The sequence below is a fragment of the Scyliorhinus canicula genome, chromosome 13, assembly GCF_902713615.1.
Source record: "Scyliorhinus canicula chromosome 13, sScyCan1.1, whole genome shotgun sequence".
In the NCBI taxonomy this organism is placed as follows: Eukaryota; Metazoa; Chordata; class Chondrichthyes; order Carcharhiniformes; family Scyliorhinidae; genus Scyliorhinus; species Scyliorhinus canicula.
In genome coordinates, this window is record NC_052158.1 from 64,874,749 (window position 1) to 64,996,644 (window position 121,896).

The window sequence follows — 121,896 nt, forward strand, 5'->3', positions numbered from 1 at the left end:
GTTTTGATTTAAACATATAGCTTTATGTTCTTTGTCAACACTACGACTTTGACTATCTTGGAGAACAATACAAGGAACATAACGTGTGAGTTTGTCAGAGTGTGTGTGTGTCGAGGGAAATAATTACGTGGTGATATTCCGAAGGGTGATCAATGGTTTGGATCTGAACTCCAAGAAGGAATAAACAATGTCAACAGATAAACCCGAGGAGTAAAAAGTGGCAGAAAGAGACTGAAAACAATTGAGTCATAGAATTATACAATTTACAGTGCAGAAGCAGGCCATTCAGCCCATCGAGTCTGCGCCAGCCCTTGGAAAGAGCACCCTACCTAAGCCCAGACCTCCACCTTATCTCAGTAACCCCACCTAACCTCTAAGGGCAATTTAGTATGGTCAATCCACCTAAGCTGCACATCTTTGGACTGTGGGAGGAAACCAGAGCACCCGGAGGAAACCCACGCACACACGGGGGAAAATTGCAAACTCTACACAGACGGTGACCCAAGCCGGGAATCAAACCTGGGACCCTAGAGCTGTGATGGAACTGTGCTAACCACTGTGCTACCGTGCCGCCCACAATCGGTTACAATTCTTGGAGCAAAATGTTTGTTTGGGTAATCATCACAGTGAGCTCCGCACATCCCGTCAATGTGATCATTGCAGAGTCCCAGAAATCCCAAAACATCTTGCTGCAATTAAGGTGAGTATTTGTGTTGCATTTTCAGATGTGGCAATGAGTTTGAAAGAATAGTCATTCCCAGAAGGTAATTGGTTCGGCACTGATATGAGGGGTGGACAGTCATTCTGAGGCTTACTTTTACCCCTGGGCTAGTGCAGAAACAGCAGCAGCAGCAGCTTTAATAGGAAGTGCAGCCTGAACAACCTGGGGAGTACACGGTCAAAGAGCTACAGGCTCAGTCCACTGGCACTGGCCAATCAGCACAAACATTTTGTTGTGACAGAGTGATTATCATTACAAACCATCTCTATTCTCATACAGCTCGGGGTTGGGAAATAAACATCATTTTCCATTTTAATCTCACAATTGTACTCCTACTGTCTGCTGTAACATTCACTGACTCCTTCAATGATAATCAGTGTCTTATAAATCTCCTATCAGTACTTCTGAACCCTTTGGAATGAATATTATCAGGCCAAGGAGATTTATTTAATTTAAACCCTTTCAGCTGCTCTAAGAATCCCACCTCACTCGTATCAAAGTTGCACCCTGAGGTGTCCTTTTTTAAGGTAGTCGGTGTTGCTCACGTCTTTTATACTTTTCCTTATACTTACCCTGCCCTCTAGATCCCTCATTGAGCTGATGTGCGTGATCCAGAATTCCTTCCTCAGTTATCATGGACGTAAACTTAACTGAATGGGAATAAAGACAGGGAAAAGCTGACCCCGCATTCTGAAATTGTTTACCCCCCACCGCTTGCTGGCATGATCTGGCAGCTATTTCTGCAGAATCATTGATCACTTGAGGAGAAATGTGTCACTTGTCTCCATTTTGTCCTAACATTCTTAAACACTTCACAATGCTCCTTTCTGGTGACGCTGTGGCTTCTCTTTATTTGGCCATTGTATCCTCCCCCTCCCACCCCACCCCTGCCAACTATCTTCATTCCACCATTGATCTCCACAACCTTCAGAAACTCATAAATAAATGGGCATGCCAATTAAGGCCAAGAGAAAATTAATTTTCAGGTATTATAACATTGCCCACTGTTGTGCAAATCTAGGAGCCCTCCAAGTCAAGTTTTGCATTGAGGATTACAGAACGGTGATACAATAAATTTATGGGCAACATTGTGACACAGTGGTTAGCAATGCTGTCTCAGCACCAGGGACCTGGGTTCAATTCCAGCCTTGAGTGACTGTCTGTGTGGAGTTTGCACTTTCTCCCCGTGTTTCCTCCCACAGCCCAAAGATGTTCAAGTTAGGTGAATTGGCTATGCTAAATTGCCCGAGTGTCCAAAAATGTTAACTGCGTTACGGGAATGGGATGGGTGTGGGCTTGAGTGGGGTGCTCTTTCCAGGGGCTGGTGCAAATTTGAGGGGCCAAATGGCCTCCTTCTGCACTGTTCAAGTCTATGATTCCATGATCTTGTTCCAGCCTCTTTCTCCCACTGTATAAAGTGCATTATATTTCCCTCTCTTAGCTCTGCTGGAGAGTCAGATGGAATTTAAACGTTAACTCTTTTTCTCTCTACTGATGCTGGCCAGAGCTGCTGTGTTTTCCCAGCACTTTGTTTCTATTTAGGAAAATAGATCAGTCAACTTGATAACAGGACACTTGAAAGATCATGACAGGACAGTGTTGACTTGGATTTGTGAAAGGGAAATAGTGAGACACAAATTTTGGAGCTAGCAGGGTGCACAAGATGGGAATCCTTCACGTTTGTCTCAGTCCACCGTCGTGTCAGAAATAGTAACGTATCTTTTGTGTTACTCTCTACTAAGGGCAATTTATCATGGCCAATCCACCTAACCTGCATGTGTTTGGACTGTAGGAGGAAACCCACGCAGACACAGGGAGAACGTGCAGACTCCACAGTGACCCAGCCAGGAATCGAACCTGGGACCCTGGAGTTGTGAAGCACAGTGCTAACCACTGTGCTATTGTGCTGCCTGCATGTCTCTGCTGCATGAAAACAATGGCTTGCTGTGAGCCGAAAGGCAAATATACTTATTTTTTGGAACTGTCGAACAAAGGTCCTCACTGACGTCCCAATAAATCTCCACTGGTGAACAAGAGAAACTAGGATTGCTGAAAACACCAAGAGTTTTGATTTGGAGCTGTTTATTGCACCAGAAAGACTCCATTAATCCCAAGAGCAACTCGATGTCATTGGCAGTGCTCTATGTTTCTCTGATAAACATGACGGGAGCAAAAGGTTAGGGTTAGAAAGGGAAATTCCTGGCGATTAATGTTTTACGATACAGGTTGATTTTTTAAAATTTAGAGTACCCAATTATAGAATTAAATAATTTACAATGTAGAAGGAGGCCATTTGGCCCATCGAGTCTGCACCGGCCCTTAGGAAAGAGCACCCCACCCAAGCCCACACGTTCACCCTATCCCCATAACCCAGCAACTCCATCTAACATTTTTTTGACACCAAGTGCAATTTATCAACGCTAATCCATCTAACCTGCACATCTTTGGACTGTGGGAGGAAACCGGAGCACCCGGAGGAAACCCATGCAGACAGGGGGAGAACGTGGACTCCACAGACAGTGACCCAAGCCGGGAATCGAACCCGGGTCCCTGGAGTGGTGAAGCAACTGTGCTAACCACTGTGCTGCCCAAATAGTTTTGTTTTCTGATTAAGGGGCAATTTAGTGTGGCCAGTTCACCTCCCCTGCAGATCTTTTTGGGTTTTGTGGGGGTGAGACCCACGCAGACACAAAGAGAATGTGCCAACTCCACACTGACAGTGACCTGGGGCTGGAATCAAACCGAGTCCTCAGCACTGTGAAGCAGTGGTGTTAACCACTGCACCACCCCAGAGTACAGGTTGACTATCCTTTATTCAAATGCTCCGCATTTCGAGAGCCGAAATCATGTTTCTAGTCAAAAAAATAACAGTGTTCACTCAAGATCTGCTAGGTATGCTACATTTCGCAACTATACCTATATATTCCAAAAATTACGGAATCCAAGACACGCTAGGCCCCAAGCATTTTGAATAAGGGATGCTGAACCTGTATTTCATATGGAAATCTGTTAAATTAGACACGATTATACTCCGATCTCTCTCTGCAGTTGAATTGTCATTCCGTCTGATGTGTCCTGTTCTGTAGCCACTGTGTGGCATAGATCTTTCCCAAGCTCACTCTGACCATGTTAGTCATAAAAGTTAAGGTGTTATGTTAGGGTCACTCGTAACTTCTATCACATTCATTTTCTCGGTCTCTGTCATTTTCTCTCCCTGTTCTTATTAGCACTCTTTTCCTCTTGTCTTTTCATTGTTCCCAGAGCAGAGGAAAGAAGCCACTGCCAAGGTTCAACTTGCTTCATAGGTGCCAAGACACCCAGATATAGTTGGCAGGCACATTGCAGTGTCTCTTCAACAGGAAAGACGAGAACAACATTGAGAGACCCGGTTGAAAGATAGGCTGGCGTAAGACCAGAGCCACAAGTTCCCCACAGCAAAGGCGTGTGTGTCAGTCAGCAACTGGAAATAACTCAGTTTTTCTCAACAGATGCTGCCTGACCTGCTGAGTATTTCCAGTTCCTTTCAGATTTCCAGCATCCACAGCATTTGTGCTTTTCAATGAGCAAACATTTGGACATTTGCATCAGAGGTTCCAACTATTTTGATATTAAATTAAAGAGACAGTTCCAAATGGTAATGGCCATAAACAAAAGAAAAATCACAAAGGAAACTTAAACAATCAAATTGAAATGTGATTAAAAGCACCCAAGCCCCTGGAGTGCCCAAAATGTATGGAAGGACAGTGACTAAGGCAATTAGACTTTACCCTTTTGATTTTTTTTTTCTTGCGTCCCATATTTTTATGCTCTCTAATCTAAACTGGAACAGATTTTTAAAGATGTAAATAAGCTGCAAAAAGATTACACAACTTTAGCCCATTCCTTCTGTTCTTCAACCGAGGTATTTCACTAAAAGGGCAGCTTAAAAAGTACACTTTAAGAAGCTCCTGTTTAAAAAGCAAACTATAAATTTTATTGATTGAGGTTACAAAATGTGACACTGGTTGATGCAATCCTGCGATGTTCTCTTCAAATTACTCAGCAGTTTACTGATTCACTTGGTCAGATGTGTGGGGACTTGTTTGATCTCAGGATCATAACGCAGCCAGCCTATTGAGGGGCACAACTTCACACTTCAAAAACATTGAACAACAACTGAAGCAGTATAAAACCAATAAGTAATGACATTACAAGACATGATTTTATATTTTGTAGAGTTTGGTTGAAGAACTGAGTCCAGGATCTAGGAAGGTGCAGTGTTTCACAGCACTCATCTTCATCCTTTTAACATAACACTGGTTTCATAGGACAGTTACAAGATGGGGATTATGGACAGGGTCATACTTGTCAATTTGATACAGTTATAGACCAAACATAAGACGGCAATGTGTCTTGTAAATAAGTGGGCAGAATGAAAAATGGAATAGTTTATTAACTTTCAATCAAATGAAGAGCAGATATCTGCTCCCCTGCGTAGTCACAATATCATCAACATGTTTTTTGTATATATTTTAAATATTTCCATATTCAGTCTGTGGACAAGTGGCTATTTTTCTTCAATTTGTACTTACTTATTTTCATGGATTTGGGCCTCCTGTAATGTTGGTCACTGCCAACACAATGCACACCAGTTTTGTCCAGTGTGGAACATCAATACAGTACACACACACTCGCTGGCTGATAAACCGCAGGGGTATCCAAAACCCTCACTGAGCCAATACCAGAAAACAATGCTGCTGTCAAACACTGCTTATCGCACCCAACTCGACATGGCAGCGCAGTCTCTTCCAAAATGGCTCTCTTCCCCCTCCCCCCGCCCCCACTAAAGCCACATACATGCCATTCTCAGTCATATGCATCCTTTCCTCAGGCACACAACCCATTTACCTCAACCTGACTAATACTCTCGTACGTTTGCCCATTGTTATCTGCCTTCCCTCAAACAATACATTCCCAATGTTACCTGTCCTTCCAACAGTTTGCCTAGATGTGTTTAGTCATTTCCTCTCCCCAATAAGTGTACATTAATCTACTAGCTGTTGCAAACAGATTACATTCCTTCCTCCTCCCCCCCCCCCCCCCCCCACCAATTCTATAGAGACACACAAAGTCTTCCTATGCGATTCATACTCTTACTGTGAGCAGGTAAAACTCACACCGTCACCTGGGGTTTCCAACTGTGATTCATGTTTGCCAGCACATCATTGAACTGTGTCTCAAATCCCTTCCCTCCTCTATCAGGCACTCACGCGCTGATCGGGAAGAGTGAATAGAGCCATTAACCACTAATCATTCCCTGCAGGACAACAACCATATCGCCCACTCCCAGTGTGCACCATTCTACTCTGCACCCATCCTATTTTGTGATGGAAAATTCCTTTTATGTTCTTTATTGCTGGTGATGGGGGTGTTTAAACCTAGGAACTGTGCTTCAACCCAATAGCCTCTCATGCACACCCTCCTTCACCCACATCATGTGATGGTCAGAGGCTCGGGTGGATCCCGAACCACTCTCGCTGTGTGGGTTCCTGTGTAGGGTCTCACCGAGCTTACCACGAAGAATCCTGGATCTATACAAATAAAACCTCTACTGGTCTTGCTGTCTGGAGCTCTAGATCCTGGAATATCTGATGCAATCACTCAAGCTTTAACCATCACATACATACACAACAAAACGATGAGCAGGATCTAAAAGAAATTCAGGAACTGCGTAGAATTCCTTGAAAATGATGTGCTTATACCCAGCGTCAATGGCTCTCAACACTGCATGGCAATACAGAGCTGTGTAGAATCCCTCAGAGCTAATCCTGCTGTCAAGGAACTTAAACATATCGCTCCCTTTAGTTTAATGTTAGGGGCTCCATGGATTATGGATCAGGACTCATTCCTTCTGCCGAATAGTCCGATTTGTCTTGGGGGGGGGGGGGGGGGGGGGGTTCCCTAAAGCATTTGTTCAGTAACTATGTTTACCTTCTCGGAATGGTGTGCTTCAACTGTCAAAACAATTATTCCACAGTAAGCCCTGTGCCTCAAAGAGCAGAGTGAAGGACACTCGGGGGTTTCTCACCTCCGATATTTGACCCACCGGGTGAACACCAGACAATGCTGCAAATCTTCCCTGCCCATATTATGTCTCACAAATTTCAAACACAGGCCGGTAATTTGGGTTGTCTGATGGCGTTAGGGCAATTGAAGATGCATCATAGTGAACAACAGCAAATTCCTACCACGTACTTACAGCCTAAATAAGTAACACTACCAAGAGACAAAGTCAAATCTTTTCAGACGACAGTTGGTCTTATCCCATTTCCTGTTTCCCCAGCGTTTGGTCTTGTCGCATGGCCTTGGTGGGGGAATGCTTCCTCCTGGTATTCACAGTGTTACTCCTGTGAATTTTGGTTACGCCAACTCAATAGCACTACCAAGACCAGATGTTGTAGAAAATAAAGAGTAATATTGCTTGACACAGTCAGCTCAAGCATAGAACGATGGGTATTTATTAACAAAAGAAAATCACATTCAGTGTTCTCTGGTCCAGTAAAAAGGGTTCTTCTTTTGGGAATCAAAAAGTATTAAGAAATGAGTGTGGATCTCAAAATCTCTTCACAGGTTTCTTCAGTGGCCTTAGTAGGTCCAGTAAAAGGTGAAGACATGTATTTTCCGTTGTTCAGGTTGAAGCCAGGTTATCACCATTTCCAACAGGCCAGGTCTTCCAATATTTGTATAAAATGGTTTTGCGCTCTTCAAGTTAATTTCTTTCCTGAACAAAGACAGTTTCCTGAGGGCACAGCCCAGCTTCCTGCAGTGTGATTTCATAGTCCAAGTGGGAAAGCTTTCTGCGTGGAAAATTGGTAACCAGCTCAAACCGCTCATTTGGATATCCCTTCGACTGGATGTGTTTGACCAGAGCCTGGGGCAGAAAAATAGAAAAATAGGGTTACAGAGCTTCAGGAGAACCTTGCAGCCACAGTGCAGCTCTACAGCCAGTCTCTACAAACGTCACTCATAGCTGCTTTGTGCAAGTTAATCCTGAATTCTACATCATGATGGTGGCACAGTGGTTAGCACTGCTGCCTCACAGTGCCAGGGACACGGGTTTGGTTCCAACCTTGGGTGACTGTGTGGAGTTTGCACTTTCTCCCCGTGTCTGTGTGGGTTTCCTCCGGGTGCTCTGGTTTCCTCCCACAGTCCAAAGATGTGGTTAGGTGGATTGACCGTGTTAAAGTTGTCCTTTAGTACCCAAAGATGTGCAGGTTAGGTGCGGATAGGGAGGGGGAGTGGGCCGAGGTAGGTGCTCACTCGATGGGCCAAATGGCCTCCTTCAGCTCAGTAGGGGTTCTATGAACTTGATGTCACCCCAAAAGGGCATCTAGTATACCCCTTCCCGATGATGTGTTAGCCGGAAACTCTGTGTAGGGACTTGGTTACTATATTAGTGTCTACTGTCCTGTAACTCAATGGCTACCCAAAGATGTACAAATGAACGTATAAACACTGTAGTCAACTACATGGCCACTATGTAACTCTCATCATTGAGCACACAATCAACAATCAAGAGTGATGCTACCATTATGCTACAGGATTGATCATTTTAGTTTTGGTATGGTGTTCTTCACGAAAGACTAGAGTTTACCTTTCAGATTAGCTTCATTGTCAAATGAAATTGGCATCACTTTTAAGGAAAAAAGTTGATCTACAATCCCTTACAGCTCCCATTTATCCCAAATCACAGACTTTCAATGATTGGAATGATTCAACTGAAAGGTTGGGTCAGAGAAGAATGTTTTCATGAAATATTTCATTCATCCAAATCAAAAGTCAGTTAGTCAGGAGGGTAGGAATTTTGCACTGGGTGCATGAAGAATGAAGTTACAGAGTATTAGATCACCTTCTATAGGTGTGGGCTTGCTCGTTCTTTAAAAGGAATTCAACCATTACAGACAAGCGATTGGATGACTGCCCAAATGGACTGGGGCTGGGCAGATGATGGTGATAAACACATAATTATCTTTTAATATATGGCTGTTTAACAGCTATGCCATTAGGGTCCATCCCTCCTCAACTACTGCTGTTTACAAGATGTTGGTCCAAAGAGTTCCGCATATAAAATATTAAAATTAAGGTGGCACGGTGGTGCAGTGGTTAGCACTGCTGCCTCATGCCGCCGAAGACCCAGGTCAACCCAAAAAGATGTGCAGGGTAGGTGAATTGGCCACACTAAATTGCCCCTTAATTCGAAACTCTAAAATTGAGTATTCTAAATTTAATGTAAAAAATTAAACTTATGACTGCATCAAATCAACAATAATGATAGATAAGAGGGGCCTTTGTTCATGGACACTGTTCAATTCCCAAGTTTCATCAATCCTTCAATCGTCGAATAAAATGAATGACCAAAACAGTCCAGTGTTTGCAATTCTTTCCTACATCTTGTGTTGGGACATTGTTATTAATCTGTTGGCTGCAGGAGATCTGCATGAAATGAATGAGTTTGAGCAATCTCACCTAAATCCAATAGATCCTGTGCCAGGAATATAAAAGAGCCCCTATCTCATGTTATGGGAATGTTAGGATTCTGCCTTCTTACAATAAATTACAGGTACACTTGAAGTGCACAATCAGCATTTCTCCTGTAAGCGAGGGACCCTGGACATATTAAACGTATTGATACCACACTTTGTTCAATATGCGCCAGTGATTTGCCAGCTTTTTTCATTCATTCACAGGATATAGGCATCACTGGCAAGGCCAGCATTTATTATCCATTCCTAATTGCCCTTTTTTGTGAAATGGACCTCCAGTAACAGAACTGCAAGTTAAAGGTAAAATCGCCATAGATGATCCAGATGACCATAGGCTGCTTTTCCTTTTTGAGGGGGAGAGCTGACCAGTGGTGAGTTAACCCGAGAATCACCGCACCTCAGGCGAAGGACAAGGTTGAGAAGACCTTCATGAATAACCTCAGCCAGTACAGGAATTGAACCCACGCTGCTGGCTTTGTCCTGCGTCACAAACTAGCCCACCGAGCTAAACTGGTCCCCACTTAATAGAACTGTAAATTAGTAGAACAAAAACAATATACTTTGGTGCTGGAAATCCGAAATAAAAAATACAAAAACTGCTTAAAATACTCAGCAGGTCAGACAGAGAAACAAAAAATCATATGATCATTTATCAGAACTGGGAAAGTTAGAAGTTAAAACGAGGGGAAGAGTGGGACAAAGATGAAAAAGGTATAGTAAGGGTCTGACACATATAAGGTTAGATGTAGGGCTGAGTATAATACCGCCCACACAGTGATCCCAGAAGACACATGGCCCAGACCCAAGGGTCAGTGTGGTGTAGAGACGTCTGTAGACCCAAGCATGGAGCCTGCTCCTAGCCTGTACTCTTTACAGCACATGTACAAATAGGTGTAGTAGTCAATAAGAGTTACTGTTAACGAACAGAGGGATACAGAGTCTGCTTTAAGACATAGCTATCTGTAACCAACACTCTACAACAAAAGGGATAGGACGGAAGACAGAGATTAAATTACAAAAAGATTGATGGTGCAAGGCCAAAGGGAATGGTAATGGGACAAGTAAAGAAACAAAAGATGTGTCTGGAGGAGGTGTGAATGGCAGAATGGGGAATAGTCCGAAAGGAGAAACGAGAGAAAAATTAATTTTAAAAACCAGAATGGCAAAGAAAAAGGAAACAAAATGGGGGAAGGAGCAAGGATCTGAAATTGTTGAAACAGTACTTTAGTCATGTGCAACATGAAAAAGTTCTCGAGGCAAATTTGTCCAATAAATGTCCAGCTGGGTGTTGTTCTACGTATCAAGTAGACACAGTATGAATATTTCAACACCCCCACTATTCTGGTTTGCAGTGATCATAGCTGCAGTGGTTCCCCCTGGTTTCACTGCAGAATTGATCATTTGTGCTTGCAGGATGAACAAATATGGAAAGCGCTCTTCTGATCTCTATAGCCTCACTAAGTTTTAAAAAAATATAAACTTAGTGTACCCAATTCATTTTTTCTAATTAAGTGGCAATTTAGCGAGGCAAATCCACCTACTCTGCACATCTTTGGGTTGTGGGGGTGAAACCCACACAAACACGGGGAGAATGTGCAAACTCCACACGGACAGTGACCCAGAGCCGGGATTGAACCTGGGACCTCGGCGCCGTGAGGCAGCAGTGCTAACCACTGTGCCACCGTGCTGCCCTATAGCCTCACAAAGTTATGTATTATTTAGTCAGCTTGCAACCTTTGTCCCAATGTAATTTCTAACAAGCAGACAGAGCCAAATAGAAGAGGTTGTAGCTCACCTACACAAGATGTTTTATTATATTCGTGGAATACGAATGATAAGATGGTCTTGTGACCAAACCATCACATTTCCACCAACCGATCTCAGTCTGCACTTCTCCAGTTCATCACTGTAAAGATCTATGGCTGCAGTAGATCAGAGTAGTTGGTCAAGTGCCTAAAATATTTTCTGGTTCAGCTAGTATAAATATTCTACTCCATTTTCCTATTTCCCCTAAACTCCAGGAAGTTGGCATAGTAATTACTGACCAGTAGTTTTGCTTGAGCTGGGAGTGCAATCTGTTCCCTTTGTCCATTTGGATATCGCAGCATCAGGCTAGCCTTTGGTCCTGTTTCAAGACGACAACAACATACAAGGTGACATTATATTCATTATCCACATCAGTTAGTACAGTGCCAGCTTATTTGTGTATTCTTCATTCAGCCAGCAATAAATTACACTATCCGCTTCTTCCCAGGTGTTAAGTATGCTTAGGGAACAGGTGCAATTTGATAGGAAACCTGACAGTCAATACAGAACTGTTGATCTAGCCCTCCTTTCAAATCTGAATGTGTCCTTTAATATACTAGACTTCAAGAAAAGCAACTTTTAGGCACGAGAAACTGCTGAAAAATCAGTGGAAGTTCAACTCTGCTGCCAGAAAGGCAAATTAGTGCAAGATGCACACTTAACGAAGGCGAGGATGAGCCGGCTGTTTAAGGGGGTGGAGGACAGCTCTGAACGGCGTGGGTGGGGCCCAGCTAATAATGTTCATATATTCTGGTCCAGCCCGAAGTTGGAGAAATTTTGAGATCGCTTTTTAGCAACATGTCACGTCCTGCACGTGGATTTGAGGCCTGGTCCCCTGGAGGCCATATTTGGGGTGTCAGACCTGTCGGAGTTGCAGATGGATGCAAGGCAGATGTTTTAACCTTAACCTCATTGATCGCTCGCAGTCAAGTTCTGTTGGGGTGGAGGCCAGCTTCTCCCCGCTGTGGCTGGGGGATCTAATGGAGTTCCTGTGCTTGGACAAGGTGACATTTGCTCTGAGAGGGGCAGATGAGGGGTTCCACAAGAGATGGGATTTGTTTACCTTACACTTTGGGGATTTGGTTATCGTCAAGGGTGGTGGGGTGCGACTTGGGTTGGGGGGTGAAGCTTGTGTTTATTTTTTGTAAAAATGTTGAAAACTGGAATAAAAATATATATTTTTTAATTAATGCAAGGTCGCGGTTGCTACAGATTCATCACAATTAAGGTCAACAGGCTAGCATTTCTTGGGCCTGCACCAGTCTAGTTAATGGAGTTTAATTGGGGCATTACTTTGGTTGTTCCAAGTATCTTTTGTCAACCTTTTTTATCCATCTGGGAATAAAGAACCAATACTGACTATTTACTTCGCAAGTTTGTCATTCTTTAAAATAGGAATCATTCATCACAAGCCACACAGATGTCCTGGTTAGCAGCAATGAATCTGTTATACATCTGTTATACATGATCACAAACATGGCCCACCCTCCCTCAATACCAATGCACTTTTCGCAGAAGGAAAGCAACAGATATCCCGCATAAATCCACATCCAGTAATAATATAACGAATTAGATTTCTCAATAAAATTGTTTGTCTCTTTGCAGACAAAAAAAGTTGGAAAACATAAAAAAAAACCTTGGTTTACCCAGAACTTGAACAAGAAATAAGTCAGAGTTATGATTCATGGTGAGATGTTTATAGCTATTTATAATCAAGAGTTTAAGAGGTCTTGCATTCTGAAGTGAGATGTTCTACTTTTTGGAAATTACCACTAAGATGCTTTGCCTCCATCCATCCATCATGGGAAGGCAGTGGTGTAATGGTATTGTCACTAGACCAGTTAAGCAGGGACCCAGAGTAATGCTCTGGGGACCCAGGTTCAAATCCTGCCACTGCAGATGGTGAAATTATGAATTCAATTAAACAAAAATCTGGAATTAAAAATCTAATGATGGTCATGAAGTCATTGTCGATTGTCATAAAAACCTATCTGTTTCATTGGGTGGCATGGTAGCACAGTGGTTAGCACTGTCGCTTCACAGCTCCAGGGTCCCAGGTTTGATTCCCGGCTTGGGTCACTGTCTGTGCGGAATCTGCACGTTCTATTCATGTCTGCGTGGGCTTCCTCTGGGTGCTCTGGTTTCCTCCCATGGTCCAAAGATGTGCAGGATAGGTAGATTGGCCACGCTAAATTGCCCTTAAGTGTCTAAAAACAAAAGTTAGGTGGGATTACTGGGTGACGGGGGTCGGATGGAGGTGTGGCCTTAAGTAGGGTGTTCTTTCCAAGAGCTTGTGCAGACTCGATGGGCCGAATGGCCACCTTCTGCATTGTAAAATCTATGATTCTATGATTAATGTCCTTTAGGGAAGGAAACACCCACACCTGGTCTGGCCTACATGTGACTCCAGACAGCAATGTGGTTGACTCTTAACTGCCCCCTCAAGGGAAATTAGGGATGGGCAATAAATGCTGACACAGCCTGCGACATTCATGTCCCATGAATGAATTAAAAAAGCACACACTAACATACTATGTTTCAACCATCAAAATAATTTTTATTTCACTTGTCTTCAGAAGCATGGTCTATGATCCTACATTCTGCATTCTGGACAAGGAAAAGCAACTTTTATTTCAGATATAACTATTTAAAAATGCCTGACGATAGAAACACCTTCATTTATAATCCTGTTATCCAGCAACTGGTTGTAAAGGTTGGTATTTTACAGGATTTACCTATGAGCATAAGCACGAACAGGGATTCACAAAAAGCAGAACAAATCCAACCTGGCCAATTACGGCCCCATCAGTTTATTCTCAATCATCAGAAAAGTGCAGGAAGGGGTCTCTGACGGTGCTATAATGCAGCACTCAGCTCACTTATGCTCAGTTTGGCTTTCACCAAGGCCACTCAGCCAAAGATCTCATTACAGCCTTGGTCCAAACACGGACAAAAGAGATAAACTCCAGAGGGAAGGTGAGAGTGCTCTTGATTCAAGGCCAAGGCCATTTGACCAAGTGTGGCATCAAGGAGCCTTAGCAAAACTCAAGTCAATGGAAATCAGGGAGAAAACTCAATGTTGGAGGTTGGAGTCAAATCTAGCATAAAGTTGTGGTTGGTGAAGGTCAATTATCTCAGTCCCAGGCCATCGCTGCAGGAGTTCCTCAGGGTAGTGCCTAGGCTCAACCATCTTCAGCTGCTTCATAAAGGCGGAAGTGGGGATGTTCACTGGTGATTGCACAATGTTCAGCACCATTCGTGACTCCTCAGATACTGAGGTAGTCCACGTCGAAATGCAGCAAGACCTGGATGCCATTCAGGTATACCACACAAGTGTCAGACAACGACCATCTCCAACAAAAGAATATCTAACCATCTCCTTATGATATTCAATGGTCTTACCATCGCTCGATCCTCCATTATCAATATCCTGGGGTTACCACTGACCTGAAACTGAACTAGCCATATAAATACTGGGGCTACAAGGGGAGGTCAGAGACTAGGAATTCTGCAGCAAGTAAATTCACCTCCTGACTCCCCAAAGTCTGTCCACAAGGCAAAAGTCAGGAGTGTGACGGAATACTCTCCACTGGATGAGTGCAGCACCAACAGCAAAAGTAGCTCGACACCATCAAGGCCAAAGCAGCCCGCTTGATCTGCGTCCCATCCATCAACCTAAACATTCACTACTCACTCCACCATGAGAACAGTGGCAGCCGTGAGTACCATCTACAAGATGCAGTGATGCAAATCACCAAAGTTTCCTCCACCACCTAGAAGGACAAGAGCAGGCACACGGTACACCACCATCTGAAAGTTGCCCTTCAAGCCACACACCATCCTGATTTAGAAATATATCAAATTTCCTTCACTGTCACTGGGTCAAATCCCTGGGACTCCCTTCCGAACAGTGCTGTAGGTATACCTATGCCACATGAACTTCAGCGGTTCATGGCAGCAGCTCACCACCACCTTCTCAAGGCCAATTAGGAACGGTCAAAAAATGCTGGCCTAGCCAGAGATGTCCACATCCGGTGAAAGAATTACAAAAATGCCACGCCTTGCCATTTTTGAGTCATTGAGGATTCGTTCAAATATTGTTTTCATTTTCATATCAAAATCAATTCACTGAGTTTCTAGTGATGTTTGCTGTCTTTAGACAGGACTTGATTTCTTCATGCTATTGAAAGGGACAATATCACAGCGCTGAGGACACAGGTTCGATCCCAGCCCCGGGTCACTATCTGTGTGGAGTTTGCACATTCTCCCTGTGTCTGGTGGGTCTCGCCCCCACAACCCAAAGATGTACAAGGTAGGTGAATTGGCCATGCTAAATTGACCCTCAATTGGAAAATAAAGAATTGGGTACTTTAAATTTATTTTAAAAAAGGGACAATATCTCAAGCTGCCCTGATCCCACACACTTTAGTAATATTTGATGTAAGGGAGGGAGTTAAAGTGCTTGCAATGTTGATGATGGCTAACAGAGGTAGACATTCCCCTTGCTATTTTCTGCATAATCCTCAAGAATGTCAACATTCCCTATTGGGCTTTGTTTTGGCCAATTCCGGATCGTGCATCAGAAAGATCTGGCAGGCACGGTGGTCGATCTGGCAGGCAGGGTGGTCAATCTGCAGTCAGTTGTCACAAAGGTCACTATGAGAGGCCATTCACCCCACCCCATATGCAAATTATGATCAACTCCTCTTGTGTAACTACACAATTCTTGCCCAGTAGGCCATTTCATCGTTGAATCATTGGTAAAAAAAAGTGCTTCTTAACAGCAATTCTGAACTTGGACTTTTATATCCAAGCCCTACAATTGTCAAAGTAGGAACTGGATTAATCTTTTCTATCTCAATTGGCAATGCACACTTTTATATCGACTCTTACTTGCTTAATCTCAAGAAGCATTTGAAATTTTCCAGACATATTCAGATGTCCATGCACATTTCCAGGATAAAACCTTATTTCTTGTTGAATTAAAGGTGTGACTAAAGGTGGACTCCTCACAAATCACTCAAAATGCTTTATGAAAAGTTTTCTTTCACTTCTTTTCCTCAGCAATTGTCCAAAATAAAGGTGCAAATAAAATAAGAATTTTAAAGCAATACAAATTTCACAAACCATAATTACATTTAGTCGTTTGGTAGTACAGAACTTGAGTATTGAGTATTGCTGAAAAAGAGAGTTTTTGTCAAATCTTTTCATCTTGCACTCCATCAGGACAGTTTGCAAGAATACCAAATGTAAAGGGAACAACAATTTATAATGTATGAAAAGACAGTGCTGATTGGTTGGCATCTGGACTATGATAGAAGCATTGTCATGGAGAATTTGCAGGTTAATGGTCACTTACAGTTAACTGCCAAGCATTGTTCGTAATTTAAACCAAGCAGCTTGACTTTGATTGGTCAAGGCATTGCCCTGAGGAATGAACCAGCGAATGGCTGTTATAGCTGGAACAGGCGCAATCTGTACAAGTTCTTTCTGACTGTAAAGATGTGTGTATCCTGACAAGTGCAAGATAAAAAGCTTTGACAAAAAATTTCTCTATTTTCAGCAATGATCCATTATATTGTCCTTATCATAGAACAGTACAGCACAGAACAGGCCCTTCGGCCCTCAATGTTGTGCTGAGCGTTGTCCGAAACCAAGATCAAGCTATCTTGTTCCTCTTGACAAGACATTCAACCTCTTTTGTGAACCATGGTTCCCTCACACAGCCATTTCCTCCCTGTCTGACAGGGACATACCTATCAAGGACACACAGTATTTGTTCCTTGAACAAGCTCCACTTTTCATTTGTGCCTTTCCCTGACAGTTTCTGTTCCCATCTTATGCTCCCTAATTCTTGCCTAATGGCATCATAATTACCCCGCCCCCAATTATAAACCTTGCCCTGCCGTACGGCCCTATCCCTCTCCATAGCAATAGTGAAAGACATCAAATTGTGGTCACTAAGGTCATCCAGGAATAAAACTTCACCTTAAACAACTTTCAAATCGCGTCCCTCTCCCACCAAATTCACAAGTGGAGGATGGATTTAAAAACAGTGGCTCTCTCCCTCCACCCTCTCTTTGTCTCTCTCTCCCTCCACCCTCTCTTTCTCTCTCTCTCCCTCCACCCTCTCTTTGTCTCTCTCTCTCTCCCTCCACCCTCTCTTTGTCTCTCTCTCCCTCCACCCTCTCTTTGTCTCTCTCTCTCCCTCCCTCCCTCCACCCTCTCTTTGCCTTTGTCTCTCTCTCTCTCTCTCTCTCGAGTCCAGATTTAGGAACTTTTAATTCAAAAATTCAACAGTATATTACTGACCTTGAACCATTCCTTTGGTCACTGTTACAATTATCTGTGGGCAGAGGTCCTGGGCAGGGTTAATTCCTCTTCATCATGTGCCAGGCTCAGTCTAATTCAATTTAAGGTGGTTCGCCGGGCACACATGACGGCAGCGAGATTGAGCAGGTTTTTTGGGGTAGAAGACAGTTGTATGAGACGCAAGGGCAGCCCTGCAAACCATGTCCACATGTTTTGGGCATGCCCGGAGCTTGGAGAGTTCTGGCAAGGGTTCGTGAGGGCAATGTCCAAGGTGCTTAACACAAGGGTGGTGCCGAGTCCAGAGATAGCGATCTTTGGAGTGTCAGAAGACCCAGGAGTTCAGGGGGCGAAAGAGGCCGACGTCTTGGCCTTTGCCTCCCTAGTAGACCGGAGATGGATTTTATTAATGTGGAGGGACTCGAAGCCCCTGAGTGTAGAGACTTGGGTTAACGACATGGCTGGGTTTCTCAGCCTCGAGAAAATAAAGTTTGCCTTAAGAGGGTCTACGCTACGGTTCTCTCGGAGGTGGCAGCCGTTTGTCGGCTTTCTCGGGGAAAATTAAAATAGCTGCAGTAGCGATCCGTACGGGGGGGGGGGGGGGGGGGGGGGTGAGTGCTTCATTGGGATGGTGTGGGAAGACTGGGTCGCGTGGGGTAATGTCTGTTTAAGTGTTATTGTATATTCTCTTTTTACATTAAAAATACATTATATTGTCCTTTATATTTGATGTATTAATGAATTTACTTCAGTACCAGCCCAACTTAAACGCCTGAGCTCCAATTGAAGATTTTTCCATCAACAATGATAGGGATTTCAATCTAGTGTATTCTGACTGAGCATATTAGTTTGCAGAATTTTCTGACATGCAATCTGTATGAACAGGAGTTGGAGAAGTAGTGTGTCCTAACATTGTGAGAATGAGATTTTCTTTGTTCTAAAACTTACAAAAATATAGATTTTATTCCAAACACAGTCAACAAATCACAATCATCCAATAAAAAGTCAAATTACGTACAGTTTGTAATTTTTCCCAATTTCCCCCCTTAACAAACAACACCACCCCCACCCCTTAACCCTGGCGACAAACAGATCCTTACATGGAGACGGAAACAGCCCCCATCTGACATAAAACCCCTCCTCTGACCCTCGAAGGGTGAACTTAATCTTTTCCAGCTGTAGGAACTCCCCCATATCTTCCAAACACGTCAACACCCTCGGTGGCGTCGCCAACCTCCACCCCAATAGGATTTGCTGCAATTAGTTGAGAAGGCACAACAACCGCTGCCTCGCCTCCAGCAGCTTAAAGACCCCAAAAATCACCAATCACCATTTTCACCTCCAAATTCTCCAACAATGTTGTAAAGAGCAAGATCAAGAACCCCCCAAAGCTTCAGGCAAGACCAAAACATGTGGTTATGATCCTCAGGCCCCCCTACGCACCTCTCACATTTATCCTCTACCTCAGGGAAGAACCTGCTCATACAAGCCCGTGTTATATGTACCCTATGAATCACCTTAAACTGTATTAAGCTCATCCTGACACAGGATGATGTTGCGTTTACCCTGAGCATAAACTCACTCAAGCACCCCATCCCCCAAGGCCCCCCTTCACAACTTCTCACCCCACTTTCATCTTATCTCCTCCACCGGTGCCTTCTCCATTTCCACCAACCGTCCATAGATATCCCAATCCTCCCTTCCCCCAGCTTGTCCTTTGTTGACATGTGCATGTACCTAAATGCACTCGTCCTCGACAACTGGGACCTTTCCTTTTTTTTTAAAGATAAATTTAAAGTACCCAATTCATTTTTTGCCCAATTAAGGGGCAATTTAGCGTGGCCAATCCACCTATCCTACACACCTTTGGGTTGTGGGGTTGAGACACACGCAGACACGGGGAAAATGTACAAACTCCACATGAACAGTGACACAGGGCCGGGATCGAACCCGGGTCCTCAGTGCCATGAGGCAGCATTGCTAACCACTGCTCCACCTTGCTGCCCCTAACTGGGACCTTTCCTGCAATCTTCCAGTCTTGCGAACCTCCCCTTCAAGAACAAATTCCTTACCCGCCCTACCTCATCCCTTTGCCATCTCCTGTATCTCTCATCTTGCTGTTACAAACCTGTGATTCCCGCATAGCGGGGCCGGCGCCGACATCCCAACTCCAAAGCGCCGCCTCAGCTGGTTCCAGACCCTGAGAGACGATGCTACCGACAGGCTAACTGGGGAGAATGGGAAGCGGGCCGTCACCAGGGCTCTTAAGCGCACCCTTATACAAGAGGCCTTCTGCAGAGGGGACGATGGGTGGGGGGACTGCCCCTCTCAAAACTGTTACTATTACAAGGCAGCAAATGTGGAAAAGCTGCGGTGATGGGGGGACCCCCTCCCCCCCATCACCGCAGCTTTTCCACATTTGCCGCCCTGTAATAGTAACAGTTTTGAGAGGACCAGTCCCCCCACCCGTCGTCCCCTCTGCAGAAACAGCCTCCGAATCCTAGGCGACTTGTGCTTTCCCTCACACTTGCTATGGGGGGGAAAGAGTGACATATAGCAACCATACACAAGAAACGAACGCCAGCCTAAACCCAAATCGCCGCAGGATCTCAAAAAGTATCTCCATTCCACGCGCTCAAAAGCATTTTCCGCGGCCATTGAAATAATAACTTCCAGCGCTTTTCACTTGGATGGAATCATTACCACATTCAGCAGTCGCCTAATATTGGTCAATAACTGCCACCCCTTAACAAAAGCTGTCTGGTCGTTAGGACCACCTCTGGTACACACCAATTGCCTTGCCAGTACCGTAGCAAACAAATTCACGTCGGTATTTAAAAGGAGGTGGCCGTGTGGAGTTTGCACATTCACCTCGTGTTTGCGTGTGTTTCGCCCCCTAATGGTAATGGCCCAAGAGAAAATGAGCACGGCATTCTTAGCCTTCTATGCATGACGAAGCTGGTCCACCACCTTCCCTATCGTCATCAGATCAAAGATATGCAGGTCAGGTGGATCGGCCACGCTAAATTGCCCCTTAATTAGAAAAAATTTATTGGGTACTCTAAATTTATTTTTTTTAAATGGGAGACGGGCCTGTAAGACCCATGCTCCACTGAATCCTTATCCTTTTTCGGGATCAAAGAAATCGATGCCTTGCCAGCATGGCCAGCAACTCCCCCTACGAGTCATTATGTATAACACCAGGAGATGAGACGCCAACACTGACGAAAATTGTTCATAGAATTCCACTTGGAAACCATCCGGCCCTGTTGTCTGCCCCGGTTGCATCCTCCCAATGGACTCTACTGTCTCTTGCAGTCCCATTGGCACCTCTAATTCCTGTCCTTTCCTCCTCCCTACCTCTGGGAATTCCAGCCCATCTAAAAAATGCCCCATCTCAGTTTTGCCCCCCTGGGGCTCAGACCTGTACAGCCCCTGGTAGAAGGCTAAGGATGCCTCGCTCATTTTCTCTTGGGCCATTACCTGTGTCCCCACCCCCCACACCATTCTTCATCCCCCCCTCCCTATCCCTCACTTGTGCAATCTCCCCAATTGCCGCCTCAACTGATGGGCTAAATGATGGGAGGCACAATGGCACTGCTGCCTCACAGCGCCAGGGATCTGGGTTCAATTCCGGCCTTGGGTGACTGTGTGGAATTTGCACTTTCTTCTCATGTCTGCATACCAAAGATGTGCAGGATAGGTGGATTGGCCATGTTAATTTTTTTTTTGGTATTTTGAATTTCTTTTTATTTTTCCAATAAAGGGGTAATTTACCCTGATCATCTTTGGGTTGTGGGGCTGAGGCCCACGCAGACACTGCAAGAATGTGCAAACTCCCATGGACAGTGACCTAGGGCCGAGATCGAACCCGGGTCCTTGGCAGCGTGAGGCAGCAGGGCTAACCATGGCCATGTTAAAATTGACTTAGAGGTTAGGTGGGATTACTGAGATACATCAAGGGAGTGGGCCTAAGTAGGGTGCTCTTTCTGAAGATTGCTGCAGACTCAATGGGCCAAATGGCTTCCTTTTGCACTGTAAGGATTACATGATTCTATGAACATGCGGCTGGCCTTCTCCCCATACTCATGGAATATTCCCCATGCATGACAAAGCAGGCCCACCACCTACCCGGTCGTCATCAGATCAAATTCCCCTTGCAACTTCTTCTCTCTACTAACAACTCTCTGGTCAGGGACACTGAGTACCGTCAATCCACATCCACAATGGCATCAACCAACCGCTGTGTCTCCACCTTCCCAACCTTGTCCCTGTGAACCTTATAAGATACCACCTCTCCCCAAATGATGCCTTCAATGCCTCCCAAAAGTGGAGGGAGACACCTTTTTGGTTAAGCTCCACATAACCTCGGTGATAAAGGACTATCTTCGTGCAGAACCTCCCGTCCGCCAGCAGCGCTGAATCGAACCTCCACGAGGGTCTGAGCTCTGCCCGAGATCACAATCGTTGCCTATTCTGCTCCCTTCATCTCCGAATATTGATTTCCCCACCACAAAAAAATCTATCCAGAGTATACCCGACAACATGGGAGGAGGAGAAAAACTCCTCCCCCAGATGCCGAAACCGCCACGGATCTTCTTTCCCCCTCTGCCCCCACTATCAGCCGGTGCAAATCCTGTTCCCGGATGGATGACAGCATTCGCTTAACAAATTCCATGTCATCTCAGCTGGACATGTAGACATTCACTAGAACACCCTGCTCACCACCACATACCTCCCTCCTGGGCCCCGCACCTCATTTTCCACCACAAATTATGGAAAACTGTGACCCCCCTCTTACAACTTGGAATCAAACCCCAAATGGAACGTCAGCCCCACACACCTAGTCTGGTCTGTCATGTGAGAGTACCTTTAAGAAATGGATGTTTAAGCAATGTACATTTAAGAACTGGAGCAGCTCATATTACTGAAGTGATGTCAGAGGGTGGGGGGAGCTGAGCTGAGCTCACTTTTGCTTTTGGTTTCAGGTTTGAGGAGAAAGCTGGGAGTGTTTGCGTGTTTTGCAAAAAGCTGCAAGAAGAAAACACAGAACTGGTCTGTTGATGTCTGAAAATCCAAAGACTATAAGTATACTGAATGTAACCTCATGTCTGTTGTTAAAGGTGAAGTCTTTTGGAGGTTTGAAGGAACATTTTGAGGGATTATTTGAGGGATAGTGTTGTACTATTTTCGGGGTATCTTTGAAGTAAGGGGTGTTAAGTGATCCAATGTTTATTTAAAAGGTTAAGTTGAATTCATGGAATAAACATTGTTTTGTGTTTAAAAACCCACGTGTCCATAATTGTAATACCACACCTGGAGAACAAGCCGTGTGCTTCAAAAGCAACAATCCATTAAAGGGAGAGGTTGGTTGAACTCCATGATACATTTTGGGGTTCTGAAAACACCGCGCCCATAACAGGTCGTTGCCTGCAGGAAAACCATAGGCACCTTTAATCTTTTCAAATGTGTGAACATATAGGGCAGCACGGTATCACAGTGGTTAGCACTATTGCTTCACAGCACCAGGGTCCCAGGTTCGATTCCCGCTTGGGAGTCTGCACGTTCTCCCTGTATCTGCATGGGTTTCCTCCGGGCGCTCCGGTTTCCTCCCACAAGTCCTGAAAGACATGCTTGATAGGTGAATTGGACATTCTGAATTCTCCCTTAGTGTACCCGAACAGGCGCTGAGACAAATTTCTGATCTACCAGAGAGTCAAGGACTGTGGGGGAGGCTGCAGGCAGGAAAGCGGAGTACGGCCAAGATCAGCTCAGGCATAATCTTATTAAATGGCCAAGCTGGTTCTTGGGGCTAAAGGGCATACACCTGCTCGTATTTCTCATTATGCTTTCCTATTATGGAAACCACAGACAATGGAGAAAGAATTAACAGGGGTGCCTCAGTAGAAAATGGGCTGTTGGTGGGGGGTGACGATGACAGACAGGAATGTGTGTTCGGGAGAGGGACTAAGAGTTGAAACGGAGTCCACTAGTTTGAAAAATTCCTATGGCTCTCCAAGTCCCAATTTCCTGGATTTCCAAAGAATGGTACATTAAACTGGGTTGTGCACTTTGTTAGATATGCAGTCATTTATTAGTGAGTTTATAAATATTTGAACAAACAAAAAGTACCTCAAAAGTTTTTTTTTAAATTTGTTTATGGGATGCGGGTATCACTAGTATTTCTATTGCGTATCTCAAGGGCAGCAGACACATGGGCACACCACCATCTGGAAGTTTTCCTCAAAGTCACTCACCATCCTGATTTGGAAATATATCACTGTTCCTTCACCGTTGCTTGGTCAAAACCCTGGAACACCCTCGCTAATAGCAGTGTGTATGTACCTATACTACATGGAGTGCAGCAATACAAGAAGGCAGCTCACCACAACCGTTCTCAAGTGCAAATAGGAACGATCAATAAATTCTGGGCTAACCAGCGATGCCCACATCGCAAAAAGTAATTCATTTCTTTTTAAATTGTCCCTGAGAAGGTGGCGGTGAGCTGCCTTCTTGAACCGCTGCAGTCCATGTGATGAAGGTATAGTGTGACAAATGCAGGATTTTGGATATATTGGATTATAAACATTTGACAATTTAAGGGTTAAAAACCTGGATTAGGGTGTGTTTGACTGCAGTGGTCATGCTTTTAAAAAGAATTGTGTTTTCCAAGGCCATGCTTTTAGGAGCCAGAGGTGAAATCGACCACTGTAAACAACTTTTGTTTGACTGGGGGGGGGGGGGGGGGGAGGAGTCTGTGGGAGTTAATATGTTTTCAGCCTGGGGAGTTAATTTGTTTTCAATTTGGGGAGATTATGCCATTGCTGGGCGGAGCCAAGGTATTCAGACATTTTGAGAACGCTTTTGAGTCGAGATCTGATCTGGCTGCCCTTTAGACTACAAGCATTTTGCATTCACAGTAGGATAGTTAAAAAAAGATTCATAGTATTTAAAGCAGTACAGACTTGTCCGAGGACAAGGAAGAAGCTTAAACAAGCCAGATGAAAAAGCTTTTTGAAGACATTCAGCCAGAGTCTGCAAGAGTTCTAACAGAGCCAAGTCTGTCTGGAAAGCAAATATTACTCTGTGCCATTGGGATGCAGAATAGATTGAGAGCTGTATGTTTTTCCTTTCTTGTTGTTTAATTGCGAATAGAGATAGTAATTAAGGGTATTGTATTAACTGTATTTAGTATTATTGTATAAGGGGTAATTATTTTTATTTTTTTTAGAATATCCAATTCATTTTTTCCAATTAAGGGGCAATTTAGCATGGCCAATCCACCTACCCTGCACATCTTTGGGTTGTGGGGGTGAAACCCACGCAGACACAGGGAGAATGTGCAAACTTCACACGGACAGTGACCCAGAGCTGGGATCGAACCTGGGACCTCGGCGCCGTGAGGCAGCAGGGCTAACCCACTGCGCCACCGTGCTGCCCTGTATAAGGGGTAATTATAAGCTACTTTCAGGTGCAATGTTAAAGAATATTGTGTTAATAATAAAGATTTGTTTTAAAATACCAAATCCCTATTTCTTCGTCCACTCACTCCTGGAGCAAAGCATTCTTTCCGTACAGTCTTCAAAATAAACTAAAATATTGGAGTCTCGGCCCAGTATCCGAGCCGCTGTTGGAGTCTGGAAAGGCATCGTAATAGCAGTCCTTGTGTTGTAGGAACACCCACAGTGCTGTTTGGAAGGGTGTCCAGGATTTTGACCCAGCAACAGTGAAGAAACATTTATGTTCTTTTTCTAGTACAGCAGAAACCCCAAGTGCATGAAACTACCTACTCCCCAGTCATGCAAGATCTCCATTTTTAGATTTCTTCGATCAGAATTGCTGATCCCAAGACCTCCTTTCAGAGTTCTCAAACCTGTAGACCACACCTTTGGTGGTCATTGATGCTAGAAGTATAAACAGTATTCCAAGCCACAGGAACCATCTCCCCAATATTCTTAGTTCCCAAGAAACACAGATCCAGAATATGGTTGCACGGTCCAGCTTTGCAAACACCACTCTGAGAGGAGAGCCCATCACAAAACGGCACTGCCTCCAGAGATCATAGCCCAGTAACGGCCATGTCCAGGGGTGCACCAATACAGTATCCCCGGGCAGTAGGACTTGGAATACACTGGCAATCTTATCTCCAATTCATTTCACTGAGCGATGTCACAAGAGTTCTATCAAAATATCAGTTTTCAATGTTTTTAAGCTTTCTCTGTCTAGCAATTTAATCAAAACAGCAGTGTGAATGTCTCTGCTTGTTAATGCAAGTGCACTAATATCCTTGTTTGTCTCAGAGAGTGAGCAACTTCTTTCCTTCAAAAATAAAACCTGGGCGATACGGACAATCCTCTTTTTAGAGTAGTTTTTTTAAGAACATTACTACGTGATTGATCAGAGATTTTGACTTACACCGGATCATGCAGACAGCAGATAAAACAGAGTATATCGTTCTACGCGCTACCGACCATTCAACTTCAAAGTAAAGAATGAAATTGTTGAAAGGAACCTATTCAAGAACTCACCTGTTGCTCAGTCTGTGTGTATTTTCATTTTTCTAATTTATAGACATACACACATTTGTGAATTTAAGGAAAACCAGATAGAAGTCCTTACCGCTGGTATCAAAATAATCAGCTGTGTCTATCTCCTGCTGCTTTGTTGAGGTTGCTGCGTCTCCCCCTGATTGAATTTTCTCAGACATGTCCTTGTAGGAAAATTCCAAACCAGTGTCTTTCCCTGTCTCAGTCCTTTCAGTTAATTCCACACGTGTTTGTTTACAGCTCACATCCTTGCGGGGTGACGGTTTCTTTTTTGTGCTACTTTCCTCTTCCCTTTCTTCATCTGATCCATTGATTGAGATGAACCCTTCACTATCTGAGAATGCTTCTGCCTCCGATTCCTCGTCTGACTGATCCTCATTCTCTGGGCTAGAAGACTCGTAGTGCGTCTCTTGTAGAGATGCCTTGATGGCTGCTTCTAGTTGGCTATCTTCGCTGGCGTCAATTAAACTCTCCTAACAGATCAGGTAAAACAGATCAGCAATAAATTAATATAGGAAGACCATACAATGGACCAAACTATCTAAACAGTTGGGAAAAAAAGTATCCCCCCAAAAATCTTTTCGCTACACCCCTCAAGGTGACATTAAATCGGTCACCATACTTTATCTGGTAACTTACTCACACTTGCACTTAATCTGGCACCCCATATACATCAGGCTCCGTGGAATGCTGTTTTCCCACCCTCAAAGCCTACTATTAAGATGCATTGCCTTCAGCATACACATAACCCAGGTAGTATCTTCGCCACTGCATACTTACTGAACGCAGACGTTTCTTTGGTGGGCTACAGGAAAGTCCATCTAACAGACCGTGCTCTGTTAAAAACCCCGTCACCTGCTCCAGGAAGGAATTCACATCCAAGTTGCGCCACTCAACTAGCTTTTGGCCTGAAAAAAGGAATTGGTAAGGCAGGAAGTGAGAGGAAATATTTACATTTAAATTCACTGACGATATTAAACAATAGTTTCTGATTCAGATTCAATGTGGAGAAATAGGAATGTTTTCAGATTTCCAATTATTATTTCCAATTCGCATTAATATTTGAAAAGTTTCCTTTAAGTTCTGCACTATGTAAGGATCTTTCTGTTAATCCCTGTCTGTCCCTTGTTTTTTCCTTTTAATTTCTGTTATTTCAATTTTTGTACCGGGACAATTAATGGGACCTATGCTTTTACGATCGACTTCACCTTTAATTTTTTTAAAAAGGAAACTCCAGCAGGATGCACTATTTGGTCTGACATCAGTGATGAGTCAACTTGATGGATTTGACTGGTGGCCAATGAGCTGTTTCAGACTGCCGGAATTTAGCTGATATCTATACTGATTGGTGTTGACCATTCTGGAACGTTCCTTCCTCTGTGAGACTCTGTTTCCAGTGTTTAGTTTCATTATGAACTCAGAGCTGAAGGAGGCTTTGAGTTTCTCTCTCCGTGGAAGGGTAAACTTCTCTCAAATACACGGTTGGATACTTTGTTTTCTCCTCAGTAAAGCTGGAGGACATTTCTGACATAGGACATAGAATATCTGACATAGAATCCCTACAGTGCAGAAGGAGGCAATTCGGCCCATTGCATCTGCACCGACCCTTCAAATGATGACTCTACACAGGTCCAGGCCCACTCCCCCCTACCTGCGCAACCGCATAATCTAACCTGCACATCCCTGGACACTAACGGGCAATTTATCATGGCCAATCCACCTAACACGCACATCTTTGGACTTTGGGAGGAAACCGGAGCACCTGGAGGAAACCAACGCAGACACGGGGAGAATGTACAAACTCCACGCAGACAGTGACCCAAGTCTGGAATTGAACCCGGGTCTTTGGAGCTGTGAGGCAGCAGTGCTAACCACTGTGCCATGAGACTGGAAACCAAGTAAGCGTAAAACCCAGGCTGAGAACTGGGTTTGAGGGGATTCAAGGAAAATCTTAAGGAAATCCAGACAAGCCATCAGCTGAAAGTAGGGTTTGTTGTTTAAAAGCCCTACAGCCGGGGAAACCACAAAAGAGGAAGGGTGCTGAAGCCAATGGGGGAGGGGGGGGGATCATAGACTGATCCAGAGGGCAATGAAATGTACATAGAGTTAGTTAAAGGAAGGACGAAATAAACTTCTCTGTAAAATAAAGTAAATTAGCGCAGGCAAGAAAAATGTAATGTATATACACAACTGTTTAGAAATATGAGAAAAGCCAATAAAAAGATTTTTTTTAAAAACCCTACAGCCTGGGGGTTCTGACTGAATGCTCTTGCCAGAAGATCCATGTTTGCAATTCAACCCGTGGTTACAAGCACTCCATGTCCTTGGAGGACAGCCATACTCTCCCAACACCAGAAATTTCCTTGTTCCTTCCATCGGTAGCTACTCGTCTAGTCAATATGCTCCTGGCCACTGGAATTCTCCATCCACCTTGTCAGCTGGTTCCCTTTCAAAACGTTCCACTTTGTACATTCAGTGTCGCATCTGAGCATTTTTGCTCTTTTCTCCACTTTGGTATCCATTGGAATAAAATAATTCATTATTGTAAAGTACTTAGATGCCCTCCTGTGCAAGAGGAGGACTAAATAAATTAAGTGCCGTGGAAGGTACTAAGCAATGATTTGCTCAAACCTTATCCAGCGCTCTAGAAGAGGCATGGCAGAAAGTCACCAAGACCTCTTCAACATCACCTTCCAAACCAGTGACCTCCAATGCCTAGAAGAACAAGGGTTCCAGGCACAAGGGAACACCACTATCTGCAAGTTCCCCTTCAAGTCTCAATTCATTCTGATGTGGAAATATATCACTGTTCCTTCTCTGTCATTGGGACAAATCTTGGAACTCCCTCCGTAACAGCACTGCAGGCGTACCTACACCACACAGAAAGCAACGGTTCAAGGCGGCAGCTCACCACCACCTTCTCATGGGCAATTAGGGATGGGGAAAAAAATGATGGCCGAGCCAGCAACACTCACATTATGAAAAAGAATAAAATAGTAGTATTCACATGTTTCAAAATATTGAAATAGACATTTGAATTTATTTTAGCTGGCTTTGATTTGTCATACATGTGATTGTGAGGGATACGAGGCCATTCAGCCAATGTGTCTGTACCTGCTCCTCGAAAAAGTTAACCAATTAGACCCCTATTCCCTTCCCTATATCTCTGTATTTTTCCCCTCAAATTAGTTACCCAACTCCCTTTGAAAATGATTGAACCTGATCCACCACCCTTTCAGACAGATTAAACTTGCCTTAGCTTGTGGTGTTTCATTTTTAGTCAGTCAGTTTTCCAACACCCATGAAAAGCTATCTATTACAATCCCGCACTAGACCACCTTCAGATAAAGTTAACTGCAGCTTTTCTGCCAAACCCAAAAGTTTTATTTTAGTCACCCTTTGTAAACCAGCCCAAGTGACCTGTTCCACACCCAGGAAAATGTTTGCAACCGAAAGAGCCATTTCCAGTCACTCCATAATTAAACTGTACCTAAAAGAAAGTGCCCGTTCCCACACAGTCTCTATATTCAATAATCGCAAGCCAGTAGGGAATTATACTTTAAAAATCCCAGTAAAGAGCCCCAATTTTATGATGATCCCAGACGAGCCCCCAATTTTATTATGATCCAAGACCAGATGCCAACAGTGGCTAGAATACTGGACAGAAATCCCAATATTTTATTTTAGTTTAGCAAGACTGTGAGAAAAGGATACCTCACTCCAGAATACCATAGGGGTTACCATAGGTATGTTAAAAAAAACTTTATTACTCACATGGTATTAAAATATATTTAACATCACACAAGAAAATAGCTGACAAATACCCCTTAAACAATGCTGATCAATACAGTGACACAATAACCCTTAACTGTTATCTTTATTTCCACTCAAACAACAAAACCATCTCAGATCCCAATTCACTTTTAAACACGGTTAGCGCTCAGGAATACTTGCTGTGTAGAGATGTCTTGAATACTCCACTTTGAGAAAGAAAAATCTTTTGAGGCTGCTTTAAAGAAAGAGACCTGACACCCTGTCAGAATAATGCCGAATCTCTGGCTACATTTCTTCAGAACCGTTCTCAGCGCACCACCAATCAAAAACAAAATCTTGGAAAACCTAAACACCTGATTGCTTCAACCCCTGTCTCCTCCCATTAACTACATAATCTTGCTAAACTGAACACAATGTCACTCATTAACTACTCTGCATCCATTAGCCCAAACCTTTAGAACCATTAAATTCCTACAGTGCAGAAGGAGGACATCCAACCCTCTGAAAGAACATCCTACCTAGGCCCACTCACCTGCCCGATCCCCGCAATCACATATCCCCACCTAACCTGCACATTTTGGACTGTGGGAGGAAAACGGAGCATCTCAAGGAAACCCACGCAGACACAGGCTGAAAGTGCCAACTCCACGCAGAGTCACCCAAGGCCGGAATCGAACCTAAGTCCCTGGCGCTGAGAGGCAGCAGTGTTAACCGCTGTGCCACCGTACCATTTTAATTGAACCTCCAGCTCCAAAAGGCCCAACTAATCCACCAGCCAGGATATTTAAAAACAATACTGCAGCCATTATGCATATACGTGCCCAGGCTTTTAACCCTTACTATACCAAATATACAATACATCTCAAACTCCTACATTCATCACAATCTCCATGTTCAACAGACTCCAAACCAAGCTACTTAGACAACCACACAGACGGGGTCTTTCTTTTTCCCAATTACGGACTGCACTCTCTCTTCTAATGGATAAACTGTTTGACAGAGCCAAGATTCTGGATTTGCCAAAATTCACCATCACCCCAAATATGTGCAAAGAACTATTCTGCAGCCTTGAAGCTAGAAACGTTTCTCTCTGCACTGCCCAGTCAGGACTAACCTGTTCATGACAAGTGTCCCAGCTTTCATAATCGGTCCAACTTCCTCAGGAATAAACCAGGATGCCTAGCTAATTAGCAAAGCTGCCATGGACTACTACAGACCTGCCTATCCTGGGCATCAGAAGGGAGAGTCACCAGGATGTCAATAGTGAGGGATTCACCGATGATAATGCCATTAAATGTCATGGGGCGATGGTTACATCCTCCCTCATTGGAGATGGTCACTGCCTGGCAGTTATATGGCATGAATATTACGTGCCACTTATCAGCCCAAACCTGACCAAACCTGAAAGTTGTCCAAGTGTTACTGCACATGTACAAAGACTACTTCGGTATCTGAGTCGTGAATGGCGAACATTTTGCAATCATCACTAGTGAACACTCCCACCTCTGAACTAATGATGAACTAATGATGTCGTTGACAAAGCAGTTGAAGGCGAGGGGCCGAGGACAATCCTGCAGCGATATCCTGACCTCCAGCAACTACAACTATTTTTCTTTATGCTCGGGTATGACTCCAACCGTGTGGCTTTTTCGCCGATTCTCATCGATCTCAATTTTTGTAAGGCTTCACGTCACACTCGATCAAACACTGCCTTGATGTCAGGGGCAGTCACTTTCAACTCACCTTTGGAATTTAGTTCTTTTGCCCATGTTTGGCGAAGATTGTAATGAGGCCAGGAGCCGAGTGGCCCTGGTGAAACCCAAACTGAACAACAATGAGTAGGTTATTGCTGTGCAAAGGTTGCTTGATAGCTCTGACAATGACACCTTTCATCTCTTTGTTCATGACTGAGAGTAGACTGATGGAGTGGTACTTGGCCAGGTTAAATTTGTCCAGGGTTTGTAGACACGGCGTACCTGCACAGCTTTCCATTCTGTCGGACAGATGCCAAAGTAGCTGTACTGGAACAGCTTGGCTAGGGGCGCAGAAAGTTCTGGAGCTCAAGATTTCAGTTGGGATGTTATCAGGGCCCATAGCCTTCAAATGTTTCTTGATATCATGTGGAGCGGCATGGTAGCACAGTGGCTAGCACTGTTGCTTCACAGCTCCAGGATCCCAGGTTCGATTCCCGGCTTGGGTCACTGTCTGTGCGGAGTCTGCACGTTCTCCATCTGTTTGCGTGGGTTTCCTCCCACAGTCCAAAGGTGTGCAGGTTAGGTGGATTGTCCTTAGTGTCCAAAAAGGTTGGATGGAGTTACTGACTTATGGGGATAGGTTGGAGGTGTGGCTTATTAGGGTGTGCTTTCCAAGGGCAGGTGCAGACTCGATGGGCCAAATTGCCTCCTTCTGCACTGTAAATTCTATGAGTGAATTGAATTCGCTTTTAATTTCAGATTTTATTTTTAAAATTGAAATTAAATCCACCAAATGATGTAATGGGATTTGAACCAGTGTCAGAGGATTGGATTACTAGCACAGCGACATTACCATTTTGCCACAATATATCACATCGCTATTAACTCTGCTGAATTGTCTATTAGTCACCATTGAAATACTTCAAGTACAAAACACCAAAGTGGCTCTATTCAAAGACAGGTAAATTGTAGGCTGTGTAGGCTATAAAAAGCACCATTATTTTAGTCTAGGAATTTTTGAAATTCTAAATGATAGGATACCTACCAGTGCGGGGATCTAGTATAGATACATAAGGGAAGTCTGAGAGCTGATAGAACTGGACATAGCGTTGCCCTTCTTCACTGTCATGGTATACCTGGAAAAGAGATTGACTGTTAAACATGGGCAACACAGTTTTTGCACTTGAAATAAATGCTACGGTACTAAAAGGAAAAGGGTAAATGAGCACATCAGGCGGTAGAGAATAGCAAACACATTGGGCATGATTCAGTGGCACTTTGCCATTTTTATGGGCCTCGGGGACTTCCACCCCAGAGGCCGCACAGAGGGTTTTCCTGCTGCATCTTCATGGAGTGCTTGAAATATATTTTTAAAAATAATTATATGGTGTGTGTCATGGATCTGCTTGAAATAGCTTTCTCAATTTGAACACTAGCCTTGTTTTGTATTCCCCTTATATCCATATCACATGCTGTATGCTTCGGTTCAGAATCAGAGGAGCTAGAAAGGATTAAAGTTTCACATGTAGTTTTAAGAAAGGCATCTTAGAAATGGAAGTATTTCAGGTATCAAGCAGAACATAATTTAAATTGATTTGACCCTATAGGTTGAAGGAAGAACATTGGATTTTAATGTAGGGAATGTTATGCCGATTAGGAAGACTAAGAGTAAGAGAAGGCAGGGAGAAGTTGCTGAAGACAATGGGACTGGTGGTCTGAAGTGAATTTGTTTCAACGCGAGAAGTGTAACAGGTAAGGCAGATGAACTTAGAGCTTGGATTAGTACTTGGAACTATGATGTTGTTGTTATTAGAGACTTGGTTGAGGGAGGGCCATGTTTGGCAGCGAAACATTCCAGGATTTAGATGCTTCAGGCGGGATGTAAAAGGGGTAGAGTTGCTGCATTATTGGTTAAGGCGAATATCACAGGAGGCCTCGGAAGGTCATGCTGCGAGGCAATACGGTTGTACCTCAGAAATAGAAAGGGTGCAATTACAATGTTGGGGCTTTACGACAGGCCTCCCAATAGCCAGCGGGAGATAGAGGAGCAGATAGGTAGACAGATTTTAGATAGTTGTAAAAGCAACACGGTTTTTGTGGTGGGTGATTTTAACTTCCCCAATATTGCGATTCACTTCGTGCTAGAGGCTTGGATGGAGCAGAATTTGTAAGGAGCATCCAGGAGAGTTTCTTGAACAATATGTAAATATTCCAACTGGGGATGGGGACATACTGGTATTGGGGAGCGAGCCCGGACAGGTGGTCGAAGTTTCAGATGGGGAACATTTCGGGAACAGTGCCCATAATTCCTACATTTTAAGGTACTCGTGAATAAGGATAAGTGCATTCCTTGGGTGAAGGTGCTAAATTAGGGAAAGGCTAATTGTAACAATATTAAGCAGGAATTGAAGAATTTAGTATGGGGGCGGCTGTTTGACGGTAAATCAACTTCTGACATGTGGGAGTCTTTCAAACATCAGTTGATTAGAATTCAGGTCCAGCATGTTCCTGTGAGGATGAAGGATAAGTATGCCAAGTTTTGGGAACCTTGGATAACGAAGAATATTGTGAACAGAGTGAAAAAGAAAAAGGAAGCATTTGTAAGGCCTAGAAGGCTGAGATGTGGAGATGCCGGAGTTGGACTGGGGTGAGCACAGAAAGAAGTCTTACAACACCAGGTTAAAGTCCAACAGGTTTGTTTCAAACACTAGCTTTCGGAGCACTGCTCCTTCCTCAGGTGAATGACCATTTCCCTTAATTGGAAAAGTGTTTGAAACAAACCTGTTGGACTTTAACCTGGTGTTGTACGACTTCTTACTGTGCTTAGAAGGCGGACAACAGGCAAAGCCTTTGAAGAATATAAAGAAATAGGAAGGAACTTAAACAAGGAGTCAGGAGGGTTAAAAGGGGGAATGAAAAGTCCTTGGCAAACGGGATTAAGGAGAATCTCAAAGCATTTTATTCATATATAAAGAACAAGAGGGTAGCCAGGGAAAGGATTGTCCCACTCAACGACAGAGGACAGAATCTATGCTTGGAGCCAGAAGAAATGGGCAAAGTACTAAATGAGTACTTTGCATCAGTATTCACCAAAGAGAAGGACTTGGTGGATGATGAGTCTATGGAAGGGTGTGAAGATAATCTGGGTCATGTCAATATCAAAAAGGTGGTGGTGGGCACCTTAACAGGTATCAAGGTCGGGCAGCACTTGGCGCAGTGGTTAGCGCTGCTGCCTCACGGCGCCAAGGTCCCAGGTTTGATCCCGGCTCTTGTTCACTGTCCGTGTGGAGTTTGCGCATTCTCCCCGTGTTTGCGTGGATTTCATCGCGACAACCCAAAGACGTGCAGTGTAGGTGGATTGGCCACACTAAATCGTCCCTTAATTGGAAAAATGAATTGGGTACTCTAAATTTATAAACAAGCATTAAGGTAGATAAGTGCCCAGAGCCTGATGGGATCTATCCCAGAATGTTGAAGAAGGCAATGGAGGAAATTGCTGGGGCCTTTGCAAAAATCTTTCTATCTTCTTTGGTTAGGTGAGGTCCTGGAGGACTGCAGAATAACCAATGTTGTTCCTTTGTTTAAGTGTAGCAGAGATAAACTAGGAACCTATAGGCCTGTGAGCCTATATTGAAGATTCTTAGGGACATGATTTACTCACATTTAGAAAACAAATGGACTTACTAGCGACAGGCAGCATGGTTTTGTGAAGGGTAGGTGTTTCACTAACTTCCTCGAGTTTGTTTGAGGAAGTGACTCAGATGATTGATGAAGGAAGGGCAGTGAATGTTGTCCACATGGACTTTAGTAAAGCCTTTGACAAGGTCATTCATGACAGACTGGTACAAAAGGTGAAGGCACTCGGGATCAGAGGTGAGCGGGCAAGATGGGTACGGAACTGACTCGGTCATAGAAGACAGAGGGTAGTAGTGAAAGGGTGCTTTTCTGAATGGAAGGCTTTGACTCACAGTGTAGTGCAGGGATCAGTGCTGGGACCTTGTTGTTCAAAGTACATATAAATGATTTGGAGGAAATTATAACTGGTCTGATTAGTATGTTTGTGGACGACACAAAGATTGGTGGAGTTGCGGACAGTGAAGAGGATTGTCAGAGAATACAGCAGGATATAGATCGGTTGGAGAAATGGGAAACGCAGTTTAATCCGAACAAATGTAAGGTAATGCATTTTGGAATGTCTGGTACAGGTGGGAATTATACAGTAAATGGCAGAACCCTTAGGAAATTTACAGGCAGAGAAATCTAGATGTACAGGTCCACAGATCACAACGTGGCATGCAGGTGGATAAGGTAATCAAGAAAGCATACGGTATGTTTGCCATCATCGGTCAGGACATTGAGTATAAAAATTATCAAGTCATGCTGCAGCTGTACAGAACCTTAGTTAAGCCACATTTGGAATACTGCGTACAATTCTGGTTGGCACACTATCAGAAGGATCTGGATACTTTCAAGAGGGCACAGAAGTGGTTAACCAATATGTCGCTGGTCTGGAGGGTAATAGCTATGAGGAGAGGTTGGATAAACGTTTTCTGAAACAAAGGTTGAGGGGTGACCTGATAAAGGTTTTCAAAATTATACGTGGCACGGACAGAGAGAGTAGCCAAATCCTTTTTCCCAGGATGGAAAAGTCAATTACATGGGGACGTAGGTTTAAGGTGCGAGGGGAAAGTTTAGAGCAGATGTGCGAGGCAAGCTTTTTTACACAAGAGGGTGGAGTGCCTGGAACGTGCTGCTGGGGGAGGCTGCGAGGGAGAAAGTTTAGAGGAGATGTGTGAGACAGATTGTATTTAACACAGAGGGTAGTGAGTGTGCCTGGAACATGCTGTCGGTGTAGGTGGTGGAAGTAGATACGATAGAGGTGTTTCAAGAGGCATCTAGATGAATACATCAATAGGATGGGAATAGAGGGATGTGGACCCCAGAAGTGCAGAAGATTTTAGTTTAGACAGGCATCATGATCGGTTCAGGTTTGGGGAGCCAAAAGGCTTGTTCCTGTGCTGTCCTGTTCTTTGTTAGAACAGAAGCGATAAAATATGAACCTGTTAGAACAGACAACTAGTGGTCAAAGATGCAAAAGTAAACAATTTGGGTGTAACTCAAATTTTTAAACTAAATTTAAAACTCAACACGGTAAGTCACACACTGGGATACTTTGCACGGGCATTTCATCATCAGTATAAATAAGCTGTTGTATCACATGCAGTACAAATTCAAGAGCACTCCATGAAAATTCACTTACACTTGAAATCCTCAGACATTACCCGTTTGCATTCTGCAGCAAAAGGTGGCTGGCATTTCAGCAGGTTAATTGTAGAAGCAGAGTTAATCTGCTTTGAAAATTCTGCAGTCTTTTTTGGCAAATGGATGACAACAAGTTGAAAAATTGATCACCCATCCTAGTGTTTGAGGACTTTGTCATTCTTCAGATGCTGTTGCTTTTCAGACAGTGAATGTATGGGAATCCTCAGGTAAAATAATTACCCCAAGAGACATTTGTTGAGCTCACATCATTCAGAAATGAAAACAACCATCTGACAGAACTTTCCTTATTTGGAATACCAACTCTCAGAAACGTTATATGCAGAGGTGGCCATTTGGACCATCAAATCTGCAGGTTCTCTGAAAGAGCATTTTTGCTAATCGCTGGAAGATTGCACATTCTTTGAATGGTGCTTTCAGCATTCTACCTTTAGAACGATATCCTGGGACTGGATTCGGAGAGGAATGATGAGGATGACTCCCAAACTTAAAATTCAAAGAGAGATCTAAAGAGCTGAACTTGTTTTCAAGAAAGTATCAGGAGGAGGCAGATTGATGCTTTAAAAAAAATAAATAAATGTAGATGATTACAAACTACTTGGCATCAGCTGTAAAATTAACAACCTTAAGAATGATGAGATTTAGGTGAATTCCCAACCCCAAATCAAATGTGAATATTAAACTCCCAAGCAAAAAGGGCAGCAAGGTGGCGCAGTTGTTAACACAGCTGCCTCACGGCACCGAGTCCCAGGTACGATCCCGGCTCTGGGCCACTGTCCGTGTGGAGTTTACATATTCTCCCCGTGTTTGCGTGGGTTTCGCCCTCACAACCCAAAAGATGTGCAGGTTAGGTGGATACGCCATGTTAAATTACCCCTTAATTGGAAAAAATGAAGTGGGTACTCTAATTTTTTTTTTTTAACTCCCAAGTAAATAAGCTTGATTAAGATTTTAAAAGAAGCATAACTGGATGAGTATCTGTTTAGGGATAGTTCGAGGACTCCAAATACAGTCACTCACATATGGGAATTTCAGGGCAAGGAAAACTATTATCTGCAACATTTAATGGGGAGAGATTAGGCAGGCAAATATTTAGAGTTATGGTTAATTTTAAATTAGGGATCCAGAAGAGACTTTGTCAAACATTCCCCCAAGAAAATAGCTGGCTGGGTAGCGATGGAGCGAACTATTCAGGGTGCAAGAGGAACACAGCAGAAGGCTTTTCCTGATAACTGCTCTATTCTCTTATCATTTGGGCTTTATGAGATTAGGCATTCAGTAAAGTTAGGAGCCAGCAGATTAACCAGCTCAAACATGGCTGCAGAGCATTTCATGTTGCAAGCTTAACTCACCATAAATGTATGATGTTAAAGAGAAAATTAGCTTCTGCAATATTTAGTTCAGACCCAAGCTCCGAGAGAAGAGACTGGAAATCAATTGTCCTTCAAACAGAATACTTTTAAGAAAGGGACGTAGACCACAACGTGACAGAAAAAAGGAGAAAGCAACTAAGGTGATGTGATTTATTTCAGCAGGAAGGGGCCAATTAGCAATTTGGGTCCACCTACATTGATCTTTTAAATTTAAAAGATAACATTCTTGAAGCCAAATTAGCTGAATTTTAAAAGTTTTGACCAATGGAACTATCTAAATATTGTACAAAGAACTCAATCCATCATGGTAGATGCAGCACTTGCTCCCAGCACAGGGGGTGAGCCAGCTGGACACATTACTTCCAAGATAGAAAAAAATAAACGCCAAAATAATGATACGGTAAATAACGATGGAGGAGCTAATATCAGCCAGAGCAGGACCAAAAACACATAGGAACAAAACAATGGAGAGACAGAATGAATGATTACCACAGTTGGAGTGGGCAGATAGTTCTCTTGTTGCACTTGCATGCAAAGAATCACCAGGGTGTGGTACATGGAGGAAAACTAGGCAAGTCGGATCGTACGCACAAAACAGATCCTGCCAGATTACCCATATGTAACAGATGGAAGATTGGGTGGGCTCTCACAAGCTCATGATCATCCTCTGACCCTGTACCCAACCGAGTGTAATACGAACAACATCTGTCACAGCAAATACAAATGAAATAGATAGGGAAAAACATCAATTTAAATATGCATTCATTTAATTGGCACAACATTTACTAGTATGTGAATTACTATAATTAACATGCAGTTCAGCAATTTCTTGTATTTCACCAGCAATAACGTGCTGAACCTTTTTCCACTAAAGTCTTTAGCACCAACACTTGCCAGCCTCTTGGTACCTGCCAAAAGATGAAGTGCTCTCGAATGATGGTTTTCACAGCCTCATTGCTCCAAACATCACGATTTAAACACTGGCAGGCAAAGTCTTGCACGTTTTGAATGTTTACCATTAACCACTTGTTCTGCAGCTGTCCCGCCTCCTTTGCCTTTTCAAAAAAGAAAGGAATGATTAGAAGATTGTACTTCATGGTTTGTATTGTGTAATGGAAACAAAATGCTTCAAAAATACCTTCCAGGGAATTACCACACAAAACGTGAAGAGGGAGGCATCCACAGTGCCTCAGTTACTCCTCTCTACAGTTATTTTTGTACCACCAGCTTGAGATAGTCAAGCAAAAGACCTGCCTCAGAAATAAATCAACAATTCCGAACTGGCTGATTAAGCTTAAATGCTTTTTGAGTTGTACACAACAGTATTATTATACTGCTGTGCAGTGGTTAGCACTGTTTTAAAAAAAATAAATTTAAATACCCAATTTATTTTTTCCCAATTAAGGGGCAATTTAGCGTGGCCAATCCAATTAACCTGCACATCTTGGGGTTGTGGGGGTGAAACCCACGCAAACACGGGGAGAATGTGCAAACTCCACACGGACAATGACCCAGGGCTGTAGGCAGCAATGCTAACCACTGTGCCACCATACTGTGCCAGTGGTTAGCACTGTTGCTTCACAGCACCAGGGACCTGGGTTAAATTCCAGCCTCGGGTCACTGTCTGTGTGGAGTTTGAACCTTCTCCCAGTGTCTCCGGGTGCTCGGTTTTCCTCCCACAAGTCCTGAAAGACATGCTTGTTAGGTGAATTGGACATTATGAATTCTTCCTCAGTGTACCCGAATGGCGCTGGGTTGGCCATTAGACATCTATTCGTTGTGAATTTCAGCCACTTTTAAATGTGCAAAAGATACTAAGAGGCCCTCACAAGACACATGGCAAGTAGCTCATTTACCACGAGAATGCTTGTTCTACAACCACCCTCCTGACCATTGTATTGAAACATACATATCCCATTGAATAAGCAGGTTTTGGCATAATGGTCCCCACGCTCCCCCGCCCCACTCAGCGCACTGACATCCCAATTCCACCAGATAGGTTGTGGTAGCCAACAGATCCATCCCATCATTTAGGACTAACCATCCAATCAGCTGGTATAGATGATCATGGATCACGAACAGTCAACAACCATGTTGTGAATCAGCCTGCCAACATTCTGCTACTTCATATTCCAAGGCAGCAGAAAAGATACAACTGCCCTACTGAATAATGGTTCCAAAAGTGGGAAATGTAGTTTCAGCAGCGTTTGCTGCCTCTCTGTACCCAAATTAACACCTAGTTCCATATAGAGTGTACATTCTCATATCCAATCTGTATCATCTTTCAGCAACTGTTGTGTGAAATTTCAGTTTCCTAGCCACCAACATGACAGACATCTGCTTCAATGTGCTGAAATGGTCTAAACAAAGCAACTTGCAGCCACCACAATTCTAGGCATCCAAATTCAGTACTGTATATCAGGCTTAGAATCATAGAATCACTGCAGTGCAGGAGGCGGCAATTCAGTCCATCGAGTCGGCACTGATCCTCGGCATAATCCAATCCCCCACCCTATCTCCGTAATCTCACCTGGGGGAGATTTAGCATAGCCAATCCACCTAACCTGCACGTCTTTGGACTGTGGGAGGAAACCCACGCAGACACGGAATGAATGTGCAAATTCCACAGTCACCTGATGTCGGATCGTACCCGGGTCCCCTGTGCTGTGATGCTACACCACTGTGCCACCGTGCCTTCCCATCTCATCTGTACCACCGTGCCACCGTATCATGCTTAATCATCATCAAACCCTAAAGCAAGGTCTTTGTGAGACTAGTAGAAAGGCACGGTGCTGAACTACACCTTTGTTCAAAAAAGGATAAAGATAAGCTCAGCCACTACATGTCCGTCTATTTAACCTTAATGGTAGGGAAGCTTTCAGAAATGATCATTCAGGACAAAATTGATAATCACTTAATTAAGGAAGGCCAGCATGGATTTAAGGGCAAATCATTTTAACTTGCTTCAGTTTTTTAATGAGGTAACAAAGAGTGTTGATGAGGGTAACACAGTTGATGTGGTGTACATGGATTTCCAAAAGGAATTTGATAAGGTGACGAACGGCAGTCTTGTGAGCAAAGTTAGAGTTCATGGGATAAAAGAAATAGTAGCAACATGGATACAAAATTGGCCGATCGACAGGAAGCAAAGAGTAGAGGTGAATGGCTGTCTTTCAGACTGGATGACGAGTTGTAGCAAGTTCCTCAGAGTTCGCTGTTAGGACACCTGCTCCGCCCAATATCTATTATTGCCCAAGGCCTTGGTGTGTCGGGCACAGTTTCAAAACGTACAGATGGTACAAAACATGGAAGCATTGTGAACTATGAAGTGGATAGTGTAAACTTCAAAAGTAGACAGACAGTTTAGAGTCAAACAGGTGAAGTTCAATGTAGGGGAATCAGAGCGGTTCATTTTAGTACAAACGTGAAGAATCAATGTAAAATAAAGGGCACAACTCTAAAGGCAGTTATTGAAGTTGGCAGTACAGTTTGAGAGATAATTTAATAAAGCATAAAGTCAAAATATCACTGATGATTGCTTCAGTTCACAGGAAATGCAGATCAGTCATCTGGTCCCCGACTCCAAAATTGCATTCGGCCGGAGAATCGCCGTCGGCGGCGAAATTGGGAGCTGTGCTGCTTTTGTGATGCTCCACCCCCTCCAAAACATGCCGCATGGACGACCTCAGGATGTTACCTGAGGCCCTCCCCCCAATGCTCCGCCCCCGATAGGCCGGGTGCCCAACAGTGTCGGTCACTCATGGTGTTTATTTTTGGGAACTCAGCCTGGCTGCTGCGGACTAAGTCCAGCGCTGCCAGTCAAGGGGGGGGGGGAGCTGATCTGCGGGCAGATGGGGCTTTGGCGGGGGCTAGGGGGTGGCCCCAGGGTGGCGAGCGTGGCCAAAGAGGGTCACTATTTGGCAGGCCGGGTCCGCGCGTGGCCGGCACCATGTTGCACAGCACAGCCGCTGCAGGCTGCCGCCATGCGAATGCGCGGCCATGGACACGGCAATTCTCCGGCTGGGTGCTCTACACTGCTTGCCTGCTAGCGCCCCACCAGACGGAGCTTGGTGGCCATTTTGCTCCATTTTGTCGGTCATAAAACGCCACCGTTTCCATGCTGGTGTCAGCACTTTCTCAGATACGGAGAATCAAGCACGTGTTGGCAGAAGAACAATATCTGCAAATCCTGAACTAAAACAAGCATCAACCAACAAAGAAGAAAGGAATTGGGAAAGCAGGTGCCAGTTTTGGTTATAACTATAATTGTGCTGCTGTACAAATTTTATTGACACAGCCACTATTCTCTTTTGTCAAGATGGACGCCCCACCTTGGGGCCAACCCTCTCCTGGTGAAATCAAGCTGAAATTGCCATGGGCTTTCCGAAATGTCATTCACAACTTGTTTATTACCTGAAGTTGTAGAGTAAATAGAATGGGAAGTTCCAGTGCTAAACAAAATAAAGTTTTCATTTATGAAGTGTCACGTCATGTTTGAAGTGGCATTTCAAACAACTCAGTACAATGATTTCTTTTTTAAAATTTAAAGTACTCAATTCTTTTTTTTTGCATTTAGGGGGCAATGGGAGGCATGGTTAGCACTGTTGCTTCACTGCGCCAGGGACCCAGATTTGATTCCCGGCTTGGGTCACTGTGCAGAGTCTGCATGTTCTCCCCGTGTCTGCGTGGGTTTCCTCCGGGTGCTCCGGTTTCCTCCCACAAGTCCCAAAAGACATGCTCGTTAGGTGAATTGGACATTCTGAATACTCCCTCAAGTGTACCCAAACAGGCGCCGTAGTGTGGCAACTAGGGGATTTTCACAGTAACTTCATTGCAGTGTTAGTGCAAGCTTGTGACACTAATAAAGATTATTATTATTATTTTGCATGGCCAATCCACCTACCTGCCCAACTTTTGGGTTGTGGGGGTGAGACAGATGGTCTAAGCGTGGACAGATGAGATGAGAGTGACTGCCCTTGACGAGTGGGAATGAATTCCGGTATATTCAAGTGCCGGACTTTTTGCGCAGGCAGGTGCCATCTTTTCCACTCTTGCCACTAAGGGGGATCCAAGATAGGGTAGTGTCTAGAGGATGGGTGGGGGAGGGAAGTGTCTCAGATATTTACAAGGAGCTCATGGGGGCGGAGGAGACGCAGACTGAGGAGCTGAGGCATAAATGGGAGGAGGAGTTGGGAGGGGAGATTGGGGAGGGCCTGTGGGCGGACGCGCTGACCAGGGTTAATGGGACTGCAACATGTGCCAGGCTCAGCCTGATTCAGTTTAAGGTCGTCCACCGGGCCCACATGATAGTGTCCCAGATGAGCAGATTCTTCGGTGTAGAGGACAGGTGTGTAAAGTGTCTGAGAGGACCTCATAGCAGTACTTGACCAAGTTTGGCATCAAGGAGCTTTAGCAAGACCATCCTTACGTTAAGCACTTTTAAAATTTAATTCTATCTGAGCAAATCGGAAGAAAATGCTGAAGCTCCTAAATGTATCACAGGATAATTTTATTATTCTTTTTGATAAACAATTTTAATGAGGTATTTTTTGGCATTGTAAACAGTAGAATTACAGAACGTGAAAACAAAAGGACTGTACAATAAACAAAGTACACAGTGCAATTGCCCTAACCCGTCCTACCCAGATCTGCCTAATTGACCCCCTATACTACATTCCCCTATCCCCCCCCCCACCCACCGACGATTAATTATCTGCAAAGAAAGGTTGCCACCTCCGGGTGAACCCTAACAACGACCCTCTCAAGGTAAACTTGATTTTCTCCAAGCCCAGGAAACTCGCCATGTCTGACAGCCAGGCTTTTGACTTCAGGGGCTTTGACTCCCTCCAAGCTAGAAGTATCTGTTCCCAGGCTACCAGGGAAGCAAAGGCCAAAACGTCGGCCTCTTTCTCCCCCGGACTTCCGGGGCCTCTGAAAACCCAAAAATCGCCACCTCCGGCCCCATTGCCACCCTTATGTTCAATACTCTAGACATAACGTTCTCGAACCCCTGCCAGTATCTCCTAAGTTTTGGACACGCCCAAAACATGTGGACATGGTCTGCCGGTCATCTCAGACACTTTACACACCTGTCCTCTACACCGAAGAATCTGCTCATCTGAGACACTGTCATGTGGGCCCGGTGGACAACCTTGAACTGAATCAGGCTGAGCCTGGCACATGTTGCAGTCCCATTAACCCTGCTCAGCGTGTCCGCCCACAGGCCCTCCCCAATCCCCCCTCCCAACTCCTCCTCCCATTTATGCCTCAGCTCAGTCTGCATCTCCTCCGCCCCCATGAGCTCCTTGTAAATATCCGAGACACTTCCCTCTCCCACCCATCCTCTGGACACTACCCTATCTTGGATCCCCCTTAGTGGCCAGAGTGGAAAAGATGGCACCTGCCTGCGCAAAAAGTCCGGCACCTGAATACACCGGAATTCATTCCCCCTCATCAACCCAAACTTGTCCTCCAGCGCCCTCAAGCCAGGGAAGCTCCCTTCGAAGAACAAATCTCCCATCTGCTCAATCCCCGCCCTCCGCCATACCCGATCCCCCCGCGACCCCCCCCTCCCCCGCGCCCGCCCCCCCCCCCCCCCAACCTCCCCGGAGCAAACGATGGTTGTCACATATTGGGGACCAGACCGATGCTCCCACATGCCTCCACCACTGTCCCCAGATTCGAAGGGCCGCCACCGCTACAGGACTGGTGGAGAAGCGCGCCGGTGGGAACGGCAGAGAAGCCGTCACCAACGCCCCCAGCCTGGTGCCCTACATGAGGCTGCCTCCATCCGCTGCCAAGTCGATCCCCCCCCCCCCACCATCACCCACTTCCTATCATAGCTATATTAGCCGCCCAATAATAGCTGCTGAAATTCGGTAGTGCAAGCCCCCCTTCCCCCCGGTTCCGCTTGAGCATCACCCTCTTTACTCGCGGGGACTTGCCGCCCAAACAAAGTACAAAATGATCTTGCTTACCCTCTTAAAAAAGGAATGTGGAATTAAAATGGGGAGACACTGGAACACGAATAAGAACCTCAGGAGGACTGTCATTTTAACTGTCTGAACTCTCCCAGCTAAAGACATCATCATCCCACCTCCGGAACTCACCTCGCATTTGATCCACCAGCCGGGACAGGTTCAGCTTGTGTAATTGACCCCATTCCCACTTATGGGAGTTTCAGTACCTGAAACTGTCCCCAACTAGCTGGAACGGCAGCTCCCTCAGCCGGTCCTCTTGGCCTCTCTCCTGAACTACAAACATTTCACTCTTTGTCATATTCAATTTGTACCCTGAAAACCGGCCGAATTCCCCCAGGGTCTCCATTATTCCGTCCATCCCGCCACCGGGTCCGAAACGTACAAAAACAGGTCATCTGCATACAATGAAACTCTAAGCTCCCCCCCCCCCCCCCCCACGAACCAGCCCATTCCAACCCCCTGAACCCCTCAGAGCAATTGCCAGCGCCTCTATAGCTAGCGCAAACAGCAGTGGGGAGAGGCGGCACCCCTGTCTCGTCCCACGATACAGTCTGAAATAGTCGGAAGTCGTCCTGTTTGTCCTCACACTCGCCTCCGGGGGCTGATATAACAGCCTGACCCATTTGACGAAACCCACCCCAAAACCAAACCGTCCCAGCACCTCCCATAAGTAGCCCCACTCTACCCGGTCAAATGCCTTCTCCGTGTCCACAGCCACTAGTACCTCCACCTCCTTTCCCTCCGGGGGCATCATGATCACACTGACCAATCTTCTTATATTCACACCCAGTTGCCTACCTTTAACGAACCCTGTTTGGTAGTCCCTAATAACACTCGGCACACAATCCTCAATCCTAGTGGTCAAAAGCTTTGCCAGCAGTTTTGCATCCACGTTATAAAGGAAGATCGGCCTATTGGACCCAGACGACTCCGGGTTCTTGTCCCGTTTTAAAATAAGGGAGATGGTAGCCTGCGACATCATCTGTGGAAGCACCCCTCTGTCCCTTGCCTCATCAAGCAGCGGCCCCAATATCCCGAAGAACTTTTTATAAAATTCTGCCGGGTAGCCATCTGGCCCCGGGGCCTTACCTGACTACACGGCCTTTAAGCCCTCAAATATCTCCTCAACTCTGATTGGGGCGCCCAGCCCTTCTACTTGCTCCCTACCGACTTTTGGGAATATCAGGCCATCTAAGAAGCATCTCATCCCCTCCAGCCCCGCGGGGGGCTCTGAGCTATAATTTTGCAATAAAAGTCCTTGAAAGCTCAGTTCACACCCGCCGCATCTCCTACCAAGTTACCGCCTCTATCTACCACTTTACCTATTGCCCTAGCCACCTCCCTCTTACTGATCTGCTGAGCCAGCATCCTGCTGGCTTTCTCTCCATATTCATATATCGCACTCCTCGCCTTTCTGAGCTGTTCTACTGCCTTGCGCGTGGACACCACCTCAAACTCCGCCTGCAGCCTCCTCAGTTCCCGCAAGAGCTCCACACTCGGAGTCCCCGCATACCTCCTGTCAATCTGCAATCTCCACTAACAGTCGGTCCGTTTCAGCCCTGTCCATCTTGTCCCTGTGGGCCCGGATTGAATTCAGCTCCCCTCTCACCACTGCCTTGAGCGCCTCCCACACCACCTCTGCTGAGACTTCCTCTGTATCATTGACCTGCAGGTAATTTTGTATACACTTCCTCACCCTCTCGCACACCCCTTCATCTGCCAGCAGTCCCACATCCAGCCTCCACTGCGGGCGCTGGAAGCTCTCTTCACTCACCTGTAGCTCAACCCAATGTGGTGCATGGTCGGAAATGGTGATTGCCGAATACTGTGCATCCACTACCCCTGTCGGTAGATCCCTACTCAGTATTTAAAAAATCGATCCGGAGTAGACAGTATGAACATGCGAGAAGGAGAACTCCTTCCCTGTCGGCCTGCCAAACCTCCACGGATCGTCTCCCCCCACCATCTGCTCCATGAACTCCCTCAGCTCTTTTCCCATTGCTGACACTCTGCCCGTTCTTGAGCACGACTGGTCCAGGCCTGGATCCATAACTATTGAAATCCCCTCCCATAACCAGCTTGTGGGAATCCAGGTCGGGTATCTTGCCCAGCACCCTCTTTATGAAATCCGCATCATCCCAGTTTGGCACATATATGTTGACCAGGACCACCTTCCTCCCTTCCAGCCTACCGCTAACCATAACATAGCGACCTCCCCCATCTGAAACAATATCCCCACCTCAAACTGCACCCACTTGTTCACCAGAATCACAACCCCCTTGGTCTCAGCGCCTAGCCCCAAGTGGAAAACTGACTAACCCAGCTCTTCCTCAACCTGATCTGGTCCGCTACCTTCAGGTGCGTCTCCTGCAACATTATCACGTCCGCCTTTAAAGCCCCAAGATGCGCGAAACACTTTAGCTCTCTTCACCGGCCCATTAAGCCCTCTAACGCTCTACGTAACAAGCACCTCGCCACCCCCCCCCCCCCCCCCCCCCCCCCCCGGGGTCAGTCATCCCCATTCCTGGGCCTGCTGCCAGCCCCTGCCCCGCACCTCTGTAGCCCCGCCTCCTGGCAGCACCCATCCCCGACCTCTTCTGCGCTTCTAAAATCAAATCCCTCCCTCGTCAGCCAAGCAACCCCCCCCCCCACCCCCTAGCAACAACACTGTAACCTAATCCCATCCCTAATCTGATTGTACACATACCCCCCACCATGATCCCGCAGACTAGCTCACCCAGCTAGCCTGGTGGCCCGCGGCTCCGGCGCCAGCATGTCTCCCACCTATTGTTGCCTACCTGCCCTCCCCCCGCCCCCTTTAAGAAACAGACGCCAACCAAAGTCAGTATAAAGAAAAACAAAGTCAAACTCTCGCCATAATACAGATCAAAGTAATACCACTAAAAATAATAGTCAAAAATCCCCACCACCATCCCCCTCACAACACAGAAAACCAACCAAAATTGAATAATTTTTGAACTACTTTCCCCTTCTTAAACAAAACACAATTATCGAAGAGAAAAGCAAAGAACGAAAACAAACAAACGAATAAATCAGTGCAAACAGCATTTGAAATGAACAGGAAAAACAGTTTCTCAAACTTAGAGCAGAATGTTCGCAAGTTGGCACCAGTCCTTTCTTCCTGGCAAACTCCATAGCGTCCTCGGGCGACTCAAGGTAATGATGTTGGTCCTCATACGTAACTCAAAGTCGCGCCGGATACAACAGACTGAACTTAACCTGCTTCTTGAACAGGATCAACCTGACTTGATTAAAGTCTGCCCTCCTCTTGGCCACCTCCAAGCTTAGATCTGGGTACACCCGCAAAATGCTGTTGTCTCATTTACAGCTCCGCGTGTGCTTGGCCAATTGGAGAATACGCTCCTTATCCAGGTACCTATGGAACCTGACCACCATCGCCTGAGGGGGGTCTCCCTGGCGCGGCTTCCTCGCCAGCGCTCTGTACGCCTGATCCACCTCCAATGGTCGGGGGAAAGCCCCAACTCCCAGCAGCTTCTGGAACACGTTCGCCACTAACTCCCCAGGATCAGCCCCCTCCGACCTCTCTGGGAGGCCAACAATCCTTAGGTTCTGCCTACCTGTTCTATCCTCTACCTGTTCCAGCAGCCTTTTTTGCCAGGCCCTCAGCACCCCCACCTCCATCTCCACCGCCATCTGGTGTTCCTCCTGTCCAGCTAGCACCTTCTCCAGTTTCTGGATCGCCCGGTCCTGGGCATTTAGCCTCCACTCCATCCTCTCCACCATTTCCTTAATCGGGTCCAGACATTCCCGTTTCTGTCTTGCGAAGCCTTCCTGGATGACCTGCGTCAGCTCCTCCGTTGATGGTTGGGTCGAAGCCCCAGGGGTCTGGACACTGGCCATCTTGTCCCCTGCTGCAGCCAACACCCAGCTCGACCCTGACTTTTTTTTTCTTCCCTTTCGATCTCTTCGGGCTTTCTGTTCCATAAGCACCGAACACTTGTTCACTGTTTCTTCAAATCCAGCACTTAAAAGTGCAAACAAAGTCGGGGGGAAAGGTCCGAATGTCTACCCAGAACGGGAGCCACCAAATGTGCGACCTACTCCCTCATGGTCGCCACCGGAAGTCCTAATTTTATTATTCTTAGCATTTCAAGTTACCTCTAATATTCGTATGGATCCACCTGCAGATATAATAGCACAGAAATGTTTTTCTGGGAGTGGGCCATCATTCTGTCCAGTCTCTAACTCTCACTAAATGCCACCTCTTTTCAGAGACTATATGTCATTTAGAAAAATCATCAGCCAAAAACTCTTTTCTAATGCCAAGAACTTTGTCTATTGCCTTTTTAAAACCTTGGCTTCCAACTAAATTCTTTGCGGTTTGTTTCATATAATCACCTTCCAAAGAAATCTCAGTGGTCAGTTTTTGTTTTCACCTAGAAAACTAGTTCTGAAGTTCCATGCATGGCAGGAAAATCTCTGCACAAACAAGGCCCTTCATAATCGTATGGATTCTTGTAGGTCTCCAGGCTGTTTGCAACAAGTCCCAGTACACACGGCCACTTTTCTCTTTAAATTCTGTAATCAAGTGGCAGCAGAGATTCTCCTGCTCACAAATCCAGCTGCTTCAAATCCTTCTGAGCCTATGAACATTGCTCCGATTTTGGCACAGGTTACATGTTGCGCCATCTGTAGACTTTTATTTCTCTGGACTGATTTCCAACTTGAATCCGAGCAAAGATTTTAAACTGCCAAACACAGTTGCTCTCATGAGCAAGCAAATACCAGGAAACTATCTTTTGACTTACTGCTTTATTTTTTTCAATTAAGAATAGTCATTTTTTCAATTAAGAATAATCCATCTATCCTGTAGGCTGGAACCTTTTGTCTCTTCCGTGGTGCAGTGCCACAGGCCTTATTAAAATGCACTGCTGTCCACAAAATCAGTGGCAACAAATTTCCAAGAGAATCTTTAGAAACCAGCTGGCGACACTCAGAGACAAATAGGTTCTGTTGGTTTCCTGCAGAACGACCTGGGGAGGAGGGAAATAGAACATAGAACAGTTGGGTCCTAATCTGTGCATGGGACCAATGGACCTTTAGAAATGGATTCCAGACTGTGCAGCATTTCCCACATTCCAGCTGGAATTCATACATCAATCATCTTTCTGATTAGATGTCCCAGATGTTGCACCCATATTTGCTGTGGGCAGGATTGCATTCCACTGGATTGGAACAGGATGTTGAGCTACCATGTATGTTAAAGGAGAAATGTGTCTCTTATCGGTAGACCCATTGCTGATGGTTGTTGGTCTACTCAAGTATGTTGCAAAAAAGATAGCATTGCTACACTGTGTATCTTGCTAGTTGTCCTCTGGCTTTTACCCATGCTCAGATCTTCTCTGTCTTCTTGTCCCAAACCTTGGTCTGCTTGTGATGCGATTCATGGTAAATAAGCGGTTTGTTTTTCAACAAGTTATGAGTCAATCAGCTATTGAAGCTTCTTTTCTCATCAATGGACTTCCAACTCATGTCCATCAAACCACACATAGTGCAACTGCTCAATTAAGCCAATGGTCTTAATTTTTTAAATATCTTTCATGGGGGAACGTGGGCATCACTGGCTGTGCCAGCTTTTGTTGCTAATCCTTAATTGCATTTTAAGAGTCAACCACATTGTTGTGGATCGGGAGTCACACATAAGGACGGAAGATTTCCTTTCCAAAAGAACATTAGCGCACCAGATGGGTTTTTACGACTATAAGCAATGGTTTAACGGTCTTCATTAGATTTTTAATTACAGATTTTTATTTCATTTAAATTTCACCCATCTGCCATGAGGAATACAAACCTGGGTTCCCAGAGATTGCCCTGGGTCTCTGAATTCTCATCCAGTTACAATACCATACACCAGTGCCTCCCTCCTACAGGTAGATCACTTTAAAGGAATGCCAGAGTAGGAGCCATTTTGAGCAATAAATCTAACCCAGTTCTAGCACAGCTGCAAAGTCAGAATCTTCAGCTGCTCGGCATGGAGACTTGGTGGCTCTCATCAGGACACAACAGAATGCTGAGCAACAACATTTTGGTCAACTGATGCAATGGCCTCCAGCTGTCACGGGAGACAATGGACTGCACGCACGAATCTGCATTTCGGGACTGAATGCCATCTATTGTGGCTGTAGAGTTTGCTTCATGAGTGGCAATCCCGACCACAGTTGGCGCATATGAATGGCACTGGCAAGAGTTGGCCCAACTGATGTTATTTCCCTCCAGCGGGCTTTCTTTTTTTGCCACCTGGTCATTTCTTTTGTCTTCTACTTTTTCCACACCCCTCCTGGTTCCTTGTCTCCAGGCAATCTGGTCAGGTGAGAGAACTTTCCATGCATCAAGTCTGATCCCAGACAATTTGAAGTCTTGCTTGCAAACATCCTTTATTACAGACATGGGCGAACTGTTGATCTCGTGCTGACAGTAAGTTCATCATCGAGCATGGGCTGGATTCTCCCAAAAAGAGACTACGTCCCCGTGCTGACGTAAAAGTGTGGGGTTGGGGGAGTACACTGGTGCAGTGGGTTAGCACTACTGCCTCACGGCACCGAGGTCCCAGGTTTGATCCCGGCTCTGGGTCACTGTCCATGTGGAGTTTACACATTCTCCCCGTGTTTGCGTGGGTTTCACTCCCACAACCCAAAGATGTGCATGGTAGGTGGATTGGCCACGCTAAATTGCCCTTAATTGGAAAAAAATTAATTGGGTACTCTAAATTTATAAAAACGAAAAGAAAAATAAACAGTGGAGTTTTACTCCCGAGATTTCTATAAAAAAGTTGAACTAAATCAATGCCCTGCAGGGGGCTAGCAGGGACCTGGAGTAAATCTCGCAACTTTAGCTGCGGATATGGGGCCCGCACATCCGTTTCGGAGTCTGCGCATATCCACGGCGGCAGCCTCCAGCGGCCAATCCGAGCACCATGGCGGACTTGGACCGCGGAGCCAGACAGAGAAAGGAGACCCCCCATCCCCTCCCAATTAGTCGTGCGCACAAACCTGACACTGCGCAGACCTAATCCCCGGCTGCCTACAAGGCCCCCCCCGGCCTCCGATCTGAGTCTGCAGCCACCATGCCAGCATCCCGACCGATAATAGGTGGTTAGTCCCACGCCGTTGGGAACTCGACGGAGCGGAGAATTGCTGGGCTGACCTCTGGCAATGGGAACCCGGCCGCACAGCATACTCCGCAGACACGCCTATTTTCGGCGCCCAGAGAATCGCCAGACCGGCGCCGGGACTGATGATGCTGTGAAAATGGATTTTTCCCCCCCACCCCTCGTGCCGGCCATGATTTTGGCGTGGGGCTGCGGAGAATCCAGCCCCATGTCTTTGATGAGGCGACCATCATATATTCAGTCAGCTGCTGTTGATTCAAGAGGAAAAACACACTGGGAATCCTTGCACACTGGAGTATTTCAGTTTTTGGCACTCTGTCTTGCCAGGAGATGCCTAATATTCAGAGGCAACGGAGGTGGAAGCTGTTCAATCATTTTTCTCGGCATAGAGAACATAGAACATACAGCGCAGAAGGCGGCCATTTGGCCCATCAAGTCTGCACCGACCCACTTAAGCCCTCACTTCCACCCTATCCCTGAAACCCAATAACCTCTCCCAACCTTTTTTTCTGGTCACCAAGGGCAATTTAGCATGGCCAATCCACCTAACCTACACGTCTTTGGACTGTGGGAGGAAACCGGAGTACCCGGAGGAACCCACGCAGACACAGGGAGAATGTGCAGACTCCGCACAGACAGTAACCCAGCGGGGAATCGAACCTGGGACCCTGGCGCTGTGAAGTCACAGTGCTAATATCAGTCCTATTTGTGCTACCGTGCTGCCCCAAAGCCGGCTTCCGAAAGTTGTCCATGCCTCGCTACTGTAAAGGAAGGTGCTAAGAACACAAACCTGGTACACATGGAGCTTTGTATTTTCGGCTCGTTTGCTGTTGGCCCACACTCGACTTCTCAACTTTGACATGACAGCTATGACCTTGGCAATCCTGGTCCTGATTTTGGAATCAAGGGACAGGTTCCTGTTAATTGTTGGTCCATGGTATGAAGTCTTCGACCTCCAGGTTGAGAGTTTTGATGTTGATGGAAGGTTAATTAGGTAATGATATATCCAGTAGTGTGCACAGAACATAGCTCTGGTAATTCAGACATCCGGCAAATCCCACTCACAGATGATGTTAAATATCAGGCACCAGAAGAGAGAGCAAAGGTGGGTACAGGACGTACTTACCTGGCTAACAAAGGGTGATATTGAGTACTAGTTTTCGCTCTATGTCCCTGTAAAATATAAAACCATTGCCTTTCACAATTTTTAGGTTTGGCAACATCCCAAATTGGTGTTTACTCCCCACACGAGCAGTAGTTCTTATCCCTTGCGACCATTCTGCTTCTATATCTATTTAACATTCTTTTAACCATCTAACAAACCGATTCTTCAAGGCTAACATAGTTTCTGCTTCAAACTGTGATTGTAGTCAACAACCTCTCAACCCCATATTAAAAAAGTTGCCTGCTCTCACAGTTCTAAATCTCTTACATTTAACCACACGTATTTGTCTTTTCAATCTCACCCTCAAATTACTAGAAACAGCTAGTTTCTATGTACTCGGTTCCATACCGGCATAATTTAAAAATCCTCCATTGAATTCCCTGGTTACCTCATCTTTTAATGAAAACTACCTCGTAACATTGCAGCAAGTGTAAAAGCAGATTTATTCTGCATTTGAACAGAATCTGAACTGAGAGTACTTAATGAGGTGAGGCTAAGAGGGTGTTTACTTACAGGCAAAAGAAATGTAGGCCTACACTAGAAAAACTTTCAAAATATAAGATCTTAAAATCCTGAGAGAAGAGGTCATCCACCCCAGAAAGAGCTTGCACTAAGTTGTGGCCTAGCTCCACCTAGAATACTGTGTACAATTCGGGTCACTGCACTGCTATGAGAACATCTTGACTTCGGAAATGGGCGACCAAATTGCTTTTTTCAGAATCAGCTACTTTGAGAAGCAGCTTTGGAAATTGCGAACATTTACACTAGAGAATAAGTGGCAAGATTATATTGGGGTATTCAAGCTTCTAAGGAGTGTGACCAAATCCAAGAAATACAGAGGTGCCAAATGCAATTGAGAAATGAGACACAGTAACACATGGTAGTTATTAAATTTTCACGGTCAACCTGATTCTGTGTATTCCTCACATTGACAATCCCTGTTATCAAAACCATGTTTTATGATGTCCCTGTGAGGTGCTGTGAAACATTTTTCCACTTTAAAAGGCTCTACTTACAGGGCAGCACAGTGGTGCAGTGGTTAGCACTACTGCCTCACAGCACTGAGGACCCTGATTCGATCGCGGCTCTAGGTCACTGTCTGGGTGGAGTTTGCACATTCTCCCCTTATTTGCGTGGGTTTCACCCCTACAACCCAAAGATGTGCAGGGCAGGTTGTAGCCATCTAAGATGGCCACCTACAAAGGACCATGGGAATTATGGCCAACCCAGGACTCAGACAGATACAGAGGCTATGCATATCTGAAACACAGGTAACCAGACCTGATCGAAACCCCCGCTGGTTTGCATTTTAATGGCCCATTTTCCCAGGACAATAGAACTCCAATCAAGCAACCGGTTCAGCTACAGACTGATTGGCACCACTCCCCTTACTCAGAAAGCCCAACTGCCAAGGTCAATGACCTCTAAGGACCCGCCCAGCCACCAAGGCACCCGCCCCTTTATTGGCCGAAATCGAAGACAGTGGTCAGAGTCCTGTTGAACTATTGGGTCCCAGAGAGCACAGCCATGTGTTCCGTCTCTTTTGGAACCGGCCTGTGCCAACCCAATCGTAACAGGAACAGCCAGCCAAGTTCAAGACTAACGATCGCTACCTGACGGATGAGCCCAACAGACACACAGCCACTTTCTTCGAACCAGCCAAGTGAAATCCAGATCAAGGCCTTATCCATTTGCACAGTGCTGGTCGCCCTGAAGTTAAGTATAGGTTATTGTAGCTGATAGGTGTAGTTTAACTCGTAGTAGATATTGTGTTTGCATGTTGAGATAACATTTGTGTATGTAAATAAACCATCTTTTGAACTAACTAACTGGTTGTGTGGTCATTTGATCGATATAAGGGAAGGCTTGTGGTTCACCAACATTATTAACAGAGCAGCAAGGTGGATTGGCCACACTAAATTGCCCCTTAATTGAATTGGGTACTCTAAATTTATTTTTAAAAAGGTTCTATTTACATGCAAGTCGGTGTTGTCTAAAATGTTACTATTTTCCACTCCAAAAGAAACTTTGATATAATGAATGGACTTAGTCCGTGTAAGAACAGGCAAAATCCAAACATTACGTTCAGAAACACGAAATGGTGCACTATATGGTATTTAATAACAAATAACAGAATGAATGCACAGAATGCCACTCAGGAAGGAGCTGTAAGGTTCATATATTTAAATTGACGCTGCCTCACACCTCCCCAAGCCACTATCTGGCATCGCCTTGAAAGCTATAAGAGCAAGTCATAGATCCTTTGCACAGAAAACAATTCATGACAGAGGGCACTCAAAAGACTTACAAGATAAGCAAGACAATACTGAATTTAAGCAACTAAGTGTGTAGTGATCACATGATTAGTTTCATAAAGAAAACATTATCAACAGAAACAAAATTGTCCCTGTATTTCTGTAACAATTTCACTTCATTCCTGTAATTGTTGCTCTCATTAGCTCCATCCCAACCCTCACCGTTTCAAAGCTGCCTTTGTGCATCAGGTCTATGGGTGGTCTGAAGAGATCTGCCAGAGTGGTCAGCTTCTTGTCCACCGGACCACCATTCCGTAGCTCCTGCTCCTGTCTGACTGTAAACACATCACAGAATGTTAGTACATGCATTTATGGTCTGTTCTTTGTACACACAGAACAATTAACAGTGTCTGGGGCTGTAATAAAGAGATGTTTCAATAACACCATAAAGAAAATGAGGCAGCAGCTCACAATATTCGAATTCAACACCTTGTACCACATTTCTACCCTTTCCTTTAATGCTCTGTTTCTCCGTGGCAGTTTTAAAATTTTTAATTAGCAACCTTGTTGTTTCGAATTTTAAATGTACTCCCATTTCCCCTTTGCTACTTAATCATGATTTTTTTTAACATTAGCAGCACGGTAGCATAGTGGTTAGCACAGCTGCTTCACAGCTCTAGGGTCCCAGGTTCGATTCGCCGCTGGGTCACTGTCTGTGCGGAGTCTGCATGTTCTCCCTGTGTCTGCGTGGGTTTCATCCGGGTGCTCCGGTTTCCTCCCACAGTCCAAAGACGTGCAGGTTAGGTGGATTGGCCATGATAAATTGCTGTTAGTGTTCAAAAAAAGTTTGGGTGGGGTTACTGGGTTACGGGGCTAGGGTGGAGGTGTGGGCTTGGGTAGGGTGCTCTTCAAAGGGCCGGTGCAGACTCGATGGGCTGAATGGCCTCCTTCTCCACTGTAAATTCTATGAATTCAGGATAAGTACACCAAGACCAAAGAACTTCAAAATCAGATTGGTAGTCGATTGCTCCAAGTGGTGTATTTTGATGAGAACATTCATGTATTTGTATAATATGTTAGCTATCTCTCTTAAGCCTGTTAAACAAAGTTATCACTTTCTGTATGCTCGGCAGAAATCACCTCCCTCTCTGAATAACCCTGTAACCATTATTTCAATTTTCCATGTGGTTAGTCCACACAGATGACTTTTGCTTGCCATATTACTAATGAGCCAATTTCATAAAAGTAACAATTTAATATGAAAAGTTCTCACCATACAGTTAAGTAGACTTTCTTACAGACAACAGTGTACAGTGCAGTGCTGGGTGGGGGAGGAGAAAAAAAGGCTCAAATAACACGGAACAAAATCAGGAAATAAAAGGGAAAGAGGTCTATACTGTTTTTCTTACAGATTTCTCGATTCAAGGCCCCTTATTTACTTGGATAGGCTAGGCAGGAAAAGCCATGGTCTAGGTTTTGTGGTCAGCAGCGAGGATGTGAGGTTGCCAATCATCACACTTCAACTTTCCCAGGAGGATTTACTGGTCCCACCGTTATCAACAGGATTTCCCGGTGACTGCACCCCCTTGTCGCCAGGAAACTCGCGCATCGTCGGTGGGGCCGGAATATCTCGTCGCCGTGAACAGCCGGTAAACTCAGCCTACTGTGTCAGGTGTAAGTTAGGATGTTTAATTCAATGTAAAATCATTCACTGAAAGCAAAGAAAGGAAAGAAAAATGGGATAGAGACTTAAGTCGGCTTTCACAATGCGATTTGCAGTAATTAAGAATCAAATCAGCCCAGCAGTTTCTACAGAGGATCTGGGGCAGTCCACCTAGCCTGCACATCTTTGGGTTGTGGGGGTGAAACCCACGCAACACGGGGAGAATGTGCAAACTCCACACGGACAGTGACCCGGGACTGGGATCGACCCTGGCTCCTCAGCGGCGTGAGGTAGCAGTGCTAACCACTGCACCACTCTGCCACCCTGCAATGGCATGATTCAACCAGGTTGAAGAATCATCACCGAGCTCCTGGGCTGATGTACCGAGGAACCGACCTCGTATGTTTCAGTGGCGGAGGGGGTCCGCCAGGGGGATTTTTTGGTCCCACCGTTATCAACAGGATTTCCCGGTGACTGCACCCCTTGTCGCCGGGAAACTCATGCACCATCAGTGGGACGGGAATATCTCACCGATGTGAACAGCCAGTAAATTCCGCCCACTGTGTCAGGTGTAAGTTAGAATGTTTAATTCAATGTCAAATCATGCACTGAAGGAAGAAAGGGAAAGAAAACGGGATAGAGCAAAGCCCTTCCTTTAAGTCTAAATTAATGCAAGTTCACACTTGTAAAAGTACATTTTCAATGTCAGAGGATAGTTAGCAGTTACTAAAATTTGCCATGCTATTAAAAACTAATTTATACCTGAATAGACAAGTCCTAACCTTTTCTGGCATGTTCAATGGGTTCCTAGTGCGTAAGCACCCCAGTGTTGCACCATTGCATGCATTTGAATGCCGCGTCAGTGTGCTACCGGTGGAGCAAACCTTGTGTAAAAGCAGAGAAACCTCCTGATTTCCCTATTCAACTGCACACACATTGATGCTGAAAGTTGCAGTCCAATTTATTCCTGAACAAATGAGCATTGAAGGCCTCTCCATGACTCTTATCGCAAAATCATTAAACTATCAAGATCAAATCTAAATCTTGTGCATCATAATTCACAGCTAGGTCAGAGTTAGAATTTGAATTCTGTCATATGAATTTACTCTGAAGTAACATTTATCTGTAAAAGTTTTATTTCTAGAAGTCTAATCATTAAATTCCAAAGATCGTTAATAGCTATATGCCCCATCTGAATAATAGTTTTTGAGACACTCCCAAATTAGGGCAGGGACACAGATTGGGATTTTCCAAAAATTTGGAGAGGCAACAAAAAGTCCATTGACTTTCGACGGGACCGGAAAATCCCAGCTGCGGGAAGAACCGGAAAATCCCGCCCATGGCATTTCAGCACTAGCTTGGATACTGCATCCTGATGCGTTATCACCATCACCCTCATTCTGAACCAGTCAGCACTGTGAACCTGATATCTACTTCAACAATCCAACTAATATCCCTTAGTTCAATTACTTGCCTGATTTTCTTACTCCCAAAGAACAATGGAGAAGAACACAATGTGTACCAGGAAAATGTATCTCAAGTCTGGCAATAATTTCACAATTACAGATGTACAGCACAGAAACAGGTCTTTAACCCAAGTAGTCCATGCTCCAGACATGCTTCCTCCCCCATTACTTCATCTCACCCAATCAGCATATCCTTCTATTCCTTTTATGTGCTTATCTAGCTTTCCCCTGAAATGCAGTCCAGCATCTCAAATACATATCTTACCCAGGAATTGTCAAAAGAGTTGGAGACATCCAACAAGGAATGGCCCACTTTTCAAAGGGCCAGGGACTATTCCCGTGTTTGGAAAAATGTTCAATCACCAGTCTAGGTTTTCACTATATGTCCCATCCCGTTCCTTTCGATTCCTGATATTGCTAACTAATATCAGTAGCAATTCAGCATTTATACTGAATATTAGACCAGCTTGCTGATAAACAGAATGCAATGGCACAATGCCCACTCAGATAGGTGAGCCATCAGTGGTGGTCGGGACTATGAAATCTTATGTTCTTACAGAATTACAGTTGACAACTTTACTAGAGCTAGGATTCTGAAATTAGCTCCCATCCAGACTCCCAGACCCAATATTTACATGTTTGATATCGGGATCAAAGTGTCAGGGAAGACTAATCAGTAATTATGTTTTCTCCTCAAGTGTGTTGAATATATATTTTAAACAGATAAAATTAAATTTGCACATGGGGCTATGACAGGTGAAAACCTTATTGCTCTTTCTGGTTACATTAATGGTGCATACAAATTGGGCTCACTTGCTCCTTGGTATTACTGAGACTTGGTTGAGGGAAGGACAGGACTGGCAACTGAATATCGCAGGGTATAGATGCTTCAGGAGGGATAGAGAGGAAGGTAGAAGAGGTGGAGGAGTTGCATTACTCGTCAGAAATGATAGCACAGCTGTGATTAAGGAAGGCACGATGGAGGATTCGAGCACTGAGGCAATATGGGTGGAGCTGAGAAATAGGAAGGGTGCAGTAACATTGTTGGGTCTTTACTACAGACCTCCCAAAAGCGAGCATGAAGTAGAGGTACAAATATGCAGACAGATTATAGAAAAATGTAGGAGCAATAGGGTGGTTGTGATGGGAGATTTTAACTTCCCCAACATTGAATGGGATTCGTGTAGTGTTGGAGGCAGAGTTTGTAAGGAGCATCCAGGAGAGTTTTTTAGAGCAGTATGTAAATAGTCCAACTCGGGAAGGGGCCATACTGGACCTGGTATTGGGGAATGATCCCGGCCAGGTGGTTGATGTTTCAGTCGGTGATTACTTTGGGAATAGCGATCACAATTCCGTAAGTTTTAGAATACTCATGGACAAGGACAAGGACAAGAGTGGTCCGAAAGGAAGAGTACTAAATTGGGGAAAGGCAGAGTGTAACAAAATTCGGCAGGAGCACAGTGCCCTTTTGAAACAGAGCTTCTGTCCAAATTAGAACGAGTACTGCTGCCCAGCAGAAGGAAAGATATAAAGAAACATATGTGGCAGTAAACCTAATCAACGATACTGGATTGGGAACAGGTATGGGTAAGACCAAAGGTCAAAGTTTGTAATTAAGGCTCCCATGACCTTACTGCTCGGATGAAAAACATCCAATGCTTCACAGCTTGGAACCAACCAGGAATCCAACAGTACTACTTGGGTCTGGATTCTATTTCCTATGACTTGTTAAGCTCCCATTTCTGTATGCTCACAAGAATAAAAACAATGTTCGACATCCTCTAGCCCCATTGTTTCACATGACGATGTCCACATGGGCCAATTCTGGCAAATCTGTTAAAGTATAAATATTATGTTCAAGTGCATGCAGGTGGTGACATTAACTGGGGATTTACTCGAGACCCCACTAAATAGACAGAGACCCACTAAACTAAAGTTGTTAGATTGGAAGTGCATGCTTATAAATGTGTAACTCAATAAGTAAATATCCTAGTGTGAAAGATTGGCTCCAGTTCTATCCTTCGCCAACTGGTTTTCTGGAATAGAACATGGGAGCAAAGAAGAGTTACCAAAAGGTGAAGGTTGGAAGATTTTATGATCTTCCTACATTGTACGGAAAAATAAAATTTCCTTCTTATTGTCACAGTTCCCTGTTAAAATAATATGCACAAGAAGAGTACTCACTCGTTTCAGTCTGGAAGTCTCTGAATCCATCAAATATGGAACGTGCAGGTCTCCGTCGTTTAGGAGCTGTGAAACACACAACTATGTTTACTGTGCATCAAAAAACTACAGACTCGCAAACAGCATTTAAAGCTGATTATCAAATTAATAGTTAGTTCCAATGGCCACTGAGGGGCAACCATAGAAAAATAGGTCAGTTTTCTTCCTCACACCAGTGTACAGCCCTTGCAATGGCTGACCCAGAGAGATCAGCACTTGCTCGAATGAACAAAAAAGCTATTTCTGGGTTTCAATTACCTTGTTACTCTTATTAAACCAATGGGCAATCTCTTGTGCCATTGAATACAGAAAGTCCTGACAAAAGCCACAAGGTCAAATAGGGTTTAGGGGCAGGGTGATAAATGGAAAAAGGTTCGTGGGGAGAGGGAGGGGAGTGATAGAGAGGTGGGTGAAGTGGGGCTAGCTGCTCATAGATGGCAGAGGGAATTGTTGGTCAATCACTTAACTTGGTTGTAAGGATGGTTTAGGAGGCACTCAGGAGATGGTACAAATACAATTTATTTTACAGCTTATGGAAATCATCCAAATAATCTACACAAATATGTGCACTTGGGAGGATTTATCTGTGAGTAATCCATACCAAACACAGTCAGCAGCTGTGATCTTGTTACATTGGGGTAAAGCAATTAGAATTACTGATAGTTTAGGGAAATATTTTTGTTTGAAACATCTTACCACCAAACAAAGGTTCAGGTTCCACCAGAATTTCTTGCTTTTGTGGAATCGGAGCTCGCACTTCATCCCTAAAATGATGCAAAATGAACAAGCATCAGACTGTGCAAGAAACTATTGTGTCCATCAGCCTACGGTTCAAGATTAACAGAGCTCAGCGAGGCCAAGAGCAGGAATACTTTAACAAGACTTGTTATTGTAGGAATGCATGGAGTAGGGAATATTTCCCAAACATCAAAATATATTTGCTGTTGTCCTGCATCTTCTTCCAGATGAGAACTGAAATGTAAATCCATGTACAATACCTGTGGTTGAATGCAAGGTGAAGTGACTGAACTTCCATTATGCTGATAGTTTGCCATTTCATGTAACCCCTCTGGAAGAGCACAGGAAGACTATTTTGATACTTGCCATGGTTTTAGTGCAAAATCTAAAATCCTTCAAATCAATTCCTTTCCCACAATACTATCTTGATCTGTGTATTTCCAGTCTAACAAGGAATAATGGAGATGTAGTGGTAATGTCACTGGACTTGTAAGTCAGAGACCAAGACTAAATTCAATTAATAAATCATAATTCTGGAATTGAAAGCTAGTCTCAGTAATGGCGACCATGAAACTATAATCAATTATCATTAAGATCAATCGTCGTTCAAGGAAGGAAATCGGCCACCTTTACTAGGTCTGACCCACGAGAGATTCCAGATCCACAGCAAATATGGTCAACTCTTAACTGCCCTCTGAAACAGCCCAGCAAGCCACTCAGTTCAAGGGCAATTAAGGATGGGCAACATCCCATGGGGGAATGAAGAAACAAAATAAAGCATTAATATAAAAGCAAACTACTGTAGATACTGTAAGTCTGAAATAAAAACAGAAAATGCTGGAATTAATACTCGGCAAGTCTGGCAGCATCTGTAGAGAGGGAAAGAGTAAATGTTTCAGATGTGACACTTAGGGTTAGGGTTAGGGTTTAAACAGGCCAACAAGGGGCGAGGCCACATTGGATTTGGTACTGGGTAATGAACCCGGCCAGGTGTTAGATTTAGATGTAGGTGAGCACTTTGGTGATAGTGATCACAATTCGGTTATGCTTACTTTAGCAATGGGCAGGGATAGGTATATACCGCAAGGCAAGAATTATAGCTGGGGGAAAGACAACTATGATGCTATTCGGCAAGATTTAGGATGTATAGGATGGGGAAGGAAACTGCACGGGGTGGGTACAATCGAAATGTGGAGCTTTTTCAAGGAACAGCTACTGCGTGTCCTTGATAAGTATGTACCTGTCAGGCAGGGAGGAAGTTGTCGAGCAAGGGAACCGTGGTTTACTAAGGAAGTTGAAGCACTTGTCAAGAGGAAGAAGAAGGCTTATGTTAGGATGAGACATGAAGGCTCAGTTAAGGCACTTGAGAGTTACAAGTTAGCCAGGAAGGGAGAGTTAAGAAGAGCGAGGAGAGGACACAAAAAGTAATTGGCGGATAGGATCAAGGAAAAACCTAAGGCTTTCTATAGGTATATTAGGAACAAAAGAATGACTAGAGTAAGATTAGGGCCAATCAAGGATAGTAGTGGAAAGTTGTGTGTGGAATCAGAGGAGATAGGGGAAGCGTTAAGTGGATATTTTTCGTCAGTGTTTACACTGGAGAAAGACAATGTTGTCGAGGAGAATACTCAGGTTCAGTCGACCAGGCTAGATGGAATTGAGGTTCACAAGGAGGAGGTGTTAGCAATTTTGGAAAGTGTTAAAATAGATAAGTCCCCTGGGCCAGATGGGATTTATCCTAGGATTCTCTGGGAAGCCAGGGAGGAGATTGCAGAGCCTTTGTCCTTGATCTTTATGTCGTCTTTGTCGACAGGAATAGTGCCGGAAGACTGGAGGATAGCAAATGTTGTCCCCTTGTTCAAGAAGGGGAGTAGAGACAACCCTGGTAATTATAGACCTGTGAGCCGTACTTCGGTTTTGGGTAAAATGTTGGAAAAGGTTATAAGAGATAGGGTTTATAATCATCTTGAAAAGAACAAGTTGATTAGCGATACTGAACATGGTTTTGTGAAGGGTAGGTCATGCCTCACAAACCTTATTGAGTTTTTTGAGAAGGTGACCAAACAGGTGGATGAGGGTAAAGCGGTTGATGTGGTGTATATGGATTTCAGTAAGGCGTTTGATAAGGTTCCCCATTGTAGGCGATTGCAGAAAATAAGGAAGTATGGGATTGAAAGTGATTTAGCGGGTTGGATCAGTAATTGGCTAGCTGAAAGAAGTGGTGGTTGATGGCAAATGTTCATCCTGGAGTTCAGTTACTAGTGGTGTACCGCAAGGATCTGTTTTGGGGCCACTGCTGTTTGTCATTTTTATAAATGACCTGGAAGAGGGTGTAGAAGGATGGGTTAGTAAATTTGCAGATGACACGAAGGTCGGTGGAGTTGTGGATAGTGCTGAAGGATGTTATAGGATACAGAGGGACATAGATAAGCTGTAGAGCTCGGCTGAGAGGTGGCAGATGGAGTTTAATGTGGAAAAGTGTGAGGTGGTTCACTTTGGAAGGAGTAACAGGAATGCAGAGTACTGGGCTAATGGCAAGATTCTTGGTAGTGTAGATGAACAGAGAGATCTCGGCATCCAGGTACATAAATCCCTGAAAGTTGCCACCCAGGTTAATAGGGCTTTTAAGAAGGCATTTGGTGTGCTAGCCTTTATCAGTAGGGGGATTGAGTTTCGGAGCCACGAGGTCATGCTGCAGCTGTACAAAACTCTGGTGCGGCCGCACCTGGAGTACTGCGTGCAGTTCTGGTCACCACATTATAGGAAGGGTGTGGAAACTTTGGAAAGGGTTCAGAGGAGATTTACTAGGATGTTGCCTGGTATGTAGGGAAGGTCTTACGAGGAAAGGCTCAGGGACTTGAGGTTGTTTTCGTTAGAGAGAAGGATGAGAGGTGACTTAATAGAGACATATAAGATAGTCAGAGGGTTAGATAGGGTGGACAGTGAGAGTCTTTTTCCTCGGATGGTGATGACCAACACGAGGGGACATAGCTTTAAATTGAGGGGTAGTAGATATAGGACAGATGTCAGAGGCAGTTTCTTTACTCAGAGTGTAGTAGGGGTGTGGAACGACCTGCCTGCAACAGTAGTAGACTTGCCAACTTTAAAGGCATTTAAGTGGTCACTGGATAGACATATGGATGAAAATGGAATAGTGTAGGTCAGATAGGCTTCAGATGGTTTCACAGGTCGGCGCAACATCGAGGGCCGCAGGGCCCGTACTGCGCTGTAATGTTCTATGTTCTGTTGAAGGATCTGCTCTGCTTCCAACATGTCTTGTTTATTAAGGAAGAAATCAGCGCTGAAATTAGTTCTGGAAAACACAGTGGGGTAAGTCCAGCATTCTGCAATGAGATTATTTTACAGATTCTTCTTGAATCAGAGTCCACTGTGTCGTGCTCAGAGCTGTATGATGCCGGAACGCTGTTTGTCCAGTAACTTGGGCCCTGAAATTACTCGTATGCACAATACCTCCTCTTTCCCCATGCTTGCCTGCTGCCAGTACTGTAGCAGCCTCCCACTGCCCTCATTAGTAAAGACCTCCAACAAGCTGTCTCCTAATTTTCTTTGTGAAATTTGGCCATTGTGTGTCGGACAGCATATGGGTCTATCATTGAAATGGAAAAGATATAATCAAGTGTAAAAGTATTTAGCAGACTTCAGAATGACAGATTGGTAAAATGCGACCATCACATAACAAATGAAATTTAACACTGAGAAATGTGATGTGATATTGGCAGCACAATAGCATTGTGGATAGCACAATTGCTTCACAGCTCCAGGGTCCCAGGTTCGATTCCGGCTTGGGTCACTGTCTGTACGGAGTCTGCACATCCTCCCCGTGTGCGCGTGGGTTTCCTCTGGGTGCTCCGGTTTCCTCCAACGGTCCAAAGATGTGCAGGTTAGGTGGATTGGCCATGATAAATTGTCCTTAGTGGCCAAAATTGCCCTTAGTGTTGGGTAGGGTTACTGGGATATGGGGATAGGGTGGAGGTGTTGACCTTGGGTAGGATGCTCTTTCCAAGAGCCGGGGCAGACTCGATGGGCTGAATGGCCTCCTTCTGCACTGTAAATTCTATGATATATTCTGGTAAGAAGGAAGGAAATATGAACAAATGGTACAATTTTAAAGAGGATGCCTGGGGAAGAGAGGGTTTTATGTATACAAATCGTTGAAGATGGTAGGACTAATTGAGAAGGCCATTGAAAAGCATGTGGGATTATCAAGCAATGCATAGGGTGCAAAAGCAAGGAAGTCATTCAAGAAACACTGTTAAGGCCTTTGCTGGAGTATTATGTTCAATTCTGAGCAGCAAACTTTAGGAAGATGTCAAGGCTCTGAGAGGGTACAGAACACATTTACTAGAAAAGTACCAGTGATGAGGGTATTCAATCATGCAAAGAGATAGGAGAAGCTGGGGTTGTTCTCATTAGAGCAGAGGAGATTGGTAGAGCTATTCACAATCATGAACATTTTTGAAAGAGTAAAGAGAAAGTGACTCCAACGGCAGATGGTTAATTTAAAGGTGATTTGCAGAAGAACCATGAGATGAGATTTGCTTTTAAACCGAGCGAGTTATGATGTTTTAGAATGCATTGCAAGGTAGAGAAGCAGAAGCTGATTCAACAGTTACGTTCAAACACGGGCTGGATAAATACTTGAAGGGAAAAATATACAGAGCTATGGCTCAAGGTGAGGAAGTGGGATTAATTAGACTGTTCTACCAAAGAGGGAGCATACCCAAGATGGGCCATCAAGCCTCTTCCTGTGCGCTTTCATTCCATGATTCCTTGGCTGTCGCCAACTATTCATATTAGTTGGCTCTGTGGCCTTGTATTACAATAAGACATTTCCATTTGTTCAATTTTTAAAAATCACTAGTTCTCACTACACCCGAGGAATCTTGTGTTCATACATCCTCAAAGCTTTCGGAGGTCGTCCAGCTGCAGACAAGTTATTTCCCACTCGGCAGAAGTTCTCGGCTTGGTCAATCAACCCAAAATCCAAACCTTCAATGTTCTCTTTCTAATGTTATGGGCCTGGGTTGAGAACCCCAAAGTGTATCATGGAGTTCACCTGACCCACAACTTTGAATAAATTGTGGTGTGGGGAGCACACGGCCCACTCTACAGGTGTGGTACAGCAGAAATGGGAAAGTATTTTTTAAAGCAAAACAACGTTTATTCTATGAACTCAAGTTAACCTTTTAAAACAAACAGTGAACATCTTCGCAACCATTAATTCAAATACAACCCTCAAAGAATACAACATTAAGTAATCAATTATAACTTCCCAAACAACATCCAGAAGACAAAAGAAACATCTTTTAACAGAAACACATTAGGTTTACATTCACTACTGAGAACATTTATAATTCTGAATTCACCAAATGATCAAGAGAGTCTTTTCATGGCAGAGAGTTCAACAGTACACCTGCTTTGTGTGGCTTCAGCTCCAACACTGAAAACAAAACTAAAACACACCCTACAACAAATAGCCTAAATGAAAGTAAAAAGCTGACAGACAGCCCAGCTCCACCCACACTCTGACATCACTGATAAACACCAATTACTTAAAGGTACTCTCACATGACACTAAGCCCCTCTCTCAAAAGAGGGGCAAGCTTCCTCGACTGGATCCTGTCATTCACATCTCCTCTAGGTATCTTTTGTTTCTTCATTTATCCCATTAACTCATCCTTTGGCCTTGCACCATGAAACCTTTTGCTATTTAATATCTTCTGCCTTCCACCCTATCATAGAATTTCCCTTTAGTTCTTCTTCCCACCCTCCCCGCATTCACTTGCCCAAACATATGACATCTCTAACTTTTTGCCGTTCTGATGAAAGGTAACTGATTTGAAAAGTTAACTCTCTTTCCCTCTCCCAGATGCTGTCAGAGCTGCTGAGTATTTCCAGTATTTTGTTTTTTATGAGTCAAGTTCCCTTGTTGGCCCTCCACCCACCGACAAATACCTGTTAGCATATGTTAACCTAGCACGTGCTGTAAACTGACAACTTACATTTACTCCACTCACTGAAAATATTCTTAAACGAGTCCAGATGTCTGAATTCTGTAACTCGAGAACTGAAAGCAATTATATGCCATGAAAAGAGAACTCAGACGAGGCACCATTTCTGGAACGAAAGGCAACTAGTTCAGTCAATCCTTGCCATGAGGCCGAAATCACACAACCAAAAAGCATAAAGTCTCGAGCCAAGCCATGATCAGAGGAATCGCGACCTTTGTCAGTTTATGTTTGCGAAATGACCAACTGTAAGGTAGGGGGCCGGGGTTAATGATATTAAAATACAGGACCATATGTAAAATAAGAGATCATGTTGACTCCGGATACTAAATTGTGACATGCACTAATAAAGGTTTTCGAATACAAAGCTTTTTTTAAAGCACAAATATTAATTAAATCACTAACTCATGCAATAGACATCAACTTTTCTGATAAAGACATGCAAGGTGTGGCTCACAAGCCCAAATAAAAGCAGCAGCTTTGCATCGTTGTGCTGTGATTTTTAACCTTCCTTACACGGTGTCAAAGGAGAACAAATTAGCTCTGTAGAAACCAGACAAAGTGATATATTAAGTCTTGGCTATGCATGAAACTTGCACCCTCGTGTGTGGAAGCTATCCATATTTCCCAAGCAAATGTGAGTCAATACTTTCTATAGCAGGAGTTTGCTTACTGTCTCTTTACAGTATGGTAACTGAATTTTAAGAATAAAAGTCAAATAGGGGAAATAAATCTAAACTAAGACTATGAAGGTCCTTGCGGCCCAAGTCAGAATATGAGGAATCAGAGCTTGTGTTAATTGATGTCACGCCTTGGATAATTAGAAGTAGCACAGAATACTGTTGGGCAGAAGTAGGCACACTACAAGAGGTACTGCATGAATACAGACTCCATGAGCAGCACTGGCTAATTCTGACCATCCATGGGCCGGCCCAGCACTCATCTGCCCATTTTCAAATTACTGGCCTTTAGGGCCATTCCTTAACCACCAGTGAAGACCCATGTTAGAAATTAAAGTCACAGTTTCTAAGTTTTGCATCGTGCATATGCAGCTACTTCTTGCTGCCAAGACATCCACCACCTTATGCAAATGGAGCAGATCCAAAGTAATGGGAGCTTTCTACTCGATTAAATAATGCTGTGGCTATCCTATTTGTCATGTGAGAGTACCTTTAAGAAATGGGTGTTTATGAATGGGTGTGTATAGACATATTTGTAGTGAGAGTACGCTGGCTTTACTCTGTTGGCTGCAGTCTCACCCCAATCAGCTTTACTCCACAACTTGAACACACAATATAGGGCAATAGATTGACACTTCAGTGCAGTACCAAAGGGGTGCTGCACTGTTGGAGGTCAACCAAGTCAAACCAAGATTGTGTGTGCCTGTCCAAGTGAACATAAAAGACCCCACAACGCTATCTGAAGAACAGGGGTCTCTTCTGATGTTCTAGTTATCATTTATCCCTCTCTCAAAAGCAGATTAACTGGTTATTTAGATCACTACTGGAATCTTACTACGTGCAATTTGATGTAACGAGTGGTTCCATATCAAAAAAGCAATTCACTCTTTTTGGAGTACTGGGGGCATGGATAAAAATCAAATAATTACAAAGGAAAATGTTAGGTTTGCGCCTAGAATGAAAACAGAAAATGCCACAAATATTTAGCAGATCAGGCAGCATCTATGAAGAGAAAACAGAGTTAATGTCTACTTTTGTGTAAGAGTACAGAAAGCTTGCCGCTCTTAAACACCAGGAGTTCTGTAAACAGTTTTGGTCTCCTTACCAAAGGAATTAGTTGCAATGAAGGTTCACTAGATTAATTCCTTGGATTAAAGGGCTTGCCAATGAGGAGAGATTGCATATAAAAGCCTACATTCTCTAGAGTTTCAGAGAATGAGAGGCAGTCACATTTAAGCGTACAGAATTTTTGAATTTGATTGGGTAGACATTGGGAGGCTGTTTTCCTTTCCTTCCAAAGGAATGCAATAACTTACCAACAAACTCAATACATTTCTGACATATCAAAGGAGCTTAATTCAAAAAAAATAAAATCCAGATCTCTTAAAGGAGAGAGAGCAACCAAGAAACGATTAGACCTGCACGTGTAACATCTGTGTGGGGATGTTAGCGGAATTTGTATGGTCAGAACGGTGAAATGGCCAGAGCCAACATGAATTTGTAACAGCTCGGCCATGTCAGATTTAACTTAACTGATTGTGTAAGTAACTGAAGTAGCAGACAGTTGAATGTCTGTGGGTAAAGTTTATATGGACTTTCAATCATTTGTTAAGTTTCCGCGAACTAAAGCCAACCAAAATGAAAGTGCTCAGATTTAAAGCAAATAAATGCAATGAGTGTGTTTAAGCAGCAAAAGACTCAAATTGGAAGGTGTCGCTCCGAGAAGGCTTTGTGTTTCACTACTTACTAGATCCGTCAACGACATTGATGATATTGCAGAACCATGGGTGAGATTCTCTGATCGTAAATGCCGTCGCATTTCTCGACGGTGTCAACATGGCCTCAGGATCAGCAATTCTGGCCCCTACAGGGGGCCAGCACGGCACTGGAGCGAACCACACCGCTCCAGCTGCCGATCCCAGCGTCAGATGAGTGCCGCCAGTCCACGCATGCGCAGTGCGGTGTCTCCCTTCTCCACGCCAGCCCCGGCACAACATGGCTTGGGGCCACAGGGGCCAGCGCGGAACAAAGGAGGCCCGCAGGCAGAGAGGCCGGTGGGCCCCGGTCGCGGGCCAGGCCACACCGGAGGCCCCCCCCTCCCAGGGTCAGGACCCCCCCCCCCAGGCCACCGGCCACCCCCGGACCCTTCCACACCGAGGTCCCGCCAGGTAAGACCAGGTTAGAACTGCGCTGGCAGGACTTGGGTTTTCTGGTACGGCCGCTCAGCCCACCCCGGGCGGGGAATTGCCGGGGGGGGGGGAGGGGGGAGGGTGTCCCGTAGTGCGGTCCCCGGCCGGCGCCAATTCTCTTTTCTTCAGAGAATCGCGTGCCAGCGCGTCGGGGCAGCATGGCGTGATTCGCGCCTGTCGTGGCGATTCTACGACCCGGCCCCAGGGTCAGATATTCCCTCCCCATATATCCATATTGCTGATGACACAAATATTTGTGGAACAGTAAACAGTATAAGGGAAAGCATAAATTTACAGACAGACATCAGCAAATTAAGCAAGTGGGTAAAACCGGCAGACAGATTTCAATGTAATCTAGAGTTAAGTCATCTATTTTGGAGAAAGATAGGGCAGAGCAAATATATTTTTAAATAGTGAAAAGCAAGAAAAAGTTACTGTACTGAGCTGTAATGTTCTCAGTGGGCATTGTTTCCCACTCCAATTAATTATTTGACAAATCGCATTCTGTCCTTCACTCTACCGGTCACAAATTTTTCTCCACAGTTATTCAGTATCATTCTACCCTATTCACTCATTCTGCAAGTCTCTTCCACTTTTTATTTGTCCCCACTACCTCTGTATGTTTCCCAGATATCCTTTATTGATGTACTCGGTATCTGGACCGTACCATTGGAATTAACAATGAGGGAAGGGTGGTGAAGACAACCTGCTGGGGGGGAATCGTGGAACATTAATGTATAATTGTAGACAATAGCACCCTCAGGGAGGACAGTCACTTTGTGAGGCTGGGAGGATGTTTGTGTGTGGCTGGGCTCGGGCAGCATTTGAATGAGTATGGCATCAAGGAGCCCTTGCAAAACTGGAGTCAATGGGAATCAGAGAGGAAATCCCCCGCTGGTTGGAGTCATACCTGGCACAAAGGAAGATGGTTGTGGTGGTTGGAGGTCAATCATCTCAGTCTCAGGACATCACTGCACGAGTTCCTCTGGGTAGTGTCCCAGGCCCAACCATCTTCAGCTGCTTCATCAACAACCTTCCCTCCATCATAAGGTTGGAAGTGGGCATGCTCAGCACCATTTGCAACTCTTCAGGTATTGAAGCAGTCATTGTACAAATTAAACAAAAACAGGTCTGAGGCTAGGAATCCTGTGGCAAGTATCTCACCTACTCCTCCCCAAAGCCTGTCCAAAAAGGCACAAGTCAGGAGTGTGGTGGAATACTCTCCATTTGCCTGGATGAGTACAATTCCAGCAACACTCAAGAAACTCAACAAAGCAGCCCACTTGATTGGCACCCCTTCCGTAAACATTCACTCCCTCTGCCACCGATGAACAGTGGCAGCCTTGTGTACCACCTACAAGATGCACTGCAGTAACTCACCAAAGTTCCTTAGGCAGCACCTTCCAAACCCATGGCTACTACCATCTAGAAGGACAAGAGCAGCAGAAACACGAGAACACCACCGCCTGGAAGTTCCCTTCCAAGTAACACATCATCCTGACTTGCAAATATATCAATGTTCCTTAACTGTCGCTGATCAAAATCCTGGAATTCCCTCCACAACAGCATTGTGGGTGCACCTACATCACTCGGACTGCAAAAGGCAGCTCACCACCAGCTTCTCAAGGGCAATTAGGGATGGGCAATAAATGCTGGCTATGCAAGTGAAGCCCACGTCCTTTTAATGAATAGAAGAAATTCATGGTGGGGCAGGCCTTGTTCGGTGCGTGGCTGTGAATTATCAAGGAGGGAATGGAATCAAAGTGCAGATCTGTTGAAAACAGTATGGAGAAATAGCTGGGGTTTTGGGCGAGGTGAGGTTTTTGATCAGCGGATTGGAGTGGAGATTGAATAGATGAGTGGCAGAATTAAAGGTTATGGTGATACGAATCACTTGAAAATTGAGACCAGCATCGATCCAGGAAAACAGGCCCAAGACCTGGGAGCATTGCATCTAGCCTGTACTGAGGTGCTGTGATTGTGATGATAAGCAGAAGTGGGGACAGCAGTTAGAAAGTACCAGAGAAGGCATAGCTGAAGGAGTTTAAGATACATTTTAATGGAAACAGGTTGGGGATGATGATGGGGAATGGACTTGAGGTGACAATTACAAAAAGAGACTATTACATCACTTCAGAGTGACAGATGTTCACTCCTAATTTTATTGCTGTAAAATAGTGGAAAACTGGATCCAAACGTTTTACAACATCCCAGTCCCTCATTCTTTTCCACTGCAAGGTTTGTTTTTTCTCCAGATGGCTTTGTACATTTATAACGTATGGCCTGATCAGACTTTTAATGTTTCTGTCTCACTTTACTACATCCCTCCCTCCCCACACCACCCCACCTCATATGGTTTCAGTGTCTTGCATGTGTTGTTTCTTAAATATGCCGCTTACCTCGCATCAAACAGATTCTCATTTTATAGCCGTGCTGATAAATTATTACTTTGGCATCAGTCCACACCCCTGTAGATGATGCTTATGTTCCATATGAGGGTTGGCCATGATTGAATAACATTACCAAAGTGAAAATGTCATCTTGGATAGATTAGGAAAACCCAAAATTGTTAAGGTTCCAGATCTAGATAATCTACATCCAAGAATGATTAAAGGGATGATGACAGGCATTCTGTGAGCCCCTTGCCCTTATTTTCAATTGTTCAATAGAGTCAGACATGATTTCCTTAGAGCGCAAGATGGCTCACCTAGTTCCATTTCAAAAAAAAGTCTGCAGAACCCTGATCACCAACCTAACTGTAGCAGTGGAGTATTAACTAAGCAAAAAGATATGTCTTTCCATGAAGATCAAATTGTTTGAGCCCAGGTTTCTGCCAAGGTCTGTCTGGGAAGCGGGATGGTACTCATGGAACCGGGGGGGGATCGCTTCCCGTATCGACTGAGGAATGATCGGGCAGTGATCAAAAATCCTGCGTTGTTTGTGGTATTTGTGAAGGAGCTGGTGAAGATTATATTTAGACCAACCTTTCCGGCACAGTTCTCGTACTTGGGCACATTCCATGACCTCTTTCTGTCCTCTTTGGATGTATCACTGCTTTCTGGCTGGAGATCAGCAAGAGGCTCATTATGGTCTGTGAGAATGCTTTCCCCTCAGAAACAAGTATAAAGTCCTGGCTAACAAGCTCTGGACAGGGTATCAGCTGTGGTTTGTGACTTTCCTGGAATGTACACAACTGTGTACTGGTAACATATCACCAGAAGCCTGAACCTTTGAATGTGTAGGGACATCTGGATGATCTGTGGAATTCAAGAGGGTAATTAGCAGTTTCCTCAGTCTCAATGCAGAAAGGTAAGCCCATCAGGTAATTAAAGATCCTCTCCAATGCCCATGTGATGCATTGGTGGCCACAAGTGTGGGCAATGTTGAATTGTAATGAGCCAGCACATCTGAAAAGGCAAGATTTTTCTTGATGCATTGGTTTGCTCAATTGACCAGAGTCACCGTTGACCCTCTTGTAGAAGATCTCTTTGAAGGTTCCCCAATAGTGATTAGATTTGCTTACCTGACTGACCATTCAGAGGAACCTCTGGACTTCAGTAACACACTTTGGCTTTGGGAAGTTGCTGATGACTTTGGTTGTTTGTTTTTTTGAAATTGGGGGTCTACCATAATATCCCGTCTTTTAATGATGTATCCCAGAAATTCAATGGTGGCTTTGGAAAACTCACTTTTCATTTAAAGTGAGGCCTGCCTCTTGTAGGGCTTTGAGAACCTCCCAAAGCCGGTGCTCATACTCCTGTCTTGTGAACCCACATATTAGTAGCGGAGGAGATGCTGCAAAGGCGGTTAAAATAAAATCATCCAAATAGCACAATAAATGCTAACAGGCTGGATTCTTGGTTGAGGGCTATTTGCCACACCCACTGTTGGTATCAAGTTTGATGAAGAGGACACTGTTGGCAAGCTTTGCCAAGCTGTTATCCACTGATGGCATTGGGTGGATTTCCCTCTGGACTGCTTTGTTTCATTGCATGCGTTCAACTCAAAGCCTGAGCCGACCATTGGGTTTGGAGACTGTTAGTAGCCCTGAACTCCATTGGGTTAGTTCCATGACATGAGACATGCCGCCTCTGTGCAGCATGCAGTCAGGTTTCTCTTGGCCATTTGGCAGACGTGGATGTGGTACCCGCCTAGGATAAATAGGTACACCAGCATGACATCGGGTAGCAGTGTAATCTGGCATGTTTTTTTTAGCTTACCAAGCTCCTGGAAAAACTGTGGGCACCTTGGCAGATTTCCGTCCCGATGAGGGACTCTGCCCATTTTTTTGTAGAATGTCCAGCTGCATGCACACACGTCCGAGTAAAAAGATACTTTGATTACATAGAATACAGAGGGTCTTAAGAGCTGCCGTCCCTTGTCACTAAGCGTGGCTGTTATCTCATCTTTCACATGCAGATCAGTTTCCTCAGAACCTTACCGTTTGACAGGTGATGGTTGGACAGGAACAGTTTTGAGCCATGCTAAATGATCAGCCAGTATGGAAACATTACCATTAGTATCAAGCTAAAGTGGGTTTTGAAATATTTAACTCCCAAAGTGATGGACCAGAAGTTTTGTTGTTGGTCCTGTACTTCTACAAGGAAATCTGAGATGGCATCTGTTTTTTTGTGGTCTATGTTCTGGGTGACCTAGAAGCCATATTTGTTTTGTTGTTTCCTGCCCTTCGTGGGGGTTTTAAATTCACAGACCCAGAGTGTCCTGTCATCCCACACCACCACTCTGCACCTCCCGATGGGCAATATTTAGGCAGGCTATTACGTGGGCAGGGCTACCAACTTTAGGCCGAAGCAGCTAGTGGATATCTCCGGCACCTCTGTCAGCAGTTGAGAGGCTAATTCCACCTTGTGAGTTTGGCCTCGCTAACAGCATTAAGAGGTCGATTGAGTGTATAGTCATCTTAAAATACCCCATGTTTACAACAACTAGCTAATGGATTGGTAAGGAACAATTCAACGTATCTCTGATTGAAACGTGCTTGCATAACAACACAGTTCCGCAACAAAGTTACAAATCTGATCAAAGTCATTTAAAACAAAACTGAAATCTGTGGAAGTCTCTTCTACCCCCGTGTGGGAAAGATCTTGTCAATGATAGGCCCTGCAGCATAGAGGAATGAACTAAGCTGGCATTTCTGCTGTTTGGGAGGCAGACCAGAAACAGCCCTGTTCCTTAAGGAGTTATCTCACCACATTGTCCACTTTAGGTCTATGTGTGGATTCCTGAGACTTTCAAATGAGTTGGATAGGGGCAGTGACTGCTTGTTGAGTGCCACCATCGCTACTGTTTTCCTGTTCAACCCTGCTTAGGCAAGCCTATGGGCTGTCGTTCTGATCAGGTTTGTTCCAGTTGCAGGCTGTGCGTGTTCAGTCAATAGCAATTACATTTGGTTAGATTGGTGTCACCACTGCTGCTATGTTTCATATACTGGTGGTGTGGTCTATCTTATTTAGGCAGACTGTAGTCTGAATCAGATAGTCACTTCAAACTGGTTTATTTACACTATGTACATTGTATACATGATGAGCTACTAAGTGGGCACATCTCCCCTGAGTGCCGCCTGCTCCATCCACTGCACAAGAGTCTCCAGCATAAGACTCCCGATGTCACTGTTATGTCCTGGTCTATCTCACCCATTACCATAACTCATTACACTATACATGTCCCCAAGCTCAATACTCGAGAGCTGCAGAGAAACCAGTTTAACATAAGGTGTGAACAGCAATCATGTACCTCCATTTTGTAAGAGATTGCTACTTTGAATTATTTGAGTGGATAATACAAGTACAAGATCAAAACTACAACATATGACAAATCTTATTAATTTAAGGGCGAAACAAGCTATTCTGGAAATCGGAGCACAGCTTGTCCCAGAGTCGACTCAGTCTTTCTCCATAAAATGTAGGAGCAGAAGTACGCCATCATTGGCCCCTTATCCATAGAATTATATACTGGCATTGGAGGCAGTCCACAGAAAGTTGACTAGGTTGGTCCAGTGTTTGGAGGGATTTTTTTTATGAGGAGAGGTTGAGTAGGTTGGGTCTGTACTCATTAAAGTTTAGAAGAATGAGAGACAACCTTATTGAAACATATAGGATTCTCAAGGGGCATGACAAGGTAGATGCTTACCATGTTTATTCTATGAACTCACGTTAACCTTTTTAAAACATAGTGAACATCTTAGCAACCATCAATTCAAATATAACCCCTAAAGAATACAACACAAGTAATCCTTAAGCTGCCCTTTTAACACCCATAAGACTTTTAAAAAAACTTTAAAAACAGAAGCACATCAGGTTAAAGTCTCTACTGAGAGCAGTTATTAGTTTCAAATCACCAAAGGATCTATTAACAGGCTTTAGATTACAGAGCGAGAGAGACTCATACACCTTCTGCCTGTGACTGCAGCTATCCAGCTCTGAAAACGAAACTAAAACACACTATGCGGCAAACAGCCTAAAACTAAAGTAAAAAGCCGACAGACAGCCCAGCTCCACCCACACTCTGACATCACTGATAAACACCTATTTCTTAAAGGTACATTTCTTAAAGGTACTCTCATATGACACCTCCCGCCAAGAAAAAAAAACCCATCAACTTCAAAATGGTTTCATTTTTCACCTTTTCACTATCCTTTAAGAAATGCATACAGTAAATATACCTTTTGTTTTAAAAAAAAACACATGCAAGAAGGTATAATAATATAGTCCATTTTGTTTCTTCTTCCTCCAACCGGAATCCCTCTTGATTGACATTCTCTTTGAACACGAAGGTCTCTGCACGATCCATCCATTTCTCTACGCCTCGGCATTTCTCTTCAAAGTCAGATACTTTAGTTCAATCTGATCACCGAGTCCCTTGTAATTCTCCAACACAGGAGCATTGGTTATCACAGCTTTCAGGTAGTCAAATTCCCGTTGAAAGTCCACTGTCCACTGACATTTTGTTTTAAAAATAATTTTTATTCAAATTTTCACATTTTCACAAAAAAGAAAACAATAACAGAAAATTCTAAGAACAAAAAAAAACAGAACCCCCCCCCCCCAAATACAAAAGAGAAACAATAAATTAACGCCTTTCATTGGCTAAAAACAGATATTCAACCCAAAACAAAAACAAAGAGACAACCCCCCCCCCCCCACCCTGGGTTGCTGCTGCTGCCATTTTGTTTTTACCGTTCTGCCAGGCGATCTAGGAATGGTTGCCATCCCCTGTAAAATCCCTGCACTGACCCCCTTAGGGCAAATTTCACCCTCTCCAATTGAATAAACCCCGCCATATCGTTGACCCAGGCCTCCACGCTTGGGGGCCTCGCATCCTTCCACTGAAGAAGAATCCTCCGCCGGGCTACTAGGGACGCAAAGGCCAGAACTCTTTCGCCTCCTGCACTCCCGGCTCCACTGCAACCCCAAATATTGCGAGTCCCCAGCCTGGATTGACCCTGGATCCTACCACCCTTGATACCGTCCTTGCTACACCCTCCCAAAATTCCCCCAGCGCTGGGCATGCCCGAACATGTGGATATGGTTTGCTGGGCTCCCTGAGCACCTAATACACCTGTCCTCGGTCTCAGAAAACCGGCTCATCCTTGTCCCGGTCATATGAGCCCTATGCAGTACCTTAAACTGTACGAGGCTAAGCCTCGCACACGAAGAGGAGTTCACTCTTTCTAGTGCATCCGCCCACGTCCCCTCCTCAATCTCCTCACCCAGCTCCTCCTTCCATTTATCTTTTAGCTCCTCCACTGAGGCCTTGTCTACCTCCTGCATCACCTGGTACACTTCCGAGATCCTCCCCTCTCCAACCCATACCGCCGAGAGCACCCTGTCCTGGACCCCACGCGGCGGCAGCCCTTACTTGCATGTACCGAAAGGTGTTCCCCAGGGGGAGCCTGAACTTCCCTTCCAGCTCACCCAGGCTCGCAAACTCCCCGTCTATGAACAGGTCCCCCAGCCTCCTGACATCTGCCCTGTGCCAACTCAAGAACCCACCATCAATTCTCCCCGGAACAAACCGGTGGTTCCCCCATATCGGGGACCCAATCGAGGCCCCCACCTCCCACCTGTGCCGCCTCCATTGCCCCCTAATCTTGAGGGTAGCTGCCACCACCGGGCTCGTGGTATACCTCGTCGGAGGGAGCGGCGCCGTTGCAAGTGCTTCCAGGCTCGTACCCACACAGGATGCCATCTCCAGCCTTTTCCATGCCGCCCCCTCCCCGTCCATTACCCACTTACACACCATCGCTGCGTTGGTAGCCCAATAATACCCACAGAGGTCGGGCAATGCCAGCCCCTCCCCCCCCATCCCTGCCCTGCTCCAAGAACACACGTCTCACCCTTGGCATCCCGTGTGCCCACACAAACCCCGTAATGCTCCTGTTAACCCGTCTGAAAAAGGCCTTCGAGATAAGGATGGGGAGGCACTGGAACAGGAACAGAAACCTCGGGAGCACCGTCATCTTGACTGACTGCACCCTATCCGCCAAAAACAGCGGCAGCATGTCCCACCTCTTAAACCCCTCCTCCATTTGCTCCACCAGCCTTGTGAGGTTTAGCTTATGCAAGGCTCCCCAGCTCCTGGCCACCTGAACCCCCAAGTACCTGAAGCTCCTCTCCGCCGTTTTCAGTGGGAGCCTCCCAATCCTCCCCTCCTGGTCCCCCGGGTGTACCACAAACAGCTCGCTTTTCCTAAAGTTAAGCTTATACCCGGAGAAATCCCCAAATTCCCGGAGAATCCCCATCACCACCGGCATTCCCCCCATCGGGTCCGCCACATACAACAATAGGTCATCCGCATAGAGCAACACTCGGTGCTCCTCCCCACCCCGGACCAGCCCCCTCCAATCCCCCGACTCCCTCAGCGCCATAGCCAGCGGTTCAATTGCCAACGCAAAAAGTAGGGGGGACAGGGGACACTCCTGCCTCGTCCCTCAGTACAGTCGAAAATACTCCGACCTCCTCTTATTCGTGGCCACACTCGCCATCGGGTCCTCATACAACAACCTCACCCAACTGACAAACCCCTCCCCAAACCCAAACCTTTCCAGCACCTCCCACAAGTACCCCCACTCTCCCCATCTAGCACCACCACTATCTCAGCCTCCCCTTCAACCGCCGGCATCATAATAACGTTCAAGAGCCTCCGTATATTCGTGTTCAGCTGCCTCCCCTTCACAAACCCCGTTTGATCCTCGTGGACAAACTGCGGCACACAATCTTCTATCCTCGTGGCTAAGATCTTTGCCAACAACTTGGGGTCCACATTCAGGAGTGAGATCGGCCTGTATGACCCACACTGCAGGGGATCCTTGTCTCGCTTAAGGATCAAGGAGATCAGCGCCCGAGACATCGTCAGGAGCAAAGTCCCCCCCCCCCCCTCCATCGCCTTGTTGAAGGTCCTAACCAACAGGGGACCCAGCAGGTCTGCATACGCCTTGTAAAATTCAACCGGGAGCCCATCCGGCCCCGGCGCCTTCCCCGACTGCATGTTCCCTATCCCTTTAACCAGCTCCTCAAGCTCAACTGGCGCCCCCAGACCCTCCACCCGTTCCTCCTCCACCCTCGGGAATCTCAGCCGGTCCAAAAAGTGCCCCATCCCCCCCTTCTCCGCCAGAGGTTCGGGCCGATATAGTCTCTCATAAAAGTCCCTGAAGACCCCATTAATGTCTACCCCCGTCCGCACCACATTTCCTCCCCGGTCCTTAACTCCACCAATCTCCCTAGCCGCATCCCGCTTACGGAGCTGGTGTGCCAGCATCCTACTCGTCTTCTCTCCATACTCGTACACCGCACCCTGAGTCTTTCTCCATTGAGCCTCTGCCTTTCTGGTGGTCAACAAGTCGAACTCAGCCCGAAGGCTGCGCCGCTCCCTCAGCAATCCCTCCTCCGGGGCCTCCGCGTACCTCCTGTCCACCCTCACCATCTCCCCCACCAATCTCTCCCTTTCTCTCTGCTCCCCTCTCTCCGTGTGGGCCCGAATGGAGATCAACTCCCCCCGAACCACCGCCTTCAGCGCCTCCCAGACCGTCCCCACTCGGACCTCCCCATTATCGTTGGCCTCCAGGTACCTCTCGATGCATCCTCGAACCCGCCCCCTCACATCCTCGACCGCCAGCAGCCCCACCTCCATGCGCCACAACGGCCGCTGGTCCCTCTCCTCCCCCAGCTCAAGGTCCACCCAATGCGGGGCATGGTCAGAAATGGCTATCGCCGAGTACTTAGCGTCTACTACCCCCGCAATCATCGCCCTACTCAAAACAAAGTCCCCGATCCGGGAGTAGGCCTTCTGCACATGGGAGAAGTATGAAAATTCCCTGGCCCTCGGCCTCGCGAACCTCCAAAGATCCACCCCTCCCATCTGGTCCATAAACCCCCTCAGCACCTTAGCCGCCGCAGGCCTCCTACCCGTCCTGGAACTGGATCGATCCAGTGGCGGATCCAGCACCATGTTGAAATCCCCCCCCCATTATCAGGCCCCCCACCTCCAAATCTGGAATCCGGCCCAACATGCGCCGCATGAAACCCGCATCCTCCCAATTCGGGGCATATACATTGACCAGCACCACCCGCTCTCCTTACAGCTTGCTGCTCACCATCACGTACCTCCCGCCACTGTCTGCCACCACACTCGATGCCTCAAACGACACCCTCTTCCCCACCAGGATAGCCACCCCCCAGTTTTTTGCATCCAGCCACGAATGAAACACTTGGCCCACCCACCCCTTCCTCAACCTGACCTGATCCGCCACCTTCAGGTGCGTCTCCTGAAGCATAGCCACGTCCGCCTTCAGCCCCCTCAGGTGCGCGAACACGCGGGACCGTTTGACCGGCCCATTCAGTCCCCTCACATTCCAGGTGATCAGCCGGACCGGAGGGCCACCTGCCCCCTTCGACTAGTCATCACCCTTCCGTAGTCCGCCACGTGCCCGTGTCCCCCGCTCAGCCCGTTAACCACAGGGACAGACCGCCATCCTGATCCCCTCTGCACGCTCCAGCTCCTTCTTGGCCATTCCAGTAGTAACACGGTATCCCCCCATTCTTCCCCCCCCCCCCCCCCCCAGCTGCGTAACTCCGGTCATTGTACTTCCGTAAGTCAGCCGACTCCTGCTGACCCCGGCTGCTCCCGCCTCCCCAATTACCCTCCCCAGTGTCCCCCAACCATTCCCACAATGCCGGCTCCGTCCCCTGCTTCTCCAGCGCGGGAGAGAGGCCCGCGCCCCGACCCAAAATGCGGGAAGACAGGCACATGACCCAACAGGGCCGCGAACCCCACCCAAACCCGGAACCAGTGAAATAATAAAAATCCCAACATGATATGATAAAATACCCAAGTAAACAGATAACAATCCCGCAAAGCAGAAAAGAAAAGGCAAGACAGCAAAAAAAAACATCGTCCAATAGAACCAAAAAGAGCGAAAGGATATCAAGGAGGACAAAGCCTCCGGGCTGCGTACAACGTTCCCCAGCACCCAGTCCTCAGTTCAAGTCCAGCTTCTCTGCGTGGACAAAAGTCCAGGCCTCCTCCAGGGAGTCAAAATAAAGTTGCTGGTCTTTATAAGTGACCCACAGGCATGCCGTCTGTAACAGGCCAAACTTGACCCCCTTCTGGTGGAGCACTGCCTTCGCCCGGTTAAACCCAGCCCTTCTCTTCGCCACCTCCGCACTCCAGTCCTTGTATTCTCCGTATTCTCCCACTTACTACTCCTCTCCCTCTTCGCCCAACGAAGCACACACTCACGGTCGACCAAGCGTTGAAATTGGACCAGCACCGCCCTGGGTGGCTCGTTCGGCCCGGGCTTCCGCAGTCGCACCCGATGGGCACCCTCCAGCTCCAGGGGTCCCCATAACGTCGCCCCGAGCCTTTCCAGTGATGCCCTCAGCGGCTCCAGGATCTCAGCCTTTAGTTCCTGGAAGGAGCGCAGCAGCAACTTGTGCTGCTCCCTCGCCCACTGCTGCCACACTGCCGGTTACCCGCCCGCCGCCATCTTGTCCTTTTTGCCTCGCACCTTCTTCTGCTGCAAAGTTGATTTTCTGGTCGCTCTACTTCTAGTCCAGCCCATCCACCAGTCGCCAAGTGCCGAGGCTGCGTTCCCACCTGGGGAAAAATCAAATCAGCGCCGTTGCGGGCCCTTAAAAGAGCCCTTGGTGAGATCTTTTCCAGTTGTTCCCTTTGTGCTAGAATCCAGCTTTCACAAGGGCCCTCAGGTCAGCTTGAGGCCTCCAACACAGCCCTTCCCCCGCCTGCAAGCTGAATAGACTTTTGTCTCTCTGCTGCAGCCCCAGCCAAATCCTACACTGTTTCTGCGGGACTGGAAACCAAGAAACATATCATTCCTGGGTGAAAAAACATCTCCTACATTTACCTATACTTTTTCATAAAACTTCCACTCCATATTGCTTAAAAAAGAGCTATTTTCTGTGATCTTAGCAGGAGCTGTCGTGTGTATGCCCACACTCCATGGTGCAAACCGGAAGTCGTCCACGATGGGCAAGTGCTGCAAATTTTACAATTGTTGCAACTGGAACAATAAGGACTTAAGCTGTCCTTTTAACATCCATATCACTTATTAAAAAAACTTTAAACAGAAGCACATCAGTTAACGTCACTACTGAGAGCAGTTATTAGTTTTAAATCACCAAAGGATCAATTAACAGGCTTTAGATTACAGAGAGAGAGAGACTCATACACCTTCTGCCTGTGACTGCAGCTATCCAGCTCTGAAAACGAAACTAAAACACACCCTGCAGCAAACAGCCTGAAACGAAAGTAAAAAGCTGACAGCCCAGCTCCACCCACACTCTGACATCACTGATAAACACTCATTTCTTAAAGGTACATTTCTTAAATATTTATTTCTTAAAGGTACTCTCACATGACAACTTAAACAGTTAAAGATTCACCAAATTGGCAAATATATCCTTTTTAATAAACCTATTGCAATCAAGAGTAGTGGGAAAAGAAAGCCATTCTACTTCTCCTCACCTAATTGTTTTGCATGTTGGTGAGGACTACACGGAATACGCATCATTTGCATGGAACAAGACTGAAAGACGTCAAGAGAAAAATAAATCTTGATGCTATTGCTCGCAGGTCATTAAAGGTTCGTGTCCTATGCTGAGAAGCCATAGCTAAAGCTAACATGGCAGTGATTTATATTAAATGGAGGAATTCAATATAATCAAAGAGTACCATTTTAACCCTGTACAAGTTGCTAGTCGACAACATTTAGGGAGGGGCGGTATTGTGGCGCAGTGGTTCGCACTATGGTGCTGAGGTTTGATCTCGGCCCCGGGTTACTGTGTGTGGAGTTTGCACATTCTCTCCGTGTCTGCGTGGGTTTCAACCTGACAACCCAACAATGTGCCTAACGTGGATTGGCCACGTTAAATTGCCCCTGACTTGGAAAAAAAATAATTGGGTGCTCTAAATTTATTCAACAATGACAACATTTAGAACACCAGCTTTGAAAAAGAGTCAACCAAACTTCAAATGTTTGCTCCTTTCTCTCTCCACAGATGCTGTCAGACCTGCTGAAATTGCTTAGTTTTTTCATAGTATCATAGAATTTACAGTGCAGAAGGAGGCCATTCTGCCCATTGAGTCTGCACCAGCCCTTGGAAAGAGCACCCCGCCTAAGCCCACACTTCCACCCTATTCCCTCAACCCAGTAACCCAGCTAAACTTTTTGGACCCTCAGGGCAATTTAACATGGCCAATCCACCTAACCTTTTTCTTTTTTTGTTTTAGGATACCAGGCCTGGGTTTGATATTTCCTTCCTTCTTACCAGAATATATCATCGAACTAAGGATTGGGGACTGTGGGGTTTTTTTGTATCACTGTTTATGCTGTTGCTGGCTATTCTGGGTTTTTTTTCTGCTTTCGGAGGGTGTTGGTTATGTTTTTTGTGTTTTAAGAGGGGTGTTGGGGTTTTTTTTTGTACGGGGTTGGTGGATGGGTTGGGACTGCTATTTGGGAGCTACGTTGGGGGGGGGGCACAAAAGTGTGAAAGCGTGGGCTTTCCTCTGGTTTCCCACGCCGTGGGACGAGGGGGGTGGAGCTGGAGGCAAGGGGCGTGGATATCAGTTCAGTTTTCCCACGCTGGAGCGGTGCCAAGGAGCTGCTGCAGGGTGGGGGCGACCACCCAACCGGGAGGGGTCGGAGGTAGGGCGGGAGCTGCCGGGGCCAGCAGAAGTCAGGTGGCTCACGGGAGTACTATGGAGGGACGAAGAACCGGGGGGTGGCGATCCTGGTGGGGAAGAGGGTGGCATTTGAGGCGTCTGAGGTGGTGGCTGATAGTGGCGGCAGATATGTGATGGTGAGCGGTAAGCTGCAGGGGGAGAGGGTGGTGTTGGTAAATGTATATGCCCCAAATTGGGATGATGCTGGTTTCATGAGGGGTATGGCTGGTCCCGAGGGTGGAGGATGCCGAATATTCGGCAATCGCGATTTCGGACCATGTTCCGCATTGGGTGGATCTGGAGATGGGGGAGGTGCGGGACCAGCGCCCGCTTTGGCGTTTGGACGTGGGGTTGTTGGCTGATGAGGTGTGTAGGAGGGTCCGGGGATGTATTGAGAGGTACCTCGAGGCCAACGATACTGGGGAGGTCCGGGTGGGGATGGTGTGGGAGGCTTTGAAGGCAGTGATTAGGGGGGAGCTGATTTCCATCCGAGCCCATAGGGAAAGGGAGAGACTGGTGGGGGAGCTGCTGAGTGTAGATAGGAGGTATGCGGAGGCCCCGGAGGAGGGATTGTTGGGGGAGCGGCGTAGCCTGCAGGCTAAGTTTGATTTACTGACCACCAGAAAGGCGGAGACACAGTGGAGGAAGGCGCAGGGAGCGGTCTACGAATATGGGGAGACGGCGAGCAGGAAGCTGGCGCATCAGCTCCGCAAGCGGGACGCGGCTAGGGAGATTGGTGGAGTGAAGGATAGGGGTGGGAATATGGTGCAGAAGGGGGTAGAGGTCTTCAGGGACTTCTACAGGGCACTGTACCGGTCGGAGCCGCTGGTGGTTGGGGGGGGGGGGGGGGGGGGGGGGGGGGGGGGGGGGGGGGGGGGAGAGATGGAGAGCTTTTTGAACAGGCTGCGATTTCCAAGGGTGCAGGAGGAGCAGGAGCAGGTGGAGGAACTGGGGGCGCCGATCGAGTTGGAGGAGCTGGTTACAGGGATTGGCCACATGCAGTCGGGGAAGGTGCCGGGACCGGATGGGTTCCCGGTTGAATTTTATAAAAAATATGCAGACCTGTTGGGCCCCCTGTTGGTTCGGACCTTGAACGAGGCATGGGAGGGGGGAGTTTTGCCCCCGACGATGTCACGGGCGCTGATTTCCCTGATCCTGAAGCGAGATAAGGACCCCCTGCAGTGTGGACCATATAGGCCAATTTCACTGTTGAACGTGGACGCCAAATTGCGGGCAAAGATCTTGGCCACTAGAGTAGAGGACTGTGTGCCAGGGGTGATACATGAAGATCAGACGGGATTTGTGAAGGGGAGGCAGCTGAACACTAACGTGAGAAGGCTGCTAAATGTGATAATGATGCCAGCAGCAGAAGGAGAGGCGGAGATTGCGGTGGCATTAGATGCGGAGAAGGCCTTTGATAGTGTTGAGTGGGGATACTTGTGGGAGGTGTTAGAGAGGTTCGGGTTTGGGGAGGGGTTTATTAAATGGATGAGGTTGCTGTACAAGGCCCCAATGGCAAGTGTAGCGACAAATGGGAGGAGGTCCGAGTACTTCAGGCTCTACCGTGGGACAAGGCAGGGGTGCCCCCGGCTCCCTTGCTTTTTGCGTTGGCAATTGAGCCTCTGGCCATGGCGCTAAGGGAGTTGGGGAGGTGGAGGGGTCTGGTGCGGGGTGAGGAGGAGCACCGAGTGTCACTTTATGCAGATGACTTGTTGCTGTATGTAGCAGACCCGGTGGGGGGAATGCCGGAGGTGATGGAGATTCTTGCTGAGTTTGGGAGTTTCTCGGGCTACAAGTTGAACCTGGGCAAGAGCGAGCTGTTTGTTGTATACTCGGGTGATCAGGAGGGGGGATTGGTAGGCTCCCGCTAAAAAGGGCAGTGAGGAGTTTTAGGTACCTGGGGGTTCAGGTGGCTAGGAGTTGGGGGACTCTGCACAAGCTCAATTTTACTAGGTTGGTGGAGCAGATGGAGGAGGAGTTCAAAAGGTGGGACATGCTGCCGCTGTCGTTGGCGGGTAGAGTACAGTCCGTTAAAATGACGGTGCTCCCGAGGTTTTTGTTTTTGTTCCAGTGCCTCCCCATCCTTATTCTGAGGGCCTTTTTTAGGAGGGTGAACAGCAGCATCACAGGATTTGTTTGGGCGCATGGGACTCCGAGGGTGAGGAGGGTCTTTTTGGAGCGGGGCAGGGATGGAGGGGGGCTGGCGCTGCCCAACCTCTCTGGGTACTATTGGGAGGCTAATGTCTCGATGGTACGCAAGTGGGTAATGGACGGGGAGGGGGCAGCATGGAAATGGATGGAGATGGCGTCCTGCGGAGGCACAAGCCTGAAGGCACTGGTAACGGCGCCGTTGCCGTTCCCTCCAACGAGGTACACGAGCCCGGTGGTGGCGGCTACCCCCAAGATTTGGGGCAGTGGAGGCGACACAGGTGGGAAGTGGGGGGCTCGGTGGAGGCCCCGCTGCGGGGGAACCACCGGTTTGTCCTAGGGAACATTGATGGTGGGTTCCTGGGGTGGCACAGGGCGGGTATAAGGAAGTTGGGAGACCTGTTGACGGGAGGTTTGCGAGCCTGGGTGAGCTGGAGGAGAAGTTTGAGCTCCCCGCGGGGAATATGTTCAGGTACCTTCAGGTCAAGGCGTTTGCTAGGCGGCAGGTGGAGGGGTTCCCTTTGCTGCCCCCGCGGGGGTTAAGGAATAGGGTGCTTTCGGGGATGTGGGTCGGGGATGGGAAGGTGTCTGACATCTACCGGGTGATGCAGGAGGTGGAGGCGGCGTCAGTAGAGGAGCTGAAGGCTAAGTGGGAAGTGGAGCTAAGGGAGCAGATTGAGGAGGGGACATGGGCGGACGCCCTGGAGAGGGTGAACTCCTCCTCTTCATGTGCGAGGCTTAGCCTCATCCAGTTCAAGGTACTGCACAGGGCTCATACATCCGGGACGAGGATGAGCAGGTTTTTTGGGGGGTGAGGACAGGTGCATTAGGTGTTCGGGGAGCCCAGCGAACCATGCCCATATGGCAGGGGGTGGCGAGGATGGTAGGGTCCAGGGTCAAGCCAGGCTGGGGACCTGCGATATTGTTTATGTTAATTTAATTTATTTTTAATTTATTTTGTTGTTCATTGGGTTTGGGGGGGTGGGAGGGCTCGTTATATGCGTTGTTACGGGTCCGGGGGGGTGTTTATTATTGTTATTATTATTGTTTTGTTGTTATACATTTTTCAAAAATTTCAATTAAAATGCTTTTTTTTTAAATATAGAATTCTGCAAGACAGAAACAGGACTTTCAGCACATTCAGTCTTTCTGCCGCTTATGCTCTGCACAAGCCTCCGGACACATCGCTTAACCTGACTTACATTTACATCTATTTTTCTCTCTTATGTACTTACCCAACATCCCCTGAAATGAATCTATGTTAGTCACCTCAAACACCCCAGTTGCTCTTGGAGAAAGTCAACATGGACATATCAGGCTGAATGACCATCTTCTGTGCTGGACCATTCTATGATTCTAGGTTGCACACTCTGAGCATAAAGGGTTTGCCTGAATCCCCAATGGATTTATTCATACATGACCTGATGTTTATGCCCTCGTTCTGGAATCTATATAAACCCCTGCATGGTTTAAAGGACACCTTTTAAGGTCACCTCCCACCTTCCCTACTTTGAGAACAATCCAAGCTTTTCTACACTTCATGCAACTGAAGCCCCTTTCTCCCTGGTATAATTCCAAAAAAAATCTCCTCTGTAAAGCCTTTCTAAAGGGCCTAGAATTGGATGTCTGGCCAGTGATTTATAAAGATAGAACTAACTTCTTTGCTTTGGCACTTTATATCTCTACTTATAAAGCCGTGGATCCTGCATGTTTGTTTACAAAAGAACACAGCTTTACCAACTTGCCCTGGCACCTTTGAAGATGTGTATGTGAACCCACGACTCTGTTCCTGCACCACTTTTAAATTGCACCATTTTGTTTATATGCCTGATCATTTACCACACGACAGCGACTACACTGCAAAAGTACTTCTTTGGCTGTAAAGCACTTTGAAACAGCCTAAAAGAACCTCAAGTTCTTTCAAAATACATAATTTCACGCCTCTCTGCATTAACATTTATCTGCCATTTTTCTGCCCATTTGACCAGTGTGCATGTATTCTTTAATGCTGCTACTATCCCCCTCACTGTTTACTACAGTGACAAGTTTTGAATCATTTGGAATTGTAGCACTGGACTGTAATCCCTGTAACCAAGTCCAGGGCATCAGTGCATATCAAAAATATACAAAATTAAACACAAGAGCTTCAAGAGTGAGAAAAAATGATTTTTTTCTTTAAAAAATGGGTGTGACGTTATGAAATGAAATTAGAGACTGAAGCCAATGTCATGCCAAGCTTTGAAGAATAGTTAATTAAGTGATTGAAGATAAAGGACGTAAAGGACGAAAAGGGCATCAGTGAACAGGGCAGGTACACGGATTAGGACTTGCTCGTGTGGAGGATAAATACGGACATGGACTTGTTGGGACAAAAGACCTTTCCCGAGTTGTAATTCCCAATGTATTTACAGGTTACCTTGTCGAGATGAGCAACAAACTAAAGTTGGAGCTTTGTAGGGTATAACATTGTTATCTTCAAAGACTGTAAAACGTGCTCCTCTACTGACGTGCTGCAAGAAATGTTTCAGCACTTAGAAAGGACAGAGTTTGAAGGGACCAGGCTGAAAACAGATAGGCACAGTGTAGCCATCTGGGATGGCCACTTCCAGCATATAAAATGGACACTCGCAGACCATACAGGGAAAAATGGACAATGCAAAATAACAAGCAGGCACAGAGCTCGAATGTGTATTTAAAAGACAGACTGCAGACAGAACCGAAACTCTTGGCCGATTTACACATTGATGGCCCATCTCCGATGAACAAAGACTGGTGCTCAGGTAGCCGATACCGTCCTAGACATTCTGGCGCCACTACCCCAGCAAGAAGAAACAAACAAAGCAAGGCCAACGGCCACTTAGGACACGCGCCGCTATCAGGACACCCGCCCCTTTATTGGCTCAGATCGATGGCAGTGATCGAGAAGCGGCCCAATTAATTGGGGCCAAGGTTAAAACCTGCCTAAAAACACGCAAAGCCCCTCCCCCCTCCCACCCAGTATAAGAAGGAACCCCCACGATATGTTCAGCCTCTTGGATTCGGCTCTCAACTGGAGAGACCCCTCCATCTACTCCACCAGAAGCAAGCAAGTTCAATTTCAACGCTCGCTACCAGAGGGACGACCTTAGCTATACTCCTGCTATTTCTTCAAACCCAACAGCCTCAGATCCGAACAACGGCCACTGTTCCTCTGACCCAAGTGGGCACCCAAGCAGAAAGATCTCGGACCCTCATCAAACCTGCCAACTGCTGGAAGCTTGGAACTCGTGCCTTCCGACTAACTCACTACCTGCCTTCTCCTATCGTGAAGCCTTCCTCTGGAAAGACGGAGCATCCTCTGGAAAGACAGAGCATTCTCCAAACAGCCAACCTCCCCTCAGAAGGAACATTCCAGTTGCCTGCTGATTCTGGACACACGTAAAACCTATATTTGTACAGTATTAGTGGTGTGATGGTATTGTCATTGGGCTAATAATCCAGAGACCCTGGATAATGCCAGGTGGTGAAATTTGAATTCAGTAAAAAAATCTGGGATTAAAAATTGGTGACCATGAAGCCATTGTCAATGGTCATAAAACCCCATCTGGTTCATTTATATTCTTTGAGAGGGGAAAACTAATTCTTACATAGTCTGGCCTACATGTGACGCAATATGGTTGACTCTTAACTGCCCTCTAATATAGCCTAGCGAGACACTCAGTTCAAGGTCAATTAGGAACGGGCAACAAATGTTGACCCAGCAAGCTGCAAGGAAGTACGGGGCACAGCTCCCGAGGGAGGGAGAGTGCCTAGCAGAACATAGAACATAGAACATAGAACAGTACAGCACAGAACAGGCCCTTCAGCCCTCAATGTTGTGCCGAGCCATGATCACCCCACTTAAACCACTTAAAAGGGGATAAAAAAAACTCTAGATGGGGACGGGGGGGGGGGGGAGAGAGAGAGAGAGAGAGAGAGAGAGAGAGAGAGAGAGAGAGAGAGAGAGAGAGAGAGAGAGAGAGAGAAGAGAACCAAAAGATTGGAGGGGATGGGTAGAACGCAGGCTACGACAGGGCGCACATGGCAACATCAGAAACAAGTACACCAAAAACGGCCATTTTGGATGGCCCCCAAACAAAAGGAAGCCGTGGAGTACAGGGGCACATCCACAAGGTAAGGGGGAGACAGAAACCACTCCATCAGGATAGTCACCTGGAGCATCAGTGAAAAGATCCAGAGACTTTGCGCACCTGAAAAGTCTGATGGCCAATGTTATCGTCCTCCAAGAGACGCACCCGAGGGAGAAGGGCCAACTGCGGGTAAGAGCGAGCTACCAATCGTGTTATGGGACGAGGGCTAGAAGAGTGGCCATACTGTTAAACAAGGATAATCTTCACAGCGACGAAGACGGTCATGGACCCAGGGGGCCGGTATGTCATAGTTAGTGGTGGCCTGGAAGGGATACCAGTTGTCCTCGTAGGTAGATTCCCAACTGGGACGATATGGAATTCATAATGAAAGCCATGGCAAAAATCCCCAACATAGACTCAGTTTAAGTTTTTAAGTGTGAAATGAAAACCTCTTCACCAGTTGTATATTAAAAACAATATTTTTTATTGAAAAAGTACACAATTTAAAAATGTTGCCCACTAAAGATTTCAATTGCTTTAAGTTTTAAGTCTCCATTCAATGTGAAAGTTGATAAATGAAGGAAAGACTGTAAGCAGCATCTTACGGACAATGTGTGACAACTGGAGCTATCTTTGAGCAAAGTCTCTTGATCCAGAGAGGATCGATTTACAGAACTTGGTACACCAGCAGAGTTGAAAACAAAACCTCCCACAAGCAGGTTATGGGAGAAAGTAAGAGTACTACTCGGTAACAATCTGGAATAGATGGATATTCTTGTCCCACAAGTAGCCAAATGTGTCCAGAGGCATCTCTGCTAACTTCAGTTTCAGTAAACGATCCATGCTGAGTTTGACGAATGCCTCTTGTTCTTTTAATGACGTATCTTTGATGATTCATAAAGAAAGTGAACTAAATGGATTACATACCCAGTAAAAATCTTTCATACTCGTGGAGGTGAAGTAGTATTCAAACTTCTCTTTTGTGTGGGGATGAGGTTGAATATAGTTTTGCTGATGCCAGCTTAAACATCTCAAATCAACCCACTTACCCATTTCTCCTTTCAAAGGGCCAGTTTGGATTTGAAGCCATAATGTTTGTCTGTGGTGGTCAGAATGTTTGTGTTTTTCCTCCTGCATTTTAACATTCAGCTCATTCAAATGGATAACTATATCTGAAAGACATGCAAGCTTAGCACACCAAGAATCATCACATATTAAATCTTTGTGCAGCAATTCATGCAGAGTATGCACGGGCCAGAGCAAGGTAAAAAAATCCGACCCGCGCATGTGCAGCCCTTTCCCAACCGGCACATACTCAGGAAGCCAGAAGTTCCTGGGATGTGGAGATGCCAATCACAAAATTGAAAATGAAGGTTAGTTTTAGTTTATTTACATGAATTTTTAATCATCGTGGCACACTTCGGGTGCCTTCACGGCACATCAGTTGGGAACCACTGTTGTAGAGGATACAAATAACATCCTAGAAATAATTGTGAATCAGGAAGTAACAGGAAGGAACATAAAACAATTACAATCATATGGGAAAGGGTACTGAGAAAGTTATTAGAACTAAAAGCCGGCAAGTCCCTGGTCCTGATGGACTTCAACTTAGGGTGTTAAGGGGAGAGTCATTATCCTTGACATCAAAGCAGCATTTGATCGAGTTTGGAATCAAGGGTCCTGGCAAAACTGGAATCAATGGAAATGCAGAAGGAAAGTCTTTCCTGGATGGAGTCATACTGAGCACAAAGAAAAATGATTGTGGTGGTTGGAGGTCAAACATCTCAGTTCTGGACATCACAGCAGGAGTTTCGCAGGGTAATGTCCCAGGCCCACTATCGTCAGCTACTCATCAATGACCTTCCTTCCATCATAAGCATACTAGCTAGTAATATAAAGGAAGATAGGAAGAGATTTTTTAAATATATAAAAGGGAAGAGAGAGGCAAAAATAGACATTGGGCCACTGGAAAATGTGGATTGAGAAGTAATAATAGGAAACAAGGAAATGGCAGACAAACTGAACAGATATTTTTCATCAGTCTTCATGGTGGAAGACACCAGTGGGATGCCAGAGCTCCAGGAGAACCAGGGGGCAGAGGTGAGTGCAGTGACCATTACTAAGGAGAAGGTTCTTGTTATAACCTGCCTGCTTACTACTGGCTGGGGACTAATGGCAATCCCACAATCCTTAGGGAGTATGAGCTTCCCCAATGAGGGGGGTGGAGAAGTCATTAGCAGGTCCCTGCATAAATAAAGCTGGCCAGTTTGGAACCAGCCAGAGGGAGGAGTGAGCAGCAAGAGAGTTACTGCTGCTGTTGTAAATATATTATATATAAATAAAGTTTTCTTTCGGTTCTACAAACTCATGCTGGATTCTTCGTGACCCTCACAAAACTGGCGATGAGGGTTAAAGTGGATAGCTGTCTACGCTGCTGAAGCCACCTCCCTAATTTTTGTTGAAAACAGGAAGGAAGTTTTTTTTCTGTTACACCATGCCTCTGTATGGACATTTGGATGTTTTTGATGCTGCGCTGGAGAGTTGGAACCAGTATGCACAACGGATGCGTTACTATTTCCGGGTAAACATCACCGAAAACGAGCGCCAGGTGGTCATTTTGCTCACAGCCTGCGGCCCGCATACGTTTGGAGTGATAAGGAGCCTTACGTACCCAGGTGCGCCGGACACCAAGACATTTGATGAACTTGTGACCTTAGTAGGGCAAAATTTTAACCCAACCCCGCCCACAATAGACCAGTGTTACCGGTTTAATACCACAGAGAGGACCCCAGGAGAATCCTTTGCAGAGTTTTTATCCAGGCTACGTAGTATTGCAGAGTACGGTGACACATTGTCAGAAATGTTACGCGACCGTTTGGTTTGCGGTACTGACAATGCGGCCACCCAGAGAAAGTTGTTAACTGAGCCAACATTGACTTTTCAACATGCCATTCAGATAGCATTGTCCCGAGAGAGTGCAGAACAGGAGTGCAGGAGCTACAGGGAATGGAGGTGCACGAGTTGGGGCGCAACCCCTTCCGTCGAAAAGCATCTTCCCGCCCCCCCTGCCGTACCTTGGGAGGGGCGGCATCCGGATCGACGCCAGTGGCCACCGGATGTTCCTCCCCGAAGGGAGCTTTCTCCAGAACCGATAGATGAGGCGCCATGTCAGTGTCGGACTTGTGGACACCAGTCCTAGGGGGTGCCAGAGGCATCATCATTCCAACAGAAACTGGGGCCAGCCCAGGCCGTACCTTCCATTTGGATGAACCTGCGGGGACTACTCCCGAGGACGTGGAGATGGAGGACGACTGCCTGCAGCTGCATTGTGTGGCATCTCCCCGTGTAGCCCTCATTAAAGTGACAGTACGAGTCACCTTACGGGTCACCCGCTTGAGATGGAGTTGGACACTGGCGCAGCGGTCTCTCTGATCGCCCAGAGGACATTCGAACATCAAGCAGGGTATACAGACCCTTACATTAACCAATACACATCCCAGGTTGGCCACCTACACGGGGAACCATTGGACATCGCTGGAAGTACGATGACTCCTGTTGTTTATGGATGCCAGGAGGAGCGTTTCCCACTTATCGTGGTGCGCGACCACGGGGGGGGGGGGGGGGGGTTTGGGGGGGGGGGGGGGTTGTTATAACCTGCCTGCTTACCACAGGTTGAGGACTAATGTCAATCCCACAATCCTTGGGGAGTATGAGCATCCCAATGAGGGGGGTGGAGAAATCATTAGCAGGTCCCTGCATAAATTAAGATGGCCAGTATGGAACCAACTAGAGAGTGAGCGAGCAGCAAGGGAGTTACTGCTGCTGTTGTATACATATATGTTATTGTAAATAAAGTTTTCTTTCTGTTCTACAAACTCGTGCTGGATTCTTCGTGGCCCTCACAAACGTTCTGGGGAGACTGAAACATCTGAAGGTGGATAAGTCACCTGGACCAGATGGACTACTCCCCAGGGTCCTAAAAGAGATAGCGGAGGAAACTGTGGAAGCAGTAGTGATGATCTTTCAGGAATCACTGGAGGCAGGAAGGTCCCAGAGGACTGGAAGGTGGATAATGTAACACCCCTGTTTAAGAAGGGAGGGAGGCAGAAGTCGGGAAATTATAGGCCGGTTAGCCTGACTGCGGTCATTGATAAGACTTTAGAGTCTGTTATTAAAGATGAGATCGTAAAGTACTTGGAAGTTCATAGTAAAGTAGGACTGAGTCAAAGGGAGGTCGTGTCTGACAAATCCAGTTCTTTGAGGAGGTAACAAGGAAGTTAGACAAAGGAGAACCAGTGGACGTGATTTATTTAGATTTCCAGAAGGCCTTTGACAAGGTGCCGCATAGGAGACTATTAAATAAATTAAAAGCCCGTGGTGTTAAGGGTAAGATCCTGGCATGGATAGAGCATTGGCTGACTGGCAGAAAGCAGAGTGGGGATAAAAGGGTCTTTTTCAGGATGGCAGCTGTGACTAGTGGTGTGCCTCAGGGGTCTGTGTTGGGACCACAACTTTTCACAATGTACATTAATGATCTGGAAGAAGGTACTGAAGGAACTGTTGCTAAGTTTGTAGGTGATACAAAGATCTGTAGAGGGACAGGTAGTATTGAGAAAGCAAGGGGGCTGCAGAAGAACTTGGACAAGCTAGGAGAGTGGGCAATTAAATGGCAAATGAAATACAATGTGGAAAAGTGTGAGGTTATGCACTTTGGAAGGAGGAATTTAGGCAAAGACTATTTTCTAAATGGGGAAATGCTTCGGAAATCAGAAGCACAATGGGACTTGGGAGCCCTTATTCACGATTCCCTTAAGGTTAATGTGTGGGTTCAATCGGCAGTTAAGAAGGCAAATGCAATGTTAGCATTCATGTCAAGAGGGCTAGAATACAAGACCAGGGATGTACTTCTGAGGCTGCATAAGGCTCTGGTCAGACCCCATTTGGAGTATTGAGAGCAGTTTTGGGCTCCTTATCTAAGGAAGGATGTGCTGGCCTTGGAAAGGGTTTAGAGGAGGTTCACAAGGATGATCCCTGGAACGAAGAACTTGTCGTATGAGGAATGTTTGAGGACTCTGGGTCTGTACTCGTTAGAAGGGTGAGAGGGGATCTTATTGAAATGCAAGATACTGCGAGGCCTGGATAGAGTGGACGTGGAGAGGATGTTTCCACTTGTAGGAAAAGCTAGAACCAGAGGATACCATCTCAGATCTTTTAAAACAGATATGAGGAGGAATTTCTTCAGTCAGAGGGTGGTGAATCTGTGGAACTCTTTGCCGCAGAAGGTAGTGGAGGCCAATTCACTGAGTGTCTTTAAGACAGAGATAGATAGGTTTTTGATTATTAAGGGGGTCAGGGGTTATGGGGAGAAGGCAGGAGAATGGGGATGAGAAAATATCAGCCATGATTGTTTGGCGGAGCAGACTCGATGGGCCGAGTGTCCTAATTCTGCTTCTATGTCTTATGGTCTTATAAGGGCAGAAGTGGGGGATGTTCACTGATGATTGCACAAAGTTTAGCACCATTTGAGTCTCTGCAGATACTGAAGCAGTCCATACCCAAATGCAGCAAGGTCTGGATAATATGCAGGCTTAGGCTGACAAATGGAAAGTAACATTCATGGCACACAAATGCCATCTCCAACAAAAGAGAATTGATGCATAATCCCTTGACATTGAATGTCATTACCATCGACAAATTCCCCACTATCAACATCCTGAGGTTTACCATTGACCAGAAACTGAACTGGACGAGCCATATTAACATTGTGGTTACAAGAGGTCAATCCTACAATGAGTAGGTCACCTCCTGACTCCCCAAAACCAGTCCACCATCTACGAGGCACAAGTCAAGAGTGTGATGGAATACTCTCCACTTACCTGGATGAGTGCAGCTTCAACCAAAGTCAAAAAGAGCAACCCCCCTCCCTGGATTGGCATCATATCCACAAACATTCACTCCCTTGCAGGAACTCACCAATGTTCCTTTGGCAGCATCTTCCAAACACACAATTGCTAACATCTAAAAGGACAAAGAACAAAGGACACATGGGAACATCAACACCTAGAATCTCCCTTCCAGGTCACACAACATCTGGAATTGGAAATACAGCTGTTCCTGCACTGTTGTTTGGTCAAAATTCTGGAACTCCTTCCCCAACAGCATTATGGGTGTACCTAAACATGGACTGTGGCGGTTCACGAAGGCAGCTCACCACCGCCATCCCATGGGCAATTAGAGATGGGCTATAAATGCTAGCTGAGCCAGTGATGCCCAGATTCCATTATTTATTCATTTTTTTTAAAGTGGTAACTGAGAAAACAGATGCATTTGGCTTTAATTTTCCAATTTTCCCTAGATTCTGGAAAGGTCCCATCAGATTAGAAAATAGAGAATATGACTCTGCTATTCATGAAAGGAGCCAAAAGCAGGAGTCCAAGGGGCCAATTCCCTTAACATCCCATAAGATATTATCTCATATGATAGCTTAACATCTGTCACAGGGAAAATGCTGGAACCTATTATTGAGGTCCTAACAGAGTACCTAAGAAAATCTCAATGCAATCAAGCAGAATCAACTTATGAGGAAAGGTTGGAGGTATCTATTGGAGTTCAAAAGGTTGGAGGTGATTTTAGTGAAACATAGAAGACCCGAGGGGACTTAACAGAGAAATAATGCTTTCCCCTTGTGGGAGAGACCAGAACCAGGGGACACACAGTAGTCAAAGGTTACCAGGGTTAGGCGGGAATGTGGAGTTGAGGCCACTATCAGGAGCAGGTCTAAGAGACTGAATGATCTACTCCAGCTCTATTCACATGTTTCAATGGATCATACAACAACTTAATGTCTCATTCACAAATACAAAGGAGGCCTCAGAGTGATAACACTTTGTTATCCCTGACATGGATATCTGGCTTCACCACCTCAATGTAGAATTATAGGGCTGAAAGTTACACTATTCACCACTGGGGAGCAGTCTGATCCAGCAGTGGATGGATCGCTTACTTCCTCACCCGAAAACGTGTCTGTGTCTAATTAACAATAGCACAGAGGAAGGGTGGGCAGCCTGTATAATCATTGATGGAAAGGTTTGATGCCCTGGGTTCACTAACACCCTTTAGGGAAGGAAATCCATTGTCCTTACCTGATCTGGCCTGCATGTGACTCCAGACCCACAGCAATGTGGTCGACTCATAAATGCCCTCCGAAATGGCTCAGCAAGCCACTCAGTTGTATCAAAACTGCTATATAATGAAATTGGACGGATCACCAGGCATTGACAACGGCAAACCCACGCACTCTCAACCCTGCACATAGTCCTCCTTAAAAACGTCTTGGGGCTTGTATCAAAATTGGGAGAGTTGTCTCTCCACAGATGGAAAAGTGAATGGACCCACCAACTGGTCAGGAGTCGAGACCCAGGATGGCCCTACAGTTGAAAGTTTGATATAGTAAACCAAAGATTATAGATGAGGCAAAATAGAGAGGTATTAATATGAGAAATGATAAGCAGGTGGCAGGAAGGGATGGAGAATACAAATCTAAGAGTAAAACAGCAGTCAAAGCTAGAGGTTACAAAAATAATAAAAGGACAAAACTAACAGCTCTGTATCTGAATGCATGCAAAATTCAAAACAAAACAAATGAACTGAATGCAAATAGAAATAAATAAGTACAATATGACAGCAATTACAGAGATATGGTTGCAGGATGACATCAATTTGAGATCAGAATATTGAAGGATACGTGGCTTTCAGTAAGGACGAGTGCAGGGACAGAGGAACCTGGATGTACGTGACAAAGATCATTGAGTAGATCATTGGTTACGGCAGGCAGGTGGAGAGAGCAATTAAAAGTGAGCAGTTAAAGCATACAGTATTCTGGGCTTTATTAATAGGGGCAGAGTACAAGGGTAAGGAGGCTCTGCTGAATGTATACAAAACAGTAGTTAGACCAGTTGGCATACTGTATACAGTTCTGGGCACCACAATTTAGCAAGGATGTGAACACAAAGGAGAGTGGAAAAGAGGAGAGTGCAGAAGAGGTTTATAAGGGACAAAACTTCAGTCACGAAGATAGAGTGGAGGGGTTGGGACTGCTCTCCTTGGAGAGATTTGATTGAGGTGTTCAAAATCATGAGGGGATTGAACAGCGTAGATCAGGAAATACTGTTACCCCTTCATGAAAGGATTGCAAGCGAGAAGGCACAGAAAGTGGTTCGGGTCTGGAATGCATTGCCTGGAAATGTGGTGGAGGCAGGGTCAATCAAGACATTCTGGAGGACATTAGATGACTATTTGAATAGTGACAATGTGGAACAGCAAAGGGAAAAGGCAGGAGGAAAATGAAACTAAGTCATAATGCTCACTTGGAGAGCTTGTGCAGACACAGTGGGCCGAATGGTCTCCCTTCTGCGCCAGAACTCTGTGATTCTGATTCTGTGACAGGAAGCTAGGACAAGGTGGAGGGATGGCTCTGTTAATTAATGATGGTATTGGCACATTAGAGAGGGATGACCTAAGTTCAGGAAACCAAGATGTAGAAGTGGTGTGGGTTGAGATGAGAAATGATTACGGCAAGAAGTCAAGAATCCCTGTGGGTGTGGTGTACAGACCACCTGTTTATAACTACATGGTAGGACAGAGTGTATAGGCAGAGTTAAAGGAAGATGGTCATAAAGGTACAGCAATAACATGGGAGATATTGTTCCACGTATAGACTGGAAACAAAATCAGTTGGGCAAAGGCAGCCTAGATGAAGAGTTCATAGAATCTTTTCAGGATAAATTTGTTTTAAGAACAGTATGTCCTGGCGCCAACCATAGAGCAGGATAAGATTAATTGATAACCTCGTAGTAAAGGCGCCCCTGGGTAGCATGGTTTCATTTTATATTCAGTTTGAGGGAGAGAACTGTGGATCCAAGGTTAGTATTTTAAACTTAAATAAGAGCACTTGTGGGAATTAAAGCAGAGCTAGCTAAAGTGAACTGGCAAATGTGATCATGGGATAGGTCAATAGAGATGTACTAGCAGACATTTAAAGGGATGTTTCAAAATACAAATATCCACATTTCAATGGGAGGGCCAACAAGTTAAAAACAGCATCAAACATAAAGAAAAAATACGTAAATGTGCAAAGACAGGTGGCAGGTCAAAAGATTGGACAGAACATAAAGAACAGCAAAGAATGCAGAAAAATTTCTACGGTGAGAAAAATCAGAGCACGAGAGAAAGCTAGCTAGAAAGATAAGACGAATAGTGAGAGTTTCTATCGATACTTAAATAAGAAAAGTGTTAACAAAGTTGGTCCTACAGAAAGTGAGTCTGGGGAATTAATAGTGGAAAATGAGATAGCAGATGAATTGAACAGGTTTGGACTATAGAGAATACGAGTAATATCCCAGGAATTACCGAACATGAGAAATTGGAAGGTACAGAGCAACTCAGGAAAATTACAATGACCAGGGAAGCGGGACGAGCAAATCGCTGGAGCTGCAGGCTGACAGATCCCTGGAACCTGATTGATTTTATCCTCGAGTCATAAAAGAAGTGGCTGGTGAGACAGCTGATGCATTGATTGTGATTTTCCCAAATTCGCTGGATTCTATGAAGGTGCCAATTGATTGGAAAATAGCAGGTCGGTACTGTGGAGCAGTGACAGGCACTGTTGCATCACGGCGCTGAGGACCTGGGTTCGCTCTCGGCCCCGGGTCACTGTCCGTGTCGAATTTGTACATTCTCCCCATGTCTGCGTGGGTCTCACCCCCACAACCCAAAGATGTGCAGGGTAGGTGGATTGGCCACGCTAAATTGCCCCTTAATTGGAAAAAAAAGAATTGGGTAGTCTAAATTTATAAAACAAAGATTGGAAAATAGCAAATGTATTCAAAAAGGGAGACAGAAAGCAGGAAACAACCGGCCAGTTAGTTTAACATCCGTCATAAGAATAATGCTGGTAGATGTTATATATGGGATGTAAAATTCAAAGCAATCAGGCAGTCAACATGTTTTTTTAATTCATTCATGTGATGTGGGCATCACTGGCTGGGCCAGCATTTGTTGCCCATCCCAAAATTGCACCTTGAACTGAGTGGCTTGTGAGACCATTTCAGAGGGCAGTTAAGTGTTAACCTTATTGCTGTAGATCTGAAGTCACATGTAGGCCATACCAGCTAAGGCTTGCAGATTTCCTCACGTAAAGGATATTAGTGAACCAGATGGGTTTTTACGAAAAGCGCAAACAGTTTCATGGTCAAAGACTTTTAAAGCCTGATGGTTTTTATTGTATTCAAATTTCACCATCTGCCATAGTGGGATTCGATCCCAGATCCAAATATATTAGCCTGGATAACTAGTCTAGAGTCAATACTCCCGTACTCCATCAGCTACCCCTAGGAGGACAGAAATCACATCATGAAAGATATTCATTTGTCCAGATGGCCACATGACTGCCATGCAACTTTGGAAAATGGGCAATGCTATCAAAAACTCTTCTGGCTCTTTCAGCCTGACTGGCATTGTCATCAGCAAGTTAAAAAAAATTTACGGGCACGCCTGAACAGGACATCTGTCACCATCCTGGATCCCTGGAATGAAGAGCTCGTATTATGACGAGCGGTTCAGGACTCTAGATTTGTACTCGTTGGGAGTTTAGAAGGATGAGGGAGGATCTTATTGAAGCTTACAGGGTACTGCGAGGTCTGGTTAGTGGACATGGAGAGGATGTTTCCACTAGTAGGAAAAACTAGAGCCAGAGGGCACAACCTCTGACTAAAGGGACGATCCTTTAAAACAGGGATGAGGAGGAATTTCTTCAGCCAGAGGGTGGTGAATCTGTGGAACTCGTTGCCGCAGAAGATTGTGGAGGCCAAATCACGGAGTGTCTTAAAGACAGAGATGGATAGGTTCTTGGTTAATAAGGGGATCAGGGGATATGGGGAGAAGGCAGGAGAATGGGGATAAGAAAAATATCAGCCATAATTGAATGGCGGAGCAGACTCGATGGGTCAGACTCTAATTCTGCTCCTATGTCTTATGGTCTAACCACCTTGATGCAATGATGCGCAGCCGACTGAGAGATCCCACACAGGTTTCCAGATGATGCCTGGAAGAAGCCTGTGGTGAAAACATTCAGGGCCACTAAGGCCTTCAAGGCAACGGACATCAGGTGTTCACCTACACATTTAGATGCAGTGTTGGCAGCTAGCACGTCACAGATCGGTGTGACGTGGACAGTGGAGTCTTGGGATTCAGTGGCACTCGTCATTTACAATATGTGGGCCTTGGCCAGTAGACCTATTGGCTGGATAGCGCCTTCTCCTCCGCCTGCCTAGCAGCTGCTATCACCTCCTCCCCACAGGCCCTTGCTCAGAATCAGGTAAGCCAGCTGGTTGGACTATAGGGTGCACTTGGCCAGCTGCCCTCCTCCTTCAACCGTCTTCACTGAAGGAGGAGCCTGCCTCAGAATGGACCTTTCCCATTAGGTACAGTCATGTCCACAAATGCTGCAGTGCACAATTTTGCCTGCAGCACTTCCTGGCTGTTCCCCTTTCCTCAGGAAATTGCCTGATAAGAGTTTTAAATTGAAACAAAAATAAACATACCCGCAACACCAAAGTCTCCCAGACCTGTTCTGGTAAAATCAGCCACAGTCAAGCTTGTAACCTTTATACCTGCCTTTGCAGCACTTCCTAATGAAAAAAGTAACTGCCACCAAACAGGTTTCCCATGCACTCACCGTGTTATGGCATGGGGCATTTATGGCACGAGCATACTATTCGGTCAATTGGCCTTGTTACTAAGCTCAATTGCCATTTAATGAGTTTTTATTTTAATGGCAAATGAGCTGCCAATTTGGGTGCCCGCCTGACTTTCATGTTATGGGAAACTGGTGTGTTGAAGTCTGGGTTGCGGCCACACATCACCAGACCTGATTTTAGGCATGCGTGGGATGACTGCAGTCCTAATTTCCACATGTAAAATTCAACCCATGGTATAGCTCCACATCTACATCTGTCCTTTGAGAGACTAATTATTTGTTAGAGAGTTCCAGTAGCTCAAGGATTCTGTCTAGCAGTGCCTTTTTTTGTTATCCTTGTGAATAGTCACACATTTCTCTCTTTTTACATTAACCGTGTGTCCCAAACTATATATTATTGCCTCTTGGGGAATCACAATCTGAAGAGTATTATCCAGAAACTCCTCATCCTTTCAGCAGCTGCAGAGTGTGACCATCTATTTCTCAAGTCCACAGAAGCTCTGCTTCGATATTCTGACCAAGTTCATTAAACTGCTCTAGAACACATTGAAAATCAATGATTGTCTACATTACGTAGGTGCATTGCATTGCTATAGTCATTCTGCCAAACAAAGAAATTGTGGTAGTGTGGGGTTTTTTTTAAACTATAAATTACCCAATTCATTTTTTCCAATTAAGGGGCAATTTAACATATCCAATCCACCTATCCTGCACATCTTTGGGTTGTGGGGGTGAGACCCATGCAAACACGGGGAGAGGGTGCAAACTCCACACGGACAGTGATCCAGAGCCGGGATCGACTCTGGGTCCTCAGTGCCGTGAGGCAGCAGTGCTAACCACTGCACCACCGTGCCGCCCTGAAATTGTGATAGCGTTGGCCTTAACACACACAAGAGCCAGAGGACAGATAATCAAAGTTTTGGCAACCAATTTATTACCTCTTCTGGCCCCCAAGTAAGTCATGTTGAGCAGCTAAAATTAAGGAAATTAAAATACATTTAAATGGAGCATATTAACATGAATGAACACCTGGCTGAGGCTAAATGTCGCACTCAATATTGGAGGTGCAGTCTTTCAAATGAATCCCAAAACTGAGGCCCACATCTGTTCACGTGGACTTATAAAGTTCGAATGACAGTATTAAGAACTCTGGAATTCTGATATCCCAGACAACAATCCTCCCATCTAATACCACTAAAACAGTTCAACTAACAGTTGTCTTCTTTTGTGGAACTTTTCCATGCACAACATTTGCCTACATTGCAGTGACAATACCACAAAATACAATGCTTCATTGCATGTGAAGTATTTTGGGATGATCCAATGATGTGACAAAGCAATATATAAATGCAAGTTCATTTTTTCTTATAGCCTTAAGAGTTGTATATGGACTAAATGTGGAGGGGGTGCCATGGAGGTAAATTAAAGTAGCATGAAAGCCAGGCCCAAAATGCAAAACAATAATTCAACTAAACAGATTATACCATAGTAAATTAACCTACTGTGGAGGCGGTCTACTTGCTGATGTCCCTGCTGTACTGGTACTGGGCTCTTCTGCTATTCCACCACCATCCAAGTACATTGTAACAGCCATCTCCAGATTGTTGCCACATGCTTCTAATATGTGCTTCCCAACACTTTCACTGGCACCTAAATCACAGAAAATCACATTAGAGAGCTCAAGGTATCCATCACAATACCGAATGTTTATTGGCATTCGTGCTATTTAACTGAATACGGGTGTACAGGTTATCCATTACCCAATATAAATGTAAGCCACCTCATTTTGGTGTTGCCACTGTGTCAGGGGTGTAGTTGTTAACAATATGCTATGGTTAAAAATAATAAAAACCAAGGACATTTTCGATGAAAAGTCTCACATCTTGACTTGGTTCCAGGGGACCTGTAAGCACTGGTACCTACCTCAGCATTACATAGTTACACTGAATGTACAATTTCCATGAATTGCCACCTCGTTATGGTGGAGAGGCTTGAATGTTCCGTTGATCCCGAGAGCGATGCCGACGGGAGTCTTAAACTCCTAGCAGGTCACCCATGACTCGAAAGAAACTGACAAAGCGCAATCCAAAACAAGTCCTCAAATGGGCATCAGGCGGAAGATATGCATATGGTATCAACAGCTGCAATGGAGGGTGAAGCCTGCAGAAGGAAGGAGATCCCCAGTTGTCAGGGTTTCCTTGCCACTCCTTGGAATCTACCAGTTCCTTGGAACTGGATCTACCCTCTGTCGGGGACCGTGTGTCTGATGTGCAATGGCATACCCACTTTAAAAGAGGTCCCACACCAGGCGTCTACCTAGAGGAAACCAGCACCCACCCCACATCCCGCACAGGCAATCCCTGTGGTGATTGGCACGAGATTATGGAGATGACACCGCAAGATCTGGAAGTCCCTATCTTTGAACTGGCACGTAGGTGGAGGAATTTGGTTCGGCCATCTCGTTCTTGGAATAGAAACAGGAGAGCATTTCAGCAGCTTCCTGCACAACTAAACAGTCCTCTCCAGGATCTACTCTGCTCACTCCACATGGGGTAAGAGTTAGAAAAGTTGCCTTAAAAATAATCTGTTCCGTCCCCAATCTGGCGGGAAAACCGCATCCAGCAGTTTATCTACCTATTCTCAGAAAATCAAAGTTAAACTCAATTTCTGAACCTGGAACGTACAAACAACAATCGACCTGAACAAAGAACTGCCCTTCTTGCCCATGAGCTCAAGCACTTCAACATTAATGTTGCTGCCCTGCAAGTGACCCGAAGAGCAGGCGAAAGGGAAGCTCAGGGAAGATGGCGGTGGTTACATTGTCTTGAGAGGAAAACCCGAGGATCAGCCAAGGGTGCATGGAATTGGATTTGGCATCAAGAACGAACCTGTCAACCAACTTTCTTCCTGTCTTGGGGGGGTGGGGGGATGTGATACATGCGCCGATACGGTCTGGGGGTGTCACAGTTATTATGGGTTATTTTGTTGCATTTCATTGTTTGTCGTTATGTTTTATATTTTCTGTAAAAAATTCCAATAAAAATTATATTAAAAAAAAAAACTTTCTTCCTGTCGGCAACAACAAGCACCTCATGACCCTCCAACTACAACTTGCCAAGAACCAGCAGGTAATGGTCATGAGTGCCTATGCCACAACCCTTGATGCCAATGAGGAGTCTAAAGAAAGCTTCTACTCCACCCTGGACACCATACTCTCCAATGTTCCGAAGGAAGCTAAGATCATCCTCCTTGGGGACTTCAACGCCAGGGTTGGAAAGGACTCCCAACTCTGGAAAGGAACCATTGGAAAGGAAAGAGTTGGGAATTGCAACTCCAATGGGGGTCACTTACTCACCAATGTGTGGAACACAAGATTGTAATCACTGACATACCGTTCCTCCAAAAACACCAGTTCAAGACTTCCTGGAGACATACACGATCAAAGCACTGGCATGTGATCGACTTTGTCATTGTCCGATCGGAGACCAAAAGGGTGCCCTCATCACCAAAGTGATGGCCAGTGCAGATGACTGCTGGACAGACCACCGGATCATCCATTCCTTTATGCTGCAACCAGAGGAAGCAGCGGAAGATGGTAAAACAGTTCATAAAACCACAATCAAGTTTGAGCGGGTTCAAGAGCGAAGCGTGTTAGTTAATGTCTTCAACAAAATCTCCAACGTGTCCATTCTAATGGAGTGGAGGAAATCTGTAAAGAGCTAAAGACAGTCATCATCTCAAGCTGTGAAGAAACCATCAGCTACAACAGGGTTTTTCAAAGTGGGTGGCTCAACCCGCGAGTGGGTCGTGAGCTGGTGTCAGATGGGTCGCGGAGTGCAGCGTCACAAAAAATGTGAACGGCAAGCACCAGAATAAAATAGTGCAGAAAAAGAACAGAGAATGTTATTTGAAGTTTAGGCAAGAAATGAGAGAATAGACCAGGAGTGAGGCGCATGCCGCTATGTATTGTACAGGAGAGCTGAAGGCGGAGAATGCAGGTTACAGAGGGAAGCAGATGTTGCTTATGATAATCCTCAGCAAAGTCGCGTTGCCAATCATCTCGATTACAGAAATGGCACGAGAGTGCGGCAATAATGTATTTGAATGTGCGATTGCCGCTGGTTGGAAAGGAGCAGCTGGGAGAGTTGCGACCATTGCTAAAATTGTTAGTGTTTGGGTTAAAGTAATGTCGGCCAATGCCCCATTGAGATAATGCATCCGGCTTGGACCAGGCTTATGGTGGGTTGGAATAAAACCAGGTGGTTGGAAGGTGAATGAACCTCCCTTCCAGTCTCATTTCCAGGTGGCAGATATTCTTCGGTGGTCATCTGCAATACCCCAAAGCCAAGACATAGAGAGATCCAACAGAGATTCACGCAACCATGCACCAGCTCCATTCTTTAAAAAACGCAAAGCAAGTATAATGATACCAGGACTGATGCATTTTATTTAAATGGCTGTTTTGTATAATTTCTGTGCGGTGTGGGATTGGATGTTTTTCTGATTCACCAACTCGTTACACAAGATGTTGCAACAACAACTGGATGCGACACTTGAAATCACCTCAGTGGTAAGGGACCAGAATCTGAATCTCCTGCATCCTGAGAGCAGTCATAGTGTTTATTATTTTCTCATTTTTTAAAATTGTAATGTTTTATTTGGTGAAGTCTCATTTTTCAATGGAAGCTGCTTTGTCCTTTCCTGTTGGTCAGTTTGTGTCTAGCTGGGCATGTACGCAAGACATGCATTGCCTTGTGAATTTAGTGTTTCTATAAAACTAGCATATGCCCCTAATACTTTTGACTATGAAATTGAGAGTTGGAGAGTCAGGATTTTCAACATTTTACTCCTGATTGGGTAGGGGTGGTCTTTTCACAGGAAGAAAAAATGTTTATGCAGAATCCAATTTAAGATTTTTATAATTGTAAAAATAAAAAGTGGGGGAAATACAATCTTGTGTAGTTTTTTTTTTTAAAGTTAGCACCCAGTGAATAATTCGGACTTAATGCATTAAAGGTTCACGGATGTGATGCGTAGGTCGGCGGGCATGGGTCTCGAAGGTCGGCCGGTTGACAAAAATGGGTCCTGGGAGAAAACGTTTCAAAAAGCACTGCTCTAGACTATTGAATATAAGCCCAGACTCACATCTCGCATTAAAAGAGAAAATGGTGGGTCACGAAGGTCAGCCGGCGTGGGTCCTGAAGGATGGCTGGCTGGTAAAAATGGGTCCCGGGCAAAAAAGTTTGAAAAACACAAGACCAGGAAACACCAAGACTGCCTTAACGAGAACGACCACATCATTTAAGACCCAATCAACAATGAAGAGGAAAACTCTCCTCGCCTGGTAAAACGACAAACTGCAAAGAGGAGACCTCATCAATCAGCCATGGTGGAGGTACAAAGAACAACTAGGGAAATCAAGAACCAATGATGGACTAAGAAAACTCAGGAGCTGGAACTCCTCACTGACAAGCACGACTGTGGTGGCTTTTTGAGTGCCACCAAGGCAATATATGAACACTGAAGGCTTCAGAGCAATGCAGAGTAAGGATGGAACCCTCGGTCTTCAATGGAGAGGAGACTTCAAAAACTTCTAAACCGTGTTACAATCGTAAATGAGGATGAGTTTGAGGAAATCCCCCAGCTCCCCAAAGATGATCTTGGACTCCCACCAAGCCTGGCGTAAGTCAAAACCAGCGTAAGCGCATGAAGAATGGAAAAGCCACAGGAGTGGGCGGGATCCCAATGGGGAGTTTCAAACTTTTGTGCAGAAGAGATCACCCCGTCATTAACATCAGCTGTTCCTGAAAATCTGGGACAGAAGAAATCGCAGCCGACCTCAGGGATACCATCATTGCCACCATCTTCCAGAAAGGAGACAATGCAAAAAAAAAAATTCATAGAATTTACAGTGCAGGAGGCCATTTGGCCCATCGAGTCTGCACCGGCTCTGGAAAGCACACCCTAGCCAAGCCCACACCCCCACCCTATCCCCATAACCCAGTAACCCCACCCAGGAGGCGATAGGGAAAGGGGTAGTACCACAAACTTTGGGGCAGGCATCGATTTCCCTGTTGCTTAAAAAAGATAAGGATCTGACGGAGTGTGGGTAATATAGCCCCATATCACTTTTAAACGTGGACGCAAAAGTATTGGCGAAGGTACTGACAGGTAGGCTGGAGGAGTGCCTTCTGAAGGTGATAGGTGAAGATCAGAGGGGGTTCGTGAGAGGGAGGCAGCTTTTTTCAAACATTAGAAGGGTAATGAACGTGATTATGGCACCGGTGGAGGGGAAGGAAACAGAGGTGGTTGTGGCATTGGACGCCGAGAAAGCATTTGACCAGGTAGAATGGGGTACTTGATGGTAGTTCTGGAGCAGTTTGGGATTGGACCAAGGTTTGTGGACTGGGTAAAGCTACTAAATAAGGAGTAGAGGGCGTGTATCCGCACAAATAACCTCAGTTTGAGATACTTTTCACTCCACCGTGGGACTAGGCAAGGATGTCCTATGTCCCCCCTGCTATTTGTACTCGCAATTGAGCTGTTGGCCAACGCATTAAGAGGTTTGGGGGTATGGAAAGGGATAATGCGGGGGGGGGGGGGATAGAACACAAGGTGTCCTTATATGACGATGACGTGTTGTTATACTTGTCGGAAACGAGTGTGTCAATAGGGGGAATATTGGAGCTGCTTCGGATGTTTGTGTCTTTCTCGGGGTACAAATTAAATCTAGACAAGAGTGAGTATTTTGTGGTGTCTCGGCTGGCCGTGGGGGTGCTGCCATTCCGTAGGGCAGAGACTCACTTTAGAGTTGCTCGGGAGTGGGGGGTCTCCGTAGGTTCAACATTTCTAGTTTGGTGGGGAGGGTGAAAGCTGATCTGGCAAGGTGGGATGGTCTCCGCTCTGTCACTGGCAGGTCGGGTACAGGCGGTTAAAAGGAACGTGTTGCCGCGATTTCTGTTTATTTTCCAATGCCTGCCGATTTTCCTGCTAAAGGCATTTTTTAGAGAGATTGAAGGGATGATTACGTTGTTCATATGGGGAGGGAAGGTGGCCAGAGTTAGAAGAGTGCTACTAAAGAGGGGAAGGCAGGCAGGAGGTTTGGGTCTTCTGAACCTGGTGTATTATTACTGGGTGGCGAATGTGGATAAGGTGCAGAGCTGGGTCAGAGGGGATGATTCCTAGTGGGTCAGAATGGAGGAGAGTTTGGGTCGGGGGTCAGAATGGAGGAGAGTTTGGGTCGGGGGTCAGGATTGAAGGCGCTATCAACAGCGCCACTTCCGATGGCCCCGGGTAAATACTCAGGGAGTCCAGTAATAATAGCTTCATTGAGAATTTGGAGGCAGTTTCGTCAACACTTTGGGTTGAGGACAGGGTCAAGTAAATGCCGATTCGGGGGAACCACAGATTTGAGCCAGGCAAGTGGGACGGAAATTTTCAGAAATGGGAGGAGAAGCGGATTAAGATACAAAGCGATTTATTTCTTGAGGACCGGTTTGCAGGATTGAAGAAGCTGGAAGCGAAGTATGGGCTGGAGCAGGGGGAAATGTTTAGATACATGCAGTTCGAGATTTTGCCAAAAAGAAGATACAGAGCTTCCCGGTGGAACCGGCCTCCACATTGCTGGAGGAGGTGCTGAAGCCAGGGAAACTGGAGAAGGGGATAGCGTCGGCGGTTTACGGGGCTATTTTGGAAGAGGAGACTGTACCACTGGAAGGAGTCAAAGCAAAGTGGGAGGAAGAGTTGGGAGAGGGTATGGAGGAGGGGTTCTGGTGTGAGGTGCTCCGGAGAGTGAACACCTCCACCTCGTGCATGAGGTTGGGGCTGATACAGATGAAGAGCACACCTTACAAGGGTGAGGGTGAGATGAGCCGGCTCTTTGAGGGAGTAGAAGATGTGTGTGAACATTGCGGGGGGAGGGAGGATTACTGGAAGGAGGTTCTTAGAGTAATCTCTAAAGTGGTGCACGTGAAACTGAACCCGGGTCCTCGGGAAGCCATATTCCGGGTATCAGGCCAGTCGGGGTTGGAAACAGGTGTGGAGGCAGATGTTGTAGCCTTCGCCTCGTTGATCGCCCAAAGGCGGATCCTGCTGGGATGGAGAGCAACCTCTCCACCCTGTGCCCTGGCGTGGTGGGGGAACCTGTTAGAATTCTTGACTCTTGAGAAGGTTAAGTTTGAACTGAGGGGAAGAACGGAGGGGTTCTACAATTCATGGGTGTTATTCATTTTGCACTTTCAAGAACTGGATAACATTGAACATTAATTGTAAGGGGGGGGGGGGGGGGGGGGATGGAGGTGTGTGTTACTGGTGACTATGGGTGATTCCTGATTCCTTTTTGTTATTTATTTATGTTAACATGCGGACAATTGTTTGGAAGTTGGTGGGAGGATGGGATTGTTGTTGTTGATATGGGGATTAACATTATATTCGTTACTGCCTATTGTTTATTGTTGGTGGGTGCAAATTTGGGTGAAAATATGAAAAAGGAGAATAAAAATATATTGTTTTTAAAACGCGACATGGCCTTCATCGATCTGACCAAGGCTTTTGACTCAGTCAAGCGGGAAGGGCAATGGAAGACCCGGTCTTCTTTGCCCAGCTCAAGGGAGGCTGTTGAACAAGATGACAAAGGATGCACTTCAAAAAGACACTGAAGACTTACCTCAAGAAATGCAACACAGACGTAAATGCCTAGGAGGCTCTTGCTCAGAAGAAATTTACTCAGAAGGAACCTCCTGACACAATTCTTTGAGGAAGCCCGATGGCAAGATGAGACCCAGTAAAATGAGTATCTTTATTATTGTCACAAGTAGGCTTACATTAACACTGCAGTTAAGTTACACTCTGGCATCTGGTCGGGTACACAGAGGGAGAAGTCACCGAACAAGCACGTCTTTCGGGACTTGTGGGAGGAAACCGGAGCGCCTGGAGGAAACCCACGCAGACATGGGGAGAACGTGCAGACTCCGCACAGACAGTGATCAAGCCAGGAATCAAATCTGGGACCTTGGTGCTTTGAAGCTAACCACTGTGCTACCTTGCTCTTGATTTTTCTCGCCATACCACTGTGCCATTTCTTTCAAAAGAGCCCGAGAAAGGAATACCAACGATCTAGAGACCAAGAACCAATCCTGCCTCCTGGATACGCCTGACAAGAGTGCGGTAGAAGATGCATCTCTAAGATTGGGCTCATCAGCCAAGCAAGGACCCACAGAACCCATGACCAGTAACACAGAGTTTTTTAGATGGACAATCCTACTCGTTTGCGAAGGATCATCGAAGGTGACGACAACATAGGCATAGGCATTCAGCCTCACGAGTCTGTGCTGGTGTTTATGCTCCACACAGGCCTGCTCCTATTGTATCCAGTAAGAAGCCTTGCAACACCAGGTTAAAGTCAAACAGGTTTGTTTTGAATCACTAGCTTTTGGAGTGCAGCTCCTTCTTCAGGTGAATATTCCAGAAACACATACATAGACAAAGTCAATGATGCAAAACGATCATTTGAATGCATATCTTTGCAGATAATTAAGGCAGATCCAGAGGAGCGACTGAAGAGAGGGTTCATTGCCTGCACCCAGCCTGCCAACAACAGGGATATTTCCCCACCTTGACAGATCAGCCTTTGCTGCCTCGGAACCCGCAACCCCAACATTTTGAGCCACGACCCCGGAGTGGAGGAGTTACAATCCACAGTCAGGAAGCCCTATCCTAAAGTGTGGTGCCCAGAATAGATCTGAATTGCATTGAATAGTATTCTAATGTTTTGAAGGAAAACCGTCCTCTAAGTAATGTTTCCTGAAACCTGTTGCTCGGCTGTGTACTTTTGTCACAGGTAGAGTACACTAAACTAGCCGAACATCAGTGAAAGCACCTTCAATAACTTCATTCCAGCAGGGAGATCTTTAACTCCCATATGAAACGAGAAGTTTGATCTGTCAGCATCCTTCCACTGACGCATTTGGCAATTTGAATTTGGCACACTAAATCGTATAACATACTAAATCTATCAATGGAGCAGTAGTATTGTGGATAGTACTTCCTATACTGTAGGGACAGACAAATTAAGCCACCAGTATTGGAAAAGCAACTGTCTCCACTCTTGGTGTCACACTCAGTGGAGGTCAAGAGAAAACAGCAGATCTTGCAGGAAGCTACCACATTATAACTACATTATAACTGCAGCATGTTATTTGGTAGCCTGAGTGGAGCACTGTGCTAGGCTGTGCAGATGAAATCATCCCGCTGAAATTGCCAGTTAGCCTTTGCTTTAAATAGACTTCATGAGTAAGACCGTTTGACTATTTATGTAAAAAACACAATAGTCCTCACTTTCAACTTCTCCAGCTCAAGGTCTTCTGGCAGAATTCCCGATTTGAATAAGCTAAATGTGATCTACTCCTGTCACTTCTGCCAGGAATAATATTGATCTGTATTGATTCAGCCATAGATTTTCCCCTGCACTGGGAAAAAAAAAAGCAACAGCCACGATCAGCAAACCTGTCCAGAAGGGATGAGCCTAAAGCTTGACTCTGAACACCAAATCACGTGCAGAATTCATAAGGCACACATCATAAGACAGGCCGTGACTCTGTAGTTGAATAGCACAGCATTCAAAATGCTACATACCATATGACTAGCGTGAATACTGCACAGAATTTTATATATATATATATATATATATATATATATATATATATATATATATATATATATATATCAATACCTAGCTGTTGCATTCATGCACTCTAAAGCAGACTACATATGCATGCCTGACCGTAAAGTCCTACTGTCTGTGAATGCTCCTCAAGATAAACACAAACGTTTAACAATCAAAACATGCACAATCAGAAGATGTACACACTATGATACAGAATACATTTTGCCATACAGGCAAAGCTACATGATTAAGGTGAGTGATGTATCATAACAATTAAAAATGATGGGAATTAAGAGTGCAGTTGCTTTGGTAGGGTGAAAGATGGCGCAAAGCCACCTCTGGCTAGTTGGCAGTTACCGCTCCAAAGAGAATTGCCAAAACTCTTTACATGGGTTGCTTAGCAAGCATTCCAGGCAAGAAGAACAATCCATATTGGCTGGTTTACACAGAGCAACGGCTCTCGCCCATCACAACAAAGTCATCCTGCTCTACCAAAAGTGAGTGGAAACTTATGAAGCAATTTCTGTATCGACAACTTTGAGTAATTGTAGGACTCGATGATCTAGTTTTGTATTGCTTGAAGGTCCTTCAGGGTTGAGTCTTACACAAAACTCCTCATTGTGGACAACAGAGAACTGTTACAAATTATAAGCGTTCAGATATTGCGCAATCAAGAGTCCTAAATGAGCCAAATCCAGTTTTTCATTTCACCAAGTGAATGAATAAATAAAACTGCAGTTTTTAACCGAAGCTGCAGTGTCTCATTCAAAGTGATCAAGGAAGTTTGATGGCAATCACATGTTTCCCAGAGCAGGCATGAAATGTAAATCAGTTCATTATTCACCTAGAGCATGTCACACAAATTAGTTTGTGTACAAATTACATTTCTCTCCACAGGGGAACACGAGCTTCCCTGTGGGAAGGTACCTCTCATACTGGGAGGAAGGAAAGCAATGAATGTCAAAATCAACAACATATGGCTGCATTTCCATCCAACACTACCCCACGCAACCCCAACCACCTGCCTACAAAGAGGCCACGTCAGAGCCAGGGACCCACAGGCCCATCTGCCAGGCATCCATCATTGGATCATAAGAGCCACGATCACCAGGAAAGAGCAACAGATCCATATCTTGCAATTTCAACAAGGTGACAAACTTTGAAGTTGACTTGGGTTGGTTGCAAGGTGTTGGGTATAGTTCTGTTTGTCAACAGTAAGTCTTTATTAAATACTAAAATCTATATACACAGGTCAAAGCTAGGAGCTGGGAAATCATGGCGGACAAATCTATTATGAGTGGTAATGAGCAGGATAGACGAAGGGGAATCAGTAAATATAACAAACTTGTATTTCCAAAAAGCTTTCAGTAAGGAAGGTATCACACAAAGGCTACTCAGCAAGAGTTCATGGTGTTGGGGGTAGTACATTAACATGAATAGAAGATTGTCTAACTGAGAGAAGGCAGAGAGTTGGGCCAAGAGGGGCATGTTCAGGATGGCAACTGGTAACTAGTAGAGTGCAACAGGGATTAGTGCCACAATTATTCACAATATGTATTAATGGCTTGGACGAGGGAAGTGAATGTCCTATTGCCAAGTTGCAGATGACACAAAAATAGGTGAGAGGATAACACTGAGGGATATAGACAGATTAGGTGAGTGTGCAAAAACTTGGATGATGGAATAAAATGTGGGAAAATGTGAAGTTATGCACTTTGGTTGGAAGAATAAAAGGAGCTGAATATTATTTAACTGGAGAAAGACTGCAGAAATGCAGCACAGAGGGATTTGGGAGTCCTCATGTATAAATCACAAAAAAGCAGCATACAAATTCAGCAGGTAATTGGGAAGGCAAATGGAACGTTGGCCTTTATCTCATCGGAATGGAGTATAAAAATAGGGGAGTCCTGCTAAAACTATACAAAGCACTAGTTAGACCACACCTGGAATACTGTGAACATTTTTGGTCCCTTTATCTATGGAAAGATATACTGGCATTGGACGCAGTCCAGATAAGATTCACTAGGTTGGTCCTGGGTTTAGAGGGATTTTCTTATGAGAAGAGATTAAGTAGGTTGGGCCTGTGCTCGTTGGAGTTTATGAGAGGTGACCATATCAAGACATATAGCATTCTCAGAGGCCTTGACAGGGTAGATGCTGAGAGGATGTTTCCTCTTGTGGGAGAGTCTAGGACCAGAGGGCATAATCTCAGAGAAAGGGGTCACCCATTTAAATCAGAGATGAGGAGGAATTTCTTCTCTCATAGGGTAGTGAATCTGTGGAATTCTTTACCGCAAAGAGCTGTAGAAGTTGGGTCATTAAGTATGTTCAAGGCTGAAATAGACAGATAATTAGTAAGGTAACCAAGGATTATGGGGATAAAGTGAGAGGGTGGAGGTGAGGATTATTATGTCAGGTCAGTCATAATCTCATTGAATGGCGGAGAAAACCCGATGGTCTACTTCTGCTCCTACATTTTGCAGTCTCCATGCTGGTTTCTACCCATGGCTTGGTCCAACCAAGCCACTGACCCCAAGGTACAGGTCAGGTTCTCTTATATCACTTTGTGGGTGGTACTGTACTCAGTCTCTTATACTATATGGTTCTTGCTTCTCACAGCTGAAGAACCTGGAGGAGAAGGAAGGTATCCAATTGTGGTGGCTCAATGGTGTCGGTAAAGCTAGGAATGAGGTTCTGAGGATTTTGGAGGAGCTAGGCTACATATTAAAAAGCAGATCTGTAAAAAGTAATCTGAACAACATTCAAATTGGCATTGGGGCAAACAAATTTAAGGTGTAAATATGTAAATGAAACAGTGCTGTGGAAGATGATGCTTCAATCCAAAGGACTGTCATGGGAATGTCACCTTTAGAAATGTTTGTCTTAAGTGGCTGCAGTGATGTCATTGTGTGGGTGAACTGGGCTCTGGCTCTGCTTTTTACTTTCATTTTGAGATGGAAGCTGTTTTGGCTCCGAGTTTTAGTTTGGTTTTCAGTTGGCGAGCTGCATTGAAACCAAGGAGGTGTATTTTGGTCTATCTTTCTGCGTGCTAAAGAATGTCTCCAGATCACTTGATGATGTCAAAGTAATACCTGTTTCTGTAAGGAATACAAACCTACTGTCTTTGTTAAAAAGGGTCTTTGACTTATGGATGATGTTAGGAAAGTTACTAAGGGTTACCTATAGAGTACTGTATCTTTGTGGGGAAGGGGTATCAGTATTGGTAGTTGATAAGATGTTAACTGGATTCATAGAATAAACATTGTTTTGTTTTAAAATACTTTATATTGGCAGCATGGTGGCGCAGTGGTTAGCATTGCCTCACAGCGCCGAGGTCCCAGGTTCGATCCCGGCTCTGGGTCACTGTCCGTATGGAGTTTGCACATTCTCCACGTGTTTGCGTGGGTTTCGCCCACAACCCAAAGATGTGCAGGCTGGGTCGATTGACAGGCTAAATTGCCCCTTAATTAGAAAAAATGAATTGGGTACTCTAAATTTTTTTTTAAATACTTTAGATCTCTGTTGCATCTCACCTGGAAAGTGGGCCCTTGTGCTCCCCATAACGAAAACATATTAAAGGTTGTGGGTCAGATGAACTCCAAGATATACTTTGGTGTTGTCTAAACCTTGGCCTATAATAGGGCAGTTATCAGAGGTACTATTTTCCCAGGGCCGCAATGGCAATAGTGGGGTGGGGTGACAGCCAGGGCCACGATGGCTATAGCCCGGTGGGGTGACTGACAGGGCCGCGATTATCATAGAATTTACAGTGCAGAAGGAGGCCATTCGGCCCATCAAGTCTGCACCAGCTCTTGGAAAGCGCACCCTACCCAAGCCCACACTCCCACCCTATCCCCATAACCCAGTAACCCCACCCAACACGAGGGGAAATTTTGGACACTAAGGGCAATTTAGCATGGCCAATCCACCCAACCTGCACATCTTTGGACTGTGGGAGGAAACCGGAGCACCCGGTGGAAACCCACGCACACACGGGGAGGCTGTGCAGACTCCGTACAGACAGTGACCCAAGCCGGAATCAAACCTGGGACCCTGGAGCTGTGAAGCAATTGTGCTATCCACAATGCTACCGTGTTGCCCCGTGCGATGGCAGCAGTGGGATAAAACAAGGCCGCGATAGCAGGTGGACTGATCGCCAGGGCTGCGACGGCAAGAGTGGGCTAAAGCCAGCGCCACAATGGCAGGGAGGCTGCCCGCCAGTGCTGCGATGGCATTGAGGGGTCGGCTGATCGCCAAGGCCATGATGGCACTGAGGGGTCGGCTGCCCGTCAGGGCCACGATGGCATTGAGGGGTCGGCTGACTGGCAGAATCACGATGCCAGGGGGAGGGGGGGGGGGGCAAGCTGACCGCCAGGGACCCGATAGCAGGGTGGCTGACCGCCAGGGGCGTGATGTCGGGGGGTTGGGGTGCGCTGAGCACCAGGGCCATGATGGCAGGTGTACTGATTGGGAGGGGAGGGGGTGACCACTGTGGCCAAGATGGAGTGTGGTGTGACTAGTGCCGCAAATGGCGGGAGGGGATTGACTACCAGGGCAGCGATGGAATGGACTGGTCATCGGGACCACAATGGAGGGATGGGGCAGCCGATTTTCAGGGCCGGGATGGGGGGGGGCGACTGTTGGCCACCATGGCTGGGATTGATGGTGCACTGCTGACAACCAGGGCTGGGATCGGGGGTGCTGTTGACAAACCTGGGATGGGGGACTGACAACCAAGCCATGGAGTGGGGGAGGTGGCTTCTGACAACCACGCTGGGCTTGGCAGTGACCACCAGGGCCACAATGGGAGGGGGGAGTTTGGGGTAACCATCAGGCCTGTGGTTGGCGGCGGGGGGGGGGGGGGGGGGGGTTGGGATGACCATCAGTGCCTTGATGGGGGGTGGGCAAGCCACCAGGACTGCAATGGGGCGGGGGGGGACTGCCCACCAGGGCTGGGATGGGGGTCTGACCAACAGTGGTGGGATGGGGGGGGAGGGGGCATCTGACCACCAGGGCTGGGGAGGGGATGCTGATATCTGGCTCACTCTCTCTTTCGGGCTGTCAGGGCTGCTGGGGACCGCCCAATCTCCCCACCCCGGGGCTCCCCCTCCATCCTCTGCTCATCCCTTGCGGCCCGTGTGGAGCCGCGGCTCTAGTTGCCCCTACCCCTGCCCTCGCTCGCCCAGCCCGTCTCTGGCTCCGTGGCCCTGCGGTCAGCTCCCGGCCTCGCTCCCTCAGCTCTTTACCTGTAATGGCTGTGAACTGCCGGATTAACCCCTGCAGCGCCGACCCGGTCGACCCCGCTCCATCACCAACCGCCGCCATCTTGCCGCCAGCGCCCACGCAGGCGCACTCCCCTCAACAAACACAACCTCTCACCCTGGCCCGGGACCTGACATCAGCTCCTCGAATCCCATTGGTCGGCATCGAGAGGCGCCCGCCAGCCAACCCGCCGCACTGCACGTCGGGAGTCACAACCCTCCCCACGCCTGCGCACCAGCCAATCTGTGCTCATTTGAACCTGCCCGGCGCCATATTTCTTCAAGGCACGAATAAAACTGACTCCTGTCCATTTAAAGGAGCGCCCCTTCATTGTTTGCAAATTAGCAATGATTGTGAGTATCGTCATTTAAGGCGAGGTGTTAGAGGTAATATTACCACGGACGATTTTGTTTGCTTAACGTTAAAAGCAACGCAGAATTCCCGTTACATTAGCAACCATGAGAAATTTCTAACATACAAAGTTTTGGAAATGTATCCATGGGGGTAAGAGTTTTTAGGGTCAACCTGTTATCTAGACTCCACCACCTACAAGACACAAGTCAGGAATGCAATGAGATGCTCCCTACTTGCCTGGATGAGTGCAACTCCAACAACACTCAATGAGCTCTATCCAGGACAAAGCAGCCCGCTAGATTGACACCCCACCCACATTCAATCCCAGCACCCCAGATGCACAGAAAGCAGCCATGTGCACCATCTACAAGATGTACCGCAGCAACTCACCAAGGCTCCAAACCCACGACCATCTAAAAGGGCAGCATATACCTGGTAACACCGCCACCTGCAAGTTCCCCTCCAAGCCACTCACTGACTTGGAAATGTATCGCCATTCCTTCACTGTCACTGGGTCAAATTCCTGGAACTCCCTAACATCATATGAACTGCAGCGGTCCAAGAAAGCAGCTCACCACCACCTTCTCTTAGGGCAATTAGGGATGGGTAATCAATGCTCTCCTAGCCAATATTGCCCACATCCAATGAAATAATTTTTAAAATAATTAAATAAGTGGTCCAGACATTATATTTGGAATTTCAACAATTAATTTCAATATTGAGGACGTTTGCAGAAGATTAAACTTTCGTTTGAAAAGGGTTGTAATGAATGGTCATCCACCTGAAACATTTCCTCTGTTTCTCCACAGGAGCTATCTGATCTGAGGAGCATTGCCATTATTTTCCATTTAATTTCAGATTTTCAGTATCTGCAGTATTTTGACTCAAAGTGGTCTTTTTTTTCCAGTAGCCTTGCCTATATTGTGGTATGAAAATAAGCTGTTACTCAGAGTGCCTTGGCACATTAAATTGCTAGAATTTAAGATGCATACATATTTGTTGTTTTCACCATAGCCTTAGGTGTCATTTTCTTGCTTCTTTGGCTTTCTTCAAGCTCCTCTCAGTCCACATCTCAATGTTGTCCACCCATCTGAATGTTCTCCTTCCTCTTCTGTTTCACTCTCAATTTCTTCTTCAGTTGTTGCCAGGACAAGGCTGTCAGATCTTTGTTTTCAATGTCCGTACTTGGCTGTCTGTCACTCTTTGCAACTCTATTGATTCCTGAACATCTCCTTTTGATTAAATTTGTCTTTCTGTACATTCAGATGAATTTGAGCATCCTCTGCCACACCCACAATTCAAAAGCTGTTCTCCTCCTCTCATACATTTTCCTCAGAGCCCAATTTTCACATTCACGAGTGCAATACCATGCTAGTGACTGTGCTAGACATTTTTTCAGCTTCATACTCTTCTGAACCCTACTTATGACATTGGTCACGTCGCTTATCATAGCTAATCTAACCTGGATTTCATTCTTGGATGTAACTTTGATGTTTATTATCCAGCCAAGGTACTTGAAATTGTTCACTGCCTCTTTCCCAGTGCTTCTAATCATGACTTTTTCATTACCATTCAGAGATATAGCATTGGTGTTTTATTTGTTTATGTTCAACCCAGAAGACTCGTCTTTCTGATGTGGCCTGCCAACTTCCCTAATTCTGGCTATGTGTGGTGACTGCATATTTGGGATCCCATATACCAAGAGCCCCTTTGATGGAGCCACATCTCTGGTTCCTGCACCATCTTCATCTTCTTGCCCACAATATTAAACAACAGAGGTGAAGATGGCACCCCTGCCTGACTCTTCTCAAACTGGAATTGGTTTGTGTATTTCTGTATAGCTCTTGCATTAGTTATGCAAGAAGCTTGGTTACATCAAATCAACGTCATTCAGTGTCTTCCATAGAGCAACTTATTAGACATTGTTGAACAATTTGCCATAGTCTATGAACCTTAACCCAAAACTGCACTTCCTGCTTATTTTCACATTTCTCCATGTATCCAGTTAGTTGTAAGGAAATACTAAATTGCTTAAAAATGCATTTTGGCAGCAATGAATTTAGATTATTTCTAAAGTTAATGTCAGCAGTTAAGAAGGGCAATTATTTTCTGATGGAATGCACCTCCCAGCAATGCAAGCCAAGTAAGTGCAGTAATACATTCTGCACAAGATTTAAAATAGGCGGTTTTGCTTATCTGCTGCCGCCAGTTTATTTTTCAAGTAGTGACTCTCCCATGACAGTGAGCCATAATGTTGGTTGTTACACTGCTTGTTAACTATAGAAGCTTATAGCACGCATGGAAAGTGTACTGACTGTTTCATAAAGACCATTTTTGAGGGGGCTTTGAAGGACAACTAGGGATGGGCAATGCATGCTGCCAGGTGAACGACACCCACATCCCGTAAATTCATTTTTTAAAAAAAGAGGTCAAGTTGATTTCTCATTTAGAGTAGATAGCTCGCAGTGTGTTCCTGAATTTTGAATTTGTGCCAGAGGAATCCCTCCCACACTGTGCTTCGGAGTTCTGAATCATGCTTAGAACAATTCAATTGGAAAAGGCTTAATCAAATGCATTAAGATTTTGCTGTTACTGAAGCAAGGTGAAGACCACAGTCCCCTTGCTGCCTTCTTGCTTCATATCCAGGGTTCAACTACCAATATGGAACTAACGGCCTTTTGTGATCTTCTGAGAGTTATACCACTTGACACCAACCACTCTACTGCATTGGTTACCATTACCTGAGATGCTGAGAACATACTGTATTCCTAGCTGAGACCAGCAACAACATCTGTGAAAAAGGGTTTGCAATTCTTTCAGGAATACCCAGAACACTCGAACCA

General features: G+C 45.7%; 1 protein-coding gene across 2 annotated transcripts; it reads right to left on the reverse strand.

The window, feature by feature from the left end:
* Nucleotides 1–4,668: 4,668 nt before the first annotated feature.
* On the reverse strand, nucleotides 4,669–118,828 carry ubxn7 (UBX domain protein 7). Of its 2 annotated transcripts, none has more exons than XM_038815668.1 (11): nucleotides 118,684–118,828; nucleotides 104,277–104,424; nucleotides 61,624–61,691; nucleotides 60,889–60,954; nucleotides 55,798–55,910; nucleotides 38,934–39,080; nucleotides 32,418–32,508; nucleotides 26,685–26,812; nucleotides 25,978–26,377; nucleotides 11,289–11,368; nucleotides 4,669–7,631 (listed from the first exon to the last, which is right to left on the reverse strand). In XM_038815668.1, exons 1-11 carry the CDS (start codon nucleotides 118,760–118,762, stop codon nucleotides 7,470–7,472), a joined length of 1,482 nt encoding a protein of 493 aa, XP_038671596.1. In that variant the 5' UTR covers nucleotides 118,763–118,828; the 3' UTR covers nucleotides 4,669–7,469. The 2 variants fall into 2 exon arrangements, with proteins under 2 accessions (XP_038671596.1, XP_038671597.1); XM_038815669.1 differs by lacking the exon at nucleotides 118,684–118,828 and adding an exon at nucleotides 104,698–104,887.
* Nucleotides 118,829–121,896: the final 3,068 nt, after the last annotated feature.

What these genes read in the sequence shown, in the direction of transcription:
- ubxn7 (XM_038815668.1), bottom strand. Translation starts at nt 118,762, where the DNA reads ATGGCGGCGGTTGGTGATGGAGCGGGGTCGACCGGGTCGGCGCTGCAG. An exon ending in ACCTGAACCTTTGTTTGGTG is followed by an intron (nt 60,955 to 61,623) that starts GTAAGATGTTTC and finishes TGTGTTTCACAG; the next exon opens with CTCCTAAACGACGGAGACCT. An exon ending in CAGCTCAAGCAAAACTACTG is followed by an intron (nt 7,632 to 11,288) that starts GTCAGTAATTAC and finishes TTTCTGCCCCAG; the next exon opens with GCTCTGGTCAAACACATCCA.